The sequence below is a fragment of the Temnothorax longispinosus genome, chromosome 11 (assembly GCF_030848805.1).
Source record: "Temnothorax longispinosus isolate EJ_2023e chromosome 11, Tlon_JGU_v1, whole genome shotgun sequence".
Taxonomy (NCBI): Eukaryota; Metazoa; Arthropoda; class Insecta; order Hymenoptera; family Formicidae; genus Temnothorax; species Temnothorax longispinosus.
The window spans coordinates 6,392,588-6,534,667 of record NC_092368.1 but is presented as its reverse complement, the minus strand read 5'-3'; the positions used below and the strand labels follow the sequence as shown (position 1 = coordinate 6,534,667).

Here is a 142,080-nt window from a genome sequence, read left to right as displayed (position 1 = left end):
CTGATTAATTGGGCACATTGTTTCGCGTGGAAAGTGTATGCGTGAACTATTTCATATTAGACATATATATTAGTCATTTATGTCTTCCAATACTCAAAATAGCTGCTATATTTTCCAAACTTTTTTTTGTTAATAACTTTTTAACGAATAACGACCGCCGGCTAAAAACTTCTGTAGGTCACTCAGGAGGGTGACCTTGACAATATATGTCAAGGTCAAAGTAATCCGAGCTGTGTTGGTTATTCTATATAATTACCATATTTCTTAATAACCATCCAGCTTTAAAAAAAATAATAAAAACTTTACAAGATGACTGATCCATTCTTTTATAATTGTCTCGCTTTTTTCAGATGCGGAATCAGATAATAGCATCGAAATTGCAACTAAGAGATTGCCTGGCAGACCAAGGGTACTGAAGACGAAAAAGAATCGTAAGTATACAACTGCGTAATATTTTTCGATGTATAAATCGAGAAAAATGCACGTAAAAGTATGTTCATCGAATTATACGATTTAACTGCACTTATAGCCGCCAGTCAAGGAAAATTGTGGGAATTTATTCGAGATTTACTACGTAACAGAGAAACATGCCCGAGTTTAATCTGCTGGGAAGACTACTCGCAAGCCAAATTTCGCTTCGTAAAGAGCGACGAGGTAGCAAAACGATGGGGTTCACGGAAAGGAAATACGAAAATGACTTATGAAAAGCTTAGTAGAGCTATGAGGTAACAACAATAATAATAAAATTTTCAATATGCTGAGAAATGATTTAAATACATATTCATTAGTTACTTTAAAAAAATGTTACTTTTTAGGTATTATTACAAAAGCAAAATATTTCTACCAGTACTTGGTAGAAGATTGGTGTATCAGTTTGGACCAAATGCGAAAGGATGGCAAACGGATAACCCAAATTTCCGACACTGAAATGATATTGTCGAAAAAGAACGAGTTTATAATATGACCGAGTGTGCAAAGTCGATAAATTGTGAAATCAAATATTTCGCGTTTTTCGATATTAGAAAAGTAATCACTGTTAATATTCATTCTTTATATGTTCGTTGAATACGTTATTAATAATATAATTGTTTAAATATCGTCGACATGTAGCTATGTTTCTCGCACAACCAAAGACAACAATATAATAGAACAGATCTTTCAAAAAGAGGAATGAAATTTGAAGTTAAAAAGATATAGAAACATTCGTTTTTCCTTTCTTGTGTCTTTGGTCTCTATATCTCTGACATAAATATTTTATATTCCTATATCTTCATATCTTTGCAAAAACTAATACAATAATCACGATTATAAATTTAAGAATGTAATTGAAAAAGTACATAAAGAGTACATTTGAAAGATGCGACTATGAACAGACAAGTAGTTTTAAAAGCAGAATCGTGAAGAAACGATCTTTTTGTAAAAAAAAAAAAAAAAAACCAAGAAAGGAAAGTCGTATTTTTCATAAGAGAACCATTCCTTCTTTGTTGTACTGATTGTCGTTTGTATATATTTGCTATTTATACATAAGAAATAAAGCACTTGATTATCATTATTAACATTCTTATGCATCTAACAACTTTTAGAAGTAGCTTAACAAAATTAGGTATCTAATTTCATTGTCATTTCATTTATATATATAAAATTTATATTAAATGTTACTTGTAAAAACGACAGTCTTTACGTATTATATAAATAAAATTATTTTTCTTCTATGAAGCTTATTTTCGCCTTTTTTTCGATGCTGATGACACATTTGACATCATCTTCCTCTTTCCAGGCTACAAAAAGGTATCACACGTCAAAATTTCACGTACTGAAAACCATGCGTACAACAACAGTGTACTTTATAAGATTTAAATAATATAATTAAATTATATACCTTAATTTGCGAGTTTAAATCTTCTCCAGTTATTCTGGTCTTTTTTTTAAGTGTATTATCTGTGTCCTGACCAATATGCGGGAAGACAAAATTTCTTGCACTTGCCGCATGAGAGGCAGAATCACCTTGCTTTGCCAATGAAGCTATCCTCGCCAACGACTCTTCCCCTCGAGATAAGAGCGAGCGTCTTTTTATAACATTCTGTAAAATACACAATCACACGTAACAAGCATAAATGGAGCAGTTTTTTTCTTATGAAATGTGACAATATATGTCGTATCTTCATTAATTAATTGGTTAATTAGTAAATTGATGATCTTACATATATTGTCTGAGATTTCTTTCCAATATTTGGTCCATTCAAGAGATCTGTTATATTCCGTGGCATAATTGGTTCCATATTCTCGGGAGGTTCTACTTTATCGAAAGAAGTATCTTGTTTTTGTGACTCATTATCCTTGATTTTCTTAACTGCTTCCAGTCCGAGTTTAAAAATTTGACTGTCGCATAACTCATCCTCGATTTCATTATTTAAGGATTTCTATAAATACATAAGATATATTTATATAAGCATATTCTTTAAATGTTATGCGATCATTATTACACATAATAACTTTGTACCATTCTTTCCTCAAGAAATTTGTCCCTTTCGTGTCTGAGTTTACTCCACTTTGCCTCTTCCTCATCTTCTTGCACGTCTACCCAGCCATCGTTTTCATCAGATATTTGTGGCATCTCTATGTTACTTCCTAATTTATCTAGTAAAAAGATTACGGTGTTATAAAGTTGTACACATATTGGAACATCGTATATCAAATATTTTGGAAATTTAAATCTTGTAAGAGCTGAGAAAGTTGAAAGAGAAAATGTTTTCTGATAATCAATCATCTGTCATATTAAAAAAATTGTAATAGTCATTCAATCAGTAGGAGAAAAAAATCGTGTGACTCTCATACCTATATTTCTCCATTTGAATTTACGCTCACGTCCCGATCCATCGGTATGTAAATCGCCATCTTCAAATAATAACTCTTTCAGGTATCTAACTTCCCTTTTATCTTCATCCAGCATTTGTTTCATATGAATCTTTTCCAATTGATCCTTCACCTCGTGTTCGTCTAAGTGTTCATCGTCAGCTTCCTCAAATTCTAACTTATCCAAGTCCTTCTCATCCTCATCGGCGGAATCCCAATCGCTTTCACTTAACTCTGCCTCTTCTTCCAGAAAACTAGCTGCAACTTTTTTTATATCCTTTACTGGTACAACTGTTACTTCATTTTCCTCGGAATCATAATCAACGTATTGTTCCTCTGCCTCTTCATTATCCACATCATCGTTTTCTTCGTCGGAGAATTGAGAACTCTCCTCTTCCGAATCGGACAAGTTGAATCTTCTGGCCAGACGTTTCTTGGATTTTACAAACGAATCTTCATCATCCTCATCGTCCGAGGAAGCAACTCTTAATTTTAACTTCGAATCCATTGCGTTAACTTTATTTATCCCTTTTCCGTAATTTACAGAATTGGAATCTTCATCTAAGATCAATCTTATATCTTGAAGCATTTTGTCATTTTCTTTTAGATTTTTCGATTGTTTAACGTCGACTAATTTCACGTTAGAATTTCCAGGACATGATTCGGATTCACTTGGACATAACTGCGATACTTCAGTGATATTGGATTGCGAAGGTATACCTAAATCAATTTTTTGCGTAGATTCAAATTTGCCCGAACATAATCGCATAAGATATTCATCATCAATAGTTTCTCCAATATCATCGAACAATTTCTTTTTTAAAATAGTTTTATTTCTATTGTATATATGTTCAGAAGATTCGTCACACTGTGTGCTTTCTATGGAGAAGAATTCATGTTTATCAACTAGACATTGTGTCGCTTCCGATAAATCTTTCTTATTAGAATCTAAGGTGGTATTCAATATGCTTAATTGCGTTATAGGAGAAACCAAATCGAGCATACTTGTTTTCGTCGAAGGTGTCTTACATATCTGGCTCCTCGTAGCAACTTCTGCATATTGCTGACAAGCAGGCATATTGCTTTCATTTTCACTTATCCAATCATTATCTTCGCAATGTGCTTTAGATGCACCTATGTCTGCCACTATATTTAACTGACTGTTATCATTTCGTAAGTAACTTGGATTTGTAATGTTTGAATCATCTTGAAGCTCTTCTGTTAACTGTCTCGTTTTTCTATCATTTTTATCTGTGGCAATCCCTAAGCTTTTACAAACATCAACGTTGCTATCATTTTTGAAGTTAGATTTATTTCTATTCTCCATATTTGCATCTAAACTTTCTTCTTTTTCTTCTAAGAAAGGTTCTTCATTCTCGTCTTCATCTTCACCATCATCATCGTCGTCATCTTCTTCTTCTTCTTCTTCTTCTTGATCGATTTCTACCTCACTTACATCGTCGTCCATGTATTCTTTTCTATATTTAAAACTTTTGGACTGTTTACTATGTTTTACATGATCCGTATCATCCTCAATGCATGTCTCTTCTGTACTTGAATCCTCATTGTCTGTAACTTCAGCTTCATCATCTGCAAATAGGCATTTACTCCTTTTCTTCTCCTTAATGCAAATGTCATTCTCCTCGAGTTCACTTTCCTCACTGCCACTCGATTCAAAAACCAATTCCGCTTTGTCTTGTTCATCTGAATCATAATCACGTTCTTCTTCATCCCATTCTTCCTTCTCCTGCGCTTGCAGCTCCATTTCTTTCTGTTTCCATTCTTTGTTACGCTTTAAAGTCATTTGTAATTTCAGATCTTCCTTTAAACGCATTAATTTGGATCCGGGCTTATTCAATTCAGGATTATCGGTGCTAGTAGGCACTTTATACGGGAGTACTTCTTTAATTGGAACAGAACCATTCTGCGTATCTTGTAAGTGTATTACAGTCACTTCAGGATTATTATCATTCTTTTTTGTGTTGGCGTGTTTGCAGAAAAATCTATCTAATAAAGTATTTACACCTTTTACATTTGGTTTTGCATCGCCTGTTAGATCAATAATCATACCTGGCGACCCTCTTAATGTGACTTTCGAATTGGATACTAACGCCGATAATTTTTTTCTATTTAGTAAAGTCTCATCTGCAAATTCTGGCAGAGGCAAACCTTGTACGTGACCATCAAACTTTTCACATTCATTTGTCGAAGAATTAAGTTGAATTTCTGATTGATCATCACTAATTATAGTATGAGATGGTATTGCTACATTATTTGTTTCAGAACATTCATCTTCTTTTTCATTATTTTTATCCTGTGTTATGATGCAATCATTGGGATTTGAACATATAACGTTATCCAATATATCATTATCACTTTGAAATGTTTCAGTTACTTCCTTACTATTTATCCCGTTAGACATTTCTGATATTTCCATTGCTTCTATAACCTGATTTTTATTTTTTTCATTAATTACTTCAGAATCATCTTGATGCACTTTTGATATTTCATGTGTGTGATCCTCTGTTGTAGTACATTTTTCCTTGTTCAAAGAGGTAATAACAGTTTCAACGGTTTCTTCTGTTTCTTTTTGTGCATTGAGATTTATTTCAGAAACGTCATTTGACTCATTTTCAAAAGATGTATCAAATAATTTTCTTGGTAAACTAAGCTTCGAAAGATTTTGATTACATTCATCTGTTATCTGTCGTAACAATGTATCAGATTCATCACCTGAATTACTGTTATCTGTTAAGAATAACTTTACAGCTTGATGATCTACTTCGCAAAGATCTTTTTCTAGTACTTTGCATCTGGGTACATTAAGGTCTAAGCGATCTTCTTGTACAATCTCTTTCTCATTATCTTGAGAATCTTGAGTGCTTGTTCCAATCCTTTCAGGATCTTGAATACATATATGATCGATATCTATCGAAGGTAGCTTCTCTCTCTCGTTGGTAATGAAAGATTTTTTCATATCTTTGCTAACAAAAGACATGGATTGTTGCATATCATCTTCCGAATCTGAGGATTTGTAAAAAAGTTCTGCTTCTTTTTCCTTTTCTGCAAGGGCCCGACTGTACAAAATCATATGTAATTTTGTAAAATCTATATACATATATCAACTTATCTATAATTTATCTATAATCTATGTATACAAATGCTTACCTTACTATCGCAGATGACATCTTAAGTTTTGCAGCTGTTGAAGGTGCTTTTGGAAGAGCAGCTGATATTTTTTTTCTGTTCAAGAATTCTTGTAATGTACGCTGTTTTGGCCTATGATATGGTAAAGAAACTTCTGTCTCTCTTAATAAACGTTGGGTTTCGCTATGTATTTGACGCATTGCCTCATCTTTGGAAGCTCTTATGGAGCCCTATATTATAAAATAAAAATATTGCCATTAGTAAAAAAGATTTTATCTTCTAATAAATGCTAATATAAATGCAATAGCAGCTATATTATTGCAACTCAAGATTTGTGATTATGATAGCTATCATAATTGAATTTTTATAAGTTATCAAAATGATTACAGCATAGATGAACTGATAGGAAGTTAAAAAATATATTTCTAAGAGCTATAAATACCTTTCTCTTTTTAACCAATTTTTTCTTAGCATCCTTACTTTCTGATGTTTCCTCAGGTGTGACAGAAGTGTCGTTTTCTGTTTCATTTTGCTTCTCTTCCTCTGATTCAGAATCTATTAAACCCCGATAGCTTTCAGCCTGTAACAAAGATATATTTTAAATACTTTGTATATATACTTTGTATGTCTTATATATTACTTTAAAATTATAACAATAATGACAATGCTTATTATATGTAATATGGTTACTTACAGTAGTGCTTATAGTTTCGTGAACCATTTGAGAAAAGTTGTTACCCTCGCTTGTTTGTGTATCTTCTTCAGATTCACTGTCTATTATTCTCCTTCTATTTTTTGAATTGTTCGGTTCTGCAACTTGCGAATATTCAGGCGATCCAGACCGATATTCATCTTCATCAATAGAATCTTTGTTTAATGTTTCATAAAAATTCGTTTCTTCAGAATCACTGTCCGCAAGACTTAAAGCTCTCTTCAAAATCTTTTTAACAGTGTTACTATTATTATCTGTATCGCAGGATTTTTTATCATCAATTTGTAATTCGTTTTTCTTACTGGATTCATTCAGATTGATTCCATCGCTTGGATAAATTTCGTCAACCACGATATTGGAAGCTTCATTTTCCAACTTCTCCTGGTTATAACAGCTCTCTTCATTTGATGGCATAAACATGTCACAAACGACATCTCCTAAGCTTTTTTCAATATTTTCCTCACGTTCTTGACCATGTGCTTGTTCGTCATTGAGCTTTTGAATATTTTTAGAGATATCCGATTCATCATGATCTTTCCCATTAAAATCTTCCTTGCTTGAATAAGCATCTGTGAGATCAGTAACCACTGGAGGAGGTACGATACATGCCATTATCGAAAACGTGTGAGATTTTAGTTTCTTTTAGTGAAACCAAAACAGGAATTATATGTAGCAAAATATAGAATCCACATATGTGGTTTCTTTTTTTAAACGCACAGAACAGAATACAGAATATGAAGGAATACAGTGAATACACTACGTGCAACCACTCTGTTCAGTAACTTGTTTCAGCAGTTTCAGCACAGCTGACATCGTGTATTTACTATTTACGCGCCCAAACTGATCCGAGGATATTGGGAAATATATGATGAACTTGGCGCATGCGCAGCAAGCACTAAAGCAGGGCACACACACTTTTCATAAAACGTAACAGTAAGGTATCGACATTCGTATGTATTTGACCGGAAATGAATGTCCGGGAAAGAATCTACCATATGAAATCGTTTGTATTTCGTATGAAGACTTTTGAAGTGCAATTGAAAAGGTTTGTGAGTCATTCGTTTAATTGTAATTAATTAATTATTTTTACACCATGCATTTAGCCGAAATAGATAAATTAATAAAAGTTTTTATACGGAATTGTTTGTATTTTGTATGAAGAGTTATGAAGTGTGATTAAAAAGGTTTGTGAGTCACCCAGATAATTTTAATTAAATATTTATAAACTCGGTAATTAGCCGAAATATAGATTTTTAGTTATTCATGTTAAAAGAAGAAGGCGCTAGTGTTCCCGAAGGTCCGTCTGCAATCAGAATTAATATGAACGTTTTAAAAATGATTTTATACTGAAATAAATAAATATACAGGCTAATAAGCCTGTAGCTATAAGCGATAGTTGCTAATTAAGTTTGTAAAGATGTACCAGCTGTGCAGGGTAAAGAGCAGGTTATCTCAAACGCCCTGTCACAACCCAATTAAAAGAGACTCAAATGTCATTACCCCTGAGAAGTACTTTTTGCCATTTAAGTTAGCACGTCAGAGCAACCGGATTGTCCATTGCGTTCCACCTTGAATGTTTTTTACAGTCGTTTATTAGGATTGCCCTACTTTTAAATTGAGCGCTTTTAAATGTATTATTATTAAACTACCGATATCGATATAAAACTTGACAGAGTGACGTAAACTAATTCGCTCATAGTATTATAACAAAGTATATTATGCGTTCAAATTCTCGAAAGCTAATAGCTTCTTTACTATGCTCTCTCTTTATGTCGATCGATTTAGATAAAAATCTCCAAAGTCTTTCTTTCTCTCGCGATATTCGTAGAGTAAAACTGTACAAAAGCTCTACGAAATTGGCGATATTTTTCACGGATCTGGTTCGAGTCTCGGCTCTTGAGGAAGGTGCGCATGTAGAAAGAGTACGCCAACACAGTTTATCCTGCTAAATGGTTATCAATTCTCTATAAGTTCTGTATTGTACATAAATTATAGAATATCTAAACGTTTCTTTTTTTTTTCGATGTCCTGTAAAATTATACAATAGAGTTACAAATAAAGATAAAGCCACACTTTACGTATAATTTGATTCAGTCTTTGCTAATGTTACATAATAACGTGCGAAAGAACTAACAGTTAGACTATTTAAGAGGCTATTTAAGAATTTTAATTGATACTGGCAGCATAAAACTGTTCAGCTAGCTTTACACAAGATAATTGGTCTTCTTCTTTATGAAATCGTCAAATTATGATTATGATACATTTCTACATTATCACCAGCATCGAATCTAATCTTATTTATCGTGATACTCTTGAGAAACTGTTAATCCATTGTCTTAACTCGATCGCGGCGCAGAACTGCGTCCACCAATATTGTTCCTCTCCCTCCAATCGATTCCCGTAAAAGCTGTCTACATATTGAACAGTCGATACAACGACGGCGGATTAGTCTGAAATTAAGCACACGTTAACAATCACTCTTTTTGCTAAAATCACAATTCTCTTTTCAATCGCATACCTTGATTATGACATAGACCAGCACGGGAGTCAGATCGTCGGCAGTAGGTATGCCTCTTTCCAACGCCATGGAGAAGAGATTCATGATGGTAGTCGCGCAATGAAATACACACTGCAACTTATCCCTAGGAGTCTTATACGCCGATATCACAGCCAATTCAGCCTGGGCCCATGACCAGGGGCATTCGTAATGATAAACTTTTGAAATGCGTAGGTCCCTGTGATTTGGAGTTACGACCTTTGCCAACTTATTGATGTGACCGTGAAAAAGCTGGTCCCTATATACATCTCCATCTTCATTTAGATAGAGCGCATTGTGGTATATCCGTGCCATGACGGTTCTTTCCACCACGACTCTCGCCAAATCTAACTAGTTGGCGCTTGCCGCTGAAAGTAAGAAGTAAGTTCAGACGTCTCTGAGCACTCCGCTAAAATCAATTGCGAGATAAATAATTATATTCATGTACATTGCCAAATCGGATCGTTGTCCATTTCCACATGGACCTTCCCTAGAAAATTATCCACAAGATCCTGTTTCTCGTCAGCTAGCGTAAGCTTTTTAAACTCTTCGCAGAAACGCAGGAGGAAAGCCTTCTTTTTTTCCAAAAATACCCTCACACAAACGGATACAAGATGATTATTGATAGCATCCCGATCGCACTTAACTCGCACGCATAATCTGAAAAATATTATTATTAAACGGTTAACATCTTACATTTAAACATCTTACATTTACTTATACATTACATACAAAGATGATATTTATATATAAACAGTACCTATCTAAGTGAGCTAATGTCGACAGCAATCCCTGACGACATCTGATTAAATATGCGCGCGATATAAGGAGATCGCTTTTGATAATCCTCTCAAAGTGATTTGAAGAGCTTTCTACATCCATCGTCATTAAATAGACGCACGCAACGTAAAGTTTCATGAAGATGAGCTAGTTAAACTTAGCTAACTAAGACTTATCTCAGCTTCAGTTTTGCCGTTTGCTATGACAGAACCCTCCTGCTGATGTTCCCCATCAAGCCTCACGTTCTCTTCCTCCGCCTGAGTCTCCATTCGCGCGAAGATCACGTTGATCATCTGCGTGAGTCGCACAGGCTGTTGTTTGATTCACCAGGTTGCGCGACAACAAGTAAATGTTGTAAACAGTACGAATTGTTAACAGTACCGTACCCTCGTATACCTCCACATGCTGGCTTGTCATTACAGTCAGCAGAGCTTTAATAATCTGCAGCTGCACACTCTCATCGGTCTGTGCCATGGACCGGTGAAGCAACCGCAAATTGTCTCGACAATGCGCACAATCAGCAGCTTGTTAGGCTTCGTTGAATCAGACACATTGCTAGTGAGATGACTATATGCGATTAACTTCTGCAGGCAGTCCAGTGCTGTGTCACCACAATCTGTATATAGTGACTAGCTCTGACATGCTGACTCAAATGGCAAGAAGTACTTAGCGGTAATGACATTTGAGTCGCTCTTAATTGGGCTGTGGCCCAATTAAGGGCGTTTGAGATAACCTCTTCACCCTGCACAGCTGGTGTACATCTTTGATCTAGTTACGGAGGTCCTCTGCAAGATGGAAATATGAGTGACAAACTTAATTAGTAACTATCGCTTATAGCTACAGGCTTATTAGCCTGTATATTTATTTATTTCAGTATAAAATAATTTTTAAAACGTTCATATTAATTCTGATTGCAGACGGACCTTCGGGAACACTAGCGTCTTCTTCTTTTAACATGAATAACTAAAAATCTATATTTCGGCTAATTACCGAGTTTATAAATATTTAATTAAAATTATCTGGGTGACTCACAAACCTTTTTAATCACACTTCATAACTCTTCATACAAAATACAAACAATTCCGTATAAAAACTTTTATTAATTTATCTATTTCGGCTAAATGCATGGTGTAAAAATAATTAATTAATTACAATTAAACGAATGACTCACAAACCTTTTCAATTGCACTTCAAAAGTCTTCATACGAAATACAAACGATTTCATATGGTAGATTCTTTCCCGGACATTAATTTCCGGTCAAATACATACGAATGGTATCGACCAATCGCGTTGCTCGATTCAGCTGTCTGTAAGGGCCCGGACACACACTTCTGCACAACGTATAATGCGTAAGCATAAGAAAATTGATTGGTCCATACACATGTGCATAAGGAAATAGACCAATCAATTTTCTTATGCTTACGCATTATGCGTTGTGCAGAAGTGTGTGCTCTCCGCTTAACCGTAGAAGTAGAGCCAGTAGAAATTAGAAGTAAGAATCGAACAACACGATTGGTCGAAACCTTACTGGCCCTCTGTTACGTTCTACGAAAAGTGTGTGTGCCTTGCTTAACGGAGGATTCTGCTGAACGCGCACCATAAAGGTGGAAGCACATAAAATTGCAGGAGCCATGAGCAGAATACAGAAGCCATATGCGCATGCGCTATGGTATCTGTTAGAGCTCTTCAGATACCATAGCGCATGCGCATATGGCTTCTGCATTCTGCTCATGGCTTCTGCAATTTTATGTGCTTCCACCTTAAACGTTTGCCTCACTGTGTACTAGAATCTTAGGCTGAGTTTCAGCTCCGGTAACTTAGCCGGTCAACTTCGACTTTATTAATTTTCATATTTTTTTTTCGTTTGTTGGTCGTTTGTTGGTGATTGTTGGCCTAATTACAACGTTTGTTGGTTCTTAATTTTTTTTTAAATTTAAAAAGAAAAATTAGCATTAAGTTAGCCGGAAAAATTTTATTTTTAATTTCAAAAAAGCCTAATCGATGCGTAATCGTTTGCTGATGATTGTTGGTCTAATTTTAGCGTTTGTTGGTTTATTATTAGTCTTATATAAAAACGAAAAAAAACTAAAAATTATCTCACATATTAAAGTAATCGAAGATTGGTTTATTTACCTACGACTTAAGCTTTATTTCTATCAATTTAAGGCTAACATCTATAAAACTGCCATATGAATATGGGCCTTAACATCGGCAGAAAATCGCGAAAAGATAAAGAAACATGGTGGTTCGTGGGAAGCACACACACACACACACACACACACAACGGGGGGGGGGGGGGGGGGGGGGGCCTTCGGCCCCACCCTCCCCCGCACCCACCCCGCCGGTAGGCTGCGTGGACCTCGCTTTACAACATAAAGTACATGCTAAGTTGTAAAACGAAATTATAAAGCACATGCATGCAGGGGTGCAAGGGGACTTAAGGTGGAAGCACATAAAATTGCAGGAGCCATAAGCAGAAGGCAGAAGCCATATGCGCATGCGCTATGGTATTTATAGAGCTCTACAGATACCATAGCGCATGCGCATATGCCTTCTGCCTTCTGCTTATGGCTCCTGCAATTTTATGTGCTTCCACCTTTACATGCGTGAACGCACGTGAACAGAAAGGCTTTTCTCCCCTGCACCCTCCCCCATGCATGTACTTTATAATTTCGTTTTACAACTTAGCATGTACTTTATGTTGTAAAGCGGAGGCCGAAGGCCCCCCCTCGCACCCCCCCCGTTGTGTGTGTGTGTGTGTGTGTGTGTGCTTCTCACGAACCACCATGTTTTCTTTATCTTTTCGCGATTTTCTGCCGATGTTAAGGCCCGTATTCATATGGCAGTTTTATAGATGTTAGCCTTAAATTGATAGAAATAAAGCTTAAGTCGTAGGCAAATAAACCAATCTTCGCATTACTTTAATATGGAGATAATTTTTTTCGTTTTTTTTCGTTTTTAAGACTAATAATAAACCAACAAACGCTAAAATTAGACCAACAATCATCAGCAAACGATTACGCTCGATTAGGCTTTTTTGAAATTAAAAATAAAATTTTTCCGGCTAACTTAATGCTAATTTTTTTTTTAAATTTAAAAAAAATTAAGAACCAACAAACGTTGTAATTAGGCCAACAATCACCAACAAACGACCAACAAACGATAAAAAAATATAAAAATTAATAAAGTCGAAGTTGACCGGCTAATTTACCAGAGCTCTGAGTTTCCACTGAGCGCATCCGAATTAACCATCAAAATATATCCCATTTTTGTAATGTAATAAACGCGCGACGCGTGACCGCTCAGTGAAAATTCAGCCTACACCATGTAGAAAGAAAACAAGGTATGCTCGTTAGAGGGGTCGAAATTGAGCATGTTCTGCGCAGACATGGCGACGGCCAAGCGAGCGCCATATTGAATATATTAGATATACTTTATGTATATACATACGTCAGAAGTGAACGTGTTCGGCTTAATTTGTCTTTTTTAAAATGCCTATGTGTAGTGTAAGTGGATGCAAAAATAAAAGCGAGAATGCAAAAGAGAAAAATATTCAATTTTTTTCTTATCCAAAGGATGAAGAAACTGCGTTAAAATGGATGCAAGCTGCTAACAAAAATAAAGTTAACCTAAAAAACGGTACGTTATTTTGAATCTATATAAATTATAATTGAGGCATATATTTTTAATACTTTATTGAAATTAATTTTTGTAGCTCGCATATGCTCTGTCCACTTTACACCAAGCTGTTACAAACCAAAGCCAGCGTATTTAGCAAACTGCGAAAATTACTCGCCTAAGAAATTACGAAGACTTCATGATCATGCAATTCCAACAGAAAATTTGCCACTATTGAAGGAAAGAGAAGTGCTAAAGGAAGTGCAAAATCAACACAACATAATAAATGTTAGTGAAAACAGCAGGTGTGTATTATTGTATTATATAAAATATTTTCTTATTATAATATGTGAAGATTGCAATAAATTCTATTTACAATATCTTTTTTTAACAGCAAAAACAGTTTTAGTGAGTCCGAGACCAATTTGATCGACACTTCAATGGAAAATAAAGCAGAAACATGTTTTATGCAATCTTCAAAAGAAAATGCTAGGTATAATTTTATTGATTTCATGCGTATTAACGACTTCATTGCTGTACAAGAAATTATTGCATGTTGTTTTATATTTTTATTTCTTAAATATTTTTTACTTTCAGCAGTACAAGTGATGATACAATGGTAAACACACAAAGTAATTCACAGACTGTTATGTCTGAGCACTTAAGGTAAACAAAATTAATTGTCTGTATGATTATAAGCATCAGCTCAAATATATATATATGTATATAAATATTTTCATGTCTAAAAATTACTTGATGTTTACTAGGATGTGTATATATATATATATATATATATATATATATATATATATATATATATATATATATATATATATATATATATATATATAGTAAACATCAAGTAATTTTTAGACATAAAAATATTTTATTGCATATTGCAAATTTTTTTCAAATTAATAGATAATATTTTTCAGATTACGAGATAAAATTATTCAAGATTTGATGAAAAGACTAAGCCAAACAAACAAGGTAAACGATTTGCTTAAGAAACAAGTAAAACGATTGCAAAGAGAAAAGACAAGAGTTACGAAACGTGTAATAAAAGAAAATGTCCATAATGTGCTCAAAAGGATATTCACTCCGAAGCAAATTGACGTTTTAATGAGTAATGAAAGAAAAAAAAGAGTAAAGTGGGGTCTTGAAGACATATCTGCTGCAATAATGTTAAGAAGCTTGAGCCCAAAAGCATATCGTTTTTTAAAGAAAATCACTACCCGTTACCAGGATTATCCACACTTAGGAACTGGGCATCTCGCATGGAGTTAAAAGAAGGAATTTTATCTGATGTTGTCTTTTTAATGAAAAAGAAAGCGCCATCGTTTCTGTAATATCAGCGTGCCACATATATGTTCATTTTTACATATCAATTTCTTGTATACTATTCAATAATAAACTTATTGAACACAACTTCTCGTGTTATTAAAATAAAATATTTATTACATTTATTGAAATTGCTGTATTTAAATAAACCCATCTTATATCGACAATATTTTTAAAACTTCAGAAAATTATTTACTTTTTCCTCATACATCTATTATATTGTTCAATTCATGCTTATTTTACATTTATTTTAATATTTCTTTATATATAATTTTAACATTTTTTACTTAAAATTAATTATTACATGAAATAAAATTGCATTATATGCAGAACAGAAAAAGAACTTAATTCTCATTTAAAAAACCGCGGGCCTAATTCTATTGGCCAATAAACCAATATGTCTCCAGCTTGGCCCAACGCACTTATTGGTTATTAGAAAGGATGCGCAACAGCATACCTTGTTTTCTTTCTACCATGGCCTACACACTTCGGTCAGTTAACAGTTTCAGTTGGTTTCAGTCAGTTTCAGTGTCGTGAGCGTCTGTGGTGGTCTGTGGATTGTAATATTTCTTACAGTTCTTCGTTTATTTTAAATTGGTTTTATTATATAAATACGTTTTAAATATTTGAGGAATTGCGTTGCAGGTAATACATAATAGAAAGTAATATTTACATATAAATAATATTTTATTAAAATCGAATCAAAGTAAATATGAAAATTTTCATAAAAAAACAAATTTTAAGATTAAAAGAATCTTTAGCTTAAAGTCTCTCAAAACAATAAATCTATCATATATTAACGTTGAAATTTAAATAATTATCAAAGATCTCTATACAATTTGTATATTATTTATTGTAAAAGTAGAGCTTTATGATTTTAAGAGCATCATAATTTTTAGAAATATTACATTTATTAATATAAGATTTTTATCTCGGATTTATTTATAGTGAATCTTATAACAAATTTGGTGAAGGCTTCAAGAAACTCCTGTACTTGTAAGCAGTAATTGAGTGTTATTATAAAACATGGCGCATTACAAAGGAGCAGCCAGCGAAGCTGGTCGAGCCATGCAACTGATGAAGAAGCGAGAAATTGCGCAGCAAGAGATAGAACTGCGAAAAAAGAAAATCGAAGATGACTTGAAGATTCATAACATAGAGAATAAGTTTGCGACTCATTACAATGCTGTTGAGCAACAATTAAAGACTTCCACGATTGGTTTGGTCACATTGAATGAGATGAAAGCAAAGCAGGAGAATATAGTGAAGGAACGTGAAAGGAAACTCGCTCAAAAGGAACGTGAAAAAGAGCAGGAAAAGGAAAGAGCGCTGGCGGCGAAGCAGGCAGAAAAGAACAAACAGAAGAGGCAGATTCAAGCTTTGTCTTTTAATCTGGACGAAGACGAAGATAAAGCTGAGATGTCTTCTGATGAAGACAATTCCGAAAAATCCCCAGAGTCAGAAAATGTGCAATCTGATGGCCCCACAAGTAAGAAGATCAAGAAAAATCCAGATGTTGATACAAGTTTCTTGCCAGATAGGGAAAGGGAGGAGGAGGAAAATAAACTTAGGGAAGAATTGAGGCAAGAATGGGCTAGAAAGCAGAACGCGTTGAAGGAAGAAGAAATTGAGATTACATTCAGTTATTGGGATGGATCTGGCCATCGTCGGAGTGTTATAATGAAGAAAGGTGAATGTCTCAGTGATTTAGAGAATTTTTAAGTTATTAAAATACTCCAGTGTCACTTTTGGAGTAACATTGGCGTGATATATAATGTTCTGCTGCATAAATTAAAATATTTTTTTCTTTTTTCACATACAGGTAATTCTATCTATCAGCTTCTTCAGAGATGTTTAGAAGTTCTGAGGCGTGAATTCAGCGAGCTTAAAACAGTAATGGCAGATCAGTTAATGTATGTCAAGGAGGATCTTATATTACCGCACCATTATACGTTTTACGATTTTATTGTAACTAAGGTAAAGATACTAAATGATAAAACTTATGAAGTAATATCACAATGTTGGCATGTTATTTTAATGTATGTAATATTTTGCGATTAGGCACGAGGAAAGAGCGGACCTCTGTTCACATTTGACGTTCACGATGATATTCGTGTTATGCACGATGCTTCTGTCGAAACCGAGGAATCACATGCCGGAAAAGTTTTACTTAGGTATTTATCATTAAAAGAATACTTTGTATAATTCTCTTTTATGTAATTTTTTTATTTTTTTATTTTTATTATGCCGCTTATTATTATGCTTTTTTATTTTCAGATCATGGTACGAGAGGAACAAACACATTTTTCCAGCGAGTAGATGGGAACCTTTTGACCCAACGAAAAGTTACGACAAGTATACAGTGTCGGATAAAAATAGGAAGAAAGATAAAATCTGATAAACTTAAATTCAACGAATTGTCCAATTTTGTTTAAAGGATTCAGATTCAAAGGACTGTAAATATAACCAGATAAATAACTTTGTTTCATCGTACAATTGATTCATTAGAAAACAGATTGTAATATATATATTATAGCTACATTGTATTTTTAAGGACTGTGATTTTAATTCATTCAGTCATGTGATAATATTCATTTACTCGATTATGTAGCTCTACTAAATAGTTTTAAGTTTTCGCGAACATTTGGAGGGAAAATAAAAATACATGAATAGTTTAATGACTTGAATATAATAATTACAATATAAAAATACAAAACCATACTTTAATCCATTCCGATAACAATCAGAAATAGTATTAAAATATTAATTCATGATCAGATCCTCTAACAGAAATCTATTTACAAATATTAGATGTATCATCTCTTGTCATTTCTTGAAGATAACTGTACAAAAATAAATATATACAATTATATCGATTATAATCACGTACTATTTATAGGTTTGATACAAGTTGGATCCATGTATGTAATATTTTCGGGAAAATGGTCCATTATAATAAATTTCTTCTCAGTCGATCTGTTCAAGCAGTCAAGGAATCCGAACCAATAAATAACTAGTCCAGACCCGAATCTGTTCCAGTAGCTCAAGAATTGTTCCTTCATGTATTTTTGATGAACGTCCATATTACCAAATCGTGCCTTGGATTCAATCCAGTTTATCACGTAACCATTCACCGCGATTGGTACTTCCAATTTAATGTCTGGAGTTTTGTCATATCCTCGTAATCGTAAGTGTTCTTCGTTACGAAATGCAACATTTCTTTGTATTAGACAATTTTGAAGCTTGATTTCATATTCTCGCCCTATGCATCTAATAAAAAAAAATACATTTTTCTCATTTTATAATTTATTAATATTATTTTGTAATTTTTGTAATTTTACATCACAGGAAAATTAAGAAAGACGAGTATCAGAGAGATTTTAATAAAAATTAAAAGTTATTATCTTGTTAGTTTTTTTATCCTCATATGTTTATTTCTTTTAATTTAAATAAAATTTATTTTATCAAATTTTTGTTTTATTTTTCTTAATATAAGGATAAAACAAAGAATTTTATTTGATTAATGTCTACAATAATATTGAAAAAGATAGTATAGACTTGAAGTTTCAATACAACACATATAACGAAGAATACTTACATTCCCATTGCATCTGCTATAGGTCCATACAGATCATCGTATAATGTGCACTAAAATAAAAAAAATCGTCAGTTTCTTCCAAAATTTTCATTTTTTTTCGTGATAAGCAGCATAATAATTTATATATTAAATATTAAATGTATTAAAACAAATATATCATAAAATCTGTAATCAATATGAAATATGCAACATCTTATGAAACGTTATATATCTACTTAGATTAATTACCAAGTAAATTTCGTACGCAAGATTCTTATCGTCAATCAGTGTCGTATCCTTAAACAGCTTGGAAACTAGATTTTTCGAAACTGAAATAAAATTTTACATAATATCTTTAATCCAAAATGCCCGTTAATTTATTTTGCTTGTCACTCTGGCCTTCAAATATTGATTACTGTTACCATTTGCATTGTCGCGCATACAGTATTTTTCCAAAATGTTACGTGCTAATAAAGCTGGCGCAGCGTCGATGTCTTTTGCTATCCTTAATAGAATGCCTACTGGCTCCCCATTCTGTACAGCTTCCAAGTAGCTATGATTTAAAAAGACGTAGTATACAACGAAACAAAAACAAAATTTGAGATTTTGAGATTTTAAGAAGAATATATAGATATTTTTTTTCTATACTGTACAATCGTTCATGTACTCTGTACACACAATCAATGATTTTACTAAAATTATTTTACCTGTCGTAATAACTTTTGTTGTTTCCAAACAATCTGACATGATTGGTTTTCATTTTCTGTTGTATTTCTAAAGACAGGATGCTGTACAGTGTGTTTGGGTGGATGCTGTGTAAAAGTAAAACATCTTATCAATCTTATTTTTAAGTATCTTAATTATTAATTAACAATAAAAGGGGATCACACAGTTACGTTAGATTGACGTTTTTAAGATTTAATTAATCAGCAAATCGTTTTTTATCACCTATCCTTCTCGATTGGCATCTTAATAAAAGAGGAATTCTTACTCATTATATTTCTCCTTTAACATTTTGGCGCAATCTCTTGACAGGCCTCGAAAATTGCGGATTGTCATCATTATTTCATTATACATTTCGGTTTTCATTGTTTACATCGATTGTTATAACCTCACTCAGACACCTGACTCCCGTGATGTGCGCGCTCATGTGAGGTTAGATCAGTCGACTCTGATTAGTGGATTCCTTACGATTTACGTCTTAGGGCCAATTTCACCAACCACAGTTAGCTTAACCGACGGTTAAAGTTAGCAGGATTGACCAATAGAAAGCAGGGTGGATTCATTTCTATTGGTCAATCCTGCTAACTTTAACCGTCGGTTAAGCTAACTGTGGTTGGTGAAATTGGCCTTAAGGGGATCCTAAAGCCGTCTGTAATACCGACAATCGTACTTTTCGCTTTATTTTTTATTGGCTTTATGGATTTGAAAAAATCTTGCACAGAATTAAAGTATGTGCTCTACTCTGTGGACGACTACCGATTTTGTAACAAAATAAGTAAATAAGATAATAAACAAAAATCCATTTTAACAATATTTGCTTCGTATAAAAATTCTACAACTTGATGTTACAAAATGAGGGTGCAGGTCCATCAGTAGACATCAAGGAATATCATGCCGTTTGTAGAATTAGGCTCAGACTCCAAACAAAAAAAGAAAAGAGAAAAGTACGATTACGTGAACGTAATGTACGTGATGACACCGGACCAGCAGTATTGCGTGTAGCGAGAGATGGCGCAGCAATCGAAACAAGGACAGATGTCTCTCGTTAGACAAGGACAGATATAGATATATGACATAGAAAACAGGATTAGAAATGTTGACATTACCGACATCGAGAAAGTTCGGGCTTCGCTTTAGGATTCCCTAAAGGTGGAAGCACATAAAATTGCAGGAGCCATAAGCAGAAGGCAAAAGCCATATGTAGAGCTCTACAGATACCATAGCGCATGCGCATATGGCTTTTGCCTTCTGCATATGGCTCCTGCAATTTTATGTGCTTCCACCTTAAAGGCCATTGCACGTAACAAAGTTTTAGTCATAATCGTAAGGTTGTAAGAAAATAGACCAATCACAGTCGATTATTCTCCTCGCGCTTGAAGAATAATCAAGTGTGATTGGTCTATTTTCTTACGGCCTTACGATTAAAACTAAAACTTTGTTACGTGCAATGGCTTTAAGGCCCCGGACACACACTTTTTCGTAACAGTAACAGTAGGATTTCGACCAATCGTGTTACTCGATTCGGGAACGTATGGCCGTACGTTTTCGAATCGAGCAACGCGATTGGTCGAAATTTTACTGTTACGTTCTACGGAAAGTGTGTGTGGCCAGCTTAAGGCTCAGTCACAATGAGAAAAATAAGGAATAAGATAAAGGAATAAGGGCCGGTATTCATAGTTATTTAAGACCGTCTTAAGTTCAATCTTAAGATGTCATGAACCAATCACAGAGCCGTATTAGCGTCTTAAGACATTACTTAAGACGATCTTGAAGACTATGAATACCGGCCCTTGGAATAAAAGAATGTCGCATCTCACTTCAGTACACGTACATTAAAGTGAAATGCAACATGCCTTATTCCTTATTTCTTTATCTTATTCCTTATTTTTCTCATTGTGACTGAGCTCTTACGTCTTCCGTCGATTCGTGTGTCCGGGGCTTGATGGACATATATTTTGTTATAGGGTCTTTTGGCTGCGGTCCACTTGACGCTACAAATGGTTTGAAGCGTTTGATTGACCAATCAGAACAAAGAATTTTACTGATTGACCAATCAAGGAATACTTCGAAGCATTTGTTGCGTCAAGTGGATTGCAACCTTTAACATTTAGTTCATGCGCACGCAGCAACGGCAAAATCCAGGAACGTATGTGCATAAATATTTTTGTAGTCATGAAGTCATGAATAGAATTATGTTCATTTCTATCAATGTGGACTAACTTATTTTTTATTTTTTTCTAATTCTTGGAACTAGAAACAGATAAAAAGTAAGTTAAACCGAGATTAAATCTGCATTGACTGAAATAAAAAATAAACATTAATTTTTTATTATCTACTGTCCATTTTAGCAATATATGTTAACTTTAATTACTTTTTATCTTTTTCTAATTTTCAAGAATAACAAAAGTCAGGTGAGCCGCGTCCTCATTCTGGCATTTATGGCTTGATTCACTATTGCCCTCTCTTAATAATTTACTTTCATGCTTCCAATGGTCGCGGGTCGCGCGTCGCGCGCAATCTATCTGTGTGTTGTGTTTTGTGTTTCTTTTGTATGTGTTATGTGTCGCCATAATCCTTGGAGTAGAGAATCCGTCCGTCTGTCAGAAGGATGTAACTCCAAAGCTATTCCAGTATTTTCAGCATTCCAGCCGCTAATGCGACTGGCTTGGGAAACCTGACTTATTGGTAATTCAGTAAATACATAACGCCGGGTGGCGAGGAATTGTCAGGTGGCAGAAAGATGCCGGCGATATTAGTCGGACCACCGCAACGCAATGAACAAATGTGGCAGGCGCTAAAGACTCACATTATGAGAGAACGACAACGAAAGAAACAAGGTGCTTAATGTGGAAACCTGTCTCTCTCTCTGTTACAATTGAGATAGTCCATATATCATGGAAGTTTATATTAACTTATCTTTTGTCTTAATCTTTCTAAACTACTTATGTACTTTAGACGGAGTTTCGTCTAAGAGAAACTTTGTAAAGATTACCCAAGCATCTTGGTAACATCTTACATTTGTATTTTAGAACAAGAGGCTGACGCCGAGGAAGAACGCTTACGCAAGGAGAGAGAGCGCCAGCAGAAGCAAGACGTGATGACGCTAGGCGAAACGCGAGAACAAATCTCAAACTTGGACAATGAACTGTCTCAATTGAAAGCAGAGAAGCATCAGTTGTTCCTGCAATTGAAGAAGGTTCTAAACGAGGACGACAGAAGGCGACAACTCATAAAAGAAACCAGGTTCCCATCGTAATTGCAATGTTTGAAGGAATTCAAGAATTAATAATGTATGCTGTATATATTTATACGATAAAATCTTGTTTTATAGCGTTTGCTCGGAAGTTTCAACGACAGTGGGAGGATATCCCGCAACAGGTCCCAGAGTGGTACACCCTCAGTTGTTTCTACCATTACCACGTAGCAACAGTCCTCTCTACAAGGTTGCTGTCGGCACACCGACACATCTGTTACAGGGTGTAAGTGAAACTTTCTCGTCAATGTATGTACTTCATACATATTATTTTTAGAGTAAATTTTGCATTTCAATTTTTCTTGTCTCCAGGGAACTTTGAAGAGGACCCACACTCCATCACCGCCACCCACTGCATCTCCATATCACACGTATGGTTACAAACCACCACCGTCTATCCCAAGTTATAATCCACCTCCTCCTAGTAAGTATAAGTTATCTATCTTACCAGATAGATAACTCACACACATTCATTTACATTTACTGGCAATAATCACCAAAATCTTCAAAAAAGAGATAATTTCAAATACGATTAGTTTTTAAATGATAATATAATTTCCACACAATTTAAGTCGTGGAGATGGCATCGAATACTGATGCTTTGTATTTGTACTTATAGAATCTGAGGAAGCTGCCAGAAGATCCGGTGATGCTCGAGCAGTTCTTTGGAATAGTGAGTGAATAATTCTTTCTTCCTTTTGCGTCTCTCTTTTGCTTTTTCGAATAAAAAACATGAGTGTTTTCCATCGTTTTCATGTTATCTGATCATTCATCTTAATTATTTTCCTTCTTGTTCGACAGAGAATAATCAGTACTCCGCATCGAATTTTTATTCGGCGCCTTCAGGCCAGAGTGTTTACAGTTACTCCGCACCTGTGTCACAACCATCTCGAGAGTCCTCAGAATCAGCTAAACCCGTTTATCTTTCGGGCGGTAGAGCCCCATTAGCCACACATCAGACTGGTAATGCAATTTATCTTGTCACGACGTTAGTTCTAGTGTTGCGTTACCTCAGAAGTAAATGATTGAATTCGAGAAAGATATGAAGAAAAGAAAAAGCAGAAAAATTTCGCTACAAATAAAAAGAATATTAGACTTGAGGCTAAGATAATTTTTAAACGAAAACGAAAAATACGGTAATAGTTCTATTCAGAATAAGGTTTTATAAAACTCCATTTTTTATTTAAAAAAAAATTATACTTGTAGCATACGTAACTAACTTACACTCGATGGAGCACAAAAGTTACGGCGACGACAAGTTCTACTTGCGACCAACAAATCACGTTACTGTCCACGGTGGAGCTATCCCGATTCAACAACCACCTCAGGTTATGCTCAAACTATTATCTTTCGTATCTTTTTTTTTTAATCGTGTTTTAGAAAGCACGCAAAAGAGTTGCTGACAAAATTGGGACAGGATAAATTTGGTCCAATTTGGCAACAATTATTTTGTCTAAAACTATTAACATCCTGTGTAATATCCAATGCAATAATCTATACAAAAGTACCATACGCTTGCATGTATCTAAACTTCCATTTTTATCTGTTAAGGGTGCGAAAACAGGTGGGATTACTTCGGGTTATCCTGTACGAGCACCTCAACCACCACCTAGCTCATATCCACCACCACCGCCACCATCTCCTGGTACGTATGTGAGCGGTTCAGCTGCCAATGTACCTGGTAGGCTACTGTACACGCAACCTGGAGCTCGCTACCTTCAACGAGAAATATAGGATTGTATGTTTTAATGAAAGATTTTAATTTTTAACTTTTTTTCGTTCTCTCGTGCAGGGTATAAAATATTGAAATCTAATGAATTCAGTCTCTGCGTTCGATGAACCATTGACGAGGAATGATGATTAGTCGATATTTATTTGAAACACGAAAATTAATTTGTTTAAATAATATAAAGAATCATTTGAAATCAAATTAAGAAGAAAAATTTATTTTTTTTTATTCTTTTAATCAAAATTTTTATTCCATGTTTAAACCCTGGCTGGAATATTTTTTGCAATAAATATTTTACATAAATACTTAAAAAAGGATGCTTATTTGGATCAAAAGTTAAATCGATTATCGATTTCAGTATGTAGATTTACTGTTCTGAATTGGAAAAAATATACAAAATTCACACAGAATTATTATTATTTCTACCAAGATCCAGCCCGATCGAAGATGGCATCTTTTCTAATTAATTGTAAAATTTTTATTTTCTTATGTGCTATTTTCAATAAATATATATGTATGTGTCAATATTTTACTGTTTCATTTTTAAAAATTTTATATTACACAAAATTGACAATCAACTCGACGTTGAAAGAAAATCGCGTTTAAGATTTTCACTTTGTAAACGAGCACTTATTTTTAGAATTAGCTTTGAGATGTCGTTTCGTGAAAACTTATCGCAATTTGCATTATAATTGACAAAGTTTTCTTGTGTTTTTCTGTTGTCATTATACAATAAGTTCCATTAAGCGTCAAATGTAAATGTCAAATGCAAATGTATAGATAGAATATGTATATAGTTCAATTTGTATACCCCGCACGAATCATAGCAATTTAAAGTGTAATTCCAATTATACAATTGTACAATTTATAATTATAATTTCATGTATTTAACAAAAAAAAATGTAATACAAATGTATGATATATCGTATATGTATAATGTATATTGTATATGTATAATAAATCTACGAAGAACTTGTTATATGCTCAAAAAATTTAGCTTTAGTTATTAAATCGGTAAATTAATTTGAAAATATTATTGTAAAAAAAGATATGTTCAATTGTGAGATAAGAATGAAAAGAAATAGACATTATAAGAAAAAACAATTTCTTCTTATATCTTATATTCACAATAAGTTCATAGATCTATTACAAATTGTACTTATTACTTATCACAAAATAAACTTCACTTTTATATCGTCGACAAAAAAAAAAAAAAAAAAAAAAAAAACAATATCACAATCAAATTTTTACTTATAAAAAATACTGTAGGAAAAAGCAATTATTGCTCCTTGATATATTTACAACGAGCTTTTAGACATAAAACAAATAACATTGTACTTATATCACAAAATAAACTTAGCTTTGGTACTGTTCACATAAGTAAAAATGTACGATATCGCAATCAAAAAATTGTTCACATAAAAACTAAAGTCACAAAATAAAAAGAGATAATTAAATGCAACTTTTTGACTTATTCATTATATTATAGCCTGAGTGTTTCCATAAGTTTATGCAGATTCTCTCCAAATTCAGCAGTCGTATCTATCATTCGTTGTTTCGCTGTATGTTGTTCCGAGCACAAATGTGCACGAAGATTGATGATACCATTTACCTCCGTTAGACACAGTTTGCAGTAAACAGGTGCAATGGTCGCCTCACGCGGGTCTCTGCGCGCAGAGAATATAAAATATTAATATCATATTTATATCAATATAAAGAACAATATTTTGTTTATATATTTGGAATGATCCGAATTCAATGGAATATATTAAAATTGATTATTAAACGTTTCGAAGTTTGTGCGAAAGAATTTTTGAATGCATTGTTAGTAACGAGACATTGTATTTGATTCTAAGACTGCATTCCGATATTCACTGCAAGTACTGAAAATCTATAGTTTACGTTACGTACACTATAGATTTTCAGTACTGGCAGTGAATATCGGAACAGCCTAAAGTGTTTTCTAATAAGTACATAACATAAGGAAAACGTTTTATTTTTAAAAATATGATTTTATAATTTTGATAATTTGCTAGATGATTAAAGTAAAGACGTAATAGTGTACTTACTGATGAGCTAAAGCCTCTAATTCCAACAAATGCTTGATTATTTCTTCGAGTCTATCGTTCTTCTCATTCAATTCCAACGCTTTGTGTAAACCGTATACGTTACTTTTCCTCGAAGTTTCCCGAGCAGGCACGAGAAATAGAGTCTCGTCGTATCGGTTCCACTTGTTAAAATTACTGACTGGAACTGGTTCTATCTTCTTACGAGTCTTGTATATCACATCTTTGAACGCATTTTTAATTTGATTCTGACAATTTATAGTCATATCATGATGAGCCTCGTCGTCTACAATTTCAGATCTATTATTGAAGTGCATCGCAACATTCATCCAATGGCGAAGCTTGTTAATCTGCCAACAGAAGGTTTACAATTCATGTTAAGTGCATTGATTTTATATTACAAACAAAAGAAAATTCCAGATTGAATATATCTGAGTGTATCATAATGTAAAAATTTTGAATATTAGACGTACCATTCGCAAATCGTTCATCGTGATCTCGACGTCAAATATAATTTCCAGATCGTGGTCCGGAAACAAGCTCTGTTCCGTAATGCGATTGTATCCCAATCCACACAGAGCGCCTGTGTAATAAGTGCCCATCGGACTACGTCGCAGTTCCATGTACGGTGTAAAAATTAAAGTGACGAGCGACGCGAGACCAGGCGTAGTGGGCAAGAGGGTTGTGTTTCGTAGAATCAGGTGCGACATGTTCTTGGAGTCTCGTGAGATATTTTGCGCCACCAGGAAAAGTCCTTTCGGACTATCCGGGCAGGTGTCGAGTAGAACGGAGTTTACCGATGTGGATTCCAGAGATATCACTTTTGCCATTCCTTTTGTCACCATATGGGTCAGGCGAACTTCTACCGGCGAGAAGGGACCTTGCAATTTTACCTTAGATCGATATTCGGAATCTTCCGGTAAATCTGGATATGGCTTTTTGTCGTACATGTATCGTCTGCACGGCGGTTCCTCCGGATTGGAAGGTTGAGACAGAAATGTTCCGTATTCCTTCGTGAGCCCAAGTTCCTCGGCTCGGTGACGAGCATCCGTCTCGCTTAATAACTTTACTTCGATCTGGTTCCGACAATGCCTCATCTTGACACAATCTCGAACGAAAGTGTAATCGTCCGGTGCGCGATTCTTCGGCTCATGTTCGATATAAACGCGGTTCGACCCGTCAAAGGACACAGTTATGTTCTCCTGATTTTTGAGCCCCATATGCTGTCCAAAGATCTCCTGAAATCTCTTAGAGTACAGTGATCCGGGGTGTTTCAACGGCCAGCCGTGTAAGACAACCGTATTCGTCGGATCGCGGTAACCCAATGTCCTCTCTATATCCCGCTTGCGATCATTTATGTTATGTGGGAATTTGATAAAATAATTAGGATAAAATGCACCGGCGATTATAAATTTAAGTACAAAAGTACGATCGATACAGAGGCTCTCCCAAGTATTTTTCTCGGAACCCATCGTTTCTGTTATGCCGAAATTGCGCAGCTTTTGTGTTATTTCGTATATAAAGGCGTCGATCTCGCGTAGCGATCTCACGCGAAGGCTCTTCCGTCGCGCCCATTCTCTTTCCTCGTTAGGACTGTTTATACGGCGACTTGCCTTATCGTTTCGCCACACTTTAAAGGCGTTCAAGTATGCTATGCTATCGCTTTCGGAATTAGCGGCCCAATGCAGTTTCTCGTGATAGGTCGACTCCAATTCGAAAAATCCGATATTGAACATATCCTTAACAGCCATGCTAGCCGCGAGAATAATCGTGTCTGACAGAACACCGAAAAGATGGCCCAGGACAATCAACTTCGTCACGCGTACGTCTAACGGGAGACTGGCCATTACACGACCCAAGGGCGTCAAGTCCCCATCAAATTCTTGCGTGCCCTTATTAAGTAATGCGCCAACTTCCTTCAATAGTAATATAGTCTCCTGTATATTGCTGAGATTAGGTGGATCCAGAGAAAGAGCAAGGAGAGCTTTCGGCCTTTCGTCTTAAGAATTACATTTGCGAGCGGAGCCCTGAGCATCTCCGGAAGAGATTCTTCCTGTAGGATATTCTGCAATTTTCAAGATAATGTGATTTACAGGTTCTGCGAAAATCAAGGTCAATTGATTTCGGTGTAAAATCTATATTCACCTCGTAAAATGCTCTTGGCACCATTCTGTATACCCTACCATCCATCACGCGGCCTGTACGACCGGCACGTTGTTGACAATTTGATTTGCTTGCCCAACAAAGTTGCAAGCATTGATAATTAGTTCCAGGCTCAGTGACAAGAAGTTTTGTCAAGCAAAAATCAATCACTAAAAAAAAAGTGAGAATTATATACCTGTAGGTAGTTCAATCAATTCATAGATATAATTAGTCCGACGAACAAATATTATTCAGTCTCAATTGACCTGTCCAACATACCGTATTTAACATTGGGCACAGTAATGCTGCTTTCAGCGATGTTCGTCGATAGTATGATACGTCGGAAATTTTTGGGTGGCTTCTTAAATATATTTTCCTGCTCTTCGGTCGAGATTAACGAATGTAAAATAATTATATCCCAATTTGCATCTTCGTGTTTTGATGACAGAAATGCAGTACGTAACTCTTCAATTTCGCCAAATCCCGGTAAAAACACTAGCACAGTGGCCCTTTCGTATTCATCACTATCATTCTTTTTGTCAATACTATCGAAAACACGTATAATACGTGCGGCAAACTCCGCCATCCCAGTCGTGAATTTTGGTTCCTCGTCTACTTCAGGGATCTGTTGGAAAACACAATATATTTTCCATGATTGCTTCTCTATTAATCGCAGAAATAGAAAAAAAAAAAAAAGAAATTATTTATTATCCATATTCTTATTGCGTGTTATGTAGAAGACATTTTGATCCATTTTTAAAATATTAGTAAAAATTTATTTTTACGTTGATGTGTTAACGTTTGGAAATGTTTGCAATGACAACCTCTAACTTAAGAATAAAGAATCCTGTTGACATCTGTTCTACCAACACTAGAAAATTTGCTAATTTTCTTTTTCCTCCATCTCTGAAGCAGATAACGATCGTATCTGGTTTTTAGAAACGATCTCTCTTCAATCGTGTTTTAGTCGTGTAAAAAAAATGTATACTCACGTTACCCAAATTCTCCATCTCGTCTATGTAATATATAGAAATATCGTAAGGGCTGCCCTTGGGTATATCGATGATCGGCGCGGATGCAAGTCGATTTCCTACAGGCGTTGAGAAATACGCAGAAAATTTGTCCACGTCGATTGTCGCGGACATCAGTATAACTTTGACCGACGTAGAATTTGTACGTAATAACTTTCTCACTACGAGCAAAAGGAAATCCATGTCTTCGTCGCGTTCGTGCACCTCGTCCAATATGACATGAGTGTAGTCCATCATGTGCTTCTTATTCGCGAGCCTGTTTAAGAGCACGCCAGTCGTGCAATACGTTATGCGAGTGTCGCGGCTTACATTCTTGATCAAGCCCATTTCATATCCCACAAGTGTACCAACGGGCCATTCTCTTTCCGCGCTGACTCGTTTCGCGATGCTCAGAGCGGCAATGCGTCTCGGCTGCGTTACTGCAAGATACAAACATTCTTGTATCACATCACATAAAATGCCGATAAAATTAAAGTAATATTTTGCTGGATGCTTCGGAGAATGCACTCTAAATCCGATGAGATACCTATGATGTTACAGTGTTGCTTCTTTTCAAACTCAGCGTCAAGAATAAGTTGTGGCACTTGTGTTGTTTTCCCACAGCCTGTAGAACCGCGAATGATAACAACAGAATTGCTGGCGATCATGGATACAACCTTGTGTCTCACAGAGAGAATAGGTAAATTAGTGTTGGGCCGATAGGCAAAGTTGTACGATCGATAAAGCTGAACAGTATTTTGCTTGAGAATTGCTGTGTCTCCAGACACCTCCGAAACATTGTCCATATGATCATTATTTTTAAGAAGCATACTACTTTTCAACTGCAAGGAACGGCAGGAAAGATATAAATAAGACGAACAAAATACAGACTGCAATATCATATCACATATCTTAATGCTAATCACCTTAATGTATTCTTCCTCATCTTTTTGTACATATTCCTTTACGTAGTTCGTTTCTGATTCCCTGGTTTTTTTGCCAGCATGAGGACCTAGTTCTTCATCAAACATAAATCTGTTTTTTTTCACCTTCCGAATAGTAGGAGCTGGCATATCTATGCTGAAAGACTCAGGTGATTTGTACATGTTCAGAATACGGTTCACCAACCTGTCATCCATTGTTGCAATCTATCGGACCTGTTTAATATTGTATACCATTGAAAACTCATAAAGCATTTATACATAAGCTTATAAATTCTTATCAATTATGTTGTACACTTTTAAAAACTTTTGTAAAGTCTACGAGATATATATATATATATATATATATATAATTGTTGATACTCAAACGAAATTTATTACAAAGTGCCAATTTTATCATTGTTTTAATTAATTTTATTTTTCATGGTGGTAAGACCAGAATATTTTTTGTTGTGCTTACAACTCTAAGGAATTATGTGGCATATTCACATCTTGACTCAAACTCAAATTTGCTTCTTTAATAATCATTATATTATGCAGAATAATTTTTGAAACAAATTTAGGTTAACACTATTTTTCTTAAATAAGGAAAGGCAAGTTCTGCATCTGTTGAGATCTTAACATTATCTTTAAGATTACAGTAATACGATACACGTGAACAGTAATAGATGATTTTTTTTTTTTGCAGAGCTTAATCCCGTCAACCAAGTTTTTTGTAGTCTTTTGTGGTTATTTTGGCACATCTTAAATTCTTTGTTCTTTACAGTATTTAGATGAGAATAGATGAGAAGTTAGAAACCTCGAAATATTAACACAGAATATGGATCACAGACAAATCACAAGATAAACAATTATAAAGGACAAATGGTAGTGCATTTGTTTTCTCCTCGTTCTTGTTGTCTTCAATGCTCTCGTCCACTCTCGTCCTTCTCTCGGTAGTCTCGGTCTTCGATTTTGGCCGTATTGTCCTCGGTTAGAGGCAGGAGCCAACGAAATTAAAGAATTTCGGTCTTCGATTGGAAATTGGAATCTGATAAAAATGTGTGAATATGTATGCACACATAAATACCAGAGAATTCAACTAAACTCAGCGCGCAGTAGCGGTCAGCAGATACCAGATACCAGCAGATCACAGCTTCACAGCAGATACGTGCGGAATGTGAGGTATGTATATGTCCGGTGTCCAGTGTCCGGTTGCCCGCGTTTTAAATTTCATTCAAGTGAAATCTGAAGTCACTAGATATCTATCTAGTGACTTTAGTCGAACTCGTCCATTTGCGCACGTTCGTATATTTCGTATATTTAGCAGACACGCAAATTAGATATTTTATATTTTTTTTTCGGTTTGGGAATTGTTGGAGAAAATTTAGAGCCAAAGCACATATCATGGCGTAGCGATATACGACAGTCATATGGCGTTTTCGATTTGCGACTCAAACCGACTCGGGTCGCATCATGTACATATACAGGACTCTAGCATCATTGACGTGGAATACATACATAAATATGTACAATGTATTCCACGTCCATTGATGCGACCCGAGTCGGGTCGAGTAGCAAATCGAAAACGTCAATAATCCTCGACCTGACGAATCAGGATACGCCAAAGCTTGTGCGTTAAGCCCGGTGTCCACGATGCAAGAACTGGGTCCAAGTTTCGATTTAAGCCAATCAACTTGCAGCTCTTACAGAAAAGTAGCAGTTTCATTGGCTTAAACCGAAACTTGGACCCAGTTCTAGCATCGTGGACACAAGGCTTTACGTCCACGACTACGACTGTCATATGTGCTTTGGCCCTAGAAATACAAATGATCGCGTTCAGCAGGGGCCCGATTCTCTAACGACAAACGTATGCGTAAACTCTGCTCTAACAGAAAAGCTGCAAGCTTGGCTAAAAACTGCGATAGCCAATCAATTTGCAGCTTTTCTGTTTAGAACAGAGTTTGCGCATACGTTAAAGTTAGCAGTATTAACCAATAGTGGTGCTATTCCGAACGCAGCCTTAGTTAACTAAAATGCTATAGTGTACGTGACGTAACTATAGCATTTTAGTTAACTAAGGGTTGATTTATAATAGCCGTAACCGTTGATTTAAGCCGTAATCTTTAAGAAATTGACCAATCACAGTCGAATGTGAGAAGAATAATCGACTGTGATTGGTCAATTTCTTAAAGATTACGGCTTAAATCAACGGTTACGGCTATTATAAACCAGCCCTAAGGCTGCGTTCGGAATAGCACCAGTATTGGTCAATACTGCTAACTTTAACCGTCGGTTAAGCTAACCGTGGTTGGTGAAATTGGCTCTAAAGCCGTGATCAGACTACAGATTGGGATTGAGATTGGATTGAAATTTAATCAATTAGAATAAAGAAAACTAACTTCAAGTTTAGTGAACTTTGCTTTAATTGGTCAAATTTCAATCCAATCTCAATCCCAATCCGTAGTCTGATCACGGCTTAAGCCTTGTGTACACGATACTAGAAATCAGTCCAAGTTTCGGTTTAAGCCAATCAACTTGCAGCTCTTACAGAAAAGTAGCAGTTTCATTGGCTTAAACCGAAACTTGGACCCAGTTTTTGCATCGTGGACACCGGGTTTAACGCACAAGCTTTGGCGTATCCTGATTGGGAAACACATCTGTAAATGGTTTTCAATGTTTGGGAAATAATGATTTCGGTAAATATAAAGGAAATAAGTGGCTTTTTCACCGATTTAGCTGAAATTTAACAATATTGTATATTAATTTTAGTGTGTTAAATTCGAATATGAAAGTTAAAATCGTCGCTTATTCAAGTACAACAAAAGTTATAAAGTGCTAAAAACGACAGTTTTCGGATTAAAAAATCTGCTATATCGGCAGACTGCAGATTGTACATACATGAGCATCAGAGAGCATCCGCAGTGACGTAAAAGTGCGCGAAATTTAAAATATATTATACTATTATAATAAAAATCTATTTGGAATCGTATTAGCGTTTGGATCTTATTTCGCCCTGCAAAATATGATCCAAGCTAATAAGATTCTAAATAGGTTTTCAGGTAATTATTCAAAATAGGGTGTCTTTTCCGAATTTTGATATTTTTTTGCGACTTTTTTGGTAAAAATCTTTGTTGTTTCCGACAGTGATAATCAATCGGGGGAGTCCGAAGAATATATGTACTTTCAAGTAGAAGAAAATTGAAGATTACATAGGTATTTTTCAAACTTCCCCGATTGATTAATTATCACTGTTGGAAACAACATATTTTTACCAAGAGAGCCGCAAAAAAATATCAAAATTCTGGATAATTACCGGTTTTTATTTATAATAGTATAGTTACTATAGTATATATTTTAAATTTCATGCACTTTTATGTCACACTGTCCAGCAAACACACATGAATCGTGATTTTCAGATAAAATTATTATTTCTCAAACATTGAAAAAATTACAGTCGTGTTTTCCAAATAATTTATTTTAGTATTAATTTATTTAAAAATTATACAACATTGCTGGTGCCTATAGAACTCTTTAGAAAATGCTTAATTATGTATATGCTCAGAACTATATATGAAAACTATATTTTATATAACCCGCGGAACTCTGAGATTTTAACTTATATATAATATCTCAACTCTCGTTATACGCTTATTAAGTACATTGTAATTTAGGTCTTTATTGACGTAAAATTATTTTTTTTGCTTTTATATGGCGGAACTTTTTATAGAACTTTTGTAGAACTATAGCTCTCGCAAAATCTGACAAGATATGACAACGGACTCGTGCAGGATAAAGTGAGAAGCTGCGTGAAAATCTGGCGTCTCTGCAGTTTGTTCGGACTCATTTTTTTCTGCTTTAATAGACAGACCTATTTGTTTAATCTATATGAGGATCTCTAGAACTATTGAAAAGGAAGCTAGACCTTAATAATTTATGAGTTTCCGTAAAATGAGACCGGGATTCTGTATTATAGAGTTCCTCTAGTAATAAGTGTTAGGACACTGTCTGCCATTAAGAGGGAAGTGTCAGACTAGAGTCAAGCTCAACAGGGTCTTCTTTCCCCGCTAATTTTTTCAAGCCCATCCCCTAATTGGCAGTGGTTTCGCTAGATAGTAGATAAGGACAGTAGGAATCTAAGAGAGTCATAGAGCGCGGTATTTATAGTCAGATATATTATATTTAATATCGTCTTAATTAAGTCCGATCAAAAGCAGTCTTAAGACTCCGTTCAGCCAAAATAATGACCGTATTAGCATCTTAAGACATTATTTATTAAGACGGTCTTGAAATAAGATCCGACTATGAATACCGCCCATATAGTTACTCCCGCCGTTTATCCGCGGTTGCTTGAATTTCTTCACGTTGACATTCAGAGCATTGAGCAAAAATCACACTAACGAACGATCGAAAGAGATAGCCTCTCCACTCTCGTACTTTTCACTGGGATGTTATGCTTTGTTTCACTCCCACTAACTTCTTCCTTGTTAATGGCGGACCAATCAGGAATATAAAATCTAAATGCTCGATTCGAAAGCAAGCGCAAAAACGGTGATTAGAATAAATACAGCCGATTGTCGTGATTGGTCTGCCGTTTCGATATTTCGAGAATTACTCTAATGACACTCTTCGATACGTTTCGAATCCCGGTCAGTCGTGGAATACCGCACCGGTCGCGCCGGTATCGAGAAATGATCCGCATTCGAAATCATTTCCGTGTTTCTCGCGACCGTTCCCGCCCGAAGTGGAGGCAAAGACCAAAAAAGTGCGTTATCTCGGAACCGGTTAAAACTACTCGGATTTGAACGTTTTTTTTTTAAATGTAGGTAATTAAAAACACTACAATGTTTATGGGTTAAAAATTGACGCTAATTGTTAATTTAATAAATTTTTATTTAATAATTATTTAATAAATTAAAGAATTTGTTGCTTGGCTCTTTTTGGTCTTAAAATATTCTATGAACCGTGCCCTATCAGAATATGCAACTTAGGATTTTGTTGCTCGCTCTTAACTGCAAATAAACAAATTAGTTATCTCCGCGCCGACCGTTATCTATAATACGACTTCGATGGCTAAAAACTAACTAAAAGAATTTGTTGCTCGGCTCTCTTTGGTCTTAAAATATTCTATGAACCGTGCCCTCCCAGAATATGCAACGTATGATTTTGTTGCTCGCTCCTAACTGCAAATAAACAAATTAGTTATCTCCGCGTCGACGTTATCTACGACTTCGATGGCTAAAAACTAATTAAAAGAATTTGTTGCTCGGGTCTTTTTGTTATTTAAATATTCTATGGACCGTGCCCTATCAGAATATGCAACTTACAATTTTGTTGCTTGCCCCTAACTGCAAATAAACAAATTATTTATCTCCGCGTCGACCGTTACCTACGACTTCGATGGCTAAAAACTAACTAAAAGAATTTGTTGCTCGGGTCTTTTTGTTATTTAAATATTCTATGGACCGTGCCCTATCAGAATATGCAACGTACGATTTTGTTTTTAATTACCTACATTAAAAAAAAAAACGTTTAAATCCGAGTATAGTTTTAACCGGTTCCGAGATAAAAACCTAATTTGCCTCCACTATAAATAATTTGTTTATTTGCAGTTAGGAGCGAGCAACAAAATCATACGTTACATATTCTGGTAGGGCACGGTTCATAGAATATTTAAATAACAAAAAGACCCAAGCAACAAATTCTTTTACTTAATATTTAGCCATCGAAGTCGTGGATAACGGTCGACGCGGAGATAAATAATTTGTTTATTGCAGTTAGGGGCGAGCAACAAAATCATACTTTGCATATTCCGGTAGGGCACGGTCCATAGAATATTTAAATAACAAAAAGACCCGAGCAACAAATTCTTTTAATTAGTTTTTAGCTATCGAAGTCGTGGATAACGGTCGACGCGGAGATAAATAATTTGTTTATTGCAGTTAGGGGCGAGCAACAAAATCATATGTTGCATATTCTGGTAGGGCACGGTTCATAGAATATTTTAAGACCAAGAGAGCCGAGCAACAAATTCTTTTAGTTAGTTGTTAGCCATCGAAGTCGTGGATAACGGTCGACGCGGAGATAAATAATTTGTTTATTGCAGTTAGGGGCGAGCAACAAAAACATATGTTGCATATTTTGGTAGGGCACGGTCCATAGAATATTTTAAGACCAAAAAGAGCCGAGCAACAAATTTTTTTAATTAGTTTTTAGCCATCGAAGTCGCAGATAACGGTCGAAGATGCAGTATTTATTAGTGACATTGTTTACAGAACCTTATATTTCGAAAATTTGTTTACGCTATCTTAAAGCAACAAAAAAGCAACAAATTTTGGTGTATTGTTTTTTTGGATTTGAGCACTCTATATGTGTTTTTTAGTATGTGGTGGGGCTAGAACTTGTGTCAAGCTGGCCCCCCCCCCCCCATGCGAAAAACTATATATAGAGTGCTCAAATCCAAAAAACAAATACACCAGAATTTGTTGCTTTCTTGTTGCTCCAAGATAGCGTGAAAACATTTCTGAAATATAACGTTGTTTAAGATGTAATCAATATGGTGCTGTCTGTTAAGTATTCGGATATACGTATTTTCTAAAAAAACGTTATATTTCAGAAATGTTTTCACGCTATCTTGGAGCAACAAAAAAGCAACAAATTCAGGTGTATTTGTTTTTTTGGATTTGAGCACTTTATATAGGTTTTTTATTATGGGGAGGGGCTAGCTTGACGACAAGCTGGCCCCACCCATTTCGATCGCGATTTCCTGCTAAACGGTTTGAGCAACAAAATCCGGACTAAAGCAACAAATTAGCACATAAATAGCACTAAATTTTTTAATAGGTCCGGATTTATTTTGCGATGGTGGGGGGGGCTAACTTGATAGAGGTTCTGGTAGGGCACGGTTCATAGAATATTTTAAGACCAAAGAGAGCCGAGCAACAAATTTTTTTAGTTAGCTTTTAGCCATCGAAGTTGTATTAGATAACGGTCGACGCGGAGATAACTAATTTGTTTATTTGCAGTTATAGGAGCGAGCAACAAAATCCTAAGTTGCATATTCTGATAGGGCACGGTCCATAGAATATTTTAAGACCAAAAAAAGCCGAGCAACAAATTCTTTAATTTATTAAATAATTATTAAATAAAAATTTATTAAATAAACAATTAGCGTCAATTTTTAACACATAAACATTGTAGTGTTTTTAATTACCTACATTTAAAAAAAAAACGTTCAAATCCGAGTAGTTTTAACCGGTTCCGATCGAGATAAAAACCTAATTTGCCTCCACTAAGTGGAGATTCTCGCGCGCGAGGAATGTCTTGAAAGTGTTTCGTCGAAACGCGATATACTGTGCATGATCAGCGTTATGCGACAATGCCGTGCCGTGCCGTGACTTCGGCACTGGCACGGCGATCCACTTCTACGTGTATTTGGCGGCCATTGAAATCGTCCCCGTACATCCCGAGCTGTCTCCTCGAAGTGCAACGACAATGCAATAAATGCGCGATCATCACCAGGTATGTGCAAAGATAATTCAGCAATAATTTGTATTTATTAAAGCGCTTTTTATTTTGAATCTTTTTGGAAGAAAATTTATAATTTATTTTAGAATTACAGCTATCCAAATCCAGATTTTTAAGTTTTGATGAAAAACAGTTCAAATAAAAGCAGTTGTAGTTACAAGACAATAAGATTTCTTATATTAGAATTCTAGATTTGTTTTAATTGGTGAAAGACGCTGCATAATTGCAGAAAAAAATATATAATATTTATAACATACAAAGTATATACATAAGTATAATATACATAAGTATATACATAAGTATATGTACATAAGTATATTAAACATAATCTATATATAAAATATTTAAACACACGTTGTTTAAAATATTTTTATACTATCTTAAAGATTCTGAAAAAATATATAAAATTATTATATCCTAAATTAAGTGTATAAAATTATAAATATTACCACACACATCCACATACACACATTTATATCTAAATGCAAGTAGAGATGCACTTTTGTATTCCCAAATCAGAAGACGGAATACAAGTTTAATTCGCATCACATATTGTCGCTATTGAATTCAATTTACATATATTTATCGAAAAGATTTCATGCCGCTCTCGTTATCAGTGCACTTCCTGCTGTTGTGTAATCGAGATTTCTAAAGATAGTCGAGCTTACGGTGTTTGTCTACGGAAACGTCTCGCGTATAACGCAATTCCTTCATCGGGATATCTTCGGAAGTGGAGTGGGGATGACTTTAAAATAGTTAGATCGGCCGCAGCATCGAGTAGTCGCCGCTTGACCAGTGTAGCACGCGTGGCACGTGACATATCACACTGAATTACAACGTAATTGATACGATTCTCGATAAGCGAGGCCTCATCGTGTCAGTCCGTATAGTTGCTCTCGCGAAGTGCCTCCGGCCGCCCCGTTTCTTCCTCGGCACCGCAACTGGTATTAGCACAGTTATCTTTCATGCTCCATCTCTTCATTCACGAGCGATTTAGATAATTGCGACGCCGAAATCGAGAGAAAAAGAAAGGCTGAATTGATATCGCGCGAACGTCACTTTTGATTTTGCTTTGAATTCTTGTCGCGCTCCTTTCATTTTCTTCGTTAACGGATGTTTTGTGGTACAATTGTCATTTTCACGCGCGAATAAATTTTGTTAATTGGTTTAAAAAAAAACACACAAAAGTGACCCGTTGCGATAGTCTATTTGTGTCTCGTAGTAACGAGACTGATAATTTCTGTTCGTTAACGTTAACGTTGATTTCAGCGCGTTTGGCGTGTAGTAAAAAAAAAAAATTACTGCCGTTTGAAATAATTAATGTACATATTCATACATGTAACATTGGTTTCTTTAAAAAAAGCTAATGATATATCCTCTCGCGTCTTTCTCTACTATTCCGATGTCGTTTCATATTTAACACGTTGACTGCCAAATACAAGTTATTTGGCGATTTGGCCCATTGTTTTATTATCAGACTTATTCATTCAGTCTCGTTACACATTCATTAACATGTCTATTGATACAAATATTTATTATTTTTATATATTATATTTTGTGTGGGTTTTGAATAATTTAACGTGCATAAATTCAAATTAGCGTATCGAAGATCCTTTTTCCAAATATGGCTTGGCGATCAACGTGTAAACATAATTTAATTTAAACATAATTTAATTACACATAAATAGCAATAGCTTTGAAAAAGTTAATATATTAAAACTACTTAGACGCCGTTTCGTTCAAATATTTCGTTTCTCATATCCTCCTTTAATCACTTTTGTATCCGATCTTTCATCAGATATCAATCGCACGCGATTAAATTGTCGATCGACCGATCATCAGTTTCGTAAAAAGACATTATGGAATAATAGAGTTCGTTACATTTAACACTAACACCGCAATATGCGAGTCTATTTCTTTAGTTATTCTCATGACGAGAAGTCGAGTCTCCCATTAAAGATCATTTGCGGAATAATCATCTGATCAACGGATGCAATTGTTTTCCATAGATCAGGCTCAATTCCCGCACGGCGGCGAGGCGGAACAATGGCGTTGTTCCGCAATCTGTTCGATTTCGTTCTGAACGACAATAAGTTAGACGAGAAACTCGGCCTGACCGAGAAGCAAAAGAGACTGGTGCAGAACACATGGGCGACCATTCGTAAAGACGAAGTGTCGGTCGGCGTCACCCTCGTACTCGCGTGAGTGAACTGCCGTTTTCTTCATCCGTTCTTCACACGCACTTTCTCTGCTAGATCGATACTCGTAACTTCGACAGAGCAAAGATTGCGGAGGTAATCGCGCCGGTAAACGGTGTAAATAAACGTGAAAATAATGATTTTTCTTAATATAAGATCGCGCTGGTCGCGGATTAACAAAACGATATAGCCGCGAAACGTGTTAGAAATTCTTCCGACGCGACCGAAGCTTCCTCGCTCGAAGAACTTCCGCATTCTAACAAGCCATTCATTTATTTAATGAATCGCCGATGCGTATCTGGTGCATGATAAAAAAACCATGTCACGCGCTTAGGGCCTCCTCGTCAATACCCTCACGTCTCGTCGAAACCATTCGCGTTTGTTAATGCGTGCTGCGTCGCGATGCGTCGCAAAAGATGCGACAGAGAACGCGCGCTATGAAAATTTCAACGTCGCGCCGCGCCGTGCCGCGGGCCGCTTTCATTATCACATGTGATACCGATAAATTATTGCGACATCGGATAGTTGTTTACAGCTTAATGTTATATCTCTACTAAGGCGATCGGTGCCGCAAATAGAACTTACAATTTGTAAGTCCGCGAGAGATGTATTATTACACGTATTTTCACGCGCGGCATGCTTCTTTCGAATGGCTTAATATGCTTAATGACACTCTGCGTCCAACAATCATACTCGGGCATTTAAATTTGCCCGAGAAAATCCGTGATTTCATTACGAGCAAGCTATCTGCGATACTAACTTGAGTCTTTCATTATTCTTCAAAAAATATAAAAATATCTCTCTTCTTATATATTGCTTCTCATATACAAGGTGTTACCTAAGTAAGTACACAAACTTGAAGGGGATATTCCTTGGCTTATTTTAAGAAGAAAAAGTTCTATAAACATAAGCAGACACGCGAAGCAGTCATGAAGCAGTCACGAAGCAGTTTAGGACACATGTTTATAGGATCTTTTCTTCTTAAAATAAGCCAAAGAATATCCCCTTCAAGTTTGTGTACTTACTTCGATAACACCCTGTATATTCTCATATATTTCTATTTCTTTCTTGATATACTTCAATACGTTCTTGTACAGTTTCTGTATTTGAATATAATTATTTAAAAAAGTTAACGCTAGGAAATATAATAAATCCCAGCTATCACTGAATAGTCATCGTTTTATGATACTAATTCAATTATTTTTTCTTCCTCTTTTTCCTCTTCATTATCAAAGTTATACTTAAAATAAAAATCTGTTTATCTGTCTTTTAGAAAACTGTACTGCACTGCACCTCGATCTTCTACAAAATATAATATTAATGTAAATAAGGTCGCATGAAAAATATTAATGTCATACATTACATTATATACTCGTAATAATGTAATCAAGTCTGAATTCAAGTTGCGGTGGTTATTAAAATCTTAAGATTTTTTAATATCAAAATGTATAAAAAATAATTAAGTGTTCCTTAAAAGTGATGCATGTTAAAAAATCGGTGTTACAACTTTCATGACAGATCATACATCACTTATAGAATAATTCATTTAAGTTGCTCACTCATATTAACTTCTCCTTTTTAACAATGGGGAAACATGTTCTCATTATCACTATTTGTCTTTGCAATCAATGCATGAGATTTCTCCAATGTTTTATATTATTTTATTTAATACGATTTTAACGACACAGATCAGTAGCCCTTAAACGATTTCATCGTTTTACGAGAACATGTTCTTTTATAGCTATTTCAAACAATATCCAGAAGCTCAAAAAGAATTTAAGCCGTTTAAGGACGTCCCTCTCGACGAACTGTCGAAAAATAAGAGGTTTCAAGCGCACTGTGCCAATATCGTGGCGACGCTTGGCAAATTGATCGAACAAATGCACGATCCGGAATTGATGGAAGCGACCTTGATTAATTTTACCGAGAAACACAAGAACCGCGGACAAACACCGAAGCAGTTTGAGGTAAGTGAATGCTAATCTTTTTGTCTTCTACATTCTCTTCTCAATGATGTAACAACGATATGTTTTTACATCTAAAATTTTGTCTATAAACCTCTCTTTTCATTGTCTTTTTATATAACTGACTTTACCTTTTTTATTTTAAAATGCTTAAGTATTTCCTAAATACAAAAGTTTTTTTTATATGTATAGATATAAAAAAGATCTTTGAGATCATAATGACTTGAGACATAAATTAATCTTTGCTTTCTGTATACTACAATTATTTCACGAAATTATTTTTCCGAACGAGGAACGAGCTGATAGTTATTTATCTTGTATTCTAACAATTTTGTCAGCTTGACATTAACTCTATCTGTATTTCTAATATATGTTCTTTCCTTAAAATATAATAATTGTAATAAATTATCTTTCAGGAATTGAAACAACTGATGCTAGAGCTTTTCCCTTCCTTATTCGGGAAGCAATATACATCGGATGTGCAGGAGGCCTGGAAGAAAACGTTGGACTTGATCTTTACGAAAATCAATCAAGTTTACGCAGATTGAGAGATGTGCTCGGGCGCAATTCTTGAATTTTATAATTGACGAATCTGTGGCATGTATTGTATATCGCTTTTTGAAGATGACGAATCTGTCGAAAAGTTTAGTCGGCCGTGATATGTTCTTCACAAAATATAATATTTACGAAACTTATATAACTAATTTGCGCGACGAACATTTCGCTGTTCTTTGCAATAAATTATATTGATTGGCGTTCCGAGAAACGAAAAGTGTGATTAACGGAATCATTATGATGCAATATTATGATGAAATTTGTACATATAATATATTATATGTTCATATGGCAATAAAGTATATTGCGTTAGATTGGTACAACAAATTATCCAATTTCATCAAATTTTATATTAAATATTTAAAACTAGGAGGCCGATGTTCTCTACAGATTGAAGAATTTTTTTTCTAAATAGAAAGAAGAGTATTAAATCCCATAACTGCATTTTGACTTCATTTTTGTTGAAGTTTTACCTTCAATTTTATTGGACAAGGTGATCCTAAAGCCGTGATCCTAGCCGGTTTTTTTCAGTTTTTTTCTTAGCACTAATCTTTTAATTGGCTTTATAGAAATGCAAAATTCTTGTCTAGAATTAAAGTACGCATCAAAATCTAGGTCATGGTGGTCGAATTTATATGTGGTGGTCGTCACGTATAACAAAAAATATTAATTTTTTTTCGTTTTTGATATAAATTCGACCACCATGACCTAGATTTTGATGCGTACTTTAATTCTAGACAAGAATTTTGCATTTCTATAAAGCTAATTAAAAGATTAGTGCTAAGAAAAAAACCGAAAAAAACCGACTAGGATCACGGCTTTAGGATCACAACTTCATTTTTTATCTCACATTGCGCAATGATAACAAGACGTGATATTAGCCAAATATACGTTATCTGCATGTGCGTGATATTTCAATTCATTTCATTGTATTCGTTTGTATATTTCGATTCGCCTAACCGCGAAATGTCAATTGCTTACCCTTACTATTCTCCAATAACATTTGCCGAGACGATAGAACAAAATGGTACGAAAAGCATTTGAAGAAACGAGGAATGAATAATACCAGCGCGATCTTCCACGATATTTTATCAGGTGAGTATCCAATGAAGGTTTTCAAAGCGATGCACATTCGTGGCCGACACAACGCATTTTAGGACGCCGACCGATCTCCTTGTCTCTGTACGTCGCTGGCGGCATCGTAATCGCGATTATAATTTGCACCTGCTGCTGCACCCTGTTTGTGAGAAACAAGTGTGCGAGGATTTTTAATAAGCTGACGGGGAGGCGGAAAAAAGAGTCAGTATAAGACAACTGTATTATATTACGACGTGATTCTTTCTCGGCGCGATTCCGCGATTCGATTAGAATGTGAAGAAAGCGATCGTGATCAGTCTGCGAAATATGTTTAGAAAGTATTTCTCCGATGTTGAGGAAGGACGAAAGAAGTTGCGGAAAAAGAGGAAGAGACCCGTGTCGCCGGACTTGACGTACATCCCGACGGAAGTCACCGCGCCGATTATCCCTAGGGAACCGGAGAGGTTGGAGAACGGGTCGCCGACCCCCTGTTACAAATGTTACAGAAAGAAGAAGCGAGGACGGAAAGCGAAGAGGCAGACACGATGAGACCGAGAAGAAGGTTAATCGACAAGTAAATGAGCAAAAATGAGACATCCTTCCGAAGAAATAAAAACACACGTACATGTACGAGACAGAATGATGGTCTTTTGTTTTCATCTGCGCGATTCTTTCTCTATTCCTGTAACGTCGTCTCGTTTGGACGGAAAAATGCGGTCTTGGGCGATCGGTATTTACGTTACGATCAGTGCGACGATTTTTATCCCAAGAGCCTGCGGGACGATAGACGTGAATCTGAGCGAATTGGAGTATCTCGCGGCTCGATTGGACCCGTACGAGTGCAGACGATTGATCGCCGCGCTTCATTACACGACTTACGACTTGCCGAAGAATCTGGCCGCGGCAGGTCAGCTCTCTCAGCTCTCTCCTTTCCAGTTTTATAATTTTAAAACCACTTGCCTCGTTAATTCGATTTCGCTTTATTCGCGTGTCGAAGGATTCTATATATACTAACTTTTATTCTCGCGAATAAAAGAGCGTAAGGTGGACGAGGAGATCCCGTGTCTGCGTCAACTGCTTCATTGGAATAGTTCCCCGGCGGAGGGTCGGGGCAAGACGCACGCGGCGATTATACATCGGCTTCGACAGCTAAATCGCAACGATCTCGCCGATTGGCTCGGCAGAACTACCTTCAAACAACTGGGAAAGGATCTGGACAACGCTATTACGTTGTCCTTCGACGAGCTCGCCAAGGAAGAAATGGAAACCAGCACGTCGGCATTCCGCATTGCTAATTATACTCAGGACTGTGCAAAACACGATCAAAACATCCTTTCCTTCGTATATAAAATGCATGATAATCCGTAAAGTATCATTTTAACGGTAAAATATAAAGTGGCGAGGAAGAGAGCACTAAAACAAATTGAGCAATGCTCACCATTTAAATATTATAGAAAATGTCTTTTATTATTTCCTCAACGCGTATCTAAAGAAATCAAAGATTTATATAAAGTGTATTGCCCAGTACTGGATTATAATCCGATATTTTTTACCTGACTATTCTGCATACCGATTCTTTTAACATAAAAGATTTGGCCGAATAATGCATGAAGTATTCATCGTTTATAGCTTGTTTGCGACAGCTGAGTCCGTTACCTGGACTCAAGAGGAAGATACGTGGTTACCAGTCGACACAATTCTTATGGCTCTTGTGCTTGGATTATTAGGGACGCTGTTCGTTTTAATTGTGGCCATTATCGTACATACCGTCAAGAAAAATTAAATGCCATGTATATGTCCCTCCCCGTTGTCCCGAAGTTTAAATAAAGTTTGTAAAATATGAATATCTCTATGTTAAAGAATAAAACTAATGAAAAAAAGAGGTTCTTCTTTTTGATCTTTTTCTCATCTCGTTAATAACGTTTTATCTCTCAATTTTTTGTTGATGCAAATCAAAATGTATTACAAATTTATAAGTTTTATTCCTATTTAAAGAAAAAAAAATGGGAAAACGGTCTCGATAATTTCGAGAAAATAAGCGGTGAATATAGAATTGTTTTTTTTTTTTACTATAATATAATAAATCTCTTAAAGCGAAATATTTTTCTCTTTAATAATTTCCATTTAAGGCATTTAAAAAAGAAGTTATAATATATGAGTGAACAATTTAATTACCCTGTATTTCTATATAAAAATTTTCAAACACAACGCGAATATTTACATGAAAAATATTGTATAATATGTAATAAATATATGCCATATAAATTTTTTATAATAAGACTGCTTTTACAAACATCGCGGGAAATACAATTAAATCTTAGTCATTTTTAGCTAACTACAAAAATAATTCATGCGCATAAATAGTAAATACAGAGAATTGTGTAAATGCGGTATTGAATCATAATAAAATGCTACTTAGTAATAATGTCATAATAATAATGTGTGTAAGGCAATATGACCGTGGCAATTACCACCATAATGACAGTGACAGTGACAGTGACAATGATAATGATAGTAACAACGGTATGATAATAGCGCGCATTGATGATGATACTGTTATTAATAATTGCGATAATCGACTTTCTTATGAAACTTAATTATGACTTCGAGACGTAAAGTTACGCGACTGAATAATTAATCTAACTGACGGTACTATGCATCTACATGAATGTTATGATAGTTACGTAACTAATAAATTAATTGCACTCCGATTTGTTGCAAATGTATTACAGTTGACAAATTTTAACATAATCGTTAGCTTGATTAGTCTGTTTAGTCAGTCCTACCAGACCACTATTATGCCTCTCCATCTTTATGCAAAATTTAATTTACATAACTAACAATTTTTGAAGCAGAGATGGGTAAAATTGTAATGCATATCTTTTGGTAATCATCAAATGTAATTTAATTAATTTTACATTTGTTAATTACGCTTGTAATTGCTAATTGGCCAACAAACAATTATTACTTATGTGTATAGCTTCCAGCTAAAAATATAATTGGTAATTGATGATCGATAAAAGATTATAAATGTAGTTATTGCGGTTGGTTAATACCAATTGGCAAAAATGCATCGAAATGATTGTCTTTATAGATAATTCACGGACGGAGAAATGTGAGTGAAACATATATATTGCAACAGATGACATTACTAGGATAAAACATTAAAATAATGTGTTATTAATTTAATATAGTAACAATAATAGTAATAATGTAATAATAATAACAGTAATAATAATAATCATTTAAAAGATTTCAAAATAATAGAATATTAATCGAAATAAAATATTAAAAGATATAATATTTCTAATAACCATGTAACAATGGTACTATATAGGAATAATAGTTGCATAGTAGTTATAGTAATAGGAATAATAGTAGGAGTGATGGTTGCAAAATAATAATAATAATAGAGCAGTATCGTAACAGAATAGTATTAGTAATAGGAATAAAAGTAATAGTAATAGTAGTTGTAACTAGCATGATAATATCTTGCACTAACTAATAAGTCGGCAATGTTGATAAAAGAATAAATTAATGGAAATTTAACGATCGATAGAAAGACACATCTCACGATGTGTGAATTATTTGCACAACCGTTATTTTCGGTACACTCGATGTGCCGTACGATATAAATATTTTTTGCGGATATGTTCTCTTTCTCTCATTCTCTCACTCTCTGTCTCTTTCTCTCTCGATATATTCTATATGTACAGCGAGACGCACGTTCTATCTGAACACGTTATTACTTAGATATTTGGAGAAGTACATTATCTTTCAGCCCTAAATATATAAGAAAATAGACTAACAAGAGAATTTTTGCTACCTGTTTCATATTTAGAGTTGCTCGTTCTTGAGTCAAAAGGGAGGGAGAGTTGAGCGGTTTTAATAACGAATTAAAATTCAACTACGTAATGAAACGTTATTCTTCAACCTATTTTAGAATGTCGCTTTAACGGAATCTTAGATCGAGGGGTTTGGCTAAGATATCTCTATAGCATGAGAGAAATTAAGTCATAAAAATATAATGGCTTCCTATGAAACTTCTTCTAAGGACATCTCGATTCTCGGGTCGTATCGAGAAATCTCTCTTCGAGAAGAATTATACGCTAGATCGGAAACGTCCCGTGTATTACGTATAATGCAAAAAACGCGTACTCTTCCTTATATCTTTCTCTTTTTCTGTCTTGTTCCTTCATTATTCACTCTCTGTTATATTCTATTTCATTATGTTTATCTTATTTTTCTCTTTCTCTTCTCTGTTTCTTCCATGCCTCTTTCTAATCGTTTCCCCTTCTTTTCGCTTATTTTCACGTTTCTTCTATTGCGTTTCTGCGGAATCATCATTTTGTTATTCCAGCGCGGATTTTTCGCAAACTTACGACGATCTACGAAGATCCATGGCGAATAATGAGTGGAATCGTCGCGGATTGCTGTCCCTATGAAAGGCACTAATATGATAGTTTATCACAGAGTCTGTGCGTGTATATGTATGCGTGTGTACGTGTTCGTGTGTATGTGTACGTGTACTCGACGTTTGTCGTTTAGAATAGAATTTTCTTAGATTCTGCGCTCTAGATCTTCGTGGAGAAGACTGTTGTTGTTGGTCTCGTGAATCGACGCGGGGGATGATTCGTCAGGTTGTTCGCCCCCGCTTAATTCTAATTGGCCCGTACTGTCGCCGCTGCTAGAACCGCATTCGCCATCGACAAACCTGAAAAATAGAGCATTTTTTTATAAATATGTAGGCAGAATATTCCGTTTTAATTTCACGTCTCATATATCTCAATGATTGTTTGTTTAAAAAAAAGATATTATAGATATTATAGATAAGTTTCAAGAAGTCACAGTTTTAGGAGAGAAATATGATGCATGCAAAATATATTGCAAAAATCAATAGTTTACGAAATACTTTTATAGTATATTTTATAGTAATTTTATAATAATTAATAACAAAGAATTTAAGTTTTATTTTTACATATTCTAATATATTTAATATATAAAATAAAATTTCATAAAAAAGTTTATTTCTCCATCTCATTTCGATACTTGTTAATACTTTATATCCACGTAAAATATTTATTCATTTGTTCTCTTTATTTCAATTAATTCTGATGTATCAAGAAATTATTTCACGCTGCGCCGCGATTGAAAAAAAAAAATACTAGATAGAACGATACTCACGTGTACGGTTGTTCTTCGCCGCGCATCTCGCATATGACATTCGTCAGTGCCATTATATAATTTTTAGCCAACGTGAGCGTTTCTATCTTGCTGAGCTTCCTCTCCATTTTTACGTGTGGTATTACCTCGCGTAATTGCTGAAAATTACAACGAGAAGATTGAAAGCCTATCTACTATATCGAGTCGCATTCGCGCGATAAATAACGGCGCCGGATTGCAATCTAATCAAATATATACAGTCGAAAGTTGATACATTTTTAACGATGCTACGTATGACCTATCAATAAAACGAATTGCTTATCGGATAGAGCTGCAGCTGCGAGTTGTCGCCATTTATCTTCCGCACAAATCGATTTTTCTATCACATATTTTGCTGGCGTTTGCATTTATGACGTTCAACGTCGATCAACAACGTTTTGGTAATAAGAAAGATGATCGTAATATAATAAAATTAAGTAAACGAATCTTTCTTTAAATATTACAAAAAAAAACATTAGTAAAAAAAGATTATATTTTTTGACTATATTTTTCAAAAAAATTATTTGCTAAAGTAGAGGAAGTTCGGGTAAGGTGAAATATTCTTATAAATAGAACCACCGCGATATCTAAAATATTAAGTGTTACAATCTAGCGGACAGCAGTGGAGTTACTAGCTGCCGGGTCCATAATCTAACATACAAAGCGGCAGCGTGGCACAACGCGTCGTTAAATAATAAATTAAAATTGAAAATTTAGCGTGTACCGCATACAGCGTAAGGTGAGTATATAAACTTTTATTTTGCGATTAATCTACTTAACAGATTCTTAATTGCCTTTTGTTGCATAACTAAGATAGAACTTTAGTGTGGTATACTTAGCAAGTGTCATATGTTGTATATTTTTCTATTTTATACGATAAAAAGGTAAAAATAGTGATGTCGGACAAATCGAGATAATTCTTTTTTTTAAATGCGTTTTATTTTATGAGTAAAGTTTATAAGTAAAAAGTTTTATATTATTATGTGTATGTTATTATATTAGATAATAAAAAAGTTTTTCGAACATGTTTCATACATATTTATATAACATTGTTATAAAAATTTCAGTTTGTAATAAATTACTATAAATTAAATGTATAATATAATAATAATTATAGAATATTTTATTATTAACATCTCTTTATTATTAACTTTAAAACACGATAAAAATTATTTTTTTGCAAGATTAATAAATTGGTTTACCTTGCCCGACACGATTCAAATTACCCGACAAAAATCTATCTTGGAAAATTTTGCTATAACATTAAACTCACTACAAATAAACGAAATTGGTTAGAAACACATTGGTAACAAAACATTTGGCATTACGACTCGACGTAAACAAAGTTCAGCTATCTTTAATAGTTTCCAGTTATATTAAAAAAGGCTTAGGTTCAAAATACCCGAACTTCCTCTATTTTGAATGTATACTATTTTTGTTACTTATTGTTAGCAATCTCACAGGTGAATGTGTTTATGGGATAAAGATCGATCGTACTTGATTATTTTCACTCTTATTGTTCGCAATTTAATGTTCCGTAGCGAAAGTCTCTCGTTCTTCGAAAGTTTTTAGCAAAGTTCGTCGCGCTCATCGACGCGATGAAGCGAAAGCTGCCTGGAGGAAGCAATAAACTGTTACCTCAAAGGCATCGTTGAGGGAGTGCATTCTCATTCTCTCTCTCTCGTTACTTTCGAGCCTCCTCAAGTTCCTCTCGCGAGCGGAAATTCCGCTTTTCCGTCTCCTCGTGGCCGGCGGCGCGCTACCGCGATTTCTTCTCTTCGCCTGCTTCGGGCTCCTCTCGCTCCCGCTGCTGTCGCTCTCCTCGCCCACCTATTTTCGTCCGGTTCATAAAAGGATAGACAGATCTTTGTCAAATATTTGCCACGGAGGTTTCATAGCGCGGCACGATGCGCACGATGATAGATATACGAGCGAATTTCCATTTCAGGACTTCTCAGGAAGAAACAATTTACATTTGAAAATTGCATTGGTATTGCGACGCCTCAATCAATTCAAGAAACACAGAATGCTTGTAAATATCTCATGTATATTTTATGCATGACGCGATAATATAAATATCTTATTACAATACAAATTCTTTGTTTCGGTCTCATTTTAACAACACGTTAAGAAATACATATTATTAATTTTTCTTAATTACTTTTTATAAGAAAAGAAAGAATTAGCTTACGAATGTATATTTCACAGAGGATGTTTTATTATATCCATAAGTGCGCCTACATCCGAATATAATCGACACGAGCAAAGTTGATTATATTAATGCGCGATAACGTGTTACCGGTGTTACATAATGGTATTTTCTAATCTAATCTAGATGAGAAGATCTTACCATGCTATTTTCATCAATAAAGGAATTCATTTAACTTTTGTCTCGTTTTACCTTCTTGTCTCTCCTTTCAAGAACGCGCTTCGCGAGTATTTGTCTAATTGTAAACGTTTAAGCGTTTAACCGATGAAACCCGACTGATAAAATGTTAGCAATTTTCTTCGGTGCTGCACAACACTGATAAAAAAGATTATTTACTCAATTCGGATAGCTAGTAATGAGACGTCATCTGTTATATTTAACGATTTATTTCTGGATCTGATTTATTATCTATTCATCGAATTCGATCGTATAACTAATTGATTTCGCTTACACCGCATCGCACACCAAACACCGTACTCGTGTCTCTCGTCACGAATTATTATCTATTGCAAATTGCGTTGAGCTTATACAAATCGAAAAGTGCACGGTGCCGGAAAAACCTTAAATCTTATCAATTCGGCATGATAATGGTGACTTATGTGGGTCGAGTATCTTTTCTTATTCGGAGTAAATGGAACTTTAAAAGCCTCAGGTGAGATAACGCGCAGCTGAGTGCGATAAAGAAGGGAAACGACAGAGTGGAGAGAGAATAGATGATATACCTCCGCGACATGGTGGCGAGTACGTTTCCCGGTAAGCGAGTCGACGGAGGCGTCGTCCAGGTCGATGTACATTTCCCGATCACCGCAGTCTTGGTCGCTACCCGATAGCCTATCAAGGCTTCGCATTATCCTGATCGAAATCACAGCTCGGTCCCCCTGTAACAAACCGTTCATCTTCAAAAAAACCTGTGCGGTAGAAAAGAAAGCAGGAAATGCCCTTCCCACGCGAGCATCGTCCGGTTCTTCCTATCCTTTCCGTGATCATGAACGAAAGAAAGTAAATACAAGCTTGTAATAAATGATAAGACAAGTAGCTAAAGAAATTAATATCTTTAACACATTAAGAGCTTACAGTACTGTACATATAATACTGTATATAATCTCTATCTGTGAAAAACACGACGTGAGGATTTAGTTATATCACGTCTACAGTGTGTGCTATAAATATATAAATAAGTTTACGCAAGATAAAATAATGATATATTATCTGAGCTTTCGAAAAAGATAAAAATATATATTTTTATACGCTTTATAAGATTTATACTTGCTAAATATGCTAGATAAAAATACGACGAAATGTGGTATATCATTATAATGTGCAATGTTCGTGGTAAATTGCATCTTATGGGATGCACATATAACGCAACGCGATTTACGTTACGATTCATGGCGAGGAAGTTTCAGAATCATCGATCAAGATTAAACGTCATTACCGAGGCTGACGCTAATGTCTCGTTCGACGATTCTGAAATACTCGACTACCAGACTATAAGTCACGACTGATTGCCGTTTCTGTAGAAAAAAAAAATTGGAAGCTCTGTCAACGCGAGGCGAGGCGAGATAGGAAAAGAAGGAAGAGGGAGAAAGTAAGAGACGTCAACATGTGCGCGTGCGGATAAAGATAATCGAATCGGGATATCCCATTTTTCCTGCTTTGCTCTCTTCAATGCCAAGAATTCCCGCTCGTGGCTGCGCGCGCGCACGCACATGTCAGATTGGGGCCAATCCAGCTGTCAAATCAAGATCGGGGTGATTTGAGGTGGAAGCGAGACACGGCTCCACGGATCTCACAATACACTTTCTCCCGTTATCGAGCGCTCATGCGATTGCTCTTGATGGATATTACGATTTCGTCAAGCCTTGACGCGTAAACGCACGAACAGTAACGCAGCCAGACGCTGCCCGGGCTGCCTAGGAGATTGAGCAATACAGCGGAGTTGCATAATGCACGATATTATCGGGAATCATTAGCTTTCGATTTTTTCGAGCCTCCCGAGTATTTCACGAAGAAATTCGTATTCAATGCCGAAATTTTTCATATAGGTTCGTCATTTCAAAATACGTTGAAAAAAGGATAGGAATGTGATGCGCGCTGCATCAATATTTTTTCGAAAATATAAAAATTACAAAATTCTCAATATATTTCCTTACATTTCGACATTTTGTTTATTTCATTTACTTTAACACATATTCTCTTTCACGTCTCGAATGAATATAAATAAGTTTATGCGAAGTTTCTCACGACGCGTAGTCACGACGAATTCGTTATTCGTATTTTTGGATCGTATCTTGACGCGATTGTAATTAATCGCCGAGCGGATGCGTCGGTGTCGAAAATTTGCAGCCCCACGCACATTCGATTCGTAAACGCACGCTCGTATTGTGTTAACGCGCGCATTATTGCCCAGCAAACATGACAATATATCGACCTACAATCCGCCGAAAGTGACGAAATGCCGTTTCGCGCGGAACGCGAGGCGCAATTTTCAGGACAATTTTTCATTTACTCGGTGATACGTGAATTTCGCGAGAATTACGCTGCATAATAACAAAGTCGTTTCTCTATCTTTTAATAGCGCGCGGTCGTATCCGATATCGATAATGCTACTGCAGTAACTTATCGTAACGCTATTGCTGTTTCTCTCTGCCGCACGTTCTCGCTATTCCATGAGTTATGGTATATTATACATACACATATAATGCATATATGTTATATATGTATATGTGAGAGTTTTATATATATTATATAATAAATATGTTATTCAGAATTATATGAACATTTAGATAAGAGTTCTGAGAATTTTAATAGTTTGCAATTCTTTTTATATTATTATAGATATATAGTACACATATATGGAGGAACTATTAAAAGTTCCAGTGCTCTTATCGAAATGTTTTTGTTGGAGAACGTTCGAAAACAGCACGCCATTTTGATTGCCATTTATTCATATTATCGAGCATTAATTTGCTTTTATTATCAGTACAGATATACTCGGTGCTCTTGACGCGCGAAGAGAAAAGTACCCGCTTATCGGATAAAGTGTCAAGGGCGACGTAAACAGCGGCAGGAAATGTTCGGTCTCGCGTTTTAATTTTCTGGAAAATTTCGGCGGACACGGCGACGTATTATCAGGCGGTATTCATTGTCGGGAAGACGCTCATCCGTTGTGTTACGATCGAACGATCTCCGACAATTTACGCGATAACCTTCGACGTGCTACGGTGGTGATTTACGGTGGAATACCGTATCCGCCACGCCGCGCCGCGCGCCGCCTCGCTACGTAAGCTATTCGAGCGTTCGGGTTTTCTTCGGGCCCAAAAGATATCACCGAATTCTCGAACGCTGTCGAAAGAGCACGATTATTTTCGAATAATTTAAATCAAATTTGTCTCGTTCTTATCTAAATTATTTTTAAATTCGCATTTCGGGAGAGTAGAAAACACGTGCATTGCGAGAAAAACCATCCCAGATAACACAGTGTCCAAAATCGGGACATATGACGTTTTAAGATGCCATTAAGACGTCTTTAAGACGTCTTATATCCCGATTTTGGACATTGTGTTACCTGGGATAAAAATCGCGTTTCGAGTCCTTTTATATTAGTTTTTTTCCTTTTTTTTACATAGAGATATTAACGCGCGCGTTAGAAAGCACTTGACAGTTCGCGAACGAGGCCCCACGGTCGACGTCGTTCGAAAGATCGACGTTGCGGTTCCGGATCGCGCGAGCGGTCCGCATTCCGAAGCGGCGTAAAAGTGCGGACGTGTTCACTCGCTCGCTCGCACGCTCGCTCGCTCGTGTCGCGAGTGTAAAAATTGCAAAAATGTATTTACCTCGTCGGCCGATTATTCCCCATCAGTGCCTCGTGTAAGTGCGGCGAGTGCGCGCTCACTGAAACTGTGGCGTCTGGCACTAGGCGCGCTTTTCGCCGCGCCGAACGTCCCGCACACTTTTCCTTTCACACGACACTCACTTGATCTTGCCACTAAATCATCGTACGTTCCTCGGCCCCGCGGAGCGGTTATCAATAACGCCCCTGTCAGCGTCGCGATCGCCGTTGTCAATTTCAAACTCAAAAGTTCCAGCAATGTCGTTCTTACGTCGACGACGATGATTATCGCCTCGATGACGATAAGGTATTTGAGAAAAACGTCAAAGAACGAGAGAGAGGGTGGGAGGAGGGAGGGAGAGAAGGTTCCCGGAATCACTTGTTATTCGGCACGATCGCGATCTCTCGTCTCGAGGAAAAAGGGCGAGAGACAGAGAGAGAGAAAAGGAAGGGACGAGGCCTCGAAGCGCGTATCCAAAAAAGTCAGGAGCTGAAACTTTATCAGCGGCTCTACCGTGTGATGCCGATATACAGTCAGGGCCGGCCGAGCGCCCAATGCGGACTGACTATAACTGTAAACGATCACTTGTCGGCGAAGTGAGCGTGCAGGCCCCACCGGCTTCGCTCGGGGACTCCCGCCACTGGCATGAATATACTCGTGCGACAACGTGCCAGCGTATACCGACTCCGAGAGCGGCGGCCGCGGCGCGCGGCGTGCCGGCGTACACCGAGAGGTACCGACCAGCGGGGACCACCTTGCGGCTCCCACCAAACCAGTTCCTGCTCCAGAACCGCTTCCACCTGCTCTCTCGCGCTCTGAATATGCTCCGAATATGCGCTCCGGACGCGCCCGGCCGATTACCTGTGGCCGAAAAATCGAAGAAAAAGAGCCTTCCTTGGAACGTCGCGTATGCTGACGTTTGGAGACACGAGGACATCGCATCGGCTGCCCCTTTACGCTCTAATTTTTTCCTCGGTCTTGATCCTTTGAGTTCTTTTGGATTAAGGATATATTCCGATCTCGTAATCCTTATCGCGCGCCACGTGCAACTCTGGCGCCGGTTTCATTAGGACACTTTTCCTTTCGGATGGCGCGCGTTTGTCATTCTCTCTCTCTCTTTCTCTCTTTTTTCCTTTTATTCGTTTTTTTTTACATTAGGTACCAGGAAGTGTGACACTTGGCGTTATGTAATCGCGCGACTTCCGCAAAATGTGTGGAAACCTGTTGCGCACTTATCGTCGCTATAAATAAATTGTTGGCTACCCAAACGTATCGTGCATCTCTTTCTTCGAACGTTTTTTATCGCCTTTTTTTGTACGTGACAGTTGCAATTTAATTATCACTTCTGAAGAGTAATAATTACCTACGAGGTGTCGCGGGCAGCAGATTCTTCAGCTGTTTTGGAATCGATTTTCCTTTTCAAAGTCTTTACGATTTTCGATTAATTATTACAACGGAAAATAAGAGATTTTTTTTAAAAGACAAGCTGAACTTTACAGAAAAATATTTTCCAGAATTTTTTAATGAACTTCAAGACGCTTTATTTTGAACCGTGCCGTGATTTAAAACTTGATCACAAAAATATGCAAAATAAAAAAAAAGAACGATGATCTTTCTCGATATTTTCGAATTATTTCGTGACCGATCAAGGAAATCGATTAAAAAATAAACTGGCAATTTTTATTTTTATAATTGTTAAATATGAAAGAGTTAAATACATATTATATTTAATTTAATAATTGTATTTCATGTAAATCAATTTTTTCTGTCTTACCTCGTAAAAATATGTATATTCTTAATATCGCTGCAATCCGTAAGTAACTCCTATCGGAGTTTCGTGGCTCCTCCTCCGAACCGGTTCCTGACGATCCGAAAAAAAAAAAACTGTTATCTTTAAAGCCACGAAGCTCTCGGCTGCGAACCGTACGTTGCGCGACGCTGCAAAACGTGTCGCCACGCTGGTTGCGCACGACAATTGTTAAAAAGAAAGAAAAAAAAATAGAAACGGATCGAGCGAACATCAAAGGCCTTGTAGGCCTTGCTGCGTTTCCGTCGAGCGACACTCCCGCGAACGTCGTCGACGGGGACGGGGTGCTCGGCGGAGCGGGGCGCGGCGGAGGATCCGATCAGGATTTCGCTTCCTAACCGGAACACTTTCGTTGCGCTTGCTTTCTAGATCGCCGCCGATAGATCGTCCGGTCCGAGGCGTCCCGCGCGACATAACGGTACAGCGGAGGAGCATTCCTGCCTGGCTGAATCGGTCAGAACGTTGCACGAACATCGTCCCGTCCGTCCGTTCGTTGTCCACAGAGCCGATGATCACGCATCGGTCAAGGCCCCTCTTCCACCTTTTCCACGCCGCTACCTTCTTCCACATTTGTACGGAGCCGAGCCACCTTCACCTTCTCTCCCGGCATCGCGGCGTCCTTTTCTTCCTCTTTCTCTCCGTCTCCGTCTCTCCTTCTCTCATCTCGGGGCTCAATCTCGTTCTCGTTTTTCCCCTGCCTTTCGCGCCGCGCAGGCCGCGCTCCGGCCGACAAACGAGGGAAAATGCACGAGTGCGTTCTACGTTTAGCTTGAGTTACGCCGAGGTGAGAACAATGCGTTCTTACGTCAGAACGAACGAACGAACGAACGAGCGAGCGAGCGAGCGAGCGAATGATGAACTGGACGATTACGCTTGTAACGATGATGTCGTTTGCAGAAACACCCGTGACACCCGAACGCGCACCGTGAATCTTCATGACGTAACACGTGATATCGAATGGATGAGATAACGTTTGTCCGAAATACCGTTTAACCAAATTGATGTCTCGCCGCGCCTGCGGATCACGCTAATATATGTCAAGCACGGAATAGATAAAGTAGATAATAACACGCGATAACGCGACTCTATGTTTGCCGGTGCATATATGTATCTATATTTCATATCATCGGCGTCGTCGAGATATGCTTCTCATGACACCTCCATTGTTTTATTGTCACTCTCGTGCTAACACAAATTTTTCACGTAACTTTCAGTAAATCGACTGATTTGAGTTAGTCTCTAGAGACAGAGCTAGGGAACTCATTGAGATTATCTTTGAAAGGCTTACTTATTCTACTCTTTAGTTTACAGCGAAGAAGTAATAGCAAATGGATATATATTCTGAGAATGTTCAGAGGATATCACAAAGTGTAAGATATTATAAGAATGTTCTCAGTATATTAAGTACATCCTAGTATATTCTATAGATATACAGAATATTATTGCTGTTAGGGGCAGTTCTCTAACTTCCCAGACAGCATCATGTTCAAAATCGGGATGTAAAACGTCTTAAAGATGTCTTTAAAAGGTCTTACGTCCCAATTTTGGACATGCGTACTGCCTGATGGGCCCTTGCTCGACTCAACGCTAGCAGTTTGACTCATATTCTTTGGATTTACCGTGAAACAATAGTATCCCCCCGAATCTCTCGATGTTACTTGACCACTCGGACGATATCGAATGCACATCGAAAGTAAACGCACCGCGATGTCAAGAGACTCGATGCTCTCTTGACTCGGTAAGAATTTAACTGAAAACACATTGATACACACCTTCTTTTCTAGCATGCTGGCGTCGCGGCACAAGAGCGCGCGCCTCGCATTCTCGTCGCAATGTCTCGGGACAATGTTCGGCCCGGATAAAGCTACCGACTTACTTTAACTTACACCTGGTGTCTTAGAACTAAAGCGAGGTGCACACGCATATAAACGCCGTTTCTCGCAACGCGAGAAGCATTTGCATACAATACTTCAGAAAATAAGCACGCCGAGGACGAGTTCCGTCTTTCGCAAATTTAAATATTCAATAGTCGATAACTTGAGTCACGAACGAAAGTTCCGTCAAAAGAAAGTTCCTTCCAAATACGATCGACGTATATATACTTTGACCTGTGGGAATCTCCGCTCGAGTAGCAGCCGCTTTTATATAGCTTCCAGCGCGAAAGCCATTAATGTCTCGTTAATTTCAGTAACAAGGATCGATTTGAAATATACCCGGCATGGAACGTTATATCTACGTCCACTTTTCACATTACATTCTAAGACATTTATTCTTAACTAATGCTGTGTACGTGTGCGTGTTTGTTTTTCAAAACTGCAAACTGCACACATATTTCATCTGACGTAAATAGACAATACAAGAACACAATCTTTTTCGATCTTTATAGCTTCCTTCCCTTCACCTTGTGTGTCTCGGAACACGCAACTATAAAAAGAATACTCGTGATTTACATTTTGACAGTGAAGAATATCATTATAACCAGGATATTGTCAAACATGCACTGACGTCGAATACTGACAATATCCTGATTATAATGACGATAGCTCTTTTTCTTTCTTGATACATACATTTATATGAAAAAGCTATAGTCTCTGAAATCGTAATCTCTTAACAAGAACGTTTATATTGTCAGTCTTATTGGCAATATTTCATGATCGATGTCTCCTTAGTAATTGAAGAATCCTTAAAAGGACAGAGAAAGATTGTGTTCGATCTTATTTGACTTGATCCCGGTCGTGAAAAACCGGTTTCAGCGTTTCTTCGTTACACTTCGCACGCATTGTGTATACGTCTCATCCACGATAAAAGTCTTAAGGAACTATCGAGACTTTCCATTTCGAAACGATCGGTTTCATTAATTATTTCCCAAGGCATAATACTGTCTTAATTATTAATATTTATGGCACTATTAACCGAGTAATGTTTAAAAATATACGTCCTTCAGGTTTCTTAAATCAGATTTACTAAATAATTTTCTTATCAAAATAATCAATCGCTTTTTTATCCGTATTCACATAAAAAAATTTTAGGATTAAAATCAAAGTTTTAGATAATTTTTTCTAATTACTATCCGTGCAATATAATTGAAAAAAAGAAAAATTAGATAGTCCATCAAATCAATGTTATCTCAGGCGATCAAAAAAATCACGTTTCTTCCTAAGGATTACTACATAACTCAACGATATTTCACAATTCAATAAACGCGCGTGTTCGTAAATTAAAGAAGACAATAAAGCAGCGGCATTCGTTGCCGCTGCTTTAAAATTAAAAAGAGCAACTTGTCTCCGGATCAATACGTCGCGTATGCTTGTCACGGACGCTCGGTATGCCGCCTTAAATTATCGCCCGATCGATCAGCGACGTGCGACGCGACGTCGAAAAAGCAAAAAATAAAAGTCCCATTAAGTCGGGACGGGAATCCGCCCTCGCCGTGGGCACAATTTCTCTTAAACGATCCAGGTCGAAGTCTGCGGCGGGAGGTAAACGAGGGGAAAAGAAAGGAAGGAAATTGCAAGTTCTCCTTTCATTTAATAAATTTTATCTTGTATATCCGCGCAAGCGAGCGAGCGGATTACGTGTGGGTCCTTTAACGCGGGCTACTTTGGCTCAACGCGACGTGGGAAAAATAAGAGTCCACGTTAATTCTCTTAACTAATTTATCCCAATTTTCCAGTCAACCTACGGTGATGATCAGCGTGAAAAATCGGTCATCGTCGACTTTGAAGCACTCCGGGTGTCTGGGGACTTTACCGATCGTTCGTGAGAATAATCGGCATCGCGCCTGCCGCGGCGGCGCCGGCGGCGGCGCGGCGAAGATTTTCAACGTGTTGCGCGGCGCGTCTATGAAAATGCTCCTTTCACCCGGATTCTGGCGCGGGAATGTCGTTGAAAGACGAACGACGAACCCGAAGAACGATAGGCGCACCAGCTGAATTCGCTCCGTTCGATTCGTCTCGATCTCGCGGCGACGATCGGACGGGCGATGTGAACGCGCGTTAAAATCACCCACGAACGCGGCAAGGGGGGGCTTTCCAAGTAACGTTTGAGCGAAAAATTGGTAAATGGTCAAATCTTTCGCCCACGCCCGGGTCGATTCCTTATTTCGTTTCTACGCGGATCGCGAACAATTATGGCGCGTTAACATGACAGCGGGTACTTGGTTATCAACGAAATTGCCCGTGTTACTTTGACGTATGCTCGCGGTCCCTGTCTGCCCCGCTGCCCGGAGAAATCCAGCCCGCTGCGAGTTAATTGGACTACTTACATATTCCGGTCCGCAGGAATTTTTCCTCGGCTCGCACGCTCACGCGAAAGGTCACGCAAACGCGGATGTAAAGGCGAGCGAACGGAGAACGGTGTCGGTGTGCACACGCGCACGCGTTTGCCGCCGCAATGCCAATTTTTCTCGCTCCGATTCAGAAAAATCGTCCGGAAAGTCCACGAACGATTTCGCGGATCTTCGCGGTATTTTATTCAAAGTAAAATTAATAAATTCAATCTTAGAACTTTGGCAAAAGAAAAAAAAATATCTCAATACATTTTGATAAAACTACTATTTCAGTTTTCAATACGAAATATCGTACTGTTCGCCGAAATAAAAGAGCAATCATCGAAAATATCTTACAGAATAAATTTCCCTGTCGCGTTAATTGTTGCTGATCGCAACGACAATAACGCGAAATTCTTCCATGTTATTTCCTCTTTTTTTTACAATCGCTCGGCGAGTTGGTTTTATTTCGTTCAGTTTTGTAAAAGCGACATCGAAACGCAGGAAAAGTGCAACGCTTGCGGCTGTCTGGAATGTATAGCGCCGTAAAAAGACTTTGCCTTGGCGGGGAATATAATTAATAGTGAAGAAATGGCTAGCGACTTTCCGTCTCTCCCCGTGCCATGCCGTGTGCGCGATTGTACGCATGTATACATACGTGCGTGAGCGTTCATTTTTCGTTTCTTTTTATTGCAATACTGCGCGCGCGTTGCAAGATTCGCCTCAATTTAGAAAAATAAGAAAGAAGATTAAAAACAGAGGAGAATAAAAAATCTCATCTTTTGTTTTTAAAATTTTAAAAATGTACCGCAACAAATGTTAATCTGTGAACCGGATTCACGATAAATCGTGCGACGAAAAGTTACATTGCGCGAATCCTATCTGTCGACCGTGGGGCAAATCGCATTTTTTACGCTATTCACTCATGACATTGCTGTAAACGTAGAAAAAAATATTCCTATAAAAATTTTATCGTTCCAAAGATAAGAAAGCGAACGACTCCTACAACGGAGATAACGCACTCGGAGATTATCTTTCGAAAAGTGTTCCAAAATGAAATACAATTACAATGCATTTTTCTATATAAGAGAAAAAAAATTTTTTAACAAAGTAAATATTATACATTCACTTAAAAAAAATTTTTTTCTTAAATAAAAATATCTATAATTTTAAATAAATATGTGTATTATATTTCGTAAATAAGGAATGAATATTTTTTTTATCAAAATAATTTTTTATTGCAAATTCACTAATTTGCAACATTAAGCAATTTTTCTTTTCTTATTTTATTTTATACTTTATTTTGTGTCTAAGCCTGTAAATTTATCATTAAATCTCTTATTTGTGCAACTATTTAAAAGGACGAAACTTCACCAACGTAATTTTTTGGTCGAAATAGGGTTCAATGAATTGTCGAAACCCGTTACGTTCGTAATATCTGCGCCGCGTAACTGTAAGCCTGGCGAGATATCCATCGCAAATGATTTTTCCCATCCAAAAGACGGATGCGCGCGCGATGTTCTTCGGCACGCTTGGGCATCTCCCCGTATACAGCCGAGTCGAAACGAACGAGATATCACTTCCGCTCGTTCCTTCGCTCGATCCCTCTTTACTCAATTCTTTTTCGTTCTTTCTTTCCTTCTCGTTTAGCGATCGCACGCCATAACGCGCGCGATCCGCGCGACGTTGAAATCGCTCCAAGTCCGCTCTCGCACGATTTCTAAATCGCGGAGCGATCGAGCGCAGTAGGTGCACTTTCTCCGTGCCTTTCTCGCGCGGCATTAAGACACATCCCGAGCTCCCGGGGCTCAGGATACTCGATCCGATCCAGGTCGATTTGAGAACGGCCTCGCTGTTATTGAATTTCGGTGAGCGAGGATCGGAAAATCGGCTGCGCCGGGCGTCTCCGGCCACCCCGTACATTCTTCGCGTTGCGAAAGCAACGGACGGTGGACGTATGATCGGATCGTACCAATGATCGCAAGTAAGAGTGAATAACGGTTTTTACCGTTTTACTGTTACTAACGGGTACAAATATAATTGATAATATATATATGCTTATATTATACATTATCGGATATGCATATGCAGCAGTGTTTTAAATTGTTGCCTTCCCTCGTAAAAGTCCGAGGCTGTGCGCAACAACAGTAGTGGTAGTGAAATTAATTAATTTATACGGTATAAAAAAAATTAATTCGTTACACGTTTTCGCACGTACAATTAGATAAAGCAGTTTTGTCTTTCTCCTTTGCCCTAATTGGATAAATATTTTGCGCTGTACACAGCGCCGAGCGATCGTAACGATAGTGCTAGGATATGATAGAGTCGGCCACGGTGTACGTGTTCTCTTCTGGAATCTGCTCTCGTCGGTGGCTGTCGTGGGTGGGAGGCTAAAACTAGGCCTCGCGTAAGAACGCGGGGTCTAACGGGTGTCTCGCTTCACCGCAATCGCGCGCGCATGGTTCCCGTCCGTCGTTCTCCGAAACGCGCGTCTGGGAATTCGGGGCCTGGCCCACAATCAGTTCAACGGCTTGTACCCCGAGGAAATTATTACTCCGCTTTCTTAATAAAAGTGAGAAGTAGAAGGGAAATTTAAAACTTTGCGAGGAGAAACATACGTATCTGCTTCTCTGACATTCTCGGACACCCCGTGGTCGCCTCGAGGCGCGCGCGAGCGAAAACCTTTGAACGCGCGCGCGCGCGATCCTTTCTAAAACGGCTCTCCCGGGAGTTCGGAGGATCGCAGGGCGCGAGGGATAAGGGAGGCGGAATGAGAGGAATGCCGCACGTGAGGAGGTACCCGATCGTCCCGCGAGCGTGACGCGACGCGGACGCGGACGCGCGACGGTAGACGCGCGGCGGGCCGCGCGTGCTCGCGTATACCGATATACTCTCCCGCGTACGTATACCCTATACGTACCCTACATAAACGGCGACACTAATGGACGCACACGTGACACAAGGCCGTGCGATCACCTTGGTGTTGAGTTGAGGCCTGCCGAGACACCGGGACGGTGTCTTTTTGCGTGCCGGAGTAGCGGAACCGCCATTTTACAGTTAGCCCAGTCGGATGTTCGACCTTCTCTTCTCGCCGCGTCGTGTCGCGAGCGAATCCACGCGGCTACGATCGCACGATGGATGGTCCGGAATGCGAACGACGAAAACGGCCAACGCGCGCGCGGCCGGACGCCCACCGTCGTCTCGCCGCTTCTCTCTTTTTCTCTCTCTTTCTTTTCTTTTCTCTCTTTCTCCGCCTTTGTCCCGCGCGTGCACTTTGCACCGCCAATTATTCAACGCGATAATAGCGATCGTACGCGGCGTGCGATTAAATAAAAACGGCCAGCGGTTTCGCGCGGCGTTATGAAATCGACGAAAGCGAGGGAAAGTAACTCCTACGTCGCGCACTGGCAATATCGCTTAACGGCGGCACGTAGAAATATTTATGACATATTATCGCGGGCGATACTTTGTCCGGTGGTGACAAATAATTGCTGAAGTAATCGCGGGAATTAAGGCATCGGAGACACGTATCGCGCGCGGTTATAAATAAAAATTCTTCACGTTTAATTTGCGTGATTTTTGAGAGAGGCGATGTTCGATATTTTATTAGGAAATATCGAGAATTTTATCAAAATTATTTTCTTTATATCGTCTTATACGAATGTAAGAGGAATAAAATTTCTTTCTTCCAAGATTTATTCAAATTACAGCCAGAGTAAGTTCTCGTGAGATCAAAATTGTTTGTTTTAAAATTTAAATTCCAACAACAAAAATGTAACATTTTTTTCCCGAAAATGAATACGTTGCAGCGTTGAATTTCTCTCATAGCGTTTCTTGTTCGAGAACGTATAACGTACGTCTTTCGTAAACGCCGCTCGACGCGACGTTTCAACCGCTCCGCGCTCTATAAATATCCATCGGGACATTTGGTGCCGATCGTAAGATTGGGATCGTAAAGATCCAAGCCGGAATCCATCGGACGGATATCGCGTGCTATATGAGTGAAAATTGCGTAAGTGGGATCAACCGCTTCAGAGCTCTCGCCGCGCCGGCTCGTCGCGAGACATCGCGGCCATTCGCGCGAATGCGATAGCGGCGTGGAGAGCGGTAACATTAAAACATAACGAAACAATACACGTTACACGCGCTGATTGGCCTCCCCTGGACGGCGCGCGCCTTCTTTTCCTTTCTCTCCCTCTCTCCCTCTCTCTCTCTCTCCTCCCCCTTCTCTCTCTCTCTCTCTCTCTCTCTCTCTCTCTCTCTCTCTCTCTCTCTCTTCAGCCGTCGTCCGTCGTCAACGGCGTCGTTGCATGAAAAGCGACGTCGGTGTCGACGTCAACGTCAGCATTTCCCGACGACCTTGCCGATTACAACACACTTGTTAACACACACCCGCGCATCTGAACGTATTTACACACGTGCACCGCAGCGTCGAATCGCCACCTTTCGCGGTTCTCCTCTCCTCGCGAGAGACGCGCGAGGAGAAGAGACGCGCACAAATATTTGGGCGCGGACCGGCTGCGTGCGGAAGTGATGTATATATGTATATGGGAGATATAACGGATGTCTTAATGCGGGGCCCCGTTGTTGTTGCGTTGGCACTCTCTGCGCCCGCGGCTGCGCAGGTGCGCGTAAACGTCGCTGCTGCATCAACAAATTCATTTATCAACGGTGAAATGCTTCGATTAATTATGAATACACGCAAACGAGGCTCCCGCGTGACGTGCAAATGCGAGAGGCGGGCAAAGACGACGCGGACGGTTCCGCGCGACGCGGGCGCTTTAATTATTAGCTAATTGTAAGAAAAGCGAAATCGAAGCGATGCGGCGGGACCGAGAGCCCGGCTGGCTAGGCTCTCGAAACTGGCTCCTTCGCCAAAGTTGCTAAATCCCGTCCCATTAACCTCTTGATCGGCGATTACGGGCGAGCGGATAATGATCGACGATTCCGCGCTGGTCTCGCTCGAGCAGATTTTGATAAGTTCATTCGAAACTAGTCGCGAAACGCACGATCGGACCATCGATCGCACCTAAGTTTTTATCATCGTCCCGTCTAAACGCTCGCGTCATAATGCCTCCCGATACTTCGAAATATAAATCTTTCTCGCGCCGATCGGTGAAACTCGTTAGAAACTCTCGACTCCGCTCGGCTCGGCCCGACTCGCTTCGGTTCGCTCGCGGCACTCCGCGAAAAAAATGCACTCGCCAAGAAACATTCGTTATTCGTAATTAAAACGGCGATGTTGTAAAAAGGGCGTAGATCTACCGCGGTGAATTGTATCTCATCATCCTTATCAATCTACATTGAAAGACTTTCTCTCTCATTGTCAGGCAAATCTCTAAAGGAGAATTCAGTAAACTTTTTATTTCCAAAACATTTCTTTTTAATAGTCATTATCTATCTTGAAAAAATATTACATCTATTGAAGATGAAATAAGAATCTTTTTTAAACAATAAATATTTAACAATAAATGTTGTTTAAGAATCCTCATAATCAGTATTTGCCGTAGAATGATTTCAAAATAATTTGAGATGAAGATAAGATAAAAATCCGTAAAGGACCCCGCACAAAAACCTATGGAAATGGGTTCTCGGCGAATTTGTCTGAAACTTTGGGAAAATGTTGTTCATGTCATCCTGATCAAAAGTTCTCACGGCAACAACTCTCTTTAAAGCAGTATTTTAGCTCCAGGAGACCTCAAAGATGGATATTTTATCACGCGATCACAAATGATTTTACCCATTCAGCTTTCAGAATAATGATTGTGTGTGTTTGTATGTGTATTGCATAACCCATAAAACCTAATAACCTAATGTATTGATGAATAAAAATAATAACAGTATGAACCGTCGGCATTAGCGTTATCCAATGTGCACCGCAAGAAGGTTGCGCGATCGGATTTTGCACATTATTATGGCCCTGAAAAGGACCGATTTTGTCCTCAGGTTTTATGGGTTATGCAATACACACACAAACACACACAATCATTATTCTGAAAGCTGAATGGGTAAAATCATCTGTGATCGCGTGATAAAATATCCATCTTTGAAGTCTCCTGGAGCAAAAATTCTGCTTTAAAGAGAGTTGTTGCTATGAGAACTTTTGATCAAGATGACATGAACAACATTTTCCCAAAGTTTTAGACAAATTCGCCGAGAACCCATTTCCATAGGTTTTTGTGCGGGGTCCTTTGTCTTACAAGGAGATCCACGTTTTAATACGTTGCTTTCTAGATAAAAATAAGAGACACGTATTTTTTTATACGTGCCCATACGCATATGTTTAGAGGATGAAACACCCCTTAAAAAAAATCGGTTTTTCTCTTTCGGGTTAAATATCTCCGAAACTATAGTAATAAAATCAATCTAAAATAATCCGCCAAGATATTTCTTGAAACTGAAATTTTAAACTTTTAAAGTGTTGTGTTAGATAGAAGTAACTAGGGGTAGTTTTCTGATAATAGCGATGGAATAATAAAATCAAGGTCGATGAAAATGTGTAAAGCGACAAAATCAAAATGATATAATCCATCGAGATATGTCTTCAAGCTGGAATTTTTAAGGTATTGTGTTAGGTAGGATTAATTAGGGATAGTTTTCTCATGGTAGGGATGGTACAACACATTTTTGGAAATAGGGCAACAAATTAGCAACAAAATAGCACTAAATAAATATGTCGTTGTTTCTTAAATCTTATTTTTTTATGTGCTAACTTGAACTTAAGCTAGCATAGCCACTGTTTTTTTCGAAATAACTGCAGCAACAAAAGAGCGCTAAATTTCTATGTATGTTTTATTCGATTGTGCTAAAGTGACTGTGTCAGTTTAATAGACATGTGCGAATGCGTGTATACACGGGAGCGTTTTGTAATTAATTCTCGAAAATGGTTTTTTGAAACATAACTTTATCATATATGGTTAAATTTGTAAGGAAATAACTTTTTATTTAATGATAAAAAAATTTTGAAATTAAAAAAAATGTTAAGTGGTGGGGATATTTAAAAAAATTAAAAAAAATACACACAAAACTTTTTTTTTATTGTTTTGAACCCTACTTTTCAAATCATTTAATTTTCATTTTGGAAAAATTTTCTATTTTTTATAGTTTCGGAGATATTTGATCCGAAAAAGGAAAACCAATTTTTTTTAAGGGGTGTTTTACCCCCTAAACATACGTGAGCACATAAATAAATCTTCTTAGTCGTACACTCTTGACAGAGTGGTCGTGGTTATGAACTTTTTACATTGTTTTCGGCGAAGCTCTTGCAATTTGCCTCCATCTGTCTCTGTTTGTGGCACTGCGGGAGCATTCTGTGATAGAGCATTTTGTTGCCGATTTTATGAGATCAGTCCATCTAGTCGGGGATCGGCCGCGTGGGCGTTTGCCTTCCACTCTGCCCTGTACTACCAGGCGCTGCATGGAATCTTCATTACGTGTGATGTGTCCGAAGTATTTCAAGACCCGTAGCCGAACTGTCGATGAGAGCCTATGTTGTATGTTAAGCTCCTTTAATATGGAGGCGTTGGTATGTCGTTCGGTCCATCTTATCCTCAGGAGACGTTGCCAGCACCACATTTCTAAAGCGTCTATTTTTCTGTGGTCTTGTCGTCAAATCGTCCATGTTTCAGCTCCATAAAGGAAGATGGGGAAGACAAGACATTTCATTAGGCGGACCTTTGTGTTTTTGGTTATTTTTTGGTCTCTCCAGATTTTTGTAAGTTTGTCAACTGCCGACCTGGTCATGGCACAACGCCTTTTAATTTCTTCCTCGCATCCTCCCTTATTGGTGATCATGGAGCCAAGGTAGGTGTAGCTGTGTACAACTTCACAATTGGCTATACTTCTAACATCAGGTCTGTTATCAGCATAAATAAATACATGTCCCTTATTATTTTTATCTAAAAAACAAGCTTATCAAAATCGGAGAGGGATATTTCTATGGGTTTCTTTGTTAAATGAGATGAAGATGATTTTGTTTTTAATTAATCTAAATAAAAATCAAGATGATTATCGCGGTTTATTTAGATAATTTTTTAGATAATTTTGTGAAATTTCTCATAAAAATTTATAGAAAGAATTACATAAATTATAAAAGGAATATTAAAACAGTACACGGAGAGAATTTTCTCTTAAAATTTACCCTGAAATCATGGTAGTTGTGGGACAACATGTACCCCCAAGAATTTTATGCGAGCTATTCTTAATATCTACTGTAATAAAAAATATTAATATCTATTACATTAAAATATAAAATATGTTTGATTAATTTTACTAAAATATATCTAGGAAATTTCAATAATTTTTCAAAATTTGCCAATCTGCTTGGTAATTTTTATCACGTTGTTTGTAAAAATATTTTAAAAATTCCTTGGTTGCCAAGTTGTCCCAAGTTTGTAGTGAATTTAAGGATAAAATATATAACAAAAAATTTTCTCCGTGATACTCACCATTTTATTTTAAGTTTTTATTTCTCAAAAATAAAAGTTTTTTGAATGTTTTGTTTGATAAGAAGTTTCGACGGGGTACACTTGTTTGCTGTGCTAAACTGAAAAGGCGCTCTACTGGCACCGACAATGGTAAGGTGTATTATATATATTTAAGAAAATTATTTTTAAATTTATAATATTGGAAAATTCAAGAGATTGGAGTTTCTTCGATTTAAATTCCAAAAATCCAAATACAAAAGTACTTCGATGTTTACCACAAATAATTGTTTGCTTATTATTATCTTTATTTTTTTCAATATTGAGGAAAAAACTTTCTCTCACTATTACTAACAATAAGTTGATCTACTTTCGAGTGTAATGACATTCTTGTAGTATGAATAATCTACTTTTTTTTCTTTGAAAAATAGGTCTTTACATAACTTTATATACATATATATAACGTTCTGGAATTCAATTTAATTTAAACGTCGCGGCGGTAGAAAGATAGCAAAAAGAATGAAATCCTATTATCTTAAACAATTTTTAGACAAGTTAATAACATGATTTTTCATCTAAGTTAAAGATGAATGAAGATGATACTTTGTATTTTTTTCATCTAGATAAAATAAAGATAATTCCATTTTTTATCTGGATGATCATCTAGATAATTTTATCTAGATACCGGCAAACACTGCTCATAATGCAATATAATGCAATAATAATATTTTTTTTCGACGAGAAGATGAGGTATTTAGCAATTTCCAAAAATTTTCTGAAACAAAATATTTTTTTGTATACTCTTTCTCAAGTGACCGATTTGTTTTTCGAGGAGATCGACTATCTTTGTGCAGCGCGAAGGTGAATGATAGGCAATCGGGGTCAGAGGTAATCTGCGCGTATGCACTGATAAAGATGGGCTCGTTTTGCAGAGAGGCACCACGAATGTGCGTGAGCGCGAATTTGCAATAATCTCGCGGAGCGGAGTCAGCAGCTTCGCCGGCTCGCGTGCGAAGATTAATATCGCGCGATAATTACGGTTATTCTTAGCCCCAGGCGGGGACGATGTTGCGTCTATTGTGTATCTACAATATTGCGTGCGCGTAAATCGCGGACACTTGGTCGGCCCGTTCGCAACTCAATATTCCATAATCCCCGCGTGTCCAAGCCTTTAGACCAAAGCCGATTTAGACTATTGTCTCGCGTTCTGCGCGTTTCACTCGATACCGCGCACTCGATTAAGCGCGATCTTTCCTCGAGCGTGTCGCTCTCGAAAGGCGCGACCGGCCTCTATCTAAAGTTACCCACAAAGCTCTCGCGTAACTTGCGCTTTCGACGCGCGTCTACTATCTAACGCCCGTCTATATCTATTTCTAAGAAAACGCTCGCAAACTCACATTACGCGTAATTGACCAACCGATCGTTATATTAGCACCGATATAAAATCAATACGCGACCAGGGCCGCCGTATGTATATTTTTAATTTTGGCGATAAGATAAAGCCCACAAACACAATCGTCGGAGCTCTCGATCGGAGTAATCGGCCGAAAACGACCGTGAATATTTTTTTCTCCTCACATTTTATCTCTTCTTTTTCTCTTATTTCTCCCTTTCTCCTCTTACCTTGATAAACATAATACATAATCGCACACGCCCGGTCACCTCTTTTCGTTGGCAATTGTCGCACCGAGGACGTGGCGGATGATCGATCAGTGTGTAAATATTCCGAGAGAGAGAAAGAGAGAGAGAGAGAGAGAGAGAGAGAGAGAGAGAGAGAGAGAGAGAGAGAGAGAGAGAGAGAGAGAGAGAGAGAGAGAGAGGACCAATCGCCGTTAATAACGTGAAAAAGCGCTCTGCAGCAGGGCTTTTTATTTTCTCTCGTTGTACTTACACGCCGAGCTTATCTCGACCTCGCTCTCGATCGGCGCATACCTATACGGGCGTCATGTGCGTTCCAAAAAATAATTGGCCCGTATCTGTGGCTCTACATACCTACAGGAGATACTTTTCTCCTCCTCCTCCTCCTCCTTCTGCTTCTCTCGAGCGCCCGCATAAATTGTTCTCGTAACACGTTTTACGTTCACCCCGCGAATCGCAAGAGAGGCATTTTTATTCCGTTGCGATCGAGGATTGAGCAAATTTTTTTTTATCTCGAGATGACGGAATTCCATTTTATTTGGAGTCATTCAGGCAAACCAAAAACAACGTCCAGGCCTCTGTCGGAGAATTTGTTATTGGAATAATTCGCGAGAGCAAAAAAAAGTGTGAAGATTAATACCTTCGCGTCGCTAATAAGCGACGCGTCCTTTTTTCGCGTCTATTATAAAAGATAAATAATACAACTGGCAAGCGCATTATACCTGTTGTCCCTGTGTGAATCATAAATTATTCGCGACAGTCGTTATCTTTACATATGCTAGACGTTCGTTAGCGCCCGTTAAATTGAAGCGGCAGCGAGTCGTGTTTAAGCAGGGAATTAATTCCCCGGCACTGCACCGCCTTCGACGTGGCCACAATCACTCTGTTTTTCGCTACCGGACGCTTGATTATTTTTTTCGATAATGGCCAAGTAGAGAGAAACGGATTATGCCGGAGCGTTTACTCAATTGCCGCCGCGCTCGCTGATTAGTCGTTTGTAAAGTCGAGCTTTATATACATTGATACACGCGCGTGCTCGTTATCGCCGTTGCGTTCGGTGCCCACCGAGATGAAATGAGGGGGTTTCGCGGCATAATTAAATGAACGCACGCAACGAGCACAATATTATCCAATACGGTGAAAGTGGCTCCGATATTGCCGCACTGATAACGGGGATATATAGTATATACGCGCATGTATTTCTTCGGTCTGAATTATATATCGCTTTAAAGGCCACTGCCTTCTATAACAGCTTCCACAGTTTATCGGACGAAAATTTGCGTCCGCGTGAAACACGCCCTCGCGTTCACTACCTTGCATCAGTGTTAGAACGCCGTTATATCTGTTATTGAATACCTGTTCCGCAGCTCTGTTTGCGGAGTTGAATATTTATCGCGTCGCCGCCGCCGTGGGACACGCGCTAAAATAACGGCGAGCAATCGGATCTCTGGCTTCGACACCTCTATCCTTTCTTTTTCGCGTGCATTTCACGAGGCGAGCCGAATTTCAATAGACCCCCGCTTACGTGTGTTTCACTCGTAACATCAGAGAAACAACCAGTTTCTCTGATTATGCGAGGGACACGCATCGGGCCGATTCCTCGTATAAGTCCGTCGCAATCAAAGAGAAACTATAAAACGATCGAATATGGTGACATTTTCGTATCACGGCCGTAAAACACAGCGCCGTGGAAATTTTTATGCGGCTTTATTTAAAAGTCCCAAATATATGTATATGTATATCGGTCAAGGATTAGTTTCGAAAGGTGATAGGAATTAAGATAAGATAAAAAGTTTTCCTTCGAGATTGGAGGAAAGGGCTGATTTGTTTGCGAATATATTTTTCATAATCAAAATAAGAGAGATTCGCGCAAAATAATTTCCACAAACGTTAATAATCTTCTCATGTCCATTTCTACCAATGCAGATTAACTTTGTTCTCGATTTTTTAACTTACTTTTATCTTTTTCTAATTTTTAAAACTAGAAGAGGATAAAAAGTAAGTTAAACCGAGATTAAAGTTAATCTACATTGGTAGAAATAAACATCAATGTATTACACTGAATTTTAAAATGACTTAAAGGTAAAGGTACCCCCCGATTGTCGGACATGTCCCTATAGACATTTACATGAAAATTTTCGTTATTAATCTCAAATGGTTTCTTTATTTAATAATATCAAAATTTTATCGAAATCTTTGAATAATTAAGGATATTTATATATAGTAATATATTTTAAATATTATAAAAATTGAAGTAAAAAATGTAAAGTTACACAATTAGGCGAAGGACATATTTTGACAGTGTTCTTAAAATTTATTTAAGAAAATTCGTCTAGCTTGTTAAGACGATTTTTATTTTATTTCATGTTTTTATTTTATAAACAAAATTTTATAAACATATTATTCAAATGTTGAAAAAGATCTAAAATAATTATATCTAGATAGGTGTCCGGCGGATATTGGTTCATGTATGTTTAAAAATTTTTATCATTATTAAAATAATTTAAACACTTTTCATGTCTTTTGTGCACCAATAACAGGCTTTCATATTTCGCCTTTCAATTGGTCACTTAATTAGATTATTAAAAACCGTACTTATAAAAATTAAGCAAAATTATTACATGGCTATCGGGACATTTACCTTACACTGAATTTTAAAATCAAATCATTGCAAAAATCTTTTCTCTCAATATGTCGCAGGTGGTTATTGTTTCAGGGTGAAGGGCTCGGATTAGATAATAATAGAACGCGAGATTATCGTGACATTTAGGGGAGCCTGTGCAGATACCACGGTCCCCCGCGGTCAATTGAAAAGTCGCAAAGCGCAAAGGTATTTTTCGTCATAATAAAGCGTGCGATTCGTCGAGCGTGAAATAACTTGGAGCCGCGGCGTTTCACAGTGCCTCGCGTGATTATTAGCCGCTATCGTGTACTTACGCAACCGTCCTGTATTCGGAACGATGATATTTGCATGTTTCCGGGTATACCTGCGAGTTGTTAGTCGCGCGAGGAGATAGCTCGCCTCGCGACGGCACACCGGCGGTGGCGCGTCGCATTCAGTCAAACAAAGTGACGAATGACCTATGTCCGTTCGGGAAGTGAGATTGGTCGGTCATCGGTGTAAATAATCTTCGCGCGTTTCACAACGTATAAATCAAAGATAATTAGTAACAAAATCATGTTAAAAGAACCACCCATAAAATCAATGTTAAAACAACAATGTTCAAAAGTTCTCCCTGATTCCTCATTTCCTTAAAAAAAAAAGTGTCTCGGACATTCTAATATCGACTACACCTCGCAGAATCCAAGCCGGGATACTGTTCTAAGAAGTGGACGAGTATTTCGACATTTATCCGCCTCGATAAAGCTGGCTAAAATAATTCGCGACGGAAAGCCACGTGTGTCTCTATCGAGCTCTAGAGACTAGAGCACTCGAGACGGTCGATGCTCCGATCGATCGCTAGATATATATCGTTGCGCGCGTATGCATGTACGCGCGCACGCACGCACCGCGGGCGCGCGTGCCCGGAATCTGTGAATGCGAATTATATATAGTTATCTCGCTTTATCCCCGCTGTGTAGCCTTCTTTTACGTTTTTTTTTTGCTCCAAAACAAGCGCGGCAACTGACATTTGTCTGGCATTCAAGCCGGGAATGCGTCATTGATGCCGATCGACATTAAGCATATGCGGGGTAGCGCGCACGCGGTCTAATCGGATTAGCCTCGCGTCTTCTGCGGATACGGCGACAAATCGAGATTTTACTTTCCCGACATGTGATGCGACATGCAAATCGACGATGCGGCGAGGATGACGACGATGACGGTGGCGCGACAACGTAAATTTGGGATACAAAGGAATGCGCGTGTCCGTTTTACGATGCGTTCGCTTTAAAATTGACGGTAGAAATCATCTTCTCCACGCGATCCTTGAAAGCTGTTTTTTCCTCTTACGAGATTTTTTCCTTTCTTATCACGATTCGTAGAGCTGAAACACGCGGATCGTTAATAACGCGCGGCTCATAAATTGTCCGATGAAATCCGTTGAGTTCGGTTGAGTCGTCGAAATTAATCGGTTACGAAACGGATCGTATCGGTAGCGTTCGATGACATCCGCGACTCCAGATTCTAATTTTGCACAATCTGAAATCGACTTACAAATAAGCGATACAAATATCTGGCACGTACGATACGCTGGGGCGCTTCACGGCGTAAACAGCATTCGTATTAGCAGTGCAACGATCCTCCGTCTGAGAAGCAGAAGGACGTAAAAGTCCGAAAAAAGAAATTCTTTTTTTTCTCAAAAGTCTGCAGAGTTCAAGAAGCATGGATATGACTCGCAAGATAAATCTTGTTTTCAAGATAAATATTATAGATAAACAATATAGTTGAACTTAATTTGTCGTTTCACGCTGCTTTGTGCCGCGACACTCTCTCCGCTACAGATTTTTATGCTCCGCTTGCTCTATCAAACGGTTTTTATGAAAAATATGATTCGCGCAAAAGTGAAATAATACAAGAAGATACGTCAAGAGCGATAAGAATAATAATCTTGTCCGGGTCAAAACTGTCGCGTTATCCTTGCGATCTTTTTCCGAATCTCTCGATCCGCGAGAGATAAGACGCAAAGACGGTTTAATCAGGTGCGATTTTTCAGCTGGAAGGACAGAAGGAGCTGGAAGGAGCTGGAGGAGACATTTACGGGGCGAGTTGCACAAAGTCAGAAAATTACGAGAACGAGGTTGGCGGATATCGAATAATCGCCAGTGGTCGAACCAGTCGGCCGGCGTTGTCGATACGGCGATGTCGCAATCGCTCGACCGTAAACTGGACCCACTGGGCCAGTGGTCAACCGTGAATGGCCGACCACGCCCTCATGCACCTTTCACAAGTTTCTTTTATAAAATGTTTCTTTATAAATTACATCTGTAAAATCGACTGGACGACGGCGCTTTTTTGCCGAAACGTCGCCCGTCAATCGGCGGATCTTTCGGATTTGACGTCGCCCACGCTTTGAAAGCAATCTTAAAAAATCAAAAGAAAGAAAGGAGCAATGCATTTGCGATAATAAAGCGATTTGGATAACTTCAACGAGTTTCTTTTTCTTTCTTTGGCGATAGCCGCTTTATTTTATTCGACAGATCGGAAATTCCCCATCGTCGTCGTCGTCGGCCTTTCAACGTTCTCTATCGAATGGAACGTCAACCGGGAGGGATTGCTGTGATGCGATATCGTGGCAACAGACTCGATCGATGTTACAGAATGTAAAGACAGAGCGCTCACTCGCGCTCGAGATCCAGGATGACGAATTACTTGACTCCGAGGCGGTCGGCAAAGCTGGGATTCTATGATCAATACCTGAAAAGTCATTGGATTGCGCGTAGTATTTAATATTAATTAGATACTCGGGTATTTTTTAATATTTGCATATCCATGTATAATAGAATACAGCGGCCTTTTCGTACGAAATAAATTTTATAATCAAATATTTCTTTTCACCTGAATTTTGATACATACAGTAATTAAAAATCATTAAGATTTACACAAATATACATATTTATATGTGTATATAAAGCCCCCATTAATGTATATAAAACTTGTTAAATAAACTATAATTAGCAAAAGATTTTATAACAAAATTTTATTTTTAGTTATAATTTTATATGCTGAGTGCTTTGATTGTGTATTTTAATGTACATTTTATTTATATCTATATGCATTCTGATTTCTCATAAATGTTTTTTTTTTATTAGACGGCGCATAAAATTATAAATAGAACTCTATCCTGAGTTCCAAATCGAATATAAATTATAGATTAATTAAAAATATATATAATAGATACATATATGTAAGTTTGATAAAGAAAAAGAAGGTGTTTCGATATAAAGACGTCTAAATCTGTATGTTAATCTATTAAGGATGTATCACTGGTACAATCTTAGACAAAAGTGCATGAAATTTGAAATACTTGAATATCTACGCCTAACGCATAGTAAATCTAGATGTAAGACACTCAAATGATAGTAGGAGTCTTATTTTTACTCCTACAAAGGTATTTTTTACTTTACAAATGTTTTTTCCAGTATTATTTGCGATTTTTGTAATTTATGAGCCTAAACTTTTGGCAGTAAAAATGCCCTGATTTCAACTTTATAACGTCAAATTATTAATAAAATTAATTATTAATTATTAATTATTAATTAATAATTAATTATCATTAATTATTAATTTATTTCTTTAAAACGGTGTAGTGAAGACAATTGAAACTTGACAGATAGTTTCATCTATTCGTATACTAGATGTACAAAAAAATTCAAAATATTGGTAGCGCTCCTTCAACATTTTTTTAGCTGTTTTATCCGTCAAAATCGTCTCTTCCCATAAAAATACGTGTAAAATCAGTGAAAATTAAAATCGTTATATCTCAGCAACCGTTTAGTGGATTCGTTTCTACTTTTTTTGTAGCACATCAGGAAGACTAAAAGAACATTCTTACAAATTTTTATCCACTTGGTAGCGCTTTGAAAATAGGTGCAATACATCCTTAATTATAAAATAATTATAAAAAGAAAACTAAAGGTCGCCCAAATTCAGAGTAATTGATGATTAACTTAATTAAACATTATCCGTATTAATTTGTTAATATATAAAAAGAATTACTGATTTTTGTCGTTTAACACATGGAAAAAAAAGATTAAATTGAGGATAGCAAATTACATAAATATAAATTTTGCTGTAGGTAATTCTACCGAAATTAATAGTCGATTAAGTTTAACCGAAGTTTGTGCGTCACCCTTATGTTAATTTTTATTACCCCGATGTAGGTTAATTTTTAATCTCTCAGACTTACTTTTACCTTTTTTTAGTTTTAAGAATTAGAAAGGGATAAGAAGTAAGTTAAACAGAGATTAAAATTGATCTGCATTGATAGAAATGGACATATATAAGAGCCGATTTTTCAATAGTTTAAATTTAGATTAATGTTTAAACTGTGTTCAGGCACATCCGACTGTTTTTCAATGGATAGATTAGTGCAAAACGTAGTTCAAAGTCAAAGATTCGTTAAACCGTGTAGAAGATAATCGTTTAGAGTTTGTTCCAGGAACCCGCAAACGTCATTGTAGCAGTTTATAGTATTCTCGTATTTAAAATCTCTCTGCTATTCTACATATATAGATATCTTTGTAAAAGTAGGGCAGATGTGAATAAAACGGCCCCCTTGAGCAATAAATTGATCCAAAAAGGAAACCATATTCGAATACAAAATACCATCAGGAGTGTTCAGTAACATTAGTGTTAATTGAAAGAATTCAATATAAGCCGGCCTTAAAGTTTCAAAATCAGTAATAGACGAAAAATTATAGGTATACATTTTGGTCGTTCTACCCACACTCCAAAGGTAAAACGGTCACAATGCCATTTTTTTACCCTTGTGGTATGTAAAACTACAAAAAGTAAGCTTACTTTAAAATTGATTTAGGCTTATAGTCAATAGGCAAATAGTCAATTTAAATACATGAATTACAAATAAATTTTCCTGTCTCAGTATTAGCACATCAGTTATAGTCCTCGTGGCACCATTTCCAGCTTTTCCATATTTTCTTCCTTCCAGTCATTCCTCGACGATTTCCTCTAATTTTTCCCCATTTGTTAAACTTGAAATTACAAATAAACTGAAAGAGTACTTATATATGAGATATCGTGCATTGGTTTAAAACAACCCTAGCTGTCTTACCCACAAGTGAGATTGGCCGTTTTACCAAAAAGTGCAACCGCGTAAACAAAGTGTAAACAAAATCTTGAATGAATCTAAGTCAAACATTTCTGAAATGTTTCGGCTTTCAGGCTTACCAGAGGTACGTATTAAAAAATGTGTAAACGGCTAGGAACATTGCATGGAAAAAAGAAAAACAGAAAAACACCAAATAAAACTTGGACTCACCTTAGATCAAAACATACAAAAATAGGAAATCACTTATTATGCCCTCACAGAAGACATCATTTACGCTACAATGCACTAACAGCCTTTACAACATATTGCCAATTTTGTCATTTTAGTTATTATATAGCGCTCCCAATGACAGCACTGTGTATTCGGTAAAAACTAGGGGAAGGCCGTTTTACCCGGTGGGGGGCCGGCTGTTTTATACACATCTCCCTTATTAAATATTTTTCATAATGGTTTATATTACGAATGTTATATTATTAATATTACGTTATAAACTTTTATTAGCAACTTAAGTTTAACTGAGGTTCAACTGAACTATATCCTCGACATGTAATTAAAAAACAAATATAAACTACATAAAACTAGGTTTAAGAATCGAGGAACGTTTAGCTAAACTTCAATTTAAACTACTATTGGAAAACCGACCTTATGTATATAAATATAAAATGAAAAATTTTATTCTGCTCTGAAACTTTGCTTGGTTTGGTAATATACATTAGAAAGCAACAGTAACGATCAGTATGATATAGAATGCAAAATAGTGCAAAGATATTTCTTTATGAATAATCGTTACCCGGAGGCGGACGGGCATTCCTTTAATTGCAGACGACTAGACGAAAGTCCTTCGAGGAATGCAGCTATACGTTCTAACGAACATCGATATAGACGGGAGCTGAAAAGTTTCTTACTGTGTCCGCCGTTAGCGTCCAATCTCGCTGCGTTAGATTTCATTCTGACCGCGCGTCGCCCGTACCCCTTTCTCCAAAAAATTCTGCAAAGGTTGAGCGAACGAAACGAGTTGAAAGTCGCTTTCGCAAGAGACTAAGCGATACTTTCTACGTTTCCTACTCTTTCCCACGTGAGGAGATATTTTTGTATTTCAATAAAAGGTCGACTCGCGGCTGCGAGGGCAATAACTTTTATTTATACATTCGCGAGTGTAAAATCTCTCTCGTAACGTATCTCTGTCTCTGTCTCTCTCTCGCGCTTCCGCCCGATACAGCATTGCGGCCGGCTTCCGCTTATCGGTGGATGGGTTCGTTTACGTTTCAACAAACGTAACGTCGAAGAAGCCAGGCCCTTCCCTGTTTCCGAGTAGAAAAAGTAAGGGATCCGGCGACGCGAGACGAGGAATACGAGGAAAGCGGCATTAGCGTGCTAAGCAGATGCAGATGAAACAAATGGATTCGCTCGGTGACCGTCGTAAATTTACGGTATCGCGACACGATCCGTACACTCTCTCGCACGAACGAGGGTATACGAAGGTCGCTGGCATCCTCCGCGGTGTGAAATTTGCCCGGTATCTAGGAGGACGAGAGGGTACTCAATCCGCATATAATTAGGCGTAACGTTTAATTCCGCGCATTAATTTTACGATTTCATTACGTAGCTACTGCATGCCTTCCAATTCTTTCTAAAAGTACCGGCATCGTATATTCCGTCGGATCTGCACGTGAAACATATGTATTCTCCAAAAATCGAAAAGTGAAATATTACTCAAAACGAGTGAAATGTATAAGTGTAACGAAAAGTGAAAATTGAGTCTGTGCACTTCGAGTGATTTACCACTCTAGAAAGAGTAAAGTTGCACTGTAAGTTGGAGTAAAATCGCGCTCCATTTGAGTGAAAGGGCACTCTTTTCTAGTGCAGTAGATCAGTGTCCATAGGAGTGAATTATGTCACTCTACAAATTTGAGTGGAAAATTAAAGTTTACTCTGTTAGTCATTTTCATGTCTTTAGTGAAATCGTGATTCACTATAGTTTTAGAGTGAGATCGTATCACTCCCACGGTAGAGCAGCCGCTCTAAAAATTTGAGTGAAAAATTCACTTCTTATGAGTGTCCGCATTTACTCAAATTAAAGTGAAAATCCCTCTTTTTTGGAGTGACAATCGCAATCACTCTAATATAGTGGCGAAATCACTCTATGAGATTTAGAAAGTATATTTTTGGCAACTTTGAATTGAAAATTTATTTATTCGTTTATTTAATAGCGCGTGTAAACTAATCGGAAGTTCGATAGGAAAAAACTACTGCGCATTTTTACGATACCATGTAAACGCGTTTATTTATCTTGAATGATTCAATCAAAAGCACGACGGTTTGCTCAAACGCAAACGATACGTTATAATAAGCGATAGATGTAAAAGCGATACATTACATTGGACAATAATTTGTCAGTCTTTCGCGATGCACAGTTGATCGATGTTGCATCCGCCTGGAATCATTTAAATGGTAGCGCCGGTTTGTCAGTAAGATTATTAATGATATCAATTATTCGCGGCTCTTATCGTGATCCGCGCACGGCGCGGCGGCAAAATTCTCTCTCTCTCTCTCTCTCTCTTTCCGGGAGCTGCCGCTCTATTTCGGGCTCTCTTTTTTTCGACAAGCCGCACTCAGCGACGAAATTCAAAATAGAAATTCATCTGTGATTTTCAGGGAAGTTACTTTTTAAAAGTAACTAGTTACCGTTACTCGTTACCGAGTCAAAAAAGTAACTATAGTTACCGTTCAGTTACTGGTTCTCAATAAGTAACTCGTTACCGTTACCGTTACTTAACAACCTTTGGTTGGCAGCAGTCGGGAGTAAAAAGTAAAATTCGTTGTTTTTTCCGTTACTTTTTTTATGTTAAAACGAGATTACAGACTAAAAAATTTATTTTTAAAATATTTTTTGTTAAAATATTAATAAAAGCAATAAAATTTTATATTTTAAATCGTAAGACCACAAAAAATTTAAAAGGAAGGCTCTATAATTAGGTACTCAAAATACAAATAAACATTTTTAGTTTTTATTAAATTTATAATTACAGTCAAATATTTTTATACTTTTTTGTACTTAATTTTATTTATACTTAATTTTACTCTCTAAATTTGAATCAGTGAATAGTCACTGATATCAGTGTAAAGTATGCCACTTGATATCAGTGACTATTCACTGATTCACAGTACTATTCACTGATTCAGATTTAGAGAGTATGTTTAAAAATTCTAACACATTCTAAAAGCGCAGCGGCATCAAAACCAGTATTCATAAAATTTGTTTTTATAGGTACTAATACGGCTCTGTGATTAATTGACTTATGATATCTTAAAACTATTCTTAAGACAATCTTAAATATAACAACGGACTATGAATATCGATCGAAGACTAAATTATTGAATATACGAAAATTATGTCATAAATAGATTAAAAATATAAAAAGTAACGATAAAAAAGTAACTGTTAAAAAATTCGTTACTGTTACAGTTAAAAAAAGAAAAAGTAACGCCGTTATCAGTCTGTTACCAAAAAAGTGTAAAAAAGTGTAACTGTAACGGTAACGGCGTTACGAATAACGTTATTTTTCAACCCTGGTGATTTTACGCGCCGTATATATAATACGCATTTGGTAAAAGATCCCAGGTAGCACATATACGTTTCAGAAATATTTTATAAGTGTTTTTCCGAAACGTTTTATAACCGATTTCTAGAAACGTTTCTTATGAGTAAAAATGTCCATTCGAAAAACGTTCGATGGAACGTTTCTTTTCCGATAAAATAACGTTTAAAAAACTATTATAGAAACGTTTTGTTTTAATGATAAAGAGATTTTAGATAAAGACATTTAAAATTCCTACTTTTCACGTCTTTTAAACGTGTTTATGACGTCTTTGAGATATGCGTGAGAATGTTCTACAAGCTTTATGCATATACCATCTATGACATCTATTCTTTTTCGAAGAAATTCCTGAACTGGTGAACATTCGTGCAATAAGTTAAAGTGAAACAAAATATACTTGTTCACTCTAACTTAATTGCATTACTGATGTGCATCAGTTCAGGAAGTTCTTCAAAACGGAACATACGTATAAATGTTCTTTCAATGGCCACGTTCAGCAGAACGTTTATTTTGCAACTGTTTGGAAGTTTTCTAAGCACAGATTTGTCTGATGACAAATAGATTAAGACCGGTAGGACAAAATTAATTAAAGTAAATAAGTGGATATATGTGCATGGATAAAATGATTTATTTTATGCAATAATTAGTGCAATATAAATTTAAATGTTTCAAAAAAGGTTATTAAAGGCTATTATATAACATATATAAAGCAAATTATAATTTTGAAAGGAAAAATTTAACAACCAGGTATTTTTGTTAACTGTAGAAACGTAAAAAATACGTTTCTTAATGGTTTTTTACGGTTATGAAACTATGTATACGTTCAAACAACGTATATGAAACTATATGCGCTACCTGGGATATATCTAAAAGTCAAAGAGTCAAAGTGAAATATCATTCAAAACGAATGAAATGCAAGTGTAACGAAAAGTGAACATTGAATCTGTGCAAAAGAGTAAAATTGCGCTAAGTTGGAGTAAAATCGCGTTCCATTTGAGTGAAAGGGCACTCTTTTTGAGTGCAGTACATCAGTATATCCATAGGAGTGAATTATTTTACTTTACAATTTTCAGTGGAACACTCTTTTAGATTCACTTATCAGTCGATCTTTAGTGAATCATAATTCACTATAACTTTGGAGTGAGATCGTATCACTCCGGTAGCCGCTCTAAAAATTTGAGTAAAAAATTCACTGCCCTAACAGCATTAATATCCTGTATATCTATAAAATATACCAAGAATGTACTTAATGTACTGATACATCTTTATAATATCTTATATACTTATGATATCCTTTGAACATTTTTAGAATATATATTTGTTGTTAGAGTATAGCTTTTAGAGTGAGATTGAATCACTCCGGTAAAGTAGTCACTCTAAAAATTTGAGTGAAAAATTCACTCCTACCTTATGAATGCCCGCATTTACTTAAATTAGAGTGACAACCTTCTCTTTTGGAGTGACTAAGGCCGGTATTCACAGTCGATTCTTATATTTAAGACCATCTTAAGTTTTACCTTAAGATATCATAAGCCAATCACAGAGCCGTATTAGCGTCTTAAGACATTACTTAAGACGGTCTTGAAATAAGATCCGACTATATGAATACCGGCCTAAGTATTGCAATCACTAATATATTAGTGGCAAAACCACTCTATGATGATTTTGAGATTTAGAGAATCAAAATATCCGCGCATGTACAAGAGAGAAATATATATTTATACATATATATATATATATATACAGGGTGTCCGAAAAATCGCCTACTCCACTTCGGGAGGTGATTCGGGACCCAAAAACAAGCAAAAAAGTTCATACAAACATAGGTCCGGAAATGAGCCGTTTCCAAGTTATAGCCACTTTTATGTTCAAAAATCGTAATTTAGAATCCGCTTGATATCCCTGTTTCTTAATTATTTCTTAAATTAAAAATTTTTATTTTTAAATATCAGCTAATTCATTAAAACTTAAACGATCCATTGATGAATACGGAAAGATTAGATACAACCTAAAAGTAAGGTGTTGTTAAATAATAATTTGAAACTTATTGAAAAGCCGTGATTTACTTACTGATTTTGAATAGGCGTGAAAACAACTGATTTCAAGTAGCCGTGAAAACAACTAATTTTGAATAGCCGTGAAAACAACTGATTTCAAGTAGCCGCCGTGAAAACAACTAATTTTGAATAGCCGTGAAAACAACTGATTTTTTTTAAAAATAATGTAATCGCATTTACAAATATTGAAAAATTAAAAAAAAATAAAAAAATTAAAAATATTTAAAAATAAAAATTTTTAATTTAAGAAATAATTAAGAAAGAGGGATGCCAAGCGGATTCTAAATTACGATTTTTGAACATAAAAGTGGCTATAACTCGGAGACGGCTCATTTCCGGACCTATGTTTGTATGAACTTTTTTACTTGTTTTTGGGTCCTGAATCACCTCCCGAAGTGGAGTAGGCGATTTTTTGGACACCCTGTATATATAGGGGAGACCGGGGCTGACTCGACACGATTTTTTCAAAGGCAATTTTCAACAATTAATTAAAATTTTCAAGCAAATGGTACACATTTAAAGAGTATTCCTTCAGGTAAAATTGCTTAAGGAAATTTTACTGTACGTCGCTTAGTTTTGCCCCCAGGAAAGAAAAAGTGACGCAAAGACAAATTTTCAAATTGAATTGCCGGAGCAAACTCGACGCTTCAACTGATCGACACAATTTGATCTGGAACTTATTTTTTATTGTCTGAAACTAAACATATATTGTTTATCGTGTATTTAGAAAGTACAAAAATTCGAAATTAAGTAAAACAATCATTGCAGAAATAATGAGAACAAAAATTGTTGAACATTCAATTATTTTCATCTAAACTCATATCTGAAAAACAATTTATGTAAGTAAATTTGCAATTAGACGTGCGCACACATTTGTCATGGCCATATAGCTGCATAACAAAAGCATCGTTTGTTATCGGGAGCCGATAAAGCGTGGTGTCGACTTTGCCTCAAACGTCGTTTTTCACTTTTGTTACTCCAAAAATGTAAAAATTTTGAAAATATGTAAAAACTATTATCGGATTCATATAAAGCATCGAATTTCCCATCAAAATCACTTACCGGTAGATTCGCAAGAGTAAAGCTCAATGAAAGAGTAGAAATTTTCGAGAGATCAGAAAAATTACTTTTTACTATCGAAAACGCTTATGTCGCGCTAAAGTTACACCATAACTCAGAATGTCACCAAATTCCGTTGATAATACTGGCACATAAAGACGCATTTACAGTAGGACAGGCAAGTTTCTACGATAGATTTAAATTGGCAAAAAGCCTAGTGTCAAGTTTGCCCCGGTCTCCCCTATATTATTATATATATTATTTTTTATTATATTTATATATAAAACATGAGGCACGCGAGTTTCGAGATTTTTTGTTCCGGTCCAGTCGAGAGGAGGGTACGATTTCCCCCTCGGTCATCGATTCCTGCTAAAGTCATCGACACGTGACTGCTCGACCGGTCCTGCAATCTAGTTCCGTCGCGATCCAATCAGACGGGGAAGAGGGGTACCCGGGGGGGAAGGAGGGAGGGACGGCGCGATGACGAGGGGGCTGAGGATCTGAGGGAGTCTCGATCGCTATCGTCAGAATCAAGGACGTCCGCCTACGCCACGCTTCCCATATACCGTTACTACCGAATTCCGGCTTCCCCTCGGGCTCACCCTCCTTTCTCTTTCTTTCTTTCTTTCTCTCCCCGTAAGCGAGCGCGCGGACGAATTCGGAAGACCACCGCTTCTTGCAGGCTCCGATCCGATCTCCCTGGCTCGGCGGCTTCTATCCGATTCGCTCGGGGTTTCCTCACGTTGGAATCCGGATGCCGAGGAGCGAACGGGCAAGCGAGCGGGCGAGCGAGCGAGCGAGCGAACGACCCGCAGCTGCACTCGCGGCATTCTTCGCGCGTTGCGAAATTGCGCGTGTTCTCCATGGTGTGTCGCGTGCTCGCGTGTTCCTTCGCATGTACTCCTCTCTCCTTCCCCTCCTCCCTCCTTCTCCTCGACCCTCCTACTGCGTTGTCAGCGGGTGTTCGTGTGTGGGTGGCTGGACGAGCTGGGACGTGCAACATCGTCGATAGCCAGCGCGCTCACAGTCATTGATGCGCCCGCGCGTCCACGTGTGCGTGCCCTAAGAAATGCGGGGAGAAAGGGGGTGTCAGGGAAGGATATTAAAAAATAGAGTCCCTCTAATAAGAGTCGCGACATCTTGAGTTTCGGCAAAATAAGAGAGAAAGAGAAAGCGATATACAAGCGATGTACATTCATATTGTTTTCTCTTTCTCTCTTATATCTCTTTCTCTTTCTGTTTCTCGTGCTTTTGCCGAAAATGCAAACCAATTAAAAGTTGCAGCTCCGTGTCGCGACTCTTATTAGAGGGACTCTATTAAAAGACTCACGAACGCTCGGAGTACTCGCTGAACTGAAGAAAAAAAATCTTTGGTCGTCGTAAGACCGGGAATTGACCATCTCGAAGTAAACAGCTACTTTTGTTTTTGTAATTTTGTAATTTTGTAATTTTTTCATGTTACCTTTCCTCGCGTGCGTTGCTTGCAAGGGAGGATGTCTCTTTAGAGCAGGTCTCTTTCTATAATTATGAAGCGCAAATACAGTAAAAGAATTAAATGCGCGAGAAAGTCAATTTATGATTTTTAATTAAAACTGAGAAAATTACAATTATCTCTCATTGACGCTAGCTAACATTCATGCTTTAGTTCAATTTATTATTATAATAACACAATTAGTAAAATACAGTTTACAACAATAATACAGATATACAAATTTTATACAGTATAAATAGTGCGGAAATAATGAAGTAAAATAAAAATATGAAGCTCTTTTATATATTAATTGTGTAATATCATAAACAGAATAAAGTGACAATATTTTTAAAATCCGAATATCTTTTTTTAATGACATATTCTTTGACCACCTCAAACTTATAGTTAATTTTTCTATAATAAAAGAAGTATAATAACTTATTGCTATGTTTGACAGTATTATATAAATTTTAAATCAAATTTCTATTAAAATATATTCCCTTTCCAGTTGACATTAGCTGAGGAATATAATCTTATTATTTAGCTCTGAGAAAATTAATTAGCGAAAAATTTTTCTTTTATGGCTTATAATTTAAAAGCTAATATCTAATAATAATAATATATTTATACAGTAGTAATATATATTTATATTATATTAATAATAAAATATAGATATATATGATCTATGAGATTATTTTTCGGTGTTTTATTCTGCTTATAGTATCATTTATATATAAAAAGTTTCATATTCACACACACAAAAACTGTTTTTATAATAATTGAAGTATTAGTAATATCACAAAATGCAAGATGATGCTCGAAGCTTAATTATGCGATCGATCGTTGGATCGATGCAATGGTATCCGAAATTCTGAATATGAAAACCGGAAAATTTTTACAAAGCGAGTTAATTATTCGTGACGCAAATTTAACTCTAATAAATTTCAGTAATGCGCTATCGCCTTCGATGATATAAAGACAATAAAAGACAATAAAAATACCTATATTTCCTAACAGGTTCCAACATCTAAAATTATATTTGTAATGATAAATTTATTACAAAATAAAAACAAAGCAATTGCTCGCGACGTCGACAATGAGAGAAAAAAATTGATATTAAAAAATAGCAGCAGAAATCACGACAAGAAGGCAAGGTTAAACAAAACTTTGCCGAGTTGAAAAATCGATGCCCAAGAGCTCTTTCAACTTCCACGATTTTAAACATTTTTAATGAAGATAAAAATAAATCTATTCATTATTTTCTGACAAGAATTTTTAACCTGAGAAAACATAGTCTTTGCTTTAATAAATACAACCATTTCATCAGTAAAAAGAGAAAGCTTTTGTAATTTAATTAAACACTATGTACTGATTTCCCCAAAAAATCCACCTTGCTATAAAATTATACAATTTTCAGATTGCTAGAAATAGAAACTAAAATGTTAAAATTGTCTAAATTTACTGCAAATATTATTATTAGAGAAAAACTAGATTTTAGAGCAGAAAATGATGAAGAAGACGAATATAAACGAATTTTCTCAGCTAGACTGTATGTCAAGAAGAGAAACATAAATCCAAATGTGGAAGAATTTTCAAATAAATCTTATTATTATTATCACCTAATAAAAAAATATGATATTCGTATAAAATAAGATCGAAAAATGAATAATAAAACATTACACAATACGATAAAACATTGCATATACAATGCTATAAACGATAAAATATTCATGCAAGTTTGCATACAAAAATAAAAATAAACCCATTATTGACGAATGACCAGCATCCGCGACTTCTTTCGCTTATAAATACACGTTCCTTTCTTCCGATCTTTACTTAATTACGCGCTAAATCGCGTTGTATACGTTTTATCAAGCATAATGACTCGATGGAATCCGAAAAGCTGACTGTGACTGGGTTGTATCTAAGCGCAGTCCTCCTCCGAGCGACATATCGCGTGTCAACGTGGGACCTTCCTTGCACAGCGAGCTGTTGCCGATCTATTGCAAGATAAGTCGACTGTTCACGGCGCAGTGCGAAATTACGTTTTACGATCGTCGCTAAATTAACGCTTCCGAATGGCTTCTTAGCGCCATTAGATTTACCGAACTGCAATTATCTGCGCTGCGCGTCGTGTTAATTGCAGCTGCAATGGTCACTTCGGAACAAGCTCTTTTACGACCTACGATACTTGTTTGTAATTTTACGCCTGGCATATTTGATCTCACTGCATTATATAAATTTTCACTGATATAGGTACATTTTAATATGCCCTGTGCATTTCGCCTATGTAACACCAATACGTCGTAAAATTTATAACGTTTTTTCCGATTCATAATCGTATTATTTCTTTGTGAGTAAGAATTAAATGCGTTTGTTAAAGTCATATGATTACATGATTTTATCGTAAAATGTTTAGAATAAATTATAAATAAAAGTAATTATCGAATCGGATTGTGGATCATGACTCCTTGCTTCCGCCGTGTAAACCTATGTCCTTTGAATGATTTGTCGTTGCCAAAAAAATTCCATATCGAGCAGACGTTACTGCTGCAAAACGTTACTGTAACAGATATTCAATACAGTTGAAGGGAAGTGTATTGTTATCCAAAAGGGAAGTATATATATTATATATACATATATATTTCAGATAAAATTAAATAACATCTTACTTTTAATTAAAAACAACATTGAAACAACTATCGAAAATAAACACTACTATACATTTTCTTGTTTTTTGACTCGTCTATGTCACACATCTTTCTTCGCTCTTCTTAATGTTATATAAAGTGATGCGAATTTGCATTTTTAATTGTGCTGGATATAATTGGCCAATTTTTGAAAAATTACAATTGTGTTTTTGAGAGAGTTGCACACAGTAATTCAATGGTATCAGAAAAGTTTTGATTAATTAATATCAGTGTATCAGAGAAAAAACACTTTATTTTTAAAATTACGTCATTCTTTTTTATATTACGAATAAGAAACTAGGTTAAAAGAAACGAATGGTATTTCAAGGTAAATAATTTATTTTGTTTTCAAGTTAAAAATCAAAATTTCTCAAAAATATCACAGGTACATGATATCTCTTGAGCAGCACAAATTCGTCGCTATGAATTGTTATCATTTTTGCGCAGAAGTTTGTCATCATTTGTACCTAACAATAAACATGTTCTTTTGACGCAACAAACTCTTTACGTAAATAAATGTTCACTTTGTGTTCTTCTCTCCTTGCTTAAAAGAAATGTTTATTTACGAGAGATTCGTGAAGTTGATCGAACGCGGAAAAGTCGACGGTCTCACGCGACAGATATAAAGTACAAAGAGAAACGAATAAATAAAGTAATCGCTCGTATATGTCAAATACAATGGAAATAAAGGCCAACAATCGAGCAAAACAGTATGTCAAATCAATAGTTCATTTAATAATATATACAAATGACGGTACGTTTCGAACACACAGTGTCTTCTTCAGCCGATAAATTCGAATAATTACATGAAGTCGCGCAATAAGCAAAGTATCAAATAATCAAAAAAATAATAAATAAAGAGGTAAAATAATCGGAGACTACGAATAATACGAATAATAACAATAGTAATTCTATAGAATAGGGCCCTTTCTGAATTTTGATATTTTCTTGCGGTTTTCTTGGTAAAAGCCTTTTTCGGGCTCCCCCGATTGATTATCACTGTCGGAGTCACAACAAAGGTTTTTACCAAGAAAACCGCAAGAAAATATCAAAATTCGCAAAGGGCCCTATTCTATAGAATTACCATAACAATAAATCCAAAGTTCAAATCGCTGCTATACAAGCAGCGGGTAAAGCAAGGTAAAAAAATTCTTAAAATTCTTTTCTTTCAATGTACAAATGATAGTTTAAAATTTTGTCAAGCCAGCGCGAGCAGTTTTAACGTTGGTTTTGTGTCTCCTTGATTACAAGGCAGAAAGACAGGCGTAAAAAATCTGTTTAAAAACCAGCAACATTACTCACCAATCAGAAGTAATTTGGTTAAAAAAAATCTAAGCCAACACGCACAAATGTAATCTGGGTAACAAACCTGGCTCATAAGCCAAAAAACGAACGTGTCCATCTGTAATATGCGGTCAAGGAGCAACGTGTTTTGAAAGGACACGCAAGTAGGCGATAAGAAATATAAAATTCAGAGAAATTATATTGGGAAATTACACTTACTATTGAACCATCCGCCGTAACGGAAACGTATCACTCGAATAAGAATAAGGAAAATTTATAATAAGACAGAATGCGTCAGCAACAATAGGATAATTCGTTGAAAATTATGTCGCAAATCGCGCCACTCCGGTATGGACCAGAAGAAACGGGAAGAGAAAGCAAACTCAAGGGCACAAAAATAAACGTGCGAACCGTGCGGTGAAATTTAAACCTTTGAAAGTTGACTAAGTATATCCAAGGAGATTAGAAGTTCAAAATCTTTCGAAACATTAAATCTAACATTTAAAAGACAACCGTTCCCAAGTAAATTATTATGAATTCAAGATTTGTTATCTTGCTTGACGTCATATAATAACAACCCTCAAGGCTTTAATTTCATTAATTATCTACTATTAAAAGAGATTTCAATCTAAATTGAAATGTTTAACTGATCGTTATGAATTAATTATTTCCTGTATATTAGTATTATTATAATTTGCGCAATAACGTCTGCATATTTTCCTGCCTTGGTTATTTTGTTATTATAATTACACATCTCTCAAAGTCCGACACAAAAGATTTTTATCGATTATAATTTTTAAATAAACGTTGATATTTTTTATTTTTTAACAATAAAATACATATGCTTCCTGCTCTTTCTTTGTGGAAAGAATCAAAGTGTATACTACGATCACCTCACGGACTTCTTTGAATTAAATTACTCCGAGAGAAAAAGAAAGGGGATAAAGGATTTACATACTCAGCTGTTCGTGCGCGGCGTTGAACTTCAAAAAGGAGAGCTGCGTTTCTTTACCCAGTGGCAGCACGTCGACGATCCGATTCAAACTGGCGAGCACCGCGACGATGGCGTATTGGTTGTCTCCCTCCATGTAAGTCCAATGTACGACCAACTCGCCGCTTAACTTATTCCAAACGAGATTTTCCACGCAACCGTTGAACTTGGTACGCACATAAGCTGTCATCGCGCACTTGTTGACGTTCCATAATGACAACGATCCGCTCTTATTTCCACCTATGCAAACCAAGCCGGGCACTTTCGGATGCCAGGCGATCGCCTGTCAAGTACGAAACACTTTTGTCATCTTTACCGCTCTTGTCATTGGAAAAATGTAATTTGCGTAGAATAGTATATTGGTCAGCAATTGAAGATAAGTAAATTGAATAAAGTGAAAAAAAAAAAACAAAGAGAAAAAAATTATAATAGCTTAATTCTTTACACTGAGAATGGCCTAATATCAGGCCGAAACGTTTGTCAAGTTGTCAATTCTTGACTAATTAAAGATTACGACACTAACATCTTGTTGCGATTCTGTGCCCTTTTCAATTTATTTATTGATTTTTAATTCATTTGAGCCTTCTAACAATTAGATTATAATTAGATTAATATTAATTTTTAATTGCGAGCAATATTCGAAATAGACAGATTCTCCTGTCGAGCTTCTCGAATTTATCTATACACAAATAGTTACCTGAAGAATCACCTTTGCCGCTTGGTATTCGTGATTATTCGACCTTTATTGATTATATTGAATCATAGATTTGTGAAACAAAATTGCCGAAGCTGCATTCAGATTTGCTTCGACCGCAAATCTGAATGATACTTTTCGTAATATTGTACATTGACAGCGTCACGAATAAGGGCATAACGATTAACTCGTGCGATGTAAATCTTTCTACCTCGTTAAGGGGGTAGTACAGTCTTGCGGAGGGTCAATTTCAGAATTTATTTGTGACAAAGTGGTATAGGCCAATCAGGTTCATGTTGTATACGATATTGAACATGTTTAGGTGCATTTACAGTATTTTTTATATGGAAAAATATTAAGAAATGTAGCAGTTATGAGTCATCTTTTCGCGCGCGCGCTCGACTACGGTGTACCTAGTAGCTCTTGTACGGCGTGCTTGAAATAAAAAACGCAAAAAGGGTATTAAATTTAAATGTATTCCCCACAGAGTGACGTTCAAAAATTGTAAAAATGTTAAAAATTGTGAAAGTTATAGCAGAAAGTTATTTTGTGCCAATAAACTTTTTGTCAACTTCTTTTTGTTAAGTGCTATAACTTTCACAATTTTTAACATTTTTGCAATTTTCGAACGTCACTCTGTGGGAAATACATTTAAATTTAATACCCTTTTTGCGTTTTTCATTTCAGGCACGCCGTACAGGAGCTACTAGGTACACCATAGTCGAGCGCGCGCGCGAAGAGATGACTCATAACTACATTTCTTAATATTTTTCCATATAAAAAATACTGTAAATGCACCTAAACATGTACTTCAATATCATATATACCATGAACCTGGCATACCATGGATTGGCCTACCACTTTGTCACAAATAAATCCTGAAATTGATCCTCCGCAATCCTCCGCTAGACTGTATTACCCCCTTAAGGATTATGGTCGAATAACGTTTCGCTGACGTACCTTTACGGGTTTAAAGAATTTAATATCGAAACAAGGAGTCAATTCCGGCCAGGTGAACATTCGAGCGATTTTGTCCTGCCCGGTCGAAATGAGGTGTTTGAAATTCGGCGAAAAACTCAGAGTTAGGATGTCAGACGTATGCTCGTAAGTGGAATGCAGCAACTTGCCCGTGTTGGGCTCGTATATCGATATTTTGCCGGCACATCCGCTGCGAATATAATATAATTTTTAATTTATTAATTTTTTATTGGTTTTATATATATGTATATATATATATATCTAAATATATATGTATGTATATATACATTATATACATCCCATTTCGTGCTTTCACTGAAAATTTTCAAACGGAACTCTCCATATTGTAGTAGATCGTTTGAAAGGGCATAAAATATGAAAAATTTTGGCGCAAATCAGAGGTCGATACGTTGATCCGTTCGAGAGTTATTTAGGGTCAAAGTTCGAAAAAGCTCATTTTCTTATTCTCGAACAAGTATCGACCTCTTATGCCAAAATTTTTCTTATTTTATGCCCTTTCAAATGATATACTACAATGTAGGGAGTTCTAGTTAAAATTTTTAAGTTGGGGTCGCCTTGGGGCACAACTCCCGCAACCCCCTTAAATGAGTTACCCCCTCGAAATGATCGAACACGTATTTCGCGATCTTTCATAATTTTTTTTAGCCGTTTCCGAAATATAGGGTGTGGACACTTTTCGTTAATTCGTTTGTCTATATATTACCGGTTATCAGGTTTGCAGACTGTAACGTGCTAAATAAACATATTTAAACGGTCTGTGCGTCCAAATTCAGGATAGAATTCTATTTATAATTTTATGTGCCATTGAAGAATCAAAATACGCGTATCAAATACATGCCAAACACATGAAAGAACACTCGGCATATAAAGTCATAGCTAGAATTCAGTTCTGAATCCTGACGCAAATTATAGTTTGTGTAAAACGAGTTTAAGTTGTCAAGATATAAAAAGTGTATTTTTTTAAATGTCGGCGTATAACGAGTTGCGATATAATATAGAAAATAATAGAATTTTATTTTGTAGCGTTAATTGTTAATTCTAATTGGCTAAGGCGCCTTGCCGGTTTGCTTCCAGGGGAAAGTAATTAAAATACCCATGCATCGACACCCTACGACCTCAAAGAATTCTTAAATGTCCAAGAGATTAATTATATAGAGTCGATATTCACGTGACAATCTGACGATCGTGAGCTGACCAGCAGATGCAACGTATAATGCAGCCTTCTTTACGGGTTATATCCAATATACAACTGCAATCGACGTTCCACAAGATCTTCTTTTTCTTCAAATCATATAGCATGAGCATCGAGACGTTTCTAACAAATCCAACAGAAGTGGAGACGGCCATTATCAATTTATTGCCTAAAACATAATGGTAACTCGTGTTACTCTGTAAATTAAAGTGGAACACGTTGTACAATTATTTTCCACTTATCTTTCAATAGAATCTCAATTTCAGCAGGCGCAACAAAAAAATATCATTCTTACACCTGCTGAACTTTTGTCAGCGTTAAAAAGTGACATAAAAAATATATACATACTCTCTAAAAGTCGAATAGTGAAATGTAACTCAAACCGAGTGTAATACAAATGTAACGAAAAGTGAAAATTGAGCCTGCGCACTTCGAGTGATTCGCCACTCTAAGAAAGAGTAAAATTGTGCTTTATTAGTTGGAGTGAAATCACATTTCATTTGAGTGAAAAAGCCTTTTTCGAGTGCAGCAGATCAGTGTCCATAAGAGCGAATTATGTCACTCTACAATTTTGAGTGGAAAAGTTCACTCGGTTAGTCATTTATCATAGCTTTAGAGTAAGATCGCATCACTCCGGTAGAGTAGCCGCTCTAAAAATTTGAGTGAAAAATTCACTCCTACCTTATGAGCACCCGCATTTACTCAAATTAGAGTGACAACTCTCTCTTTTGGAGTGTCTACCGCAATCACTCTAATATATTAATGGCGAGACAACTCTACAATATTTGGAGAGTATACTTATAAAAAAGCATTGTAGTCATATCGCCTAGACCTGCCGCGGAGTGTCACATTATTCAAGGTATAATTGCTGTTCGCGCGATACATTAGCTTCGTATATCGCTCGATGCTGACTCACCGTCGCTGCTCCATTTAACGTTGATAATTTTATTGAAGTTGGTTTTGTACGATGACAACTTTTCGCCGTTTTTATCAAATATATTTAGATGATTGCAATCGGTCACGGCGAACATGTCGTTGCAGCTCCAGTCGACCACCCTGATATTATCACCTTCAACACCAAAAGTCGTTTGAGAGACGGGAATTTAAAAGATAAACCTGAGACTTTGAATCGATTGCGATACGTACTACGCAAAGGGAATTGATCGGGCATGGACAACATCTTTTCCGCGCTTCCTATCAGGGTCCACTTGCGCGGCGCGCACTTCCAGCTTCCCTTCGTCTCGTATTCCGGACGCGGCGGATCCCGAGGCCGCACTATCGAGCCGCTAAAGCGTAAAATCTTGTCTTGATTTAATTCTGCCAAGAAGCATATTCCACTGTAATTCATTGTACGCTGGAAACATGGAAAAATCCTAAACGCAACGATATGACTATTGTTTGTATAGTTAACTTCAATTTATAATTTGCGCTAGTATAGAATTCAAAATTCTATTTTTCTCGCACTAAATAGAATTCAAAATAGAATTCTATTTATAATTTTATGCACTGTATAACGTGAGAAACATTTGAAAACTTAGAATATGCATATATATATGATGTATCAAATATTCAAATATTCATACGTGTGTATCAAAATTTCAAAATACACGGCATATAAAATTGTAAATAAAATTCTATCCTGAAATCTAACGCAAATTATAAAATTCGCTTGAAGTATAGCCTTTAGAATTTTTGTTTATTTAGAAAATAAAAAATAATAAATTGAAGAATTATTTACACACGGGTATATTTTTATATTAATTAGCACAATTATACCAATTGGATGTGCATGCATCCATTTCATTGCAATCAGACATTACCTGGCATTATAGCTCGCTCCATCATTATAGCACGCAAAGCTTTACGTCGGTATGTAACATCCAGCGAATCGACCTATTTTTTTTTTAAGAAAATCAAAATGTGATTACGCAATTGAGATCTTGATAATGTTTCGCATATTCATACCTGTTCACAAACGTCTATTACATGCGTATCCTCCTCCTCATCTGTCGTGTCGTCCTTTTTTAATAGATAACGAGCCATATCGAAACTATAGCCGCGTCGGCACGGTAAGAATCTATCTCCCGAATAGATCTGTTTCGATATCAACGGACACGCTTTGATTTTTATGCAGTTCGAATACTGAAATTTCTGCGCGTCACGTTGCTCGGGACCCTCGCTGATAGCTTCGTGCGGGGTAGACGACAGAAGCCATTTCCGTGGAATAACCTTGATAAGACGTAAAAATCTTATATATCTTATAAAAAATCTATATATATAATAAAAATTAAACTAATATATATATATATATGGGAATATACATGTACATATACACAGCTGTTTGTCATAGTGTGGAAAATTTCGAGCGTAGATTTCTTCCTTAAATCTCTGAGATAAAGTGGAACAGTGTTAGTAAATTCTTGATCGAAAACAGAGATATTCTAACTATACTCCGTCCAACGAGAGATCATGGTTGATCAAACATAAATAACGATAGGGCACAGAGCCGCAACAAGGTGTTTGCGTTAGATTATTTTTATTTTTAATAGATATTGTCCAACACTATTACTGTGCCCTATATATACTGTGCTCTATCGTTATTTATGTTTGATCAACCATGATCTCTCGTTGGACGGAGTAGGTATAGAGATGTGCAAACTAAATACGAGTTGAATCAAATCGGGTGGGATACAAATTCAAATTTTTACGATTTGAATCCGAACTATTCAAAAATTTTCAATTTAGATGGATCGAATACAATTCATATTATACATTGTCAATTTTATAATAATAATAATAATAAATAATAATAATACAATTTATTAATTATTAATAATAAAATTTTGCGATGCAAAAGGTGAGGTAACATATGTTGCTATGAAACCTACCTGTTAACGTACAAGAAATTACAGTATGAATGACATTAAGAATACTAAAACATTGGAACATATACGATCCAAAACCACACGATCGCACACTCATGCACACACGTACTCACACGCACACACAGAAGCACGCACGCACGCACACTCGCAAAACAGGCATAGTAATATTCAAGTGGCGAGATTAGGTGGGCGAGTTTGACGAGAAGGCCAGTAACGATATGACTTGAGCAGCTACCGTGCGAAAAGAAGATAGTGAGGAGAAGGATTTTGTAGAAGAAGGCAGTTGGTTGTAGTATTTAACTGCAATACAGGAGAAAGAAGCACGGAATTTAGTAGTGCGATGCAAAGGAAAGAATAGGAGATCTAACTGGCTGGTGTCAGGGGTATTAGGGGAATGGAACTCAAAATTGTAGTGAAGGAGGCGGCGAAGGTAAGAATGAGTATTGGTGTGGAGAAGAGAGAAAACAAGACAGCATAGGGGTGTAGGACAAATCGTGGAAGTATTTTAAGTCATCCGGAGCCTGGATGTAAAGGAGATATGTGGTCATATTTACGAATACAGTAAAAAAAAAACGGAGGCAACGAATTTTGAATATGCAGTTGAATACGGTTTAGTAGTTATTGGCTAAGTGCGGGAACATATGATAAAAAAAAAGAGATGATTATAGAGACTGATAGACGTTGAGTTTTTGAGAGTTTGTAAGAATCATATCTAAAATGTGATAAAAAGGATATTCTGGGGGAAAAAAGAACGCGGTTAAGCAACTTTGGGGCCCACGATTAGTAATCAAATTATTTGGATATCGTAACCCTAATTTTACGTATTTGGACTAAAAATAACACCGCGTAACTAAAAGTCATAATTATTCTATCTATATCAAAAATTTTCAAGTTATATTAGTCAATTCTCTCAATTAGTTCTATCGATATTTACGCAAAGATAATGTTCACTTAAGGGGCGCTAAACAAAATGTTAAAATGCATAACTGTGGGCCAAATCGGTAAAAATTTTTCCCAGAGTATAAGAGACGTAGATAAGCAAAAGCAGCATAACATTTAGTTATAAAGTTATATATTGCCTGTACGATCATGTTAACAGGTGCAATCAGTGAGTGGCATTCAGTATTATAACCGCTCACTGAGCGGCTAAGCAGCAGTCAAAAAGTTTATTTCTAATTTTTGACATGCTCTGTGATCCTATCAAATTGTAAGTAAAGGTTTGAATATGCATAAAAAAATAGTAAGCTATGAGTATTAATAATAAAAAAATAAACTATTGTATATTATTTTATTTTAATTTTTATGTATGTAATTGGATAATGTTATTAGATATTACATTAGAGTATTTGATTTTTTTGCCTAATTGTTTCACTTACTGTGAAATTAAATAAAGCATATTTTATTAGTTTTATATTAAATATTTAAATATGTTTTTAGCTTTAAAAAGAATTTATATTATATAACTGATATCTATTATTTTTTCCTGCACATTAAAATATTCTCTTTATTATCTACGTGTAAAAATTCAATCTAATAATAATTATATTGTTAATTGAAAATTATATTTTAATTCAATTCGATTCGAAAGTATTTGATTCGCTTCGATTCGAATAAAATTTTGTCGATTCGATTCGACATCAAAAATCCTTGATTTGCATATCTCTAGTTCTAATGAAAATTTTTCATCGAACAATGAAGCATTATGATCTCGCAAGTTCGACTGCGGGTTGGGATTGCACATTTCACGAAAGAGCTTATACTTTGCAGAGAGACGCAAAGTTTGTACGCCCGGGATTATTTTAGATTTTAGCATGTATTTCTCGGATTTATCTCTGACGAAGACTAATCCTTCAGTACATCAGTGTGATCAATTGATCGCCACTCAATCGTCAGCCCGCGACCGTCGCGCTTCTAATTGAAAGTTTCATTCCCACGGTGAATCGGTGGAGAGCATGGTGGGGCGCGAACCGGTCAGCGACGTTATATGCGATGCGAAAACGCCACGTATACGCGCCGCGCAGTTCGTGGGCCGTATCACCTGCGGTAAACTCTGTCTCTTGCAGGGGATGCTCCTCGAAATGAGAGACAATAAATTTAAAGAATGAGAGAGAGAGAGAGAGAGAGAGAGAGAGAAGTAGAGAAAGATACGGCGGTCGCTATACGACACCCTGATCTAAACAGCGTTTTCTTCGTCGCGAGCGTTCAAGCAAGCGCTCAACGCGAGTCCAACGCGTTACATTTAATTCCGATACGTTACATTCAATTTTCATGACATTTAATTTCGTAACATTCACGAAACGCCATAAAATGGTATTTGTGCGCATAAAATGCTACGCTACGAAGCGAGTCGCGTCGCCGACTTGCCGCGAGCGATCTATATACGAAAATCAAGCGAGATTTTGAAGGGAATAAAATTGATTCTTTTTGTCATTCACGTCGGAAATTCGACGGAATTTTCCATTTTACGCCTTGACTCGCGTTCGCGTAGCAAACCGGGACATCCCGGGGGAAGCGGTTTATGCACTTCTGCAACAGACATCAGCAGGCTGCAGTGCGCCGCGCAGAAGGAGAAAAGATTCTACCAGACGTAAAATCCAAAATTTTCTACGTCCGAGAGAGCGGCCGAGTGCGGAGGGTGCCGCTGGATAATTTCTGCTGGCGGCATTATGCACGAAGGGGTAATACCTTATACCGACCATTGTACCCCCTGCGAACATCTGGCTGTCCGGGTTAGTGATGGATGGGACAAGTTACCGAACCTGATTCCCGTAGCTGGACCCAATCTCACATATACACACGTTTGAAAAAGAAAAGGAAAAAAAGGGAGAATACTCCCGTGCGCTCGCGCATGTCGCGTCTTATAAAACCTTAATTTGCAAGATATCAAACAAACTCGGGAGAAATAATTTCACGCGCACGTTTGCGTTGCAAAAATATAAGATTTATCTGCCTGCATACACAAAGGCGTAATATTTATTCTATATATGTACCTATATATAACTTCGTGATTATATTACATGGCGCGATTCCAAGAATCTTAAAAAAGGATATAAATCTAAAATACATACATTCTATATACATCTCATTAAATTAAAATAAAAGGCTCAGGCATTTCCTGCTCTGAGAGACTTATTTGTTTATCTCGTATATCGACTTTATTTTCGCTCGCGCGAAACATTTAAATGTGGAAAATCGAGATCTTGTTTCTCTTAAATATCTCAAGCGTTCAAAAATGAATTCCAATTTCAAAACGAGATTCCAGTTTGCGGCGATATGTACTTATACGATAACACCGCCCGCCGCCGCGCGCCGCGCCGGCCGGCTAGGTACGATCGCGCGACGCAACGCGACGATCTAAAATCGCTCGGAGCTAAGCGACTCGTAAGCACGACGATCTCCCTCCACTTTCTCTCTCGACACCCGTTACGAGAGTAGCATTAGATCGTACGTTAGACACGCGATTGGCTCCCGCCGGATGCGAAGAGGTTGGGCCAGGTGGGCCATCAGGGGGCACATGACGCGATTGGCAGCACAAACAGCCGCGGAGGAAGGGGGGACAAAACGAGTTAGCGAATCCATAGCGTCACTATAAACGAATTATTACGCCTGTTTATTGGTTTTCCTTGTTTACGAGCTTGTTCCGTCCGTGGAACGACTAATTAATTAATTAACCTCGCCATTGATTCAACTGAATACATTAGTGGAGCGAATACATTACCGAAGCGATTACATGCATTAAGACGTAATATAAATTAATTAAAGTACATCAAGTACAATTTATCAATTAGAGGCAAGGAAGAAGTTATTTTTGTAATCCTATACCTGTAATAAAATTGCTAACAAAAAATCCACTTCAAATTGAAAGAAAATCTAATAGAAAATTGAGTAGAACATCGCTATATCTGTACGTTAACTATTTTATTTATTTTTAATAATAGTTTGATTAATTACTTATAAAGGAAATATATGTATCAAAGATTTTTTAAGATTTGTTACTTATTTAATTATATAACATGTCAATTTAATACATATTGCTGACTTTGATATAATTTGTGTAAATATTTATTAAAAAAAAAATAAATATTAAAATATAAAATATTTGGTATAGAAATTTTGTAAGTATATTAATATATATATATTGTCAAAACATTATCGCATACAGAAGAGTTTAGAATAAAGGTAAATTAATTCTAATTTAATTTCTAATTCGAGACATTGATTAGTTAAAAATAGGATAAGGAGAGACTATTTTAGTTAATGGAAAAAATAGATAAAAAATTTTTAAGACAATAAGTCATATGAAAGCTTCTCCCTACTCTAAAAATTGAAAAGTTTTTCTCTGTCTTAAAAATTTGTTATCCAATTTTTTTTTTAACTGACTCAAATAACCCCCTGTTATTCTAGTTGGTTTATAAATTGTAAATGTTAAACGTAAATATATAAATTTCAATAAAATTCCATTATCTCTTAAAATTAGTAAAACATTTTTTGGGCGGCAACTGACATTTTTCTTTTTTTCTCAAGATTTTCTTCTGTGAATTTTATAATACACAGAACATTTTAAAATTCTTCACACTTGAATTTCCAACTAATTTCTTCAAACAAAATAGTTTTAAAATAAATTTTCTATATATACAAGATAATAATTTTAATACAAGATATTCTTATACGCAATCAATAATAGAATGCTATTATTCCTCTAGGCTGACAAAATCTCGCGGTACGCGTCGCGCGCCGGAAGACACGAGAGCGATTTCCCCGTGCGTCTTGATCGAGGGCGCGAAATGCGTGCGCCGAGATCAAGTGGGGGGACACGGCCCTCTCCCGGGCTTCGAGACGGGGCGCAGGATGCGGAATGCACGACGTAGGACGTAGGACGTAGATTCTCCGCGGGTGGGGAGTCCTCCGGTGCACAGCATCCTTCGCAGCGGCGAAGCGACCGAACTGGTCCTGAGAGACACGGCGAGGGGGGCTCGTGAGCCGGAGCCGGGGCCGTGGCGTGGCGGGCCCCGTTTCTGGGTCCGCTGTCTGCAGCCCTCAGTCGCTCGCTGATGCTTGGACGAGCAGGAGTGTCAAGTTATCCTAGGGCACGACTCGTCGCGATTCTGCCAATTTTTCATTTTTTGGGGGAGAAGGGAGGGGAGGTGGGATGGAGACAAGAAAAGGGTAATGATTCGCGCTCGCGCCGACTTCGAATCGACATCTGGTCGACCGCCGCTGTCTCATTTTGCCGAATCGGCCGAGCGAATAATCGAGATCAACTCTCGAAGATCACCGAGAATAATCCAGGATATTCGAGTTGTCACGTAGTGGGATCGCAAGGAAGGTGATGGAAGGAAAATCTGAGATGAGTTTTCTCCCTCTTTTGGATCTTGAAACAGCGGGATCGATAACGACTCGATGATCGCTATTTCACGCCACTCGATTCTTGCCACTCTCTACCTTGAGCCCCGCTTCCCGCCCTGTGGGTCCTGATCAATGATCAATCAGTTTGTTGCGGACAATTAACCGATGTCCTGCGATCTGCGCCAAATTAGAAACGGAGTATCGAGATATTGATATAACGAAACATAGACGTACATACGGATATTTCGCCGAGAAGTGTCGATTGACAGTGCAATTTCACTGTTTAATTGAATTTACTGTAGATTACCTCCGTATCACAACCTTAATCAAATTATCGACATTGAAGACAAATCGTTATAGGTAAGGGCACGATGAAAGGACCCCCCCCTTTCCCTCTCCAAGACGATGGAAGAAGATTACAAAGTTATATCGAAGTTTCAATCGTTTCCCTCGGAGTTCGCTCGAGAGTCTGTACTTCCCGTAACTCGTCATCGTACGTTGCGAAAGGGATACGTTATAATATTTTGTCGTCTTGTGTGAGGAGAACGGTTTCACTTCTGAACTGTCAGTGTGCAAAACAGACGGATCTTTAAAGAAAAAAAAAACAAAAAAAGAAAGAAAACCACGGATGTGTTATCATGACTAGACAGTATTGGTCAATGTTACAGAAAAACTGACGCTCTTGACGTTGAACAAGAGTCCCTGGTAGGACTTTGTGATCGCAATCGTTCCGTATGAAAAATACATCTCAGTTCGCATCAGTTCGTTTTGGCTGGCCTCGGCGCCTATGCCACGAGGCGTGGTTCGTCGCAGACGAGTTTTACCGCGAATGGGTCACGCGATAAAATTCGTCGAACATCGGTGGATTATCGCGGAAGATTTCCGGTGGAATCGCGACCGTATACCGCCGTCGATCGTCGCCGATATGATCGCGTTCTTACATAGTGCGTTTGGATTCCGATGTGCGTGCCGAGTTGGATTACGCCGCGGGGTTACTCGACAGAGTGATCGAGGAAGTGGGAGTCGGCTGTGATCACCGCGCGGCCGTGCCAAGCTGAGCCGCGCCGCGCCGCGCCGGTCGGGATCGATCGAGCGGAAAGGCAAAAAATCATTCCGGCAAACGAGGATCCCGGAGGCCTCGCGTCGTTACAAGGATCAAGGATCAATGATCTCGGTGCGATGATTTTTCGAATTCTCCGCGGGGAAATACAGTTAGGCGTTTTAATGTTTTCCCCGGTCGCTCGCCGTGGATATCTCGGAAACCGCGTCGAGAGTAAACGAGTAACACGCGCGCCACGGTTGGAATGATACTTTATTTATGGAGACGATCGCACGAATCTCTCTGATCCCATCGCTTCCGCCAGGCGAATGCAAGATCTTCGACGGGTGACTTCACGCCGCTCGCGCTATAACGAAACGTCACGCCTCTATACTCTGTGTGTTTTCAAGACAAGACTTTTTTTGCTATGTGGAGAAAGAAAGAGAAAGAGTGACCGATAAAAAAGGAGAGATTTATCAACTTCCTGCAAATTTAGAACGTGAGAGATAGGCCGCCTTGCAACTATAATATCTCGTATGCTCAATAAACATAAAACAGATGAGTACAAGATCGTGTTGTAAGCTGCGAAAAATCAAAAGTATTCTTTATGCGCGGCCAAACAGAAGGAATTCCCTCTCGACAGGAGACTAGATGGTAATTATAAGTTCCACGCCGATGTTAAAGGGAGTGGGCAGTTTATACCGAGACTGCAAGCGGTAGATAGATACGTGAGATTCTGTAAGCTGCAGAAGGCTCGACGCACGAGTGACACGTGAAGGAATAAAGCACAACGTCTGGAGAAGCTAAGGCACACGCGAACGCGAACAGACCTCGCGCCACCTTCGCTGAGGAGGAAACGTCTCTGGAGACTTCGACGCGTGCACAGGAACTTCGCTGGTAAGTCAATGCATTGCAAGCTGCACCGAGTTCTCCCCCGCCCCCCTCCCGCAACTGAATCTTGAACTACGAGAAATTCGACTTTTTTCAATCTAAGTATAAAACATGGTAGATATTAAAGCGGGAAGACGCCTGAATACTGAAACCTTTTTAATCAAATACTTTTCGGACGCTTTAATCCACGGATCGATCGTGGCGTTATACGTTTATTTTTCCATTCCCGTGACACCCTCTCGATAAGTAACGTCTGCGCCTCCCGGCGAGTGCCCATCCCGCTGTATTTTTTTCCTCCGTGATAATTCCCAGATAGCAAGAAACACAGCCGTGCCATTGTTTTACGGGATATGTATGAACGGAAAAGCAGGTCTCTTTCCCGAGCTATCGTTCTCAATCAGCCGCGGCGGCTTGATATCGTCAGCATGATTTTGTGTTATTATCTCCTGGCAAAAACTCGTTTAATTATCATTGCCTTATATGCGTTATTGGCCTCAACAGTCTAAACTACAGCGGAGATATACCAACATCTTTTTTTTTCGTCATATTATGCTGTTATCTATGAGGATAAAAATTGTGAGGGACGGAGCAGAGATACGTCTTCAACGGTTTAACTCGCGATACGGAAGTATCGGGTTAAAAATGTAAAAAAAAGAAGATAAAGAGATACAAGAGCGAACGTGAAGATATGAAGGTCGGAAAGATGACACACGAGGATTCTTTCTTCGCTGAAACTGGTTTCGAGCGCGATACTCGATTTTCAGACACTTCCGCCACGCGTTGCGAGTCTATGAAACGCGCAAGTGCAGTCATTACGAGGACAACGATAAACTTCGAACCCCTTCTAGAATACAGACCTCTCGGCGATCGCGACCTCACGCGCTCTTAATCCTGTCGAGGTACAACGATCGTGAGTTGGCCGGTTATCGAGTTAACTGCGGCGATAACTTCGTAATACGACTTTGTTGCCGGAGATCTCGAGTTTCGTTTCTCTCTCTCTCTCTCTCTCTCTTTCTTTCTATTTCTCCTTCTTCTTAACTCATGAAAACACGATACGTTCTTATTGCATATGCTTTCGGAAGTTGAAACCCTTAAATGTTTGACTGTCACTCGGTGAATGTCTGACGCTCGTTTGGATCACGACATCAGCGTAGTTCTCGGTGTAAGATAACGTAAGAGGAATCGCGTCAATAAAATTATAATGGTATATAAGTCGAGCGATCCAAGAGGGAATCAAAATATACTGTTTACTCGTACGGAAACATTCCGCACGTCTTCTTCGTCCATCGGATTATTTCATTTCGAACGGTTTGATCGGGAGAGAACCCGCGAGAAGAATTTTACGCCACGCGAGCTCGTTATCGTGGTAACATTGGCATGCAACGCGGCGCAACTCGAGCCAAACTCGCTTGCTTATGGAGTTAACGGCAGCAATAACTTTCGTGGCGACTTCGTCGCTTCTCCGCCGATCTAACGAGTCGTCGCGGCAACAACCTACGCGAGCGTAGAGGTCTGCGCCTCGGTTTCACAACTCTTTCTCCACCTACTTGCGCTCCTCCTCCCGCGATTGTAAGTGGCGCGTCTCGATTGGAGTAGCTGGCTCGTGAGGCACAGCGTGCCCCCCCCTCCCCCCGCCTCCCCGCGTGCCCCCGGCGAGGGGGTTACCACGACGAGAGTGCCCGAGAGAGACCACGCGAGAGCCGTGCCAGGAGCCGAGCCGCTTCGATGGGCCCACCGGTCTCAAATACCACGATTTAGAGCATAGCTTAACTACTTAACTGCGCAATAACTTTGCGCACTTTCTAGGCGCTGATAACGTATCCCCCTCGCGGCCTCGTCGTGTTATCCCGCTTCCTCGTCGCTATTCGAGAGTAACCCGTCCCCGGTGGTGCCTCGATAACAGGTCGGGCGGATTAAAGAAAACCTTTATATATCTAAAAATGTGCATATATGAATAATTTTATGTATATTATACACATTATTATTTAATAATTTCATATGTATATGTGTATAATATAATACGTTTTTTATATTAAAATAAAATACATGAAATTTTGATTTTAAGAAACACTTTCGAGGTAAATAACAATCGTGAAATTAACACGTTAGAATTAAACATTTTACGTCTACATCACGTAATCAAGTAGAATACATTTTTGTCCTCTCTCTTTCTCTCTATCTTCTTAGAGATAAATTCTTATTAAATTTTACACCCTGCGCCGCGAGATGAATGTCATGGGATGTGTTTCGTCGTAGGAGGTCCCCCTTCCCCCCGAAAAACCCTCGAAGACCTACGAACGCGAGCGATGCCATGCCCTGGCCCCGACGGTATGTCACGATGATCGATCTGCTGTAGCAAGCGCGCGGTTATGCTCGCTGCGCGCATGCGGCGATAGCGTTCCTGTCTTGTCTTTGTCAAACAGTTATATATCTCTTTCGTCGTAACCCTCCCGATGTGCAGCGCAACCTCACGGCTTATGTAATTCCTCATGCGTTCGTAAATTAATTAACAGATATATGCGCCCGCGTGACACGCGGCCATGAATTATCGAGCGGCTCAGATACAGTTTTATCTCTTACAGAACATAAGTTACAAAAATTTACAATTTTTTTTATATACATACAATTTACTCTCTAAAAGTCGAAGAGTGAAATATCACTCAAAACGAGTGAAATGCAAATGTAACGAAAAGTGAAAATTGAACCTGGGCACTTCGAGTGAACCATTCTAGGAAAAAGTTAAATTGCGTTCTATAAGTTGGAGTAAAATCGCACTCCATTTGAGTGAAAGGGCACTCTTTTCGAGTACAGTAGATCTCAGTATCCGTAGGAGTGAATTATATGTCACTCCTACAATTTTTAGTGGAAAATTTCATTCCATTTGTTAAAGTCATTTATCAATCGATTTTCAGTGAATCATAATTCACTATAACTTTGGAGTGAGATCGTATCACTCCGGTAGAGTAACCGCTCTAAAAATTTGAGTGAAAAATTCACTCCTATCTTATGAGTGCCCCCATTTATTCAAATTAGAGTGACAATCCTCTCTTCTGGAGTGATATAAATAATTGGTAATATATTCTTTTCGATTCGTGGCTCGACAATATAAATTTCAATCGCTGGAAATGTTGAACACACGCAGATTGAATTACTCGAGCATTTATTAATACAAGATAATAAAAAAAAGGGAATTCTCCACATACATGTGTATTTGCTCTCGCAATCATACTAATATATTAGTGGCAAAACCAATCTATGATATTTAGAGAGTTACACGGTTTTCTCGTGTAATATTCAAGTATCATCCTTTACTGAAAGAGAGATGGATCATTTTTAATGCGCATGGTGTATATGCGTGCTAGGATTAAAGCTTTACAATATCAAAGAGATATTAATTACTCTGTCGCGTGTCGCTCCTGCGCGCTGACCCGAGACAACGACGAAGCTCGCGCGCAAAGCTCGCGTGTGCGGATTGATACAAGTTCATTGCGCCATTACGCGTGAAACCGCGCATTAAGACGCCGGGGTAACGCGCGGGTTACCCGCGCCGTGGCATTCCACCGACTCGGTATGCACAACTCACGCGATAGTTTCGCGATCGAGTGAACCTTACGGTTTCGCTCGTTCGAGTGGCGAACTGGCGAGCTCTTTCGCCACTCGTCCCGTAGAAACAGAACTAGCGATATCCACCCTTCTCTCTCTCCCTTTTTTTTCTTTCTTTCTCTCTCCGGATATATCGATAGCGCGATCTCACCCCGTATCCTCCTCTCGCGCACAAAGGTGTGTGGCAATTCACCGGCCAGTGGCTCGGCAACGATAATAATTATTGTCGAAAGCGAGATTATCGCGCGAAAACCGGCGAGCGAAGCTGGAAAGAATTCAAGGCGGAGCAAAGATTGGCGGAATACCGCCACCGCGCGCCGTCACGATCGCTCCCCCAAATCAATTCGATTAATCGTGTTTTAAGCGACAACCATCGATAATTACTGTTGCTTAATCACGGAGATTGCCGTAATGATCCATCGCATGGCGTGGCGTGATGAAGCAACGGCGGTAACCAGGGGCCTTATCTCCATCAATAAGCACCTGTCGGGGCCCGTCAACGGAGCCACGTTGGCCCCACGTGAACGCCCGCGCGTGTTTCGCCTTCATTCACGGAATCACGAACGAAATAGCCGAGCACTCATTCGCCCCGCTCGATCCGCCGCGAAGAGAGAACATTTTGTTTGACACCTCAGACCCGATTCGGAAAGCTTAGAAATCGGCAGCTGGGCGTCGTAACTGCCTCAAGGCTCCCATTTCCTCAACATGCATATAGAATTACGTCAGAAACGAGAAATTGAATACGAATTTTTCCTTCTCGCACCACACATCGGGATAACTTTTTTTCTTCGCATTATACCACGACGCATATTTGATAGAATAAATTGGTAATATATTCTTTTCGATTCGTGGTTCGACAATATAAATTTCAATTGCTGGAAATGTTGAACACACGCAGATTGAATTACTCGAGCATTTATTAATACAAGATAATAAAAAAAGGGAATTCTCCACATACATGCATGTGTATATTTGCTAGACCATGTGACCATGCTATATTGAATGCGAATGATGGCGTACAAAAAAAACTGATTTATCTCAACATACAGATGAAAGCAAGAAATAAATTCGCATACAATTTCTCCTTTATAGCGATCTACAGCTTCGATACAGTTATAGCGAGGAAAGGAGCCGCGATATTCGCCAATTGCGTCTTTCAAAGGCATTTTTTAAAATATAGGACGCGCCATATTTGGATGGCCATGCACGCGCATCTGAAACGTACCAATTAAATGTTAATTAATGTAATACTAATCTGTTAAAAACAGATCTCTTGCCGATACCGTCGCACGAAATCTGTATTCCGGATAAGACGGCGGTCGCGGTACCGACCGCATTCCCTGAGTGCATCGTGTCCCATCGCGATACGTCGATTACGCCTAGCCTGTATCCATTGCCAATTCGAACGTGTCGACGTCGTTCATTAAGCGGCCGCGTTACTACACGCTCGTTCCTCCGAACGGAGGAATCGCGGGACCGTCCCACGAAATTCCATCGATAACGCGCTCGTATAGCCGCGTTGCACGTGCAGCAGTTGCAGTTATGATCCGTTATATGCATTTGGAAAAAAAGAGTGGAAACAGGGAGGGACGAACGGCACGCTCGCACCCGTTAGGATCAACGAAATTCTATTATATTTTACACATGCGATCGGATTCTATCACTTTTTATGAACTCGAGTCACCCAAATGGCCCGAAGGAAGATTGCCTCGGAAGAACTCGGGATCTCGGAGCCTACGTTGCGCTTCTTTATACGAGGACAAATAAGCAGATGGAAAAAGAGCTACGTATATAGATAATCCGACGACCACAACATCGTGCAAACGCGAGTCGCTTTGAACGAAGTAGCACTCGCGTAAGGTAGCCGCATCGGAGCGGGAGGGATTCGATCGGCCTTAGAAGAATGCTCGATAGTAGATTGGCATGGCGAGATAGAAACTCGACGAAGGTCGACGAAAAGGGAGAGAAGGAGGAAAAGGAGGAAGAAGACGAAGACAACCAAGGTGAAGTAGAAGAAGAAGAAGAAAACGAAGAAGAAGACCGAGAAGAAGAAGAAGAAGAAGAAGAAGAAGAAGAAGAAGAAGAAGAAGAAGAAGAAGAAGAAGAAGAAGAAGAAGACGAAGAAACGAGAGAAGAAGCGGGAGGAAAAGGGAAAGAGAAGGTGGAAGGCCCCCGGGAGGTGAACGTACGATTATGTGATCACTGGAGGATGCACACTCCTCCCTCTTTGCCCGTCTCACAAAACTAGTTTACACCGAGACTGGAACTGGAAGATGGGAAAAAAGCCCCCGTGCACGTCAACAACCGATCTGATTGGATTTATCAGAGGGCCTTTTTTCCCTTCTCCGCGTCGATAGATTAAATCTGGATGCCTTCCATCGACGGACAGCCGGACTATGACGGTATAGGATCGTGGAAATAAAACAGTCCCTATATAATCGACGTAAGCGAGGAGGGAAGTTAATTGCGTCTTTTAAGTCGGGCGAGACGATCGCCGGCGGATCGTCGCGGCGCGAATCTAAAAATAATTTCGCCCCGATCGAGAGATCGCGCGAAGACTCGGACGAAGAAGAAGGGACGCGAACTCCGGGCGCGGTGATATCATTAGGATACGTCATGTCGCGGCGTTTTCTCGAAGAAGGAAGGCAGAGGGAGAAAGAGAGGGAGAGGCACCCCCTGGGGAGTCGAGGAGCCACCCAAGAAGCGCGGGCACCGCGACCGCTCGCGCAGGACACAACCGTAAATACCGTTGTCACAGCGAGATACAGAGTGATCTTTCGAGGATCAACCCTGTTGATCCTTGTTGGCGCGGTGCCTCGTCGCCGGCCAGATGGTCAGCCGCTGTCGCTGACGACTCGCTTCCGATTTGGTTACGATCGATCGTCACAGACGATCGAGCGGACAGATCTAATGCGCTAACGGTACGCTGTCACCATTGGTGCGTACAAATTGGTGCGTTTTCTACCTTACGGCGCGATGTGTTAATTATCGGCCTGGGAAGTTTTTCCGCGACGGCATTCCGCGCGGCGGCGGGCGGCGGAGTGCATCCGTGGAGTGCTGTGGACGCGGCGCGTTACGCGGTATTACGCATTCCAGGATCGGTCAGACTCGCTCGGTGGGCGTTGACATTACACGGTTAACTTACACTCCGCGAGTGCGGGGACTAGTGTTGTTCCGTAAGTGGTGCTCCGTGAGATCGCTCGCCGGCCGAGCCGCGACGCGCGACGGTTAATATTGTTATTGGACCGGTCCCCGTGCCGGTCCACGCGTCGCAAGAAGTCCAATAAATTTGCAGAAACCGGCCGATCGACGAAAAACGCCGCGATATTTTAATTTTCATTTCGCGCGGTTCGTTTTTCTTCTGCTAAAATAAATTATCGCGATTACACGTTTATCGCGACCGGTCGCTAATAAACTGCGGGGCAACACTCGACGTGTGTTGCGCATTATTTGTTTTCGCGTAACCCGAATGCACACGAATACTATGTGTCGCGTAAACTATTTATGGAAAGACATCGCGATCGGAGAAAGAAATGTGGATGTGTGTGTGTGTGTCCATGTTTATATATCGCGTAATACAGAAAGAATTTTAAGAATCAGAATATACGCATCATGTGAGATGATAAGTATACTCTCTAAATCTCATAGAGTGGTTTTGTCACTAATATTAGCGATAACCACTCCAAAAGAGAGAGTTATAACTTCAATTTGAGTAAATGCGAGCACTGATAAGATAGGAGTAAATTTTTCACTTAAAATTTTAGAGCAGCTACTTTACCGGAGTGATATGATCTCACTCTAAAGCTATAGTGAATCACGATTCACTGAAGATCGACTGATGAATAAATCTAACAAAGTGAAATTTTCCACTCAAAATTGTAAAGTGACGTAATTCAGTATCCTACAGATACTGAGGTCTACTACACTCGAAAAAAGCCCTTTCACTCAAAATGGAGTGTAATTTCACTCCAACCTATACAGCGCAATTTTACTCTTTCTTGAAGTGACGAATCACTCGAAGTGTCAATTTTCACTTTTTATTACACTTACATTTCACTCGTTTTGAGTGATATCTTACTCTTTGACCTTTCCAGAGTAATTATAAGAATTCTATCCTGAAATTCGACGCGAATTATAGATCATCTAAAGCGACTTTTACAGTAAACAACATGCTCTAATGAGATCATTCGGTGTTCAGGTAAATGCTCGTTATTACTACATTTCCAAAACTACGGCGAACTGATTATTCCTTAAAATTGATAAGAAAAATCAACATTCGGTGATAGCAGCGGATAATTCAATATACGATCGGCGTTACCGATCTGAAGATCGTCGAACGAAAAAACGGAGAGGAAGATCTTTCCACACGATCGACGCGATCATCGCGTTATATCGACGCGACAATGAGGGTCGTCCCGAAAACAAGGGGATCCATGGATCACAATTTCGGCGGGAAGACGCTTAAGGCGAGACTCGAATCCTGTTTATCGCCTTCTCTCTGCCTCGAGTTTCTTCGAGACCGAATCGGCCTTGTACGACCGCGTCACGGCAGGTGCAAGCTCCGCCGACCTTTTTCTCTTCTTTCTGCGTCTTCTTTTTTTTTTCTTTCTCTCTCTCCCGCGTCCACCGGTTTCGTACTGCCCTACAGGCGCGAACAGCTGAGCGCCAGGATCGGACCAGCCTTGGCCGAGTACTGACTGGCCCATCGAATCCGTTATAAAAATGGGCCCGCGACGCTGACGTGGGAGATCAGGAGGATTATCTAGGCCGACTTGACAGCCTGTTATCGCGAGTTTACGCTTCTGCGATTCCGCTTTTAACGTCCGACGCGTGAAATCGATCTGGGAGATCGACACGCTTTTCCTTCGCCCTCTAGAAAAATTCCATCAACGATCAATGTAGTGATGAGGGGGATGTTCGAGAAGCCTCTAAAATTAATATTCCTCTGGAGCTAATATTAGAAAAATTTTTACTTTATAAATATATAACGACTTGTGTTTGCTATTAACGAAGTTAGCATGAAGCATATACTCATACTAAAAAAAAACACACGTTAAAAATACAAAAATAGATAGGAGGGAGATGTAATCAATTCTCTTTAACATCTTTATGCTGAAATTACACGTAATTACACATTATAGATACAGCTTAAAGCTTACAGCATCGCAGATGTTTCTGCCCGACCTTCCGTCCGATATCGCGAGAGAAGCTGTCGGAGGGGCCGCGTTTGAAAAAGTCGCACGCCGATCACGAAACTCGACTGATAACGAGTTATCCGCTTTTTTAAATAGCGAACCGGTCTGCCGCGTCGGCCACGAAGAACCAGTCGATGGACGCTAATAACGCGAGGCCCAACACACGCAGAATTACGGCCGGTACAAGTTACTTGCTCACAAAGTTGTAGCGGCGCAACTAATAAAAATCCGGCCGATGCAACTGACTCTTCTGGTAGTCACGCGATAGTATTCCGCTTCTCCGACCGCCATTATATTAATAACGATATATCGCGAACGTGCAAACGAACAAATCTGACTTTTCTGCCCTTTCGAGGCCGAACAATTTGTAATATCTCGAGGAACTTGAGGAACAACTTCAGAGGGGATCGATCATGTATCTTTTCCCCTAGGACGGAACGTGAAAAGTGAAAAGTTTATCTCTTTCTATTCAATACCAATAGAAAGAAATAGTTACATGAAATTTTTCACTTTTCACGTTTCCGCTCTAGGGAAAAAGTTACATGATCGCTACCCACAGGAAACGGGCTTCGTAATCGTAATGTCGGCCGCAGTCACGTTACGCGTTAGACTAATTGAATTTCCATAATCACGGTAGCCTCTAGGCATTAAAACGGATTGAAAATGCGAAGAGAGAACAGCGATTAATTTTTGAAGACCCTATGGGATGAAAAACCCATTGTTTTTCCTGGAAAGTTGGATAAATTCCGAATCGTGGGTGGTGAAAGATTTATTCGTACCACTTTGTATCAAACAAACAAATCAACACCTCGGCATAATAACATATCCTTTCCACAATTTTCGAACTAGATCAACAATTCTACGATTCTCTTGGCTTTTCGTAGTAATCTAGCTGATACTCAACAGGTCTCTTCTCGATGAGCGGGTTATAATTGAATTATCGAAACGTTCATATGCGATGAGCGATGAGCGATCAGAGGCGCATGGTATTTGCCTGATAATTTCTCGGTGAAACAACGAGCCACTCGTAAAAGTCAGAAACGGCCTCTTGTTTTATGCGTTACGGCTTTATAAGAGGCCTCGTGAGGCGTCCCGTGCGTCGTATGGCGCGTAAAACACATACGGCTCCTTCTTTCATGCGAGCGTATCCCAAACAAGCGCGAGCAGAACACAATAATAATACATGAGACGCACAAAATCGCAACCATAACTTCCGAGTATAATCGGAAAAAATGAGGAAAAGGCAGGTAACTCCCTGTGGCCAATAAATACTCTCTAAAAGTCGGAGAGTAAAATATCACTCACAAAACGAGTGAAATGCAAATGTAACGAAAAGTGAAAATTGAGCCTATATATGCACTTCGAGTGATTCTAAGAAAAAGTTTAATTGCGTATAAAGTTGGAGTGAAATCGCACTCCATTTGAATAAAAGGGCACTTTTTCAGATGCAGTATATCTCTGTAGATCCTTAGGAGTGCATTATGTTGCTCTACAATTTTGAGTGAAAAATTTCACTCGGTTAGAATCATTTATCAGTCGATCTTCAGTGAATCCTGATTCACAGCTTTATAGTGAGATCGTATCATTCTGGTAGAGTAGCTGCACTAAAAATTTGAGTGAAAAATTCACTCCTGCCTTATGGGTGCCTGCATTTACTCAAATTGAAGCGGCAACTCTCTCTTTTGGAGTGATTACTCTAATATATTAGTAGCAAAACCACTCTATGAGATTTATAGAGTATGTGCGGATAATTTTCTCGTAGACGATATGAGTTTTTTTAGCTCCAAGATAAAAAGGAACGTGCGTGAAAAATCTAAGAATATGAATAACGTCATACGGCGAGTAATGACGCTCTGAAAAATCAGAATGACGTTGGTGAGGCTAATGCGAGTTGCATTCCGCGATATCACGGCGGGCAGGGCACGCGACGTTTTGACATTTAACCAGCGCGGCGGTGTTGCTAATTGCCTCGATTAATGACCGTAATGCTCGAGCAAAAACCACTCTGAGCCGAAAGATGTCATCATGGGTTTTAGACCGAGTCTTCGTTTCGACGAGGCAACGATATTGTTTCGCTCAATTGTCAAATCCACGTGTTTTAAACCGCGCGCGAGAGCGCAGCGCGGTTGAAAGGTAATCAAGAAAATTGATTAAAGCGCACGTAAACGCCATTTTACGCGATAAATGGACTTCGCCCGTTCTTTTCCGGCCCTCCTCCGGGATGAGCGGAGGCCTTAATAACAGCCAAAAAATGCGAGAGACGCACTCGCGGGGACGTCGAAATTACGCTTGAGAGCGTTTCATCTCGCGTCCGCGTTGCGCGGATCTCGGCACTCGGAGTATAATTTGATCCGAGTTAATATCGTCGACGGCTAATAAATTATCTGTCGTGCCGTATCAGGGTTCAGACTTCTGCGATGCACAATACAGAGTTGCTAGGCGTAGCCGGGACCCAGCCGGTTAAGCGGTGGCCGGGGTTAATCGAAGGAACTCCCCGGCAAAGCGCGCGGCGCGGTCCATAAATCCAACCGCACCGGCCGCGGCCGTCTGTTTCACGACCTCTGCGTCTCGTGCGCGACAAGACAACCGCGACGGCCAACTATTTTTTTCAGCACGATGTGACACCACGCTCGCGATCGTACGACTGTGTAAACACGTCGGCCCGGTAACTTTTCTTCGAGCAGCTGTTCCGATTTACCTCTCGATCGAAGGGAAGACTCCTCGATTCAAAATCGCGAAAACAAAGGGAAGAATTAAATCAATCAGAGCTGAGATAATAGTGAAAAAACTGACATTTTTCTCACTATTATCTCTTTTTTTTATGTAATACATTTTGCTGTGTTGGATTCCTATCCAATTGGATAATAATCCAACATAGCAAAACAAGTTACTGAAAAAAATCAGATACTTAGTCAATTTACTTAGATTATCAATTTATTAATTAATAATCATATTTGGGAGCTTTAATTTGATCCATTTTATATTGTAACTTATTTGTTTTTCTTCTGTTAAAATAGTTTTAGATTATAATCATTTCTGCATGTCGTTTGAGTACAGATTTTTATCCTGTGAGCAAATGGCTTATATGTATATTACAGATATGAAATCTTGGAATAATTACGTAAACTTTTATTGAAGAGTTTAATAGAGAAGTTGGAAATAACTTATTAATATTATACATATATTACAAGAAGTTTTGAGTTCATTAAATGTACAGTTAATCTATCGCGATAACGACTGGTGTTGCGATCATTAAACGTTTGCTGTAACAAATATAGAGTATAACGATCGTGTCACCTTAGTTCTTAATTACTAATTGAACCCGAATACACACAGTTTCGTTCCGCTCGAATGACAAGAGAAACGCGATAGTGTTCACCGACACCAAATACATAAAATATATGTTATTGATTATTACATATATGGAACTAGCTAACTCAGTTTTATGGTTTTCTTAAAAATATTACGCATTAAGAAAGTTTTGCTTTAGCGATAAACATGATTATTTTATTATAACAATAAACTTCACTTTACGTAACCACATAATCGTGCGCGATGAAATGTTTCACAAGATTTAGCATTGCATAAAGAAATATTAATGAATTGTCTATTATTTAATTCTACATAAATTTTCGAAAATTATTTATTACATATATTCAAACGTATTTCTTAATAGGTAAGTATGTTTTCAAGAGTTTATTTTGTCTGCTTTTTTTAAAAAACGTTACTAATGTTTAATGATAAATATTCGAATTCTTCTGTCGAATGCTCTTAATTATATAAAAATTATATATAAATTTAAATTACTTTAAATATCGAAATCGGCAATTCTCTCTTGGACAGTCCCGAAAGCTTTGAAACTTTTTAAGTCTTAGATGTTTGAAAAATCTTTTGCTCAAAGTTTTTATATATCTAAAACTTTTTAAATCTCAAAAATTTGAAATTTTAAGATTTTTAAAAGTAATATTGTAAAATAAAATGTAATATTGTGAAATAAAGGATGGTTTAAAATAATAAATGAGAAGTAAACAGAAAAAAATATATTTTTAAAATGGTCAAGAATCTCAAAATTTGTGCGTTTAAAACATTCGAAATAGTCAAGACTATTCCTAGAGGTTCTCCAAAATCATTTGGTTCGAATTATATTTGGAACAATTCTAGATTTGCCCTCGGATTGTCCCATCCGAGGCAACTTGATGTCTCCTGTGACTATTATGTTATGTACTATTTATCACAGTTTCTTTATGACCTGAACATATTTTTGTATCTTTGTAAGATAACTTTTTCCCGCTTTTCCGCAAACTGTATTAACAACAGAAAGCCGGCATAAGACAACTGCGATTTTAATATACGCTTGTATACCAACACGCGCGCGCACACACACACGCACGCACGCGCGCGCGCGCACGCACACACACACAGCGAACATTTACGTGTACAACATAAAAGGACCTGGCTTCGGCCATTCGAAAGCCGCCACCTCGCCGTCCCGTAATTTATCGCCGTAATGAAACTCGGCCTGAAGGAAAAAGAAGGCCGGAGCTGGCTACTGGTCATCTGCATGACGAGTAAATAGGCTCGCATTACTCGCGCCAACGCGGCACTTTATATCGGGCGATAGCCAGATAAGTTTCCGAGCGGCGCGCGGCGCGGCCGTCGCGCGCTAATATTACGAACCGAAAGATCGCCGCCATTTGTCGGGGATGTAATCGCTTCGTGCGCAACGAAAATCGGGATCGCAACGAGTTTACCAATTCAGGTAGAGAATCTCCACGTGTCGTTTTTGAAACTGAACATTTCTAGTCTAGAACGTGTCTAGTTCGATTAAATTATTCGTGTCGAAAGTAGAGAGAATAGGTGTCTCTCTAGAAAGGGAAGACTATCCCAAAGGTAGTATCAGATAGCGTTTCTTCGTTTTGCAGAACCCTGCAAAACGGTTTATTGCTCCGCCGTTTATTTCGTTCGCCGGAGAAAGTTCGCTGCTCGTGTAATATGGCGTAACCGCGGCAGACACGGGGCGGGCTACAGAGCGAAGACGCTGATAATTAGGTGGTAATTAATTGCATAATTAACGACGATGCGTTTCACGCGCGCATTCGGCCGCGATGCTCGTTCCCCTGTAGATATCGGGTGTCGCGTCGAGTTTCGAGTTTCGATTTCCGAGCCGTGAATGCACGCGGACGTGGAGGGGCCTAGAGGCCTAGACGCTACGCGGCGTGTTTACTCCTTTAATGGAGTACCGCGTCGCATTCCAGTATCTTGCGATAATTATTACGAACATTCTCCCGTTACGGCAGTCAGCCAGCGCATAAAACGTACATATACAATATGTCCATAAGCTTTCTGGACTAATAAAAGACGCGAACGCGGTCCAGCTCTTTCGTGTTCCTGATTTTTTAACGAGAAGAAGAGGAACATGTCTAATTTAATTGTCTTTAAAAATTTCCCATTATTGAACAAAAAATGGGATCAAAACATAAAAACTATAGCAGACATGCAATATTTTCAAATTCTTATGAAATATACTCTTTAAAAGTCGAAGAGTGAAATATCACTCAAAACGAGTGAAATACATGTGTAACAAAAACTGAAAATTGAGCCTGTGCACTTCCAGTGATTCGCCACTCTAATTGTAAGAAAGAGTAAAATTGCACTCTATAATAAGTTGGGATAAAATTGCACTCCATTTGAGTGAAAAAGCACTCTTTTTGCAGTAGATTAGTGTCCATAAGAGTGAATTATGTCACTACAATTTTGAGTAGAAAAATCAGTCGATCTTTAGTGAATCGTGATTCACTATAGCTTTAGAGTATCATTCCGGTAGAGTAGCCTCTCTAAAAATTTCAGTGAAAAATTTATTTCTACCTTATAAGTGTCCACATGTACTCAAATTGAAGCAACAACTCTCTCTCTTTTGGAGTGATTATCGCAATTACTTTAATATATTAGTGGCAAAACCACTCTAGAGATTTAGAGAGTAAATTGTATACTATATTTTTATAAATTATAAATTGTATATTACAAAGTTTTTAAAGGGTCATTAAATACGAAAAAACTTTTAATTTTATTACACAGATTTAAATAATTTCTTGCAATTTTGAGAAAATAAATTTCTCGAGAACGCGAAGGAGATCACATTGAAGCTTAGATGAAATTTAAAAAATACACCACTTGATGTGCTTTTCACTTAATTAATCCGAAACTTTTTAAATAAATTATGTATCGTTATTAATAGGAACAATACGGTTCAACAACTGCGATCTTTTTGCGAACTCATTTAGGCAAGCGATTCAACGAAAACAAGGTTGAAGTTATGAACGGCCAATGTCAGGAATCAATCTAACGTTGTTTCACCAGATTATACGTCTCGCGTCTCCCCCTCGAGAGAGGAGTTGTTGAACAGCGGACGCCATCTTGTCAGGCGTGCCTACGCGAAAGCACCCTACGGCTGTGCCCTTCGATCATCCTCTGATCCTGTAACTATTCTCTCTCCCTGATTACGTGATAGCATCGTCATTCGAGTGTCGTAGGGCAACGAGCGTTTCACGGCTGCTGAAACCCCGTCTTCTCGACGAGTCGCGATCTTCGATATTAGATACGCAAACATAATATTGCGGAACATTAATATTTTGTTAGCAAAAAGAGGGCCGGATGAGTTCTTATTGTTTTATGTGTATATATAAAATAAAAATAATATATAATAACTATAATTATAAAAAAATTAATATATATATAAATGTAGGTACAAGATGTAAAACTAAAGGTGTCACAGACTATTATTTCTAAAAGCAAAATACGAAATGTTTGTTTCCTGTCAATCGTTTGGTGTCGAAAGTAACATCATATAAAGAAGTTATTTTTCTTTCTAGGTGCATGGATAATGTTTCGACTTTCGACACCGAACGGTTAATAGAAAATAAAAATTTCATATTTCGCTTAGTTTTAGAAATAATAGTCAGTAACATCTTTAGCTTCACACCCTGTATAGTACAAAATAAAAAGTACATATTCGTATCTTTTTTAAATTAAAAGCTACGTTAGAATGTCCTCTCTCGCCTGCCTTTACCTTCCGCTGAGAGCGTTCGCTGCAATTTATTAGCGTTGATCCGCGGCTAATGCGCCGCTCGCTGAGACCGCGGTCAATAATTATGACAAACTCCGTCCCGCTTGTCTGTCATGAGACCACCGTAGTTCCTCCACGGTTAACCGGATTAGACTACGCCAAGGCGCACTTGGCCAGCCTGGCCTTCCAGGCTCCGACTCGTGACCTTTCGTCGCGTTGCGTCGCGCCGCGCCGCGTCGCGCTGCAACGAGCGTTGCTACGTATCATTGCTGCATCGCGTCGCGTCGCTAATTCTGAAATATGACTGAAATATGACTGTCGTGCGCACGCTTCCTTTTCGTCCGCACCCCCGCAGCCTCTTCAAGTTGACGCTTCCCATGAAAACCGTCAGGAAAAGACGGGATGAGACAGTCTGGGAAAGTCGATAAACTCGGCTCTCGCGATGCTCCAGACATTTTCTTCCCCGGATCGAAGGATCGAAAGTCGAGGACAGTGACTTCCTCTACCGCGACGAAGAGGTACGGGGGCGATGATCCAAGCTATCGTCGAGAGGCATCGATTTTCCGACGCGGCGCGGCGTTCAGCCCGAGTAGCACGCCCGCGAGCCAGGAGATCGGTCGCGATAGCAAACTCTCCTCGGTTGTGATATCAAATTGAAAAGGACTGGAGGAAACGTTTCGAAGCAAGAAGAAAGCGAAGAGGGAATCGCGCGCTGTCGCTCGTCGAGAAGAGGAGCCGCAAGCGCGCCTTAATGGTCCACGCGCAGCGGTACACACGTGTGCGGATTCTGGTATGCGCTATACGTGTTATAATTCACCTGGAACAGTCATAACTCACGACACGGCTTCTACGGTAGACAGTCGAGCATGGGCGGAGCACTCTTCCCTATTTATTGCCCCCGATGCGCGCCCGTGACGCACCGCCGGACGAATTCTCCGATGAGAGGCTTCACGCTTCGCCTCTCGTCTCGTTCGAGAGACACCCTGGCCGGATATACGACAACACGAATATTTCAGGAGCGAGACCAAGATTCGCTCGGATCGGACAGAGATACGTCTCCCGATCGAGATGCTCGCCTCCTGCGGACGCGTTTTACTCGCGCGCAACAAACGCGCATTCTCGCGCCGGCCATTAAATATTTAAGCGTCACCCCTGGAAACGTAGCGTGTAAGAGGATATACTTCTGGTGGTAGTTAAGATAGGACGATAAGAGATAATAGCTATAAGATAATGAACGCGCGATATAGTTCCCGCGATTCGTCTCGGGAGAGATCAAGGGGAGGCGCGTTTTTCCTCGTCTTCCCCGGCAGGTAGCCGCGTCTTGTACGTGCGCACTCTCCCCCGCGCTCCTATAGCGCGTCCAGAAGCTGCGTGTCTCGCCATTGTTGAGCTTAGGATCCATTAGAGAGCTCCGATGTTTATTGCATGCGAGCGCTATCGGAGCGCGGCCGACCGACCGGTCTCCCCGATCGCTCGGGTCTCCGACCGGCATGGCACCGGGTCCGACGTCTGTCGATACGGAATTTGTGAAAGGATAATGGCAAAAGCTAGGAAGCGATCGTAGAACGAAAATAAACCTGTTGTTTCTCCACGACGGAATATTCCGCTACCGTTTGACAATTCGCGCAGCTGTAGACAATAGTCAATGTTGTCGCGATCTTCGAGGTAGTCGCGAAATAAACGGCGAGTCCTGGAAATGTGACAACCGAAGGTTGCGGATAAATGTGAAGTTCTGTTCTCAGCAGAATCTTCGACGGAATCCTCGAAGAGGAATGATCGAAACAGCTATATACGATATCCAAAACACACACTGTTAAATTTATAGTGTCAAATTATACTCAATTTGACTCATTTTTAACCATTTCTATATAAGTCGTCACTGCTCTTATTTTATGTATCGTTAATTTAACTAAACCAATAAAGTTAAAATAATAATGTGTTTTGTGTTAAAATAAATAATAAATTTCAACACACATATAGTAGTTAAAAATAACAATGTTATTTAACTCAAGGTATTGATTTAAATTTCATCCTTTAATATTTAACAGTGTAAAATCCCATATCGTCACAAACGATCACGAATGAATACTTCCGAACGAATATGAACAGACATAGCGAGAGCTTTTCTTTCTTGTGCCGAAATATCTTGTACAAGATGTGAAATATATTCGTCGACATAAAGAGGCACATGAGAAATTTATAAGTTTATCACGATTAAATCGCTAATAATTTTTCGAAAGAGGAGAAATTATAATTTCCGAAAACATTTCTTCAGCTACGGGATAAGAGTATATCCGTATACCCATCTTTTTCAGATTGAAACCGCAATAAAGTTCCATTATCCTGGAAGATGCGTTGACATTATGACAGAAACTACGATATTTTCATTCAAGGGAATTACGTTTTATATTTTACAAAAGGACTGACGTAATTATTCCGGTGTTTTAATGTACAATTTAGCCGATACGATCTAACATGTCAGAGGCATCGTCTAAGCGCGACCGATCCGGTAAGCAGTTGACCGGTAGGTCGAACCTGTCCGAGCGCGTGTGCGGCAATATTGCATTATTATTTATTAATTCAGAGCATACTAGATGCGTATCTCTCTCTCTGCACCGCACCATTCGGGATCACGACTCTCTTATCTCATAGAGGCAGTACAGTGGCTCTCGACTCGCTGGATCCTGTACGACGAAAGCATTAAACGACAATTGACAAGGAAGTCGGGTAACAACGTGAAATTGAAAAAGTGAATTGAAAAAATATTCGACTTTTTTCAATAAAAATATGAATAAAATAATATATTTCGAGTGATAATATACATCATATTCAATAAATATGATAAGATAAATTATATCTTCAAATATCTCAAATAGCTCAAATTTCATATAATTTAACAAGGAAATTCTTCAGATGAAGAATTGGAAATTGAAACGCCGCGTCTTTAAACATGGTTGATCCAGCGAGTAAAAAAAATAACGAATTTTAATTGACTGATGTTCAGGAGAACCCGAATGGCCTCGTTCGTCGCCCACGTTTGCTCGTACGCGAAATTCTTCGTCGTCCGAATCGATCCTCATTGGTGCGTTTATTTGCCGCGGAGCTGGGGCGAGGCGAGGCTGAATTCTAGCTCGGCAGAAGCGGATCTCGAGGCGAGAATACCACTGGACGTCACGGACAGTGTCCACCGGCGTGGTACCTTTCCTTGCGCCGCAATCTCGTGGCATCGTTCTGACCTTTTGGTACAGCCAGCCGGCTACTGTTCTGTGATTACCATGATAATTCGTTGACTCGCCCATACCACTCGCGCTCTGCCCTATGGCACGCCGCAGATAATATGCGATACACCGTACAGCCTGACGCTTAACGATCGCAGTTGCGCGGCGTGCGCTTTAAACGGCCATTGTCTCTAACTTCGGCCGAATAGCCGAGGCATCGTGAAACAAATCGCTCGTCGAGCAATCCGCGCGAATGGGTGGAAAAAACCAGGCCAAAGCTGCATGGCCGGCACCGGTGCGGATGGGGCGAGTGGGACGGTGGAAAACCGTCCAAATCGTTCGCGCGATCCCGACGGAACAGTTTAACGTTTAACGTTTACATATCTCCCGCCCCTCTCTGACCTGGTCAGCCATCTAGAATACGCCGGTTCGATGAACCAGTTCCGGAACGCGGATCTGCAAATCGCTAATCTCGTCGATGGCCGTGCTACCTAGATCGGTCAAATCGCGTAGTTCCGTCATCAGCGCGAGCTCATTAATGTTCGCACTTCCGTTCCTGGGAATGTGTGCTTGTATAATATTGTGTAGAATAGCACAGAATAAAATTCTCAAGATAGAGGTACAGTTGTTGGCCACTCTATAATGATTGGCCACATGTTAAAACATTAAAGATTATAAAGAAATAAATACTATTAAAATGAATGAATTATAAATACAAAAATATTTAATACACTTTTAAAAGAAACACTTTTAAACATTTTAATAGTATTTCTTTATAATCTTTAATTTTTTAGGTTTGGCCAATCATTCTAAAGTGGCCAACAACTGTACTGTTTATACCCCTATCTCACAATGTGGAAAACAAAATTTGTATAAACTTTTGTCATGTGATTGATGTAATAAAGTTCGCAAAAATGCAATAAACAACGGGAGATAAAAGTAAAAAATTAAAAAAAATGAACCAACATAGCTAACTTCAATTTTTGAAAAAAAAAATAAATCTTAACAAAGTTTCTTAAAATATTATCAACTTGTAAGTTTTAGTAAACTGACAAACTTTATCAATTAACGTATCAGCGTGTATTACTAGACACAGAGAACTCAATTTTTAGTAAAAATTCAAAAAAATGTATACTCAAGAGCTCATTTATAACAATTAATGCTGCTTTTTTATATTGCTCTATTTCCTCACATAAAAAGTTTAAACTTATCGGCTGGCAACAGAAATTGATCCTTTGTTGTATAGTGTCTCTATATATGGGAACTATTTCTTCGTAGTTTTTCTATGTTTTTACGTACTTCATAATTGGTTTGTGTAACATATTTGGTATTGTTGTTTCTAAGACTTGTACGTGTATATGTACTTATTATGAATAACATAATATGTAATAATTTTTCCTTTTTTTGGCCCTCCCACTGACCATTTCTAAATTCATCTATCACTTTTAAAATAAAATTTTATTACAATCAGAATTTGACACTTTGCAAGATTCTCTTGTAAGAATTTTGAAAAACTTACATTTGCCGTATATTTATAATATATACTTTTTATTTATATCAGACCTTTTTCGTTAAAAAGTAGCAAAAATTTCTTCGATATTGGATCCGCCATTTTGTATCTTCAAATTTTGACTATACACGGAAAGGACGGTTTTGCTGAAGTATCTAAAAATTTAGCTAGATACAGATCTGAAAATAATTTTGTTGCACTATCAAATTAATTATAGTAGGTCGGTGAGAAGTATGATGATAATGCTGTAAAAAATTTTGATATTTTAGCAAACTTTTCAGTTTGAGTGTTCTACATAATTATTTTAATGGTCCAACAAAATTATTTTCAGATCTGTATCTAGCTAAATTTTTAAATACTTCAGCAAAACCGTTCTTTCCATGTACAGATTTAAAATCAGAAGCCTAAAAAACTCTACGTACAAAATTTTATACGCCAAATATAAGCCATAGTTAATTTTTTTCAATTTGGCTGCCATATTGAATCCATCTTGATTTCTAAATTTTGATTTCAAATTTGCAATTAACTCTCAAAACCCCCATAAACAAAAATTCAGCAAACTACGATTATTCAGCAGAAATTTTGTGCCACGAAAGGTTAATGTTCGCTTCTGTTCCTGGGAATACATGTGATTATATATATAATTGTGCAAAATAAAAGGCGAAAAATTGTGTAAAATAAAATTCTCAAAATATCTCACAATGTGAAAAACAAAATTTATAAACTCTTATGTGATTAATGTAACAAAATTCGCAAGAAATTCAATAAACAGCGGGCGATAAGAGTTAAAAATTAATTAAATAAACCAACATAGCCAATTTTAATTTTTGAAAAAAAAAATCTCAACAAAGTTTGTTAAAATATTATCAACTTGTCAGTTTTTATAAACTGACAAACTTTATCAATTAACGTACCAGCGTGTTCACTAGACATAGAGAATTCGATATTTTTAGCAAGAAGAATTCTAGAAAACACGCTAATTTATAATGCTGTACTTTTTCAACGTTGCTCTATTTCCCGCATAAATTTAGGTTTAAACTTATCGGCTGGCAACCTATAAGTTATACATATATAAAAGATTTCGTGTTCAAAAAGCGATAACGATAATGAGAGCATATATCGCGTTATTAAGCGTATCCTTGCGCAACCTTTACCGAGCTAATGCCCTTCCGTTTGGCTGCATCCCGCGAAATAAAATTCGAGATCCCTCCTTCGGCAAACACACGGTACTTTCGATTATAGGAAGGAAGATTACGGGGGGAAAAGGGAAGGTTTTATCCGCCTCGCTCGTCCGCGCCTTTCTTCCCTTTACGCGCACGGTAACCATGCCTCCTCCGGTTCTCAACCCCTGTCTCCCCCCCCCCGAGCCGCGTGGCAGCGTGGATATACAAAGGGTGAAGGGTCCACCCTTAGGTCCCGGAAGACGAAGCTGACTGGTCGGTCGATCGGCAAAAGCGTCACGATAGGTCGTAGGGTGTGGTCCGGCCGCTTTTCTGCGCTATCAAGGCTCGTAAAAGAAGAAGGGTCGGTCGTCAGCTCGATCGATTTTCCGCTCTCTCCCTCCATCATCGGACGAGAGGTCGAAAAAAGAGACGAACAGTACGCACGCACGCACGCACGCGGTGCGTGTGGCGCAAAAATGTTGCCGTGCGTGGCGACGGCGGCGATAGCAACGGTGACGGTGGCGGTGGCGGTGGCGGTGGCGGCTGCGGCGGTGGCGACGGCGGCGATGGTGACGGTGGCGGGTGGTGGTGTGCAAAAAAGTGTCGGCTCCGGCGTCAGTGGTATGTGCGTCTCTCTGGTGTGTGCGAAGGAAACCGCCCTCGTCGTTAACCGTCGTCCGTTCCTCCGTCGCCGGTGGGATTTTTCCTCCTTACCTCGCGCCTTCCCGCGCCGGCGACGCCTGTGCACGACGTCGAGCGTCGTCGGGCGTCGAGCGCGACGAAATGAGGGCCCGGCGATGCGCGCTTCGCACCTGCGTACAAGATACCGCAGCACGTCGATGCATCGCACGTGGACCGTGGACGTGCCGCCGCTACCGCCGGCGCCGCCATCAGGAGGTGAGGTGAGGAGAGAAGAGCGAGTGAGTAGACGCGACATCGAAAACGCGGGTCGGAGGTCGAAACACTTGACGCGGACGATGCGCTCTCGCTTTTCTTCCTTTTTTTTTTCTCTTTCAAGTGCCAATTCGGATCAGCGCGACGCGGCGACGCTCGCCGAGATATCGCAGATCGAGGAATGGTGCAGCTTGCGCCTGAATAAAAATTAGGATGCAACCGACGATTGCTCTTCATCTCTAACAGTCAATTTTTCTTCTCTATCGCTCTTCCACCCGATAACGATTACTCCGGATGAATTAATTCCGATTCCGTAGACGCAGTCCGACGTCGTCGACAAAAATCAGATACTGTTGATTCAACCCTTAAACGCAACCCTTCCGCGAGAGTCTGGACACGGTCCACGTGAATCATCGCGCCGACATTGTTCGTCGGACCGACACGCTGCTCCATATCGTACACGGCGTCCTCCACATCGATTCGCTCTCATCCCCCTCCCTCCTTCTATCCCATTTGCTTATCAATTTTAGAATTTTATGCAACACGGACGATTTTGGGAGTCGGCCGCATGAATGGTTCTTCCACCTGCAGCCGTGGGACATATCTGAACGTTTTCCAAAAAACTGGACTTCAAATTGAATTATATATGTACTAGCTTACAAGCCACAAAATGGCGGAAAACATTAAGTCCGCTATAATTTTAATTATTGAAACGTCGCGACGTTAGAGTGATTCAACATTGACTGTCGTCAGGTTTTGTTTAACTGAAGCAACGATGTCTTATTAAATACTTTCTTTCAGCTATACAGATTTTCTCAGAGATAAATGAACTTACGCGACGCAAGAAGGAGATATGAAATGGCGGAAAATGTTAAGCCTACTTTTAACCATTGGCCATTTGTTTTATTACAATACCTTAGCTACAGGAAAAAAGAAATGTCAAATCAAAATTTATATACTCATATCTATATACGCAACAACGGGTACTTCTTATAAAAATTTCAACTTTTTATTTCAACTTTTTTTCTTGGTTGAACTATATAAATGACTTCATTCAAGTAAGTTTTCTTCGTTTAACAATATATATTTCATTTCAAGATTATAGATTGTTACGTATATATACGAATATATAAGTGTTGATTTGATAGGGGTAAACAGTACACAGTTGTTGACCACTCTAAAAAATTAATGTTTTTTAATTATAAAAAAATAATAATTATAATATTTTTATATTTATAATTAAAAACATTTTATTAGTATTTCTTTATAATCTTTAATTTTTTAAGATGTGGCCAATCACTGTAGAGTGGCCTGCAACAACTATACTGTTTACCCCTACTTTTTTTCTGTGTATTAGATGAATTAGAAACCTTTCTCTTCAGCGCAAAATAGTCAAGAATTCATTCGGAAGAATGCTTTTCTATCGTTTTGCACAAAAAAAAAGCGTAAGACGTATTTATTATTTCCAAGAGGGAAGTATATATAAGGCTAAGTCTATAGCCCCTAGTTACCTCGACCTATAAGGTCTTTTGTAACTGCTCCCTTTCTTTAGAATAGGTTCAAGCTATAATTAATAAACTATTAATAAGCTATTAATAAACTTTAAAATGACTCTAGGGTGTCTTTTTATTTTTTCAGGTATTGCAAAATTAAAACGTATTAAAAAACTTAGAGTTAAAGATTTGTAGAAGAATATAAACTTTCTCTCGTCATTGTATAAAAGCTATTTCGTAAACCGATTAAATCAACTGCATGCGTCGGCTATACGTCATATCGCGTCGTTTAAAACTCTCCATTCTCTTAAATCTTTTTTTACACCTATTATTTATTTATCGTTCGTCCATGAGGGGTAATGACATCAGAAACCAGAACTGGACGTTTCGTCCCCGTATCTAAGTATACGCGACCCGAAAGGATCGCGAGTTCTCGCGTGCATCCTCACAGCCACCTTTTATCTCGTTCTCCCGATAACGCTTCCGGCACACCGTTACTTCGTGGCGTGCATAAAATCGCTGCGGATGACTAGGTGCACTTCTGAGTACTTAGCGTAATGAATAAGACGAACAGTCTCGGCCGACGAGCGGTCATTAAACGCTTCCGACGTATTTGAATGCGGCAACGTTTCAGAAAACGTTTGGTCTCGCAGAAACTGAGAAAGAAAAAGAGATAGACGGATATCGCGCTCTGAGGAAGAGACGTCCAACCTTCCTCCCGTAACCCTCTCGCGTAATTTATCGCGTACCGTAAATTACAGCCGCCTAAAAAAATTATATAATTTGCATTTAGCGCTTATGTGTTAAACGATCTACGAGAACTGCACAAATATAAATACTAATAAGAACTTTCTGCAAAAGTCGAAAGGTTTAAAAGAGGCCTATGTCCAGCAATGAACAAGATCGCCTGATTGATGATAATTGCCGGTATTCATATAGTCCGTTCTTATTATATTTCAAGACCGTCTTAAGTAATGTCTTAAGATGCTAATATGGCTCTGTGGGTGGTACATATTCATAATCAAATCTTATATTTAAGATCGTCTCAAGTTTATTTTTAGATAATGTATAACTCATTTCATTGGCTACGGAGTATGTAAAGGTAAACTTAAGATGAGCTTATATATAAGACCTTGACTTTTTGACTATGAATACCGGCCTAAGAACCGTACTAATGTATCTTGATATACATTTTATCTATGCGTATATTTTAATTTTCCAATAAATTTTCGCATTTTGCAGCATGTAAAGATAAACGACGATCTTATACATAAGACCTTGACTATGAATACCGGTCTAAAAGAACCGACTACTAATGTATCTTGATATACATTTTGTCTATGCGTATATTTTGCAAAATTGTAATATAACAGGATCTTGAACTCTGACACGAATTGTAGCTAGTGGACTTAATGTCACTTAAGCACTTTTTCCTTTATTTAATTAAAAACTAAAATAGCGTATAAAAACGCGATCTTCAAAGAAGTTTTACGAGTAAATAATTGCTTTTGGGATATCTTTTTCAGATACCAGAACGCTCGCGCGGTGGACGGTAAGAACGGAAAATGTTGGGGATGATTTGGGCCTTAGTGGTCCTGTGGTGGCTGCGTTTGAATCCTACTGGCCTGCTAAGTCCCAAGTTATCTCCGGCGTAAGCGCGATGGTGCCTCTCGCCGACTGAAAGAAACTGTCCAGCGAATATTTCCCTAAGTCTTAAAGGAACGCGTTCGTCTCTGAGACACAACGGTAAAGCCTTTAATTATGTAACGAATATACCGATGTTTATGTCTGTAGACAGTTGATTGGTAATAATAATTAGGGCATGAGAAGTGTAAGAAGGAAAATTCATTTCCTATTTCGATATTTCCAATTACGTTTCTCCTTTTTGTTCTACGTTTTAAAGAAAGTACAACAATTTGGCGTTTACAATAATAATTTCTCACTTTTTTATGTATTTTTCACAACGCTCGAACAATGAAATGTAAGAGAAAACAATAGCTGTTATTTCATTTCAAACTTATTTGTTATTCAAAATAAAAGATCATTTAAAAAATATCGTTATTTAAGCGTTAAGAGTTCCAAAATCTCTTAAAGGAAACTTAAGAACTTATAAAAGTTCTTACGTTCAGGAACTCACATGGCCGGTATTCATAGTCCATTCTTATTTCAAGACCGTCTTAAGTAATGTCTTAAGATGCTAACACAGTCATTTTATTGGCCGGATGGAGTCTTAAGACTGCCTTTGACCAAACTTGACGATCTTAAATATAGAATCTGATTATGAATACCGGTCATATAATATGAAACTATGAAATAAAGTTTGACGATGTGTGAATATAGTATAGAATATAAGAGATATGTGCTTGTGAATATTACAATTCTTAAATGTTCCCATTATTTTGAGGAATTACTTTGAATTCAATTGTCACCTGTATACGTTTAGATGTGCATGTGTGTGTCGTACGTAGTCGATCACCTGCAGCGATCACGGGAAAGTCAGATAAAATATATATTGACCTATGCAATAAATCTAATCGTAATTAATAATTTACGCAGCTATTATTATCCGTCAATCCCTGCGTTTCCTAACTGTCCTTTTCGAATCTAAGTATCACCCCTTTTGCAAAAACTAAACTTTCTCCGAGATTTTTCAGAGAAACTTGCCGCAGATTTGTTAAAGAAAAAACTATTAAAATTAAAACAATTAAAAGTGTAAATCGTGATTGAGCGAAAATGGTTTCAGCCATTTATTTTACAACGATTAATCGAGATAAATTTAATTTTCATCATTGTACCAGTCGAGAACTCGGCTAATTTTAAAATACATTGACTTTTTAAATGTCTCTTCTTTTCAGATTTTATTATTAATTATATAGTAATATCTTTATTTTTATTTGTTATTAATTATACAGCAATATTTTTAATTCCGATATGGTATAAAAGATACTTGTTGCCAATTAGGTATGTCTGATGATTGTGAATGTCCCGATTAAAAAATTAAATTATTAATGAAGGCGCAAGTTTTCGAGACGGAATTTGTTGAGGCAGCTTTGGGGTTTCTATGCGGCATGTGCCTCGACACGGAATGAACGCAATGCCCTTGGAAATCCCAAAGGAGTCCAACGCATTGCAACGACAATCGGAGGATGGATTTACGAGGACGATCTATTGGACTCACCGATTTTGCGCCGTCGGTCAGCAGCTCGGTTCTGCGGAATCTCGGATAATCACCGCGCAACGGGGTTTCATTGTCCTGAATCTGCCAATCAAGATTCTGCAAATCCAGCAGGAACCTATTCATTTTTTTCATGTGATTCCTGTAACGCAATACATTCTTGAGTTTATGCGGCTAATAATTTCATACTAGCGTTGTTTAATTTATCTCGAGCGCAGCTAAAATTTAAGTAAAAGTATAGAAAAAGTATCGGATCAAAATATTCAAGTGCAAATTATATTTTATATACTATATATAATACAATATACGATGTAAATACAACACGTATTCAAGTCGAATACTGCTCGAGATGTCAACTGAAATCGCCAATAACATAAAAGTTCTTTTAAGAACTTATAACGACAATAACATTTTTTTTAAGTTATCTACTTGATGCGCTCAACAATTTTGCAAATTAATAATTTACAGAGAATTATTAATTTAATTTACAAGATTGTAATGTCACTAAAATTCCATTTTAGATTATAATTATTTACAAAAAAATTCAGTTATTAAGAAGCAATTGTTTTAGACATAAAATATAATCAGATTTAAAATTGCGCAGAAATAAAGTTCTACGTATAAAAAAACAACTCGTTTTTTTTTTATATAATAATACTCTACTTTTACAAGTTTTTTTTACTAGAATATTACGTACCTTTGCAAGATTTGTCCAAATGATAACGCACCACACCGTCCTTCCACTGATACCTACCAGCCGAAACTATTGTTAAATGTCGACTAGTCCAAACGGATCGCTAATTGAAAAACTATCAACATGTCGATTTACAGTCGTCGCGGTTAACAGTTTACAAGTATGAGGGATTCACATCAAGGTCGATCGTCGGAATTGTGATTGTATACTCGAGAAAACCGTGACGCGTTATGCTCGAATAAAGAAAATACTAAAAGTTCTAATACACGTATATTTCTTAAGTATATTTACCAAAAAAGCAATTTTTAAATAGAATTTCGCATAAATTATGAATCGTGATAATGGAATAAAATAAATAAAACGTGACGTGGAAGGGACACCGTAGTTTAATGTCGAAATCCGAGAAATGCCGAACTTGAGCATATTATGTAAAGCAAGCGGATTTTCAAACGGTAATACGGAATCTAGGGACATGCTATGACGTTATATTAATATAGATAAAGGTACGCTTAGATGTTATCAGAAATAAAGGATTTATTAAGGATTTAAAAATATTTATAAATATCTCGAACATGTTGACATTAAACACACATTGACATTCGTCTAATGATTAGAAGTGGAGGTCAATGAAATCAAAGTATTTTTTTTCTTTTTTATTTTTGATTCAGCACGCGTTTCGGCGCTGTTACGTATTTGTGCATATATGCATTCGCTGCATATCATTTCGCTACTCAACGTAATGTTCCCCCGGAACACACCGCGGTTAATTCCAGGCATCGTTTTCCTCGAAAGCCTTCTTGTCAGCCACGACGGCTGCCGCTTGCTCCTTGCGTTTCTTGCGCCTTTTACCTGCATACGAGACAAATCGGGCCCGTTAATGCAAAGGGCAGAAATAAAAAAGAGCGTGTAATACTTACCCGTGGCAACTTGCCACTCGTCGTCATTCTCCGGTGCCTTCACGCCGTTGGCCGTCGACTTCTCGTCATCCTTCGCGTCCACGTTCCTGCGGACAATTCTCGTCATGTAACGCGTATATAAGAGTTTCCGTCAGCGTGGCAAATGTAATATCTTTCCGCCGAAAGTCGGGCGTAAAGAGGAACTCATTCACGCAGATTCTACCGATTTACATTCCCGCTTCCTTATATCCCGCGATATCGGCTCTATTTAACGAGAACGCAACGCACGTGCACACGTGATGCTGCATATTCATAAGTCGCGAGCCTCACAGCAACGCAGTTCCGCGAGCGGCCCCGACACGCGCGTCGAGTAAATTCCTCGGGCGTAATGTATGATAATGCCAATAATGCACAACCGCGAGCGGGCGAGCGATCGGTCGGTCGGTCGGCCGGCCGGTCGATCCCTCTCTCTTTCGCGATTGCATCCACCGCGCTCGCGCGCCCGAGGTGCCTTCCTCTCGATGTCGACGTTAAAAACGTCGGCTCCTCGTCCGTTCAGCCGCAAATTCCCTCGATCGTGGATTTAAAAGCGTATCTTATCTCTCAACTGGTGCCGAATAATAGTGCCTAAAAGGGGTTCTTCTTCATCCATCGAGCCGACTCCGGAAACGATCATCCCTAGGCAGACCAACAGCTTCTCTTAGAGCTTAAATCGACCGATTGTAAATTCCATGTCCTCTCAATGACCATTCTACGCTTCTTAGAAACACCATCCGTCTGTCCCTCGCCGCGCCGTTGTGACCGCGACGTTTCTTGTCATTCGACGTTCAAGTCGTTCCGCGGCACGGAAACGCGTGCACGCGCGGCGCGGCGCAGCGCATAGCAGCGGGGGAGAGTTACGAGCACGGTGATTGCGAGCACGTGGGCGATTCATTAATATCGTGTCGCTCGCGAGACTGAGCAATGTTGTGACTACAATGCGGTGGATAGACTGCAGAGCGGTTAAACGAGAAAAGGAGATACATATATATATGTATATATGGGCTGTGCTCGGCGGACGAAGACCGCGGCTAACGACAGTTGACTGGAACATGTGCCCGGTGTATTGATTACCGCGGCCGGCAGTACCTCGTTAAAGACTTTCTCATAGACGCGCCGCTTTAAACGCACGATTGACTACTTGCTGCCATTCGAGGAAACACGGTTTTTTTTTTTGCAAAAAAAAAGAGGAAAAATCTTCAGTCCTCTTCTCGGAAAATATTACGGACGACATATTTTTAGCAGTTGATAATTTCTTTGCTTTCCGTCATCCGATTACCGAACGCGCGTTAGATGTTATTTTAGTAATCCGAGATATATTAAGAAAATAAAAATGAGCGCGGATTTAACTGGAATCCTTTACATTATTATAGTATAACGTAATCGTGGCGTTTAATAAAGCAAAAAATTAAAAGATGCAAAAATATTAAACGATTTACATGATTTCACGCTTCTACACGTTATTCTATGTAATTCCCATAGATATACCAGTCACTCACACGCCGATGATATTTTGCAAACCGGACCAGGGGGGCAAGAGGAAGAGAAGGAAAAGGTAGGAAAAGGAGGCGCAGGCAGGATGAGAAGAAGCAGAAGGGGAAAGGAAGAAGAAGAGCAAGAAGACTAAATAGGCCTAGTAGAGGAGAGTAAGCGTCGCGTGCATTAATTCAGAACAAGGTCTACAGCCCTATGCAAATCTCTCGTGTACAGGAAATCCTAGGAGGCCGCCTAGGGTCTTATCCCTCTCTCTGTCTTTCTATCGTCTTGGAAATCATACCGGACTTATAACGCGTTATTCATCCTTGCGTTTAATACATCTCGCACGAACGTGATAGCTCGCGGCGGAAAATAAATTGCGATAGAGACCATTCATTTTTGGAACACGAACGCATACGATTTCCAAGATTGCGACGTAATGTAAACATATACATATATATCCCTACCCTGTGAAAGATTTATACAAGATTCTTATAAAACCTTGCTTTTCTCTAAACACTAAGTTAACTGTGTTAACATTAGAATTACCAAGGGGGTCAAAATAATCCGTTTGAAATTTTTTAATAATTTATTACTTATTTTTAAAACATCTTAATTTCTGAAATTTTCTCTGACTTTTATTAAAAATAGATGATTAATATTAATAATTTATTTTCTCTTTTTCTGTTTTCTTTTCTAAGATTTCTTCGGTAAAAATAAATATAGATTAATCTCTGGTAGTTAATAGTGTTAATTTAGAAACAGAAAATCATTTAACATCAATTTTAAATCTAAAATTCACAGTAAAATTCTCTGAACACAACATAGGAAAACGTTTAGAAAAGGTTTTTTTTTTTAATTTATAGTAAAAGAATCCGAGAGTTAATTTTAACTAAAATAGCGAATTTGATTGGATGCACTCAGTGCGCACTGGTGCATATTAAAGCTGTTGTACACTGATTTAACTTCTAATCTTTAAAGTAAAATGCAAATATCTCGACTGATCAAATGCCCAATACATATTTTATCAAATAGAACAATAAAGAATACTGAGGATTTCGTGATTTAACTTGTTTATATTAAACATGCACTTTATATATATATATATATATATATATATATATATATATATATATATATAACGTATATATATATATATATATATATATATATATATATATTTATATATATATATACGTTGATTTGTATATAACGGCTTTAATATGTACCAGTGCGCACTGAGTGCATCTAATTGAATTCGCTATAATATTTGCGGAAGTGACCAGTAAGTTGAATTGATTGTGCAAAATGTCACAACAGAATCCATGCATGATGTATAACTTACTCGGATGATGACAACTTTCGTTTGCGGTCCTCAGAAGAGACATCGGCCTGCAAGGTGGCTTGATGCTGGCCATATTTTTGTATTTTGCAAACAGTTCCCTTGGACAAGTTCGCCATCACAGCGCTAGCCTGATCGCGACGATATAAGCCTATATACGCGGATGTATCAGATAACCATGAAACATATCCACCTCCTGTAAACGAAGAGATAGAGGGATTTATTATATCTCTTCACATATATCTTTTATGTCAATTCTAATCTCATTTATATAAAAAAGAACGTTATCATTCATTTTGTACTATTTTATATATAATTTAATACTCACCAAATGGGCTAAAGAGTTGACTTATATCCGCGTGTTTCCATTCTTTGGGGAATGTTATGTGAAATACGTGCTCTCTGCTAGGATTTGCTAAAAAAAATATATGAAAAGAAAGATATATTACATTGCTAAAAAAAATATATGAAAAGAAAAAGACATATTAAACGAAGGTGATGTATCTCTAATCGATCAAGCCTACTTAGAACTTGATCCGTTCACTGAGATCTCAACATATCGCAAAACGTCACGTCGCGTAAAAGAGTCACAGTCGGTCTCGCTCCGCGTGTAGGTACTTGGCGCGAGACACTACCGTGTCTCTTGATTCTTTCTATCTCTCACTTATAAAATAATTTTATTAATATTATATAATAAAATAATAAAATTTAAAAATAACACTAATACAGTGATATTGCGATACCACTCTTTAGTGACACTATATAAATATACTTACGATCTTTTCCTACCAAGTTTACGTATGGAAAATCTTTCAGTCTTGCTATAGGAAGTCTGTATAAAGAAAAAAGAATTATAAATAAAGAGGAAAATAAATATAATTAAATAAATAAGAGTAATTATAAGCTTTATATAGGTAAAAGTGTAAGATATTACTTAATACTACTGACAAAAACATACTCACTTGTTAAGAAAAGGATTAAGCAACGGTGAATTCGGTAACACCGTAGCATTTTCGGAGTTTTGCAATGTGCCTGAAATAAACAACATGTATTTATTGACGAATGTTATAAAACAAAATTAATTATTGAACTAATTCAGTTTATCCATTGATGTATGTAATTGATTAATATATGAAATATAAATAAATATAAATGAGAAACATACATCATCTGATCTACAAAATGTTTTTCTCATATTTAAAACAATCAATTACTTACAAAAGTGAATAACAACATTGACAAAGGTATTATCCGGCATTGTGATATTTATACCCGATATATTACTGACCAAGATAATTGGACAATGCAATGAAGCATAATCCAGTGATGTACGCGTCATATCCTGCCTCGTGTGATTTTTCTGTTGATATCGAATAACTGCGTCCCTCAACAGGCTCGATATCGGGAATGGAAAAAGGAGGCTTGCTCACAATGTCTAATAATATGTTCAAATTCGACGACGACACAAGCTCTTTAAATTGCTGCGATTGACAGATGACTTTTGTATCCAATAAACTTAAATAAAAAAAAACGATAAATTTTTGCAACAGTTCTTACTTCTAGATATTATACATAGAGACTATATTATGCTGTAGCAAGTGTGTAATATTCAAAATTAAAATTCTTAATTTAATATATACAGGGTGTCCCTGCACTCATTGTCAGTGCCAAAACTGACACAGCGACTTTAGCATATAAAAATAAGTCGAAAATGTCTAATAAAAATATGTATGTCCGAATTCGAACGGTTTCGGAGTTATACAGTAGGTACTGAAGTTGCTTTTGTAAGAAAACATAAATTGAAGTAAACATTATTTAATGTTCTTTATTCTGTTTAAAGCTTTACAAAAGGTGCTAAAAAATTCCTCCACAATTCAGAACAATTATGGTAACTGACACTTAATGCTGCCGATGTTATCCGCAAAACTCCAAACGTATATTTTTCAAAAAGTTTGAAACAATTTATTAATTTGTGCTAAAAAGTGTGTTGAAGTCGACGGAGGAATTTTTTAAGCATCTTTTGTAAAGTTTTAAACAAAATAAAGAACATTAAACAACATTTACTTCAAATGTTTTTTTTATGAAAGTAACTTCAATACCCTATAACTCCATTCAAATTCGGACATATGTTTATTAGATATTTTCGACTTGTTTTCATGTACTAAAGACGCTGTGCCAGTTTTGGTACTGAGTGTAGATACACTCTGTATATATACGCAAATACATATACATATATGTGTAGCAATCGTGGCGGAGAGTAATCTTCACTGTTTTAGTGAGCCGAAGATCCGGGTTCAACTCCGATAAAAAATTCGTCAGTTTGACCGCCACAATCGCCACCTCTCAGATGTTGATGGCAACCCATCGAGAGTATCTTGTCACAAGAATCTCTCTGTATTTAAAGAGGTTGACTACAGAGTTAAAAAGTTTTGAGTAAAAGTTTGAAGTGATTGTAACTGTTTCCGAGACAATAAACTAATACATATAAAAATGTTTGTGCCTTACCTAGGAAACAAACCATGAATCAAAGTCTTGAAATCCGAATAGTTACTTGGCAAAGGTGTAAAAAATTGATGTATAATATGACACAGATCTAACAGCATATTATGTCCCACTATTATCTTTTCCTGAAATAAGATTAAAATATATTTAAACAATTAATAAGGGTAAACAAAAAGAGTTTACATACAAAGCAAAACAATATCTCATCTTTTTCTTATTTAAAAAAATATGAAAAAATATTGCTTATAGAGAAAGTTTCAAGACTATTAAAAAGATTATATTTATCATTAATTCATTATATCCACTCATCGAAGTTTTTATATATAATTAAGAATCCATCTGTGTACTTACAGACTCTACAATCTTTTTCAGCAGGTTGCTGAGTCCTACGGCCTGTTTAATCTCCAATTTTTCCTTTTCACGTTTCTCATTTTCCCTTTCTTCCTCTTCCTCCTTGGTACCTACTCTCTGGACCAAAAGACAGTTCCAGGTATTCTCAATTTTACTTTCAACTTTCACTTTATTAGGCCACCTGACTCGCGCCTCTTGATATACCAGTCTCCTCATAAAACCATTACATCTGTCTATCGTCAACTCTTTTGCATCTGAGGCAAGAAAATTCTCTATTCTAGAACTGAAATTCATGCACCATGTATTTTCTCTTTAATATACAATTAGTCATTTTTATAATCTCCCTCACAAATCACATTTTTCTCTTAACTTTATTTTATTAGGTTAAAAGAAAGTGAGCAAAAACATAGGATTACCATATCTCTTCTATTTGAGGCTTGTCGTTATCTGGTATTGGAATTATATCTTGATTGTTTTCCTCTTTGAGTTTCTGTTTTTCCTCCAGGCGTTTGACAAGCTTTTCCTCTTCGTTGGCACTGAGATACGGTATGCCATGCTTGAACAGCTTGTTGAAGTCAAAGTCTTGATTTGCTAGGAACGCTATGGACGACGCCTGGCACATAAACCTGCTGTCCGGTATATGGCGATTCAGCGGTTTGGGAAACACGTAGAAGTTATAAGAGCGCTGAGAATATCTGGAATGGACAAGCCGTTATTTCTCCCATTTCTGCAATTTCTCATCGCTATTTTCGGAAAGTGTTGATTCACGAATTAACGAATATCTCACTTGTTCGTTTGCGAGTTGTACGTGAAGACGGACAGACCAAACTGTACGAGCAGAAAGTCCATCGATCCCGCTCGTAGCTTGCCATAATACTGAGCCGGTGTGTCGAAGGGGCCTGCATCCGGACCCGAATTAAGGCCGGTAAACTCGCCGTCAATACTGAGAAAAGTAGCGTCCTTTAAGACGTTCTCCAACTCGCACAGCACGTCCTGAAAATCTACCGAGATCACGTTAAATTACGAAAAAAAAAAGCGATGAGGAAACATCGCGATGTTCTCATCAGTGAGGTTAACTTTGGTCGACGATTTATCGATAAACCAATTAATCAGCCGTACTCACTCGAGCTCGTCACTTCCATTATTTTCCTCGCGCCGTATACGCGGACCAACGCGAACGTTTTAATGCACGCACATGATCTGATGACGCGTGGGACGTGGGATCGAGAGAAAGGAAGCCGAGCTGCCTAGCAGATAGCAGACAGCAGACATGCCCGCGTTGGCCGTAAGGGCCGGTATTCATAGTTCTTAGATTCATTAGACCGTCTCTTAAGTTCAATCTTAAGATGTCATGAACCAATCACAGAGCCATATTAGCGTCTTAAGACATTACTTAAGACGATCTTGAAGACTATGATACCGGCCAAGGTGAAATTTCATGGGCAGTGAAAAGTAGCAGCAGATCGTACTGATTGGCTACAAAATAGAGAAGTTCTAGGAACTCGAGAACTTCTCACCTTAAAGGTGAAATTTCATAGGCAGTGAAAAGCAGCAGCAGATTGTACTAATTGGCTATAAAATAGAGAAGTTCTCGAGTTCCTAGAACTTCTCTATTTTGTAGCCAATCAGTACGATCTGCTGCTACTTTTCACTGCCCATGAAATTTCACCTTAAGGGTCGACAGGAGTAACACTACCGACCTCTATCGGCCTATCGGGTTGCTTAAGGAGATCCTGCAGTGACTGGCGAACTTCCTCGATGTCGATAATGTCAACCTTTCTAATTTTGTTTTCCCTATATCTGTCTTTGTCTAACAAAATGACATCTGTCCTTTTTTCGATTGCTTGCCATCTTACGCAAGATCCGGCAACTACTGTTGCTGCTCTTCTTGTCATCCTGCATCCGTATTTGCATTACTAAAATAATTATTAGATGGATCTTTTTTTGACGCATTGAATCTTACTTCTACTTACACGATATTATTCCTACATGTTTTTCCAAGGGCAGATGATAAAAATTATGTATGTATAAACTGCAGAATTTTTGTTTTAAGCAAATATTGTCGTCAGGTGACAGCTGCGTATGTGCCCAAATAAGTAATATTTTTAATTTTTTGGTGTTTTTGATATAAAATCGCGTTTTCTACCCTAGATTTTTGTGCGTACTTCAATTCTAGACCAAAAACTTGCAATTCTGTAAAGCCAATTAAAAGATCCATCGAAAAACAATAATGTCGGTAAATCATACGGCTGCAGGATCCTCTGGCCTGCGTTCAGAAACTTTTACCCAGGTAGAGTAGGAGTAGAGTTAAGGCCTTCACACACAAATCGACGGAAGACGTAAGACGTAAATCGTAAGGAAATCCACCAATCAGAGTCGACTATTCCCCTCTTTAAGAGGGAAGAAGAGGGAATAGTCGACTCTGATTAGT

The 142,080-nt window shown here is 37.9% G+C and overlaps 13 protein-coding genes across 26 annotated transcripts in view; 6 read left to right on the top strand and 7 right to left on the bottom strand.

Annotated features, from left to right (window-relative positions):
* Positions 1-1,444, top strand: part of LOC139821344 (ETS-related transcription factor Elf-5) — an 8,303-nt gene extending 6,859 nt beyond the window's left edge. For 2 of the 3 annotated variants that reach the window (XM_071792334.1, XM_071792335.1), the window contains exons 5-7: positions 351-431; positions 530-725; positions 816-1,444. In XM_071792334.1, the coding sequence (XP_071648435.1) occupies positions 351-431; positions 530-725; positions 816-927 (389 nt within the window). In that variant the 3' untranslated portion in view covers positions 928-1,444. Of the gene's footprint in view, positions 1-350; positions 432-529; positions 726-815 lie in introns of those variants that run through there. The other variant, XR_011734245.1, reaches the window with a different exon arrangement.
* Positions 1,422-7,570, bottom strand: LOC139821342 (uncharacterized). 2 transcript variants are annotated; one of them, XM_071792328.1, is made up of 9 exons: positions 7,015-7,149; positions 6,695-6,940; positions 6,443-6,580; positions 6,022-6,230; positions 2,836-5,930; positions 2,501-2,637; positions 2,202-2,420; positions 1,880-2,080; positions 1,422-1,778 (listed from the first exon to the last, which is right to left on the bottom strand). In XM_071792328.1, the coding sequence occupies exons 1-9, from the start codon at positions 7,021-7,023 to the stop codon at positions 1,719-1,721; spliced, it is 4,314 nt and encodes a 1,437-aa protein (XP_071648429.1). In that variant the 5' UTR covers positions 7,024-7,149; the 3' UTR covers positions 1,422-1,718. The 2 variants fall into 2 exon arrangements, with proteins under 2 accessions (XP_071648429.1, XP_071648428.1); XM_071792327.1 differs by having other exon boundaries at positions 6,695-7,570.
* Positions 7,571-8,000: 430 nt separating this feature from the next.
* Positions 8,001-11,358, bottom strand: LOC139821345 (GTPase-activating protein and VPS9 domain-containing protein 1-like). 5 transcript variants are annotated; one of them, XR_011734246.1, is made up of 6 exons: positions 11,204-11,358; positions 10,009-10,813; positions 9,697-9,908; positions 9,231-9,616; positions 8,136-9,162; positions 8,001-8,015 (listed from the first exon to the last, which is right to left on the bottom strand). XR_011734246.1 is itself a non-coding variant. In XM_071792336.1 (5 exons), exons 4-5 carry the CDS (start codon positions 9,561-9,563, stop codon positions 9,124-9,126), a joined length of 372 nt encoding a protein of 123 aa, XP_071648437.1. In that variant the 5' UTR covers positions 9,564-9,616; positions 9,697-9,908; positions 10,009-10,813; positions 11,204-11,355; the 3' UTR covers positions 8,775-9,123. The 5 variants fall into 5 exon arrangements, 1 of the variants encoding a protein (XP_071648437.1); XR_011734249.1 differs by lacking the exon at positions 8,001-8,015 and having other exon boundaries at positions 8,775-9,162; positions 10,009-10,321; positions 10,410-10,813; XR_011734248.1 differs by lacking the exon at positions 8,001-8,015 and having other exon boundaries at positions 8,775-9,162; positions 10,009-10,321; positions 10,415-10,813.
* Positions 11,359-13,443: 2,085 nt separating this feature from the next.
* On the top strand, positions 13,444-15,119 carry LOC139821766 (uncharacterized). 5 transcript variants are annotated; one of them, XM_071793073.1, is made up of 6 exons: positions 13,444-13,535; positions 13,605-13,668; positions 13,745-13,952; positions 14,042-14,140; positions 14,245-14,313; positions 14,583-15,119. In XM_071793073.1, the coding sequence occupies exons 1-6, from the start codon at positions 13,521-13,523 to the stop codon at positions 14,932-14,934; spliced, it is 807 nt and encodes a 268-aa protein (XP_071649174.1). In that variant the 5' UTR covers positions 13,444-13,520; the 3' UTR covers positions 14,935-15,119. The 5 variants fall into 5 exon arrangements, with proteins under 5 accessions (XP_071649174.1, XP_071649173.1, XP_071649172.1 ...); XM_071793072.1 differs by having other exon boundaries at positions 13,454-13,668; positions 14,051-14,140; positions 14,248-14,313; XM_071793071.1 differs by having other exon boundaries at positions 13,454-13,668; positions 14,051-14,140.
* A 354-nt stretch (positions 15,120-15,473) lies between these two features.
* Positions 15,474-17,666, top strand: LOC139821765 (protein FAM50 homolog). Its single transcript, XM_071793068.1, has 5 exons — positions 15,474-15,633; positions 15,937-16,678; positions 16,811-16,965; positions 17,050-17,162; positions 17,266-17,666. Exons 2-5 carry the CDS (start codon positions 16,015-16,017, stop codon positions 17,384-17,386), a joined length of 1,053 nt encoding a protein of 350 aa, XP_071649169.1. The 5' UTR covers positions 15,474-15,633; positions 15,937-16,014; the 3' UTR covers positions 17,387-17,666.
* On the bottom strand, positions 17,659-20,377 carry LOC139821767 (CDAN1-interacting nuclease 1). The gene is made up of 7 exons (XM_071793074.1): positions 19,916-20,377; positions 19,557-19,765; positions 19,273-19,377; positions 18,988-19,118; positions 18,815-18,894; positions 18,587-18,636; positions 17,659-18,258 (listed from the first exon to the last, which is right to left on the bottom strand). Exons 2-7 carry the CDS (start codon positions 19,652-19,654, stop codon positions 17,871-17,873), a joined length of 852 nt encoding a protein of 283 aa, XP_071649175.1. The 5' UTR covers positions 19,655-19,765; positions 19,916-20,377; the 3' UTR covers positions 17,659-17,870.
* A 1,448-nt stretch (positions 20,378-21,825) lies between these two features.
* LOC139821329 (uncharacterized) lies at positions 21,826-25,501 on the top strand. Its single transcript, XM_071792302.1, has 8 exons — positions 21,826-22,125; positions 22,318-22,531; positions 22,620-22,767; positions 22,854-22,965; positions 23,161-23,214; positions 23,343-23,504; positions 23,748-23,869; positions 24,093-25,501. The coding sequence occupies exons 1-8, from the start codon at positions 22,029-22,031 to the stop codon at positions 24,273-24,275; spliced, it is 1,092 nt and encodes a 363-aa protein (XP_071648403.1). The 5' UTR covers positions 21,826-22,028; the 3' UTR covers positions 24,276-25,501.
* Positions 25,502-25,541: 40 nt separating this feature from the next.
* Positions 25,542-31,621, bottom strand: LOC139821328 (probable ATP-dependent RNA helicase spindle-E). Its single transcript, XM_071792301.1, is given in 10 exon segments — positions 25,542-25,937; positions 26,340-26,686; positions 26,810-28,329; positions 28,332-28,401; positions 28,482-28,648; positions 28,758-29,103; positions 29,471-29,928; positions 30,036-30,330; positions 30,415-30,645; positions 31,517-31,621. Coding segments are annotated over 9 exon segments (3,600 nt in total). The 5' UTR covers positions 30,628-30,645; positions 31,517-31,621; the 3' UTR covers positions 25,542-25,753.
* A 7,081-nt stretch (positions 31,622-38,702) lies between these two features.
* On the top strand, positions 38,703-42,966 carry Glob1 (globin 1). The gene is made up of 4 exons (XM_071792304.1): positions 38,703-38,879; positions 39,945-40,136; positions 41,875-42,100; positions 42,514-42,966. The coding sequence occupies exons 2-4, from the start codon at positions 39,982-39,984 to the stop codon at positions 42,643-42,645; spliced, it is 513 nt and encodes a 170-aa protein (XP_071648405.1). The 5' UTR covers positions 38,703-38,879; positions 39,945-39,981; the 3' UTR covers positions 42,646-42,966.
* Positions 42,967-43,717: 751 nt separating this feature from the next.
* Positions 43,718-46,022, top strand: LOC139821332 (uncharacterized). The gene is made up of 2 exons (XM_071792305.1): positions 43,718-44,636; positions 44,766-46,022. Exons 1-2 carry the CDS (start codon positions 44,318-44,320, stop codon positions 45,095-45,097), a joined length of 651 nt encoding a protein of 216 aa, XP_071648406.1. The 5' UTR covers positions 43,718-44,317; the 3' UTR covers positions 45,098-46,022.
* A 588-nt stretch (positions 46,023-46,610) lies between these two features.
* On the bottom strand, positions 46,611-55,607 carry LOC139821330 (class E basic helix-loop-helix protein 23). The gene is made up of 5 exons (XM_071792303.1): positions 54,977-55,607; positions 51,863-52,018; positions 50,570-50,761; positions 48,914-49,050; positions 46,611-48,443 (listed from the first exon to the last, which is right to left on the bottom strand). The coding sequence occupies exons 2-5, from the start codon at positions 51,986-51,988 to the stop codon at positions 48,290-48,292; spliced, it is 609 nt and encodes a 202-aa protein (XP_071648404.1). The 5' UTR covers positions 51,989-52,018; positions 54,977-55,607; the 3' UTR covers positions 46,611-48,289.
* A 26,263-nt stretch (positions 55,608-81,870) lies between these two features.
* On the bottom strand, positions 81,871-133,416 carry LOC139821721 (protein cortex). Of its 3 annotated transcripts, none has more exons than XM_071792989.1 (10): positions 132,353-133,010; positions 96,840-97,103; positions 96,695-96,767; positions 96,021-96,191; positions 95,791-95,943; positions 94,851-95,043; positions 93,644-93,851; positions 91,957-92,272; positions 87,016-87,071; positions 81,871-86,615 (listed from the first exon to the last, which is right to left on the bottom strand). In XM_071792989.1, the coding sequence occupies exons 1-9, from the start codon at positions 132,482-132,484 to the stop codon at positions 87,055-87,057; spliced, it is 1,527 nt and encodes a 508-aa protein (XP_071649090.1). In that variant the 5' UTR covers positions 132,485-133,010; the 3' UTR covers positions 81,871-86,615; positions 87,016-87,054. The 3 variants fall into 3 exon arrangements, with proteins under 3 accessions (XP_071649090.1, XP_071649089.1, XP_071649088.1); XM_071792988.1 differs by lacking the exons at positions 81,871-86,615; positions 87,016-87,071 and adding exons at positions 87,081-89,587; positions 133,047-133,416 and having other exon boundaries at positions 132,353-132,491; XM_071792987.1 differs by lacking the exons at positions 81,871-86,615; positions 87,016-87,071 and adding an exon at positions 87,081-89,587 and having other exon boundaries at positions 132,353-133,009.
* A 141-nt stretch (positions 133,417-133,557) lies between these two features.
* On the bottom strand, positions 133,558-140,924 carry LOC139821720 (poly(A)-specific ribonuclease PARN). Its single transcript, XM_071792986.1, has 12 exons — positions 140,773-140,924; positions 140,437-140,650; positions 140,066-140,344; positions 139,650-139,932; positions 139,302-139,423; positions 138,085-138,311; positions 137,759-137,828; positions 137,573-137,628; positions 137,125-137,211; positions 136,800-136,992; positions 133,961-134,046; positions 133,558-133,892 (listed from the first exon to the last, which is right to left on the bottom strand). The coding sequence occupies exons 1-12, from the start codon at positions 140,789-140,791 to the stop codon at positions 133,807-133,809; spliced, it is 1,722 nt and encodes a 573-aa protein (XP_071649087.1). The 5' UTR covers positions 140,792-140,924; the 3' UTR covers positions 133,558-133,806.
* Between the last annotated feature and the right edge of the window lie 1,156 nt (positions 140,925-142,080).

What these genes read in the sequence shown, in the direction of transcription:
- LOC139821342 (XM_071792327.1), bottom strand. Translation starts at nt 7,324, where the DNA reads ATGGCATGTATCGTACCTCCTCCAGTGGTTACTGATCTCACAGATGCT. An exon ending in AATTGGTTAAAAAGAGAAAG is followed by an intron (nt 6,231 to 6,442) that starts GTATTTATAGCT and finishes TTTATAATATAG; the next exon opens with GGCTCCATAAGAGCTTCCAA. An exon ending in AGAAATCTCAGACAATATAT is followed by an intron (nt 2,081 to 2,201) that starts GTAAGATCATCA and finishes TGTATTTTACAG; the next exon opens with AATGTTATAAAAAGACGCTC.
- LOC139821345 (XM_071792336.1), bottom strand. Translation starts at nt 9,563, where the DNA reads ATGGCACGGATATACCACAATGCGCTCTATCTAAATGAAGATGGAGAT. An exon ending in TGGTCTATGTCATAATCAAG is followed by an intron (nt 9,163 to 9,230) that starts GTATGCGATTGA and finishes GCTTAATTTCAG; the next exon opens with ACTAATCCGCCGTCGTTGTA.
- LOC139821766 (XM_071793069.1), top strand. Translation starts at nt 13,521, where the DNA reads ATGCCTATGTGTAGTGTAAGTGGATGCAAAAATAAAAGCGAGAATGCA. An exon ending in TAAAGTTAACCTAAAAAACG is followed by an intron (nt 13,669 to 13,744) that starts GTACGTTATTTT and finishes TAATTTTTGTAG; the next exon opens with CTCGCATATGCTCTGTCCAC. An exon ending in AATGTTAGTGAAAACAGCAG is followed by an intron (nt 13,953 to 14,041) that starts GTGTGTATTATT and finishes TTTTTTTAACAG; the next exon opens with CAAAAACAGTTTTAGTGAGT.
- LOC139821765 (XM_071793068.1), top strand. Translation starts at nt 16,015, where the DNA reads ATGGCGCATTACAAAGGAGCAGCCAGCGAAGCTGGTCGAGCCATGCAA. An exon ending in ACGATTTTATTGTAACTAAG is followed by an intron (nt 16,966 to 17,049) that starts GTAAAGATACTA and finishes TTTTGCGATTAG; the next exon opens with GCACGAGGAAAGAGCGGACC. An exon ending in GCCGGAAAAGTTTTACTTAG is followed by an intron (nt 17,163 to 17,265) that starts GTATTTATCATT and finishes TTTTATTTTCAG; the next exon opens with ATCATGGTACGAGAGGAACA.
- LOC139821767 (XM_071793074.1), bottom strand. Translation starts at nt 19,654, where the DNA reads ATGAAAACCGAAATGTATAATGAAATAATGATGACAATCCGCAATTTT. An exon ending in AACAAAAGTTATTACGACAG is followed by an intron (nt 19,119 to 19,272) that starts GTAAAATAATTT and finishes TTTAAATCATAG; the next exon opens with CTACTTGGAAGCTGTACAGA. An exon ending in TATGCGCGACAATGCAAATG is followed by an intron (nt 18,895 to 18,987) that starts GTAACAGTAATC and finishes ATTTTATTTCAG; the next exon opens with TTTCGAAAAATCTAGTTTCC.
- LOC139821329 (XM_071792302.1), top strand. Translation starts at nt 22,029, where the DNA reads ATGCCGGCGATATTAGTCGGACCACCGCAACGCAATGAACAAATGTGG. An exon ending in ACGACAACGAAAGAAACAAG is followed by an intron (nt 22,126 to 22,317) that starts GTGCTTAATGTG and finishes TTTGTATTTTAG; the next exon opens with AACAAGAGGCTGACGCCGAG. An exon ending in CGACACATCTGTTACAGGGT is followed by an intron (nt 22,768 to 22,853) that starts GTAAGTGAAACT and finishes TCTTGTCTCCAG; the next exon opens with GGAACTTTGAAGAGGACCCA.
- Glob1 (XM_071792304.1), top strand. Translation starts at nt 39,982, where the DNA reads ATGGCGTTGTTCCGCAATCTGTTCGATTTCGTTCTGAACGACAATAAG. An exon ending in GGCGTCACCCTCGTACTCGC is followed by an intron (nt 40,137 to 41,874) that starts GTGAGTGAACTG and finishes GTTCTTTTATAG; the next exon opens with CTATTTCAAACAATATCCAG. An exon ending in AAACACCGAAGCAGTTTGAG is followed by an intron (nt 42,101 to 42,513) that starts GTAAGTGAATGC and finishes ATTATCTTTCAG; the next exon opens with GAATTGAAACAACTGATGCT.
- LOC139821332 (XM_071792305.1), top strand. Translation starts at nt 44,318, where the DNA reads ATGAGACATCCTTCCGAAGAAATAAAAACACACGTACATGTACGAGAC. An exon ending in GAAGAATCTGGCCGCGGCAG is followed by an intron (nt 44,637 to 44,765) that starts GTCAGCTCTCTC and finishes CGCGAATAAAAG; the next exon opens with AGCGTAAGGTGGACGAGGAG.
- LOC139821330 (XM_071792303.1), bottom strand. Translation starts at nt 51,988, where the DNA reads ATGCGAAGCCTTGATAGGCTATCGGGTAGCGACCAAGACTGCGGTGAT. An exon ending in CTCGCCACCATGTCGCGGAG is followed by an intron (nt 50,762 to 51,862) that starts GTATATCATCTA and finishes GGACGAAAATAG; the next exon opens with GTGGGCGAGGAGAGCGACAG. An exon ending in CCCTCAACGATGCCTTTGAG is followed by an intron (nt 49,051 to 50,569) that starts GTAACAGTTTAT and finishes TGTAATTTTCAG; the next exon opens with CAATTACGCGAGGTAATACC.
- LOC139821721 (XM_071792988.1), bottom strand. Translation starts at nt 132,484, where the DNA reads ATGAAAAAAATGAATAGGTTCCTGCTGGATTTGCAGAATCTTGATTGG. An exon ending in TAATAGACGTTTGTGAACAG is followed by an intron (nt 96,768 to 96,839) that starts GTATGAATATGC and finishes AAAAAAAAATAG; the next exon opens with GTCGATTCGCTGGATGTTAC. An exon ending in AATTCTTTAAACCCGTAAAG is followed by an intron (nt 92,273 to 93,643) that starts GTACGTCAGCGA and finishes CGTACTTGACAG; the next exon opens with GCGATCGCCTGGCATCCGAA.
- LOC139821720 (XM_071792986.1), bottom strand. An exon ending in CCTCAAATAGAAGAGATATG is followed by an intron (nt 139,933 to 140,065) that starts GTAATCCTATGT and finishes CATGAATTTCAG; the next exon opens with TTCTAGAATAGAGAATTTTC. An exon ending in TGAAAAAGATTGTAGAGTCT is followed by an intron (nt 139,424 to 139,649) that starts GTAAGTACACAG and finishes ATCTTATTTCAG; the next exon opens with GAAAAGATAATAGTGGGACA.